Source organism: Gordionus sp. m RMFG-2023, chromosome 3, assembly GCF_954871325.1.
Source record: "Gordionus sp. m RMFG-2023 chromosome 3, tfGorSpeb1-WG-v2, whole genome shotgun sequence".
Lineage (NCBI taxonomy): Eukaryota > Metazoa > Nematomorpha > Gordioida > Chordodea > Parachordodidae > Gordionus > Gordionus sp. m RMFG-2023.
In genome coordinates, this window is record NC_088777.1 from 5,136,758 (window position 1) to 5,262,797 (window position 126,040).

Consider the following 126,040-nt stretch of genomic DNA (forward strand, 5'->3'; position numbering starts at 1 on the left):
TAGATTATAGGAAATGCTGTAGTTGACACTACACTCACTTCATTCGGTAAAATCTAAAAGACAATTTGGAGTATTGAACAAGGCTAAATAGCCAATATGTATCTTTTTATGTTAGCTAAAAAAAAAATTAAAAAATTTGCCCTGACATTACGCTAGATGACCATTTTAATACAATTAATAAAATCAATTCAGCGACATGATTTAGGCAATATTTTTATGAAAATCAATATTTTATAAAACTATTGCTGTACAATTTTTGTTTCATTCAGCAAGCTACTTATTAAATTTTTTATAAAATAGATAATATTCATAATAAATCCTTTTATTTTCTCTCGAATCTATGCATATGAAGAATTTTTATTAATCAAAAAAAAAAACATTATATGCTAATTTTTACATTTTTATTGCATTGCTAAGATCTCCCACATAGTTGAGAAGTGGTCCCGCAGATGATATTTTAAATATTGAGTTTATCATTGTTAGTTTTAATTTGATTAAATATCATCTAAAATAACGGTTAGTTGAATAAATAATAAGTACAATATTTTACTAAAAATATTTTCTAAGAATCAAAAAAATATATAAATAGGAAATTGATAATTGAATAAATGTAAAATATTGTCCTATGATCTACAATTTTTAAATATATTATATTTATTTTTAATTTTTTTAGATAATGGCTATTTAAAATATTCGGAATTCTTGTTATTAGATTCCCGTGTTGAAGTCAAAATGAAGTCGCAAATCATTTCTAGCTGTTATCCGCCCTTATTCATCTCTTCTCCAGTTAACTTTTTATTTCTTTATGTTCATAAAGCAATGATTAGAGTTTAAAATGTTTAATAGTGAGTTTATTCCAATCCTCTTGCAACAGAGAGAAACTGACTTTTATTTTCACACTTATAATAAATCATAAATTTTGTTGGGAATTTATCATTTTCTCCTAGTTGAAAATCATATTTTATACACATCTTTCTTCTAGTCTATGTTTACTGTTGTTATTATGATTATTTTGTTTATTGGTTTATACAAATTAAAAGCATAGCCTAAAATTGCATCATAATTATAAACCAATAAATTTTAAGATATTGAATTATGTTTCAAGACAATAGCAAACATAATAAATGAAATATACAATTTTTCTTAATAAATAACTAATTTGGAAACCTTTATGTACTAATAGAAATTAAATATGAATAAAAATCAAGCAGATTCGGGACTTGTTGATTTCACCGGAACTGAAGGGTCATAGACAGGGTATAGTTAGGTTAAAGATAGTTTAGTTTATTTTTAAACTTTCTATTAAATTAGTAAATCGCATGTTATTTATGTAAAAAAAATTTATAATTTTTATAACGTTAAAAAGATTAATATAATTTTTATAACGTTAAAAAGATTAATATAATTTTTATAACGTTAAAAAGATTAATATAATTTTTATAACGATTAAAAAGATTAATATAATTTTTATAACGTTAAAAAGATTAATATAATTTTTATAACGTTAAAAAGATTAATATAATTTTTATAACGCTAAAAAGATTAATATAATTTTTATAACGTTATTAATATAATTTTTATAACGTTAAAAAGATTAATATAATTTTTATAACGCTAAAAAGATTAATATAATTTTTATAACGTTATTAATATAATTTTTATAACGTTATTAATATAATTTTTATAACGTTAAAAATTTTATTTTTACTATTTATAAGAAATACTATTATTTTTACTACGTTAAAAAGTTACTATTATTTTTTTTTACTATGTTAAAAAATTTACTATTATTATTACTACGTTAAAAAAATATATAAATGAGGGAAGCAAATTATTGGTTATTTTTTTTAATAAATAAAGAGAAAATCATGCCATGGTATTGTCTAATTTTACCATTAAAAAATAAGCATTGGGGAAGCAAATAAAAAAATGCTTATTTTTTTAATAAATAAATTAAAGAGAAATTTTTGACCTTACTTTTTTAAAATAAAAAATTTTTCGTTTATAAAATCCTTAATTAATGTATAATAATTGTAATTATATTATTAAAAAAATTTATTAACATTTTCATTTAGCTCAAGAAATTTTGATGCAAAAAAATTGATTATTGAAAAAGGAAGACCAAAACCAATTTTACAAAACTTAAAAAAAGAAATCAAAACTTGCATCCGTAATTTTTCTATCAATAAATATGAATGGCTCACTGGATGTGAATTTTCTAATTCTCTATATTGTTGGACATGCCTATTATTCCCAAAGGAAAAATATGTTTGGAATGATAAAAAAATTTCGGATATGAATAATTTTTCAAAGGCAGTTAAACGGCAAAGAATCAACCCCTCATTTGCAGTCGATGATTCAATTAAAAACATTTGGCCAAAATCGTATTGAAAATATGATAGATTCGATGCGCAAAATATCAATCGAACAGCATAATTCTAGAGTCAAATCAAATAAAGAAATATTGAAAATATTGATCAACTATGTTTTCTTGGAATTCAGGAGCTCGTATTCCGTGGTAATGATGAATCTTCTAATTCAATAAATAGAGTAAATTATATTGTATTAGTTTATTTGCTCGCGGAAGAAAATTTACAATTGAATTGAAACATCATTTAGAAATAGTGCAGTTTTTATTGTACTATCAAGCAATATTCAAAATGATTTGATTAATTCTATTTCATATGTCTTACACCAAGAAATATTAAATTCGTCGAATTTTTAGATATTAGTAAATTCCAAATAATAAATTTCCTAAAATATTTATTAGATAATCTAAACGACACTTATTCTCAATTTTTTGACACACAAGCTGGAAACCGTATTAAAGGTAGTGTTTCGGGTTGTTAAATTTAGAAAGAAAGAGAATGTTAATGATACTAGAATTTTTAATATGCACCGATTTGATGAAAAGTTTTAAAGAGTTTTTTAAATTATGCAAATTCATCTTAACTTTGGCTTCAATAACAGCAAGTGCAGAACGGATTTTTTCATCTTTAAGAAGAATTAAATCTTATAGCAGAAACGATGAGCCAAAATCGATTATCGAATCTATCTTTGATTTCGATTGAAAAAAAAATTATTAAAAAATTTAAAATATAGCGATAACTTTTATAATGCAGTACTTGATCATTTTACTCAAAAACAAAGACGAATACCACTTATTTACAAATCTTAGTGTTTTTATGGTTTGAGTTTGACTAAAATAAAAATATTTTTTTGATTGCTTCCCTAGTAGTAAACTTGACGCTTCGTCACTGGCAAATGGAATAGTATTTAGGCCTAACCCGGTTTGAATTTTTTTAACCAGACTTCGCTGTCCAATTTGTAACCGGCCCGTCATAGTTACAATGTACTAATGTTTCGCTATCCGGTCTGGGTTTTTAAAATCTAGAAATATATCCTACGGAAAAATAATCAAGAATGATGAGTATCGTGATTTTTTTTACTAAAGCAATAAAACACAAAATGTAGGAAAAGGAGATCGTATTTATGAATGAGTGATAATTGTAGCGAGTTATTTAATCATTAAAATATAAGCAATATGAAATACATTATTTTAACAAAATTTGGCTTTTGAATATTATTTTATTCTCTATTAAGCATGATGGACATCTCTACATTTTCCCCGCTCCGCTTTGCCAATTAATATTTTGCCCTGCCCAAATTTTTAGAACCTTACTCGAACCGATTTAGTCCAGTCCGTGAACCGGCCGGAATGCAGATCTATAATACGAATAATTATAAATATTAAACCAAACTAATATTAAAAAAAATATTAAACAAACGAATATTATAAATATCAACTATTATAAATATTAAATATGTATAATTATTATAAATATTAAATATGATATGCGAATAAATTATATATAAATACTATATTAAACATATGAATATTAAAAAATTATTAAATTATTAAAATATTATGAATATTTTAAATATTGTAACAACATATATAATATTTAAAATTATAAATATTATATATTCGTTAGAAGTTAGAACGTGTATATAAATATTAAGTGAACAATTATAAATATTATGTGCATAATTATAAATGTAGTAGAAGTTGTACAATTATAATTATTAACATTATGAGATGTATAATTATAAATGTAGTAGAAGTTGTATAATTATAATTATTAACATAATGAGGTGTATAATTATAAATATAAATATTTGGTGAATAAATTATAATATAAATGTTAGGTAAATACGTGTAAACGACATTTTAATTTCGACAGTATTTAAAGCACAAATAAATTTATTAGCAAATTTATTGTACATCTAGTGTTGTTAAACGGCTCATTTTGAGCCGATTTTTAAAAACGGCTAACTCAATATTTTAGCCAGAAAAATATAGCCCAAGCCTTGGCCTTTGTTCCTTCTACAAACAAAATCTCCAGGCTTGCGTAATATTATTCTAGATGAAATATTGAGTTAGCCTTTTTTTTTTTAAATCAAAAGGACCGTTTAACAACATTATATCGCCATTTGTTAAAAATAATTTTCTTTAGGCTGTGTCCAAAGTATCAAAAAAAAATCTAGCGAAAAAAAAAATATAAGCCATTTTTAATGGAAAATTAAAATGTTGACCTAAATGATTTTTTCAAATTTCTATAAATACCAAAAAATGATTTAGGCCAAAATTTTAATTTTCCATTAAAAATGGCTTATATTTTTTTTCCGCTAGATTTGCGCAAATTGTGCGATTAAATTTTTTTGATACTTTGGACACAGCCTTAAAAAGTCCAAAAAAATTTTGTATCGATATACTTTATTTAATTCAATATATTGTTAGATTAATAGAATCATTATAAATATATGTAAGTATATATATATATATACCATGTTAACATGTATTAAATATTTATTATTCAAAGGGAAGCGGTTTATAGGACTGTTATCCCAAATACCTAAAAATTGAACCCATGTGGCATCTTGATAAAATATTAAAAATATACAAATTCTTTAACAATACAAAAAAATAATAAATAAAAGAAAGAAAGATGTCATATAATAAATTGCAAAAAGATCTGTAAAGGTAACCCAATCTTCAGCCTGGATTCGGGTTTTAAAAAAAGCCCGCTCCCGATTATTCTAGAATATTTTTAGGATATGGGCTCGCTGGATATTTATATGAACACCATTTAAGGGTCCGGTCTTGGTTCTTAAAAAACTTTTCTAAACAATTTTATGGTGTTTTGCAGAGTTGTTAAAGGATCTAGATACAAGTATCTAGATCCTGTATCTAGATATAAAAATGTGGTATCTGTATCTGTATCTAGATAGATTTTTGATTAAAATATATCTGTATCTAGATATTATTTTAGACGATGTATCTGTATCTAGATCCATTTAAAAAGTATCTTTTAACAACTCTGGTGTTTTGTATCAAAAAAACTTTAAAAGTAAGTTCTTAAATATGAGAAGTTAAAGATTTTGTGGAAATGATTTTACTGTAATAACTCGACTAACTTAATCGATAAAATTTAAAAAGGAAGTTGTAAAATAGAGTGAATGATTGTGAAAATGATAATGTAAATTTAAATTTAATATTATATTAGATTCTAGTTCCAGTTAATTAAAGGCCAGGGTCCCCTGCTTGTAGATATCCGATAAATTTATAATAAAAAAAAAATAGATTCCGAAGAGCCGGCTCAGCCTAACACATGATCATTAAAATATAGACACGGCCAGTGACCCGATAAATATCTATCTTACATTTCCTTCAATATAAAAAAAAATAGGAGATGGTAAATTTTTTTCATATCAAAATAGAAATAAAGTTAGATATCCTCATTAAATATTTATAATGAGCAAAATTTTTAAAAATAGAGAATAAAATAAATATTTTGAGTTTGCGATTTCTTCCCCACATGTTTTTAGTTTTTTTTAAAAAATTAATCAAGCTGATGGTTTTAGCGGGCTAGTCTTAAATCTAAAAAAAAAATTAATTTTGCGAGCTACCTAATGTCAAAATTATTCATAAATGAGCAAAATTTGAAGAAATTAAAGATATACAAAGTAAAAGCCTCTTTGTAATTAACTCGGATAGAAGTAAATGTTCGTTCAGTAAACCTATCTGAAGGAACGTTAAATTTATTCGGTATACTTCTACTAGCTATTAGCAACTAAATGTTGTTTTCTATATCTATCTCATTTCGCTATAGTTAACTGCAAAAAAAAATATTTAATGCTTTTTACGCTGTTATCTTGTATTGTTAAATGGCTTCTATTTGAGCCGATTTTTAAAAACAGATAACTCAATATTTAAGGCTAAAAAAAATAAGGCCTAAGACTAGAAATTTAATTAATAGATGCCTAAACTTGTGTTCCATCTATGAGAGCAAAATGTTAAGGCTTGTATAATATTGTTTCTAAAATATTGAGTTAACTGTTTAAAAGATCAGCTCAAGTCTAGCCCTTTAACAATACTACTGTTATCCTTTACTATAAATATAAAAAGCAGAGTTGTTAAAGGATCTAGATATAAAAATATGGTATCTGTATCTGTATCTAGATAGATTTTTGATTAAAATATCTGTATCTGTATCTAGATAGATTTTTGATTAAAATATCTGTATCTAGATATTATTTAAGACGATGTATCTGTATCTAGATCCAATCTTTTATCATGATAAAAGTATCGTTTTATCTTTTTTTTATCAATACTCACAAATGCATTCTTTGCGATGAATATTTGAATTTAACTGTTAATTTTACTTATATTATTTGTGATAAATTTAATTTTTGCAAAATAATTTTTTTTTAATTATAATTGAATAAAAAAAAATAATCCAAAAAAAATATTTTTTTTAGCTTGTATTGGGTCGATAGTTTATTAAAGTTAGCTTGTATTGGGTAGTCGAATTTAGTTAAATTTAGCTATAGTTTTAACTAAATTGTCCTTTCCTCCTGGAGGTTGTTAACTAATAACAAGGTTTTCTATCAAAAATTTATACCTGCAACCGGATCCAAAAAAGTGACAACGACAAATGAAACCTTCGCAGCATTTATAAATAGATTTTCTTTCATCGCAAGGTTGGCCGTATTGCTTGCATTTGTTGATACTTCTGCTCTTAAACCTTTTCCAATAGATAGCTCTTTTGCTTGAAAAAAAACGTTATTTCGATAAGAAGATTTTAAAATAAAAGCAAATTTATATTTATTTAAAATTATTCAATTTGTATTTTTATAAACGGCTAACTCAATATTTCATCTCGAAAAATATTACGCTAGCCTGAAGATTTTGCTCATAGAAGGAACAAAGGTCTAGGCATATATTGACGAAATCTCTAGGCTTAGTTAATATTTTTCTGGCTAAAATATTGAGTTAGCCGTTTAACAACACAATGTAAATAATTTTCTTCAAGAAAACGCATAAACAATCGTCTCAGTTTGATTTAACAATAATTCATTATTATATCAAGCGGTTTTTTTATAGGCAAGGGGTTGTCATTGCTATAATATAATAGGTCTACTACTGGAGGATAGTGCAATATTTTAGAAATTTTATAATTTAGTACTGAAAGAACGTGGAAAATAATAGCATTCTGTATTATACATAATGAACAAGGGTATTTTTTTTTGATTTTTAGGCCCCTTTCCAAATTTTAAGAGGCTAAGTTCCCCTCCCCCCTAACTAAAATTTCTTATCTTTTTTTTCAAAAATGTTAAATTTTTATCCCCTTTTCCGCTTATTATTATTATAAAAATTAGTTTTTATTTTAGTCGATATCTTTTTTTTTCATATTTTTTTATAAAAGCCACATAGATGTTAGTTAAACAAAAAAATTTTGTTTCTATATTTTTATAAAAAATTTTTAAAAGTGGCCACTTCTTCAGCTTTATTATAAGTTTAAAGTGGGCTTACCACCAGCAGTAGTGGTGATAAATAGCCCAATTTTTAACAGGGTTCGAACCAACTCTAGAATGGTTAAACCAAATTTTTGGAGCGAAAACTATCATCTTAACTGTGATCAAGGTTTAAACTTGAAGGATAGCTCAATCTTTGAATAAAAAAATATACTCTTACCTCAGGGAATAGAGGATTATTTCGACAGTTATGATTTAGCCAATCTAACAACACCGAACACAAGAAATAGTTCAATTTTAACAAAATTTTTTGAATGTTTAAATAAATTTGAAATTTTTTCAAATAGGCAGGTTGTTAATTGTTAGGATGATTTCAATCTACTTAATAAATTTTTTTTATTGGTGTCATTTTGCCAATAAAACATTAATTTTTTTTATTAAAAAAAATTCATTAGGATCATGTTTACAAATAATAAAATATTATGTATGTAGCAATGACATATAATATTACCTAGACTGACGAACGGTGCATTCATAATAATGCATTTGGAAGCGTCGATGAATACGAATCAGCTGAACCCGCCATTTTGGATAACCCATATAGTAATTATTCTCATGTTAAAAACTACAATTGATAACTTGTTTCCTTATTATCTCGATGATCAGGTGATTCTTTAATAAAGTTTACGTCAGACATAGGAATAAATTGGCCTCTCGGTTAAAAATTTTAATAATGATAAAGGGTAACAAAAATGGCATCCCCATTTTACTTTTAATGAATACATAGTCAGTCTAGGTATTATATATTTACAGATATCGCTTAGATTCAGAAAACTTCCAATTTTATTTTTTTTAAAAAAAATATACCATTAAAAAAAATGCATAACTAGGAAAGAATAAAAAATAGACCAATTTATTATAGAAACCATCGTGCAGACTAATCTAATGGATATAGCTTTTAAAACGGGGGTAAAATGACTTGAATCAATTTTAATAAAATTATTTTTTAATTAGATATATAATTAAATTCAAAAAAAAATAGGCCCTAAGAAACCTAGATCTAGATGACCTATTTGGCGAAATGCAAATAAAAAGATTCAAATTAAATGAATATGATTGGGGCTTTGACAATATATAGATGAAGATATTCCTAATAAAAAAAATTTAAATAATTCCTTAGCTATGGTGGATTCTTTATCCTACAGCCGAATGCGAAAAGGACTTATCATCTTATCATTATGATCGTGGCAGATAAACGAGCGAGTTTAAGAGTAAATAATTTGTCAAAATTTAATGTTCCCTAAATGTTAAAAGGACCTTTCGATATCGGAATGAATTTCAGATCCACGTATCAAAATATGGCAAAAGAATTATCTCTTTAAGAAAATTACGGCCTAGAAAGTGAAGAAATAAAAGATTTATGGAAAATTTTTTATATATTTGGATATATTTCAATTAGTAATATATGTATATCGCTGGTAGTTTTGCTAAGCGGCTCGTTTTGAATCGATTATTAAAAATGGTTAACTCACTACCTCATCCAGAAAAAATATTACTAAAGCCTGAAGATTTTGCTCATAGAAGGAACAAAGATCTGGGCATGCATTATCGAAATCTTGAGACTTAGGCATATTTTTCTGGGCTAAAATATTGAGTTCCGTTCAACATTACTAATCGCTGGTATTAAATTTGTCACATTGTTTTTTTTAAATATATTTTAAATATATATATATACATCATATTCTGATAATATATTATATATATAAATTGTAGTCACCCCACCCCCCCCCCCTCCCAATACCTTGGCCTATAAAGTTCGACTCAATTAGTTAAAGATTTAGTGTTCGTTTGCCCCAAGAATGTCAACAAATATAAACAAAAAAAAATTTTAGAATTGGAACCACATGTTTTTTTTTATCCTAGTATTATTTTTAATAACACGTGATTCCGAAATTTGCATAGCCAAAATTGGTTAATAATTTAATAATTTTGGTAAAAATTAAATGAAATTCTTTGACTAAACGTAACTAATTTAGACTGATTAGGACGAGGTATTAGGAACCGGTTTGGGTTCCAGGAAATTGGTTAAGTTGTTATCTCTATTCCTAAAAATTTTTAAAAATAGTTTTCAACGCAAGTTTTTGTTCCAAGATTCGACCTGATTCTGATGGTCAGTGTATCGTTTTCGGTAAGGTTTATATTATTCTTTTAAAAAATAAATTCAAGTTTTTTTTAGGTAAATACAGTATTTAGCCCAGCGATTGTACATTTTACCTAATTCAAGTAAATCCCTATTCAAAGCCTGCCTTATGAGTCCATTAAGATATAGCTAGCCATATGTTAGAATAGAACATCCATAACAAAAAAAATTTTAATTTGTTTGTAAATTAGCAATTACGTTCAAATTTAATTGAATAATGCCCTTACGTGCAAGATGATTACATAATCTGCATTTAAAATAACTCACGGAAAAAAATGATAGCTCAATTTACCCAATTATAAAATATTCTGATATGTATTATATTAATTTTTAAATTTAAATTAATTATATATTTTAAATTCCATTATAATGTATTTATGAAAAAAGTTTTATTGAATTTCATTTTTGCTTTATTATACGCTACGCAATCATAATAAAACCGATACTAATAATAAAATAATCATTAACATAACATTATAATATACTAATTAACACTATAATTTGATTTTACGAGTTTATTATATTCAAAATCTGCATTATATCAATTTCGTTTTTTTTTGGAAATTTTATTACTATAAATGTACATAAGTCCTAAAAAAATTTTTATTAGTCATTAGAATATTAAAATACCAAATATTATATCTTTAAATAACAACATTTTAAGATAAAAAGAAATTTTTTAAAAATTTAAATTGCTTAAATATTTAAATATTTAATAAAAAGATTTCTGTAAAAAAAAATCGAATATACAATTTAACTTTGCCTACTATAAGCCATCCAGGGTAGTTTATTTATTTTTTCATTCCGATCAATCTAAGTTGCATAACTATGGAGGGGTGGGGGAGTGGGTATAAAGGTAGATTTTGAGTTTGAATATGTCCCATGAGTAGTGCTGTTAAACTACCTATCTTTAGTCAACTATAAAACAGTGGTAGTTTCGAGTTGTGGCTCAACTTAGAAGCTTAATTCAATTTTTTTTAGTCTAAAAGCTTGAACAAGACACAATAGAGATTGGTCAAAGTTAGGTGAATTTAAACAACACTACCCATGAGAAAATGTGATTTATTTTTGAAAGTAACTTAATACATTAAAGATTATTTATATTTTTGATGTCTTTAGGAAACTTATAAACTTATCCCATTTTTTTTTTCTCCTAGAAATTTGTTCTGTTTTTAAAAAAAAATTAACTTTGGATTATTTCAACGCAAAATTTCAATTTATTTAACTTATTATCATAAAATTTGGGTTGTAATTTCTCATAAACAGAGCCATAGCTATTGCTTTCTTGTCAGATATGAAACTTGGAGGAGTACTCTTTTCAGAAAATTATATATTTTGATATTTTTTTTTCTGTTATTTCTTTTATTAAGCGCTAATAATAGGTTCGTAGTTTACTAGATTCATGTAGTGAAAAAATGGGGTTATGGAGAAAAAATAAATAAGGCTATAATTATATTAAAGAGGGATATATTTTAATTTGGGTAAAAAAAAGTAAGGTTTTTTATTTCCTATTTAATTAAAATAAATTTTTATCACCTTCTATTCCTCCCTATCTAATACAGGGGAGTGTTGGACATTGATCAATTTATAGAAGTATTTAACTAGAGAGAAGTGTTTTTACATTCGATTTTTGTCATGAATTTAAGCTTGATAGGACCAGGAAATAATAATTATTATACAACTAAGTTTTTTAAGATTATATAACATACTCAAAGTCATATAACAAAATCAAACCTATATTTTAAGATAGAATATAATATACACCTTTGCTTAAACCTATGTAACACACATATATAATATGCATACATATTTATTCAAGATTATTTAGAGATAAAAAAAAAAATTTTTTTTTAAAAAAATTAGAATTTTAACATTACCTAAATATATGAGCATCTATTGCTTTAAAAATATGAAAATTATCTAAGAATTAATACAATCAGTAGGCTGGTTTAATAAGACTTTATTGTATAAACTCTCGAAATATTCATACCTTTCGAAATGTAAAAAGCTCGATATTTGACTTATTATCTTTTAACATTTGCGTTAGAATCGGCCTTAGCCTAAGTAAATTATAAAGACTTAAATATCTTTAGAAAAATCTATATTTTCATATACATATATTATAAATTTGTAATTTTTTTATATATATCTATCTTAGCGCTTGAGGTAAATAATATCCCCCCCCCCCATTTTCTATCTTCTAATTATATTTTCTTATTATTTATATATACCTATTGGATTTATCTAAAGCATCGCCATTTTCATCCAAATTATTTGAGCTATCGGCGTTGTCTAAACCATCTTTAAAAAATAAATTAAATTAAATTATCATTTGATATAATATATCTGTGCAAAAAGATAATCATTTTATCTGCCCCTATTTCTGCCAGTATTTTATTATATAAATTTATTTAAATATTGATACGTGATACATGCCGCAATTGGCAATATCGCGAAACTATTTTTCCAAACATAGAACTCTCTAATCTTTCGATTAAAGTGCACCGGATATCTATTTTACCAGATCCGACCAATCCAATTCGAGGTATTTTTTTTAAGTCTCCAAATTATAAGCTAGAATCCGACGAAATCCTATTTCTTAAAAAAATTAGACTTGTAGAAGAAAAAAAATATGATATTTTAGCGAAAGTGAGAAAATTCTATGCGCTGAAAAAGAAAATGGCCAGGGCTGTGAACCCGCCTTCTAAAAAAAAGTTTAAGTTCGGGTTTAGGTTTTGATGTCCAGAAAATTTTTGATGTCCAGAAAATATGGACTTAGAAAATTTAGTCAAAATAACAGAAATATAATTTTGAAATTAATTTTATTTATATTTTATTTAGAATTCAAATTCACCATATAAAAATATTTATTATAATTACATTAATATAAATAAATTTAAAAAATAAAATATTATATTTATATCTTAAGTAATTTATTTAAGCTAATCAAAATATTTATAAAATATATATTTATTATACATTATCTATTAGATCATTAAAAAAAAAACTTATAAAAGTAAAAATCTTAATTTTAAATTTACATAAAATAAAATGGATACACCAAAAATAACGATTCCAAGAAAAATGATTTGACAAAAAAATATTTTTTATTTATTAAAAATAGCCCGTGCCATCGGCATTGGCAAGCGGAGTAGCCGCCCTAGGCCGCCGATCGATGGTTTTAAGGGCCGCTAAATTTTGCTTCTTGCGTGATTTTATTGGGAATAAAAATGGAAATTTATTCAATATATTTAAAGACTAGTCAACCGAAAAAAATGGTCATATTTAACAGAAACCCAGATTAAATATTTAGTCGAAATATAATTCATTTTGCACAAGGCTTATAAATAGTAAAAATTGCATTAGTTTTATTTCAATCGAAAAATTTTTTTTTAAAATAAATTGTTTAATAATATTATGATTTTTTTTAAAAAAAGAAATATACTGAGACCTGCAGGCCCGGCACTCCGTATATTTTAAAACCAAATATTTGAAAATCGTCATTATTATCTAATAAAAATTAAAAATAATTATAATATATTTTTTAAAAAAAATTAAATCGTGTCGGGCCGTAAAAAATTTTTCAAAAAAAATTCGGTCCGAACCGTGTAAATGGTACTTCTGCAGCAGTCTCTTTTCTTTTCGTTTCTTTTCTTTTCGTTTCGTTTCTTTTCTTTTCTTTTCTTTTCTTTTCGTTTCTTCTCTTCTCTTCTCTTCTCTTCTCTTCTCTTCTCTTCTCTTCTCTTCTCTTCTCTTCTCTTCTCTTCTCTTCGCGCTCTGAAAAAAAATATATATTGAATTTTGTTTACCCGTATATATGATTTGAAAAATTTTATAAATTTTATAACATATATTATTTAGTTTATCGTGTGAGAATACGTAAAAAATTCTTCAAAACGAGATTAGATGAGAATCATTTTTTTTTGCCCCGCGCCACCAAAATTCTCGGCACGGTGCTGATTAAAAAATTAAAAATAAGATTATGTTTTAATATATTTAATGTTTTTATTTTTATTATATAAATATTTTATATGTTATTTTATTTTTAAAAATATAATATATGTTAGGCTGCATTCAAAGTGGATACGGATCCATTTTTTACATCCATTCCGTCAAAAGTCAATCTCATTAAAAATGATATATATGTTCATAGTGCGTCCGTTCCGATACCTTCCGTCTTAAAAACGTATCCGGTGCAAAATTTCGAAGTCAAAACATTTTGACTTTTTGATCCTGCAAATTTTATAGAGTTATAACGGTTACTTTTATACTTTTTCTAAAAATGAAAAATCAATATTATATCATTTTTAATGAGATTGACTTTTGACGGAACGGATGTAAAAAAAATGGATCCGTCTCCACTTTGTCAATGTGTTTTTTTTTTCAACTTTAAATCATTTTTTGAGCGCTTTTTTTTAAAAAATTTAAAAATTTAATTTTTTCCGGAATGTATGGGCGTCATGTTTGAAATTCCTTGAACCTTAAAAATTAATATAATTTATATATCGTTATTTTCCATATATTTTTTTTTTATATATAAAATAAATTATAAATTATTCAAAGGTTTAACAGCGAAATTGTCTATAGTTTTTATAAGATATTTCAAACATTATTATAGAATATATTTTCATTTAAAAAAAAACACGCTCAAAAAATGATTTAGAGTTGTTAAAATAACATATCGCCGGAAAAAATAAACATTTGAAACTAGCATATATTTATTTAATATTGTTCAAATTTTTTTTATAATTTAAAAAAAAAATAAAATAAATTTTAATAAATAAAAAATAAAAATAAATAAAATAATAAATTTAAAAAAAAAAAAATTTGAACCCTAAATTTAAAAAGGTTCATGGTTAAGAGTTCTTGTTCAGTAAAATATCAGGGTTAGAAGGGTTTCTAATTCCCTTTTTCTGGCGCGCAGCCCGGAAATTGGCATCAATGTTGAAAAGAATATTCATTAAAAAAAAATTAAAACAGCTTAGGGAATTAATTTTAAAATCAATGTTTGAATACTAAAGAGCCGGAGACCAATCCAAGCACGATCGAAACAAATTAAGATAACTCGAATTGGCCCGTGCAGAGAATCTACCTTTAACAGAACCCTCTCCTTCCTAGGCTAACGTGTCCAAGAGGTTAGTTTTAAAAATTATATCTGTCCCAGGACATCCTGCATCCCAGCATAGGACTGCAACCTTTTAAGTACCTTATTATTCAAAAAATGATATTTTTTTTTTGTCTATATGTATCAAGATATATTTTAACCAAGAACGATTTATCCATGTCAATTGACCTCAATATTCAATTTCTCTTGAAAACGCTATCATAATCAATAAATACTATATAAAGTAGGAATATAGTAATGGCGGAAGTGGTCAACTGTGAAGAAATCTTCATATCCACCCTAGAATGTTATATACTATAAAGCTAATCGCGTCATAAATCAGTATTATTTTTAGATCATTTATAGTTTATATAGTCAATGAACATAAATCAAAAACGCCTTGGGCATAATAGGCTCTGATAAAAACATTCAGTACTGAAGGGTGTTCTATGTGGTTTTTGCCGTTTTATACGATAAGAACAGATTAGACTTCTATATAGACAGGCCATATGTCAGGCTGGAACCAGTTTAGGGATCAATTTGTTCGAGTTATCCAATTTTTATTTGAAGCTGTTGACATGATTTAAATTAGAGATCTGCAAAAGTAGGCCCTGGCGGACCTTGGAAATTAAAATATATCTAAATTTATCAATTTTATATTGAATTTTTTATGTAAAATGAAAATATTTGATTTTATTTAGAGAAATTAGACACCATATAACATGTCTTTTATTTTGAGTAATTATAAAAAAAATTAATTTCTATATTTAAATAAATTCGGGCCGGGCCGGTAAATTTTTTTAAAAAAAATTTTGGTGTTTGGGCCGCGGGCAAAACTTTTAAAAAAAATTTCGGGCATGTAGATCACTAATTCAAATTACTTGAAGTTAAACAAAGCGTATTTCCGGTAGGTTAAATTTCTTTTAATTATATATAGTTAATGTTAAATACTTTATTTTTAGAGATGTAAATATATAAATAACCGTATAGGCTGTCAAATTGGGACTAGTGTAACTGAAAGAGATAATTATCAGAGACCTGTCTGGCCTAACCAGCTACACCTAATTTTTAAAAATATATCCGGCCCGGGCCAAACCAAATATTTTAAATCACCACATTATTATCTATAAAAATTATAAATAAATAAAAATATTTTTAAAAAAAATACGATACATACTTTCATAAACTATAGTTTGAATTATTTATTGTCTTACATCCTAATAATTATTGGAAATAATGAAATTAGAAGTAGTAACTTGGCATGCGAGGTTTAAGATATATTTATTAAAAAGTTCTCAATAATTTATATGTCATGTTGTATGTGATACGTAAAAGTTATTTTGTTTTATTAAGTTAATCGAAATGTATAAATTATATTTAAATATATTGTGCGGCTATTAAAAACTAATTTAAATATTAAAACAATATCTTATCTATTATCTTATCCTATACAGTGTATTTAGAAATTGGTAATTCGTGATACGAATTTCACATTCTCTACGAGGAAGATTATTTTGTCAAATACCAATTGGATAAATATATTGATGGTAACAATGTTCAGGTGACTTAGGGAACGTTCAAAATTTTATCAAATACAATTTTGCGAGAGTACTGCAAAATATGAGCGCGAATTTTGCCGAAATAATTTTGTCATGGCTGATTTCCGCTCATGACTTATTTTTAAAAATATTTTTAAGTCTAATAAAGAATCTTAGGATTTATGAAAATGGCATAAAAAAAATGTAATTAAAAAAATATCTTGAATGAAATACCATGGATTCAGGATTCATTACACACCTAAAGTGGTGGATCGGGGATTAGATACACCGACCCCCCCCCCTCTGTTTTATTGCTCTTATTTTGACCAGTCTAATTCCTAAGGTTATTATCAATGCTCACCTCTCAAAAATGACTTTTCCTTAGAATACGCTAATCTCGTTATAGAAGACGCGTGGTCGTTGATATTCCATCGCCTGATTCCAACAGATAGAATATTTGGGATAAAACTATACCAGGGCCTTGCGTTGAATATCTGTTATACGCTTCTAACTGATTGATCCCTCTTCACTAAAAATTCATTCTTACTACCAATGCTTAGCTCTAACTCACCAATAAAAAACTTACCCATGTTATTAGAAGCCGCTTTAATTGTACGATAACTCTTCCTCGCTTCTGCTCTAGCTGCAAAACTTCCATAGACAGTGAAATGACAGTTAACATTGCTTATCGTGTAAAGATCGAATCCTCAAGTATAGCTTTTGCAATTTCCTGGTCCTACGAATCTTAAAATCGCTCCAAATACTTTCAATACGTGAACCTCCCGCACTTATAAATCCGATGGAAAGAGGCTATAGATACGCTCTGATCAAAGGAAAAAGGGGTCAATTTCTTTTTGAAACTTTATACCTGCATAGATCCATTAGGCCTCATCCAACTAGACACCTAACTTAACTTGAAACACTAAAAACAGCTCAATCAAAATATTCTGAAATTTCAGAAGATCATGTTTTCGTTCCAATTCTATCCACTATCTTAACTTTTTTTCGATAAATTTACTTTATCCATTTTTAAAGATTTAGGATCTCATATGTGAAAGCTCTCTGTCAATCCTCAGATGGCATCTTCCTAAGACCCGAGTCTGGCCATAGATATCCCCTGAACTACCCCATAGCTTCAACGGCAGCCTTATTTCCAAGGAGATTTCCTAGACATACCCATTCCTGCAATATTCCTTCTTTATTTTGCGCCTTTCTCCTTTACTCAAAATATTGCAGACGTTAGCCCACCATTTTTTTTCTTCCCTAAACTATTATATTCCCCTCTGATATTTATAATTTTTTATATCTTTTAATTGATATGATTTTATATTTATATTCAGTCAACGTCCAAAACCAATAACATATATATAATAATAATTCTTACCTAATACTAACGATTCATTCATTAAAATGAATATTTACTACGCGTTTTTAAACACGAATCAGACCTGTCAAAAAAAAAAAAATTAAATCTTATGTTAAATTTTTTTTAAATTTCTAGAATTGCATCTTGGACACGTTTTTATTTTTGTATTTAAAAAAAATGCTTATTTCTTTTTCGATAAAGTTTCAAAAGTTTGCGAATCGATTTTTTTGGATATTTTGGACACACACTAATTCCTATTAAAATAGAAACTCTCTTTAATTGATTTCCCAGTTTTTCAATTTTTTATTTTGACAGTTAGATTCTGAGAATGTAAAATTTAAACCTACAGTGAAATACTCTTTTAGCATTTAAAATCTAGAAATTTTTTAGGTAGAAAAAAAAATTTTCTATTTTAAAATTTATAGATTTCCAATTATAGTTGAGCATTATCTCTCCCTTTATTTATTTTTTAGATGGGTAGGGGAAATTATGATGTAATATAGCTTTAGTGATAACTTTTTCCATCTCATCCCTTATCTAACTACTATTTGTTCCGCAGCTTCCAGGGATTTTCAGGATTTACCTATCTATAGTATTTGTTGTAGGCAATTCTCGTTCTCCCTAGCCTCATAGGATTCCCCGTCCTATCCTCTAACATAGCACCCAAAACCGATTAATCATTTCGAAATAATGTTATCTTATGAGATGCAATTTTTCAAAGAATAAATAACTCCACATTTAGGAGGAATTCACGGCTAAGCTAAATATAAAAGAATATATATTCACTATTTTAGCATTACCCCGATGCGAATTTCGCGTTCCTTCCTTCCTTCCTTCCTTCCTTCCTTCCATCCTTCCTTCCTTCCTTCCTTCCTTCCTTCCTTCCTTCCTTCCTAATAATATATAAGTTTAGTTTTACAAATACTAAGAAAAAATATATAGTGGTTTTTAGAAGTATACTTACATCTGATAAGGTTCCAGTAATCTTTATCATAGAATGGATATAGGACCTCTTTGTCCAATTCATTGCTGGCTGATTTTACGATTAAATTGTGATTAAAATTTAGAAATAGTATCATCATTAAAGTGATTTTTCTTAAACCCATTTTTTGATTTCTTAAAAGTAATTTTTTTTCAAATATTTAACTAACACTCCTTCCAACAAAAAAAAAAGATTCTTTTAAAAACTAGAAAGAAAAAGAAATAATAAATTATTATTATATTTAAAAATATTTCATTATATTTATTTTAGTATACATCAGAGGGGGATGTATAACTTGGATAATATCGGCAAAACAATTTCATATTTTTTCGTTAAAAACTAATAAGTATTATCTAAACCCACATGATTAATGCCTGCCTTTTCTATACAACCATGATGGAGTTATTATTTTATAATTTATATATATATATTAATTTTGTTAAAAAATCGGTTAATATAATCTTCATAAATATTGTTATTAACAATTATATATATATTAATCATATAATATAATATAATTTAATTGGAAAGGGAATATTATTTTCGCAGATTCTAAAAAAAAAAAGCAAAATAAATCAATATCATGATTATAAAATTATAACTTCTTTATTTTTATTGCGGATAAATTACAGTATACAGAAAACGAAAAATTTTAACAATTTAGGGACTAATAGGTAGTGTTATTAAACGGCTTGATTTGAGTCGATTATTAAAACCGGCTAACTTATTATTTTAACCCGAATATTTTCAACCGTTTGTGCCACCTATGAGGAAAATCTCTAGATGTTTCATCAAACCTTTAAGAGAATAGGTCTGTACATAGGCATATATTTGAAAGGTTCGAACATGTCCAATAATTTTTTTTTTAAATATTAGCCTTACCCTGAATTCACAGTTTTTTCCGAATCCGCTGCTAAAGAATACAAAAATATCATATTTTGTTTTCTTCACTGCGAATTCGCGTTAAATTATGAATTTAGGGTGTTCGAGTTTAATCCAGTTATTCTAAAACTTACGTAATTTCAAACAGAAATTAAGAAATTTTTGACAAACATTTTATGCGAGGTAGTGATTTGTTTAGAGAAATTTTGTTGTGCGGTAAAGTTAACGCATAACGTTCGCGATCGATGATACAGAATTTCTAATTAAATTATAAATGCTATGAACTTAAAAAAATATATAAAGTTTTTTTGTTTTTCGAGTAATAATAATATAGTATTAGAGGTGCTAGTATAGTATTAATACCCTTTAGAGAGCATATCCAGTGCAGTGGATTAATATCCACTTTTTAGAAATTTGAAACCATGTGAGATCGAGATCTTATTACACAATTTCAAATTTGGTACAAGAATTTAGAATAATAAATAGAAAAAATTATGAAAGAACTTTCAAAAAAAAAGAAATAAAAAAGACACCACTTTGAAGTTCAATATAGAAAATATTTAAAATAAATTATTATAACAATCATTTAGTTCTTATTAAAATCCGTAATTATATATATTAATTGATGCTTATTTTTCGTCCAAGATTTGTCTATGATTATAAACTCTGGGATATTTATCATTATCTATTTATTAATATTCCCCTTTTCAGAATACATCGTAGTCAAATCGAATGTCATCTGTACCCAAGGAAGAACGCTTAAAAATTGTAGATTTCAAAATCCATTGCATGGTATTGGTATTATATTTGGAAATATTTTTTTTTTATCCCTTAGATGCGATTTTAGTATTTATTCTTAAAGAGCCCTATTTTTAAAAACGGCCCGAAGAGATAAATATTATGCAAACTTCAAGATTTGGCAAATAGATGTCCAGAAGCTTTCTGACCCAAAGGGCTTTTAAATAACAATTATTAAGATTTTAAGATTTAAAAAAAATTTTTTATTAACATTTTTTTTTCTTTCTTTCTTTCTTTCTTTCTTTCTTTCTTTCTTTTCTTTTCCTTCATTCTTTCTTTCTCATATTATACGAAGATTGTCACCCGGGCGTACCTACGACAGATTGCGCTGTAAATCCGTGCGAATCCAAATTCTGTTCGTTGTACCCCGAAGCTGTATGCGAACCGTATTTCTGCGGGGGTTGTTACGCCCATTTTTATTTGAATGGAAACTTTGTCGAATGTGAAAGCGATATCGAAAGTTTCATTTTGCTTTGAATTTTTTTTATAAAAAAAACATGTTTTTTTTTGATGGGTATATCGTGATTTTATTATTTTCCCTATGAAAATTGTGCCACTAGCATACCAAACGAAACCTCAGTCATTCTAGGACCAGCCCTAGCTAATAGCTAGCTCTTGCTGTAACCCGGCTTTCTTCATGAGAGAATTTTTTTTTTTTCAGAACCAGACAACCAAAATATTTTTCAAACTCTTTACTCTCTTAGGATCCCTATAAGATACCATAAAGAGATCAATCCTACCCCACCCCCTCCCTCATTTATTTGCTGTATTACCCAAATTTTTAATTTTAGAAATGGAAAAATTCAAAATTTTTTTTTTTGCACAATTATAAGAAGGGTATCCCAAGTCTTTAATTTTGAATCTTAATATTATAACATTAAGTTTGTTCGCATACAGTGAATTGTTCATACGATCCCTGCGACTATGCCGAATGTGCGTTACATCCTCAGGCTATTTGTAAATCGAATTCGTGTGGCGGATGCAACGCTGTATTTTATATAGGGGAAGAAAAAGTGGAATGCGACAAATCAAGTAATTTAGTTAAGTTTTTGGATGGCATGCCAAACTTTTCATCCTAATTATGTGAATTTTCAAGAAATTATATTGTACTAATAATAATGTTGTTAAACGGCTCGTTTTGAGCCATTTTTAGTAACGGCTAACTCACTATTTTACCCAGAAAAATATTACTTAAGCCTAAAGATTGTGCTCATAGAAGGAACAAAGATCTAGACATATATCATCGAAATCTCCAGGCTTAGGCAATATTTTTCTAGTTAAAATATTGAGTTAGCCCTTTTAAAAAATGGGCACAAAAAAGAGCCATTTAACAACACTAGTACCATAACAGGATATCTCATTATTAACAATTTTAAAAAAAAAAATTTAAAGGTTGTGGTAAGAACATTGAAGTTGTGTCCAGGTGCATCGAAAGCCCATGCAAGATCAATAAATGTCCAAAATATCCGACAGCTAAATGTCGTTCAAATTATTGCAACTGTAACGCCGAATATTTATTAAAAGGGAGGAGAGTTAATTGTATTATTAAAACGACTACATCGCAAGAACCCGAAATAAAATAGTTGAAAACATTAATAATATATATTATATAAATACACATATGATCTGAATTTAATGAATGATTTAATTTTATGATATTTGATATTAATTAATTTTTTAATTTTGAATAAAAACTTTATCGTTATTTTAGCTGGGTGCTGAATTCGTAGTGGGATCAGATCCGATTTAACAGCTGATCGATTTTTAAAAATCTGTTCATGAGAATTCAATTTTCCTAAATTAAAATTCATGTTATTTTTGAATTCTATTCCCGATAACCTAAGAATTGTTGATTCATTAAAATAAAGAAAAATTAAACTTATTAAAAGATTTTTTTTTAAATCGCTCAGCTGTTTAATCGTGGGGATCGGATCCAAATATAAATCCAGCCAGCACAAATTGTCTTATAGGCGAAGGCGGGACAGTGCGAGGGATGAAACTTGACCAAACCTTCTGGAAAATAATCATACTTATTAGCTAATAGTTATATTGGAATTTTAAAAATATTTGTGCTATGCTGAGCATTAAATGCTCATTATTTAATTTTTAGTCTGAGAGTAAATAAATTATTTGAATGATATGTTTGAGAACGTTTCTCTATAGATTTTAAATTTAAACCTAAATTTTAACTTTACAATCCATGTTTTCTTTCAATTTAAGATGATGATTTGCAAAATCAAATGATATAAATAGATTATCATTTTTGATTTAAATCTTTTTTTATATAAATATAAATCAATGAATAGAGTTGAAAAAAATTCTTCAAAATATATTTTGAAGAATTTTGATCAAATTTTATTTAATAAATTCTTTTTACAAAATCTTTTGTTAATGTCATGCATAAAAGATATTTCAAAATAAAATCAAAAAATTTTGTTTCATAAACATGCAAACTATGCATCCCAATTAGTATTGTTAATCGGCTGGATTTGAGCAGATCTTTAAAAAAAAATTACCAACTCAATATTTTTGCCAGAAAAATCTTTCCAAATCTCTAAGATTTCGCCAATAGACGTCCAAACCTTTGTGCCAGCGTGAGCAAAAATCATCAAGACCAGCCCAATATTTTTCTGGATGTATTGAGTTAGCCGTTTTTTAAAAACCTTTAACAATGATAATCCCAATAATCGAGAAAATTTCCGAATACTCTTTCTTGAGAGAGAATAATAACTCCATTACACTTTTTTAAATATTTTCAAAAAATGGACCCCCCCCCTCTTTCACTTTTCCAGCTATAATTTAACGGGTGCCTCTGAATTTTATGGTCATTTTGTAATCGTAACATATTTAAAATAAGATGATCTATAAATGTTTGCTTTAATATTCGTCTATATACTATTTATAAAAAAAGAGTCGGGGCTAAATGGTCCTCAGGTCAGGATATTTTTATTATATAGTGTAATTAAAAATATTTTATTTTTTGTGTTTTGAAATGTAATTTTTAATTGTAATATGGGAGCATTTTAAATATAACTCATATTAAATTTTATTATAAATACCGAATATATCGTATTAGGATATAATCGGACTCATTTTTAAAAACTATTTTGACAAAAAAACGCGAAATTGACGATTATAATTGTCACCTTGCTGAATTTACGGTCGAAACTAAATTAAAAATTTTGATGCTAAAGAGATGACTTCCAAAAATTTTCTTGGGTTCATTAAATACAAGAAACCTACCACCCCCCCCCCCTAGTTACAGGATTTCGTTTTAGCCAGCCAATCGTTCCCATATTCATCAATATAAAACGCAGTTTGCATTAATAAATATTATTTCTTTGAGCGTTTCACAAATACTATTCTCTTTACTTCTATTTATCTGTCTTAGAGTCCTACGAATTTGATTTATTCCACTAGAGCCACCACCTCCCCTCCATGAGTTTAGCCTTAATCTTTATTTTTAGGCTTGAGATATAAAAATAAATAACACTATAAGACCGTGTGTTGACTCGTTTTGTTTCTAAACAAAAATCTGTTTTACAGTATATATCGTCGCCTGAGTATTAGATTATTCTATATCCAACTTTTTGTCAAACTAACCTTTTTTTTATATAAATCAATTATTCTTATTTACACAATAAAAATAAGTGTTTTTTCCGATAATGTGTCATTTTTTAACTTTAAATCATTTTTTGAGCCCGTTTTATTTAAATTTAAAAATCTGATTTTACCGGAAATGTACTCCATCATGTTTTGGAATACCTACCCCATAAATTTCAGACAATTTTTTCGTGAACTTTTAAATTTAATATAATTTATACTAGATTTTCCATATATTTTTTTTTATAATAATTATAAATGGCTGAAAAGTTTAACAGCAAAATTATCTACAATTCATAAGATAGGTGGTATTCCAAACATGTTAGAATATATTTCCAAAGTCGTAAAAACATATTCGGAAAAAAACACATTTACGCTAACATATATATATATAAAATAAGTTAAATTATAGTCAATATAAGATTAAATATCCTATTGAAAACAATATAAACTTAATTTTTTTTAAATTGTTCTTCTAGATGGAATAATCTAATTCTCAGGTGACGATACATAACTTCCTCTAAGCAGAAATAAGACGAGCTAGGGACACGGCCTAAGTTCTTTATCCTAATAAAATGCTATTAATGATTTCTACTTCCAAATAAAAGGAGAGAAAATATTATATCTAATTTATTTTTATAGACAGGTCCATTTTAATATAAAGAAAAAAAAAATTTTTCAAGCCGACTTGCAAGGTTCTCTAAAATAAAATTCTTTTATTTTGTATAGGAAAATTAGTAGAACAAACAGCCTTCAATTATAAATAGCGTCAATCAAAATAAATCGAAGAAAAATTCTCCTCCCAAAAACTCTAAATGTTGATTTCAGATCTATCAATTATATATAAGTCGAATTTTGCTTTAAATTATAAGTCGCGTCAATCAAAATAAATCGAAGAAAAATTCTCCTCCCAAAAACTCTAAATATTGATTTTAAATCTATCAAATATATTATATATGTCGAATTTTGGGAGATAGAGAAGGAAAGAAATTTCGAGATTATGTCAACTTAAAATCGATTGCAATTGAACTATTAAAATGCAAATGTAACGATATTAAATCTTATGATTGATTGATAGTGAATCTATATATTAAAAAAAATATATCATTTCGACTTTTCAAAATTTACATTTAAATTAACTATAAATATTTTTAAAAAAGGATGATAAAAGAAAGCAAAGTAATAAAAAGGAAAAAATTAGACCATTTCTTATTCGAAATCATAATAATGACTGAAAAAAATTGCAGTAATTTATTCATATTTAAAAAATATTTAATACTATAACTAGATTTGGTATGAGTATATTATGTGCTTTTATATACTATGATACATAATTCTGGGGTTTAATTAATATGCAAATTGTAATATATATATATATATATATATATATATATATATATATATATATATTATAATAAAATAAAATAAAAATGAAGGATTTATTTATTTTATAGTTTATATAAAGTTAAATGAAATGTGCATTGGGAATAAAGCTTATCTAATCTTAAAGATTATATTCTATATATTATAAATGGGCTAAAAATTAAGGAAAACACAAAATTAAATATAGGCAGGGATGTTTTTTATTAGCATAATTGAAAACCTGAATTTGACTATATATATTTAAAAATATATACATACATAATTATTATAAAAATTATTGATGAATTTATCTACAGATGATTTTATAAATAAGAATTTGACTAAATTACGTTAAAATGATAAAAAAAAATCTAATTATTTAAAAATAAGCGAGGTATCAAGAAGATGTAGGAATGCTATGATTGGTTAAAGAAGTTTCGTGTATCAAGGCAGATAAGCTGTTTATCGTGTCGTTACTACTTTGACTCTCCAAAGAATCTTTTGAATCGTTGAGTATAGAGGGGATAATCGATAAGGCATCCGGAGTGGTGGTCGGTTGAAGGACTTGATTGGAATGATTATCATGCGGTGGATCCACGCCATCATCGTTATTCGTACAGGGCAATTGTTGGAAAGCTAAAGGAGGTAATGTGGGCATGACTTTGTTTGATACCTGATCATCTGTTATATCGAGAAGAGGATGAATGGGAGACCTATCCTTGTCGAAGTCGGGACGGAATAAGACGGGGTGCGGCGATTCTGCGTCGATCTTAGCAACACGTTCGCAGACATTATTGTTAAAATCGACGTGGCACTCGTTGTTTTGGGTAGTGTTATAAGCGTTAAAATCTTCGGGGCCAGGTGTTTTTGGTATTACAAGATTAGATGAAAGATGATTATTCATATTATCGACGATGTTATACTCGTTTGTCGCTTTAGCGTCGCGTTGTCTCCTCCTGAAAGATACTCTGTCGCGATCCCGTTCACGAGCGTATTTGTTGTTTCGAGTGAAAAACTGACCAATCCTTTGACCTATTCTTTTACGAATCACGCCTCCCGACGAGTCCATTTTAATATTGTCGTGGGGAGTTGGTTCAAAATGAACGGAAAGGTCACGGGTCAGGGCTCTTGGAAATCCTTCGTCTCCATCGCACGCAGATGCGCGGGAGAGAGAAAATCTATTCCTCGATCTAGATCTGACGTCTTTTTTAGATTCTTCCTGGGCCATGGAAGTAATTTCGTTATAAGAGACAGCCGGAAATTCGTTCGCGTTACTGAAAGGGCTAGAAGAAAAGTCGTCCTGAATAATGTAGAGTTCTGGATTCTCCTTTTCTTCCCACCAATGATCGGACGTATCTTGCGATGTATTGTTCTGAACGTCTGTCGACTCCTGGCCCGCCATTTGAATTTTAGAGGGAGAAGAATACCTCCTATTCCTAGGAGTCACTGTGTTATTTTCTTGTCTGTTATTATTATTGTTGTCGTGGGACAAATTCAAAGAAGACGGAGAAATTACGCGAGAAATATTGGTGAATTGACGAGACAGATGATGATGAGAGGAAGAATACGAGGGTGACGAATAAGGGATTTCGTGGCGGGACGGTAAAAGACCCGATTCGAGATCCATCACGTTATTCCTATTTTTATTATTGATTCCAAAAACGGAGGCGGGAGAAAAAATCTTTGAAAGTCGTTGTTGCCTCTGAAAAGCTCCACCTTTAAAGTAATTTGGAGGGTGGAAGGAATAAAAAGTTTAACAAGTATCATTTTTAAAAAAAAAAAACCTAAGGAGATAGGATTGGTAGTCATAATTTAATAAAAATGAAAGAGCAGTAAACTCGAGAACCAGACTGTGTATATAAGTTAGACCTCATAAAGCTTTTTTTTTTAAAATAAACCCAGGCTGGGCTTAATTTTTTTTGGAAAAACCCGAGCCTAAACTCGGGCCGGACCAGGCCAAAAATTATAAAACACGGGCCGGGCAGAATATATAAAAACTAACCAACCTTATCATATTTCTCATTATATTATACTACCGTACTAAAATAAGTAAAAAGGTTACCATTCAAACAATTAATACAATAATCAAATCTAACTAATTAATATTACAAGGTATAATTTTTTATTGAAATTTTATAAATAATTAGAAAATAGCTTACAATATAACCAACCACATTATTTTAATATTTCCTTGAATACTTTTCACTGTAATAGGTATAAATAAAATTTACTAATTTGGAGACTGATTATTATCATTTTTTTAAATCCAATCATATACAAAATAAAACACATTTCGCCGAAAATGATGATAATTGTAGGTTTTTTTTTCATTGGTATTTATAATGGAAAAGAATCTTCATTTTGAGAATAAAGATAAATTAATAAAAAAAATAATTTATTTCAAATTTAGCTGAAGAACAAACAGTAAAATGTCGAATTTATTAATAAAGTTATGTAATAATTAATAAAAATTTGACAATTTCCCACATTAGCTACTTTCGAAGATAGGGCACAATTGCAAAAGCTACTTTTCAAAAAAAAAAAAATTAGCGAGCTAATAACTTAGTTAGTTTCAAAAAATAGGGTCACTTACTATAAGGTACGTTATTAAAAAAAATTATCCAAAATGTTTACAAATTAGATTTGGGCATATATATATAAACAGGCAAGGTATGGCCTGATTTTTTTTTTTATAAATTCAAATTAAAAAATTTATCTCAAAATAGTTATTTTATTCTTTCTTCTTTTTTCTTAATGTAACATAAAACTCAGAATATTCAGCAATATTACTTAATGATTGATGATATTTTTCTATTTAGTGCCAAAATATGATATTGAGAAAAAAAAACTATAGCATCAATATTTTTCTGTAGCGGACAAATGTTGTTAAAAAGCTCGATTTCTAGAAAACGGCCGTATTAAGATTATAGCCAAAATAACAATTATGTAAGCCTAAAGATTTTGCTCATCAGCTGGCAGAAATGCTTGGACATCTATATTTGCCAAATCTCGATGCTTACATAATATTATTCTAGCTAAAATCTTAATCGGCCCTTTTTGAAAAATCGACTCAAATCGGGCTATACTCTGATGATTTTACAGCCGGCGGTAAGACTTTAATTAATACTAAGAATCTTCGATAAAATAAAAAGGGAAACCTTTGGAGCCTTTTCTTTCAAGTATAACATCTTTCGAATCGACAGCTCGTAGTTGGAAAGATGGGCACGAACGCTTGCGGGTGAACAAGGGCATGACCTCAACCCCCGCCAAAGAAGTTAGGGTATCTTGATTGCTCGGGTAAGGATCTTCTTCCTCCACCTTTAGGTTATTTTCTTGCTCAATATCTCCGAATTCTTCCGATCCTTCCACATCGTCGAGCTGCGCATTATTTATCTGCGGATATAGCTTTTGTGACAACTCAATATTCTCTACCACAGGATGATCGGTTTCGGTAACCGTTTTGTCGACGACTTCGAAACATGGTAATAGAGATTCTCTATCCCCTTTAGCCGATAATATGTGATAGGATGGGGGGCAAGAGCCTACCATCATGAGAGGGTAAAGCGATAAGGAAGGTTCGTGAGAATAACTTTGATTTGCATCATTTTCCGATGACATATCAATACCCGAGGGTGGTTTTGAATAATAAGAATTCGGTGTAAAAGAATCATGGGCGGGGTTAGGCGAGCTAACTGCTTCTTGGCTAATAAGCAAATGATTTCGACGATTTAAAAGTGCGTTGTTTTTGCGTGGATCGAAAGAATTACGCACGTAACGGCGGCCTAGACCTTTAGGTTGACGACTTGAAACGATGTTTTTATAATTTAATTTTTTAATATAAAAATAAAACAGGCCTAATATGACTCTAATATCGAATTACGATAAATTTTTTTATAAAGGACGGCTACAAGTCCTGTCTAGAGTATCAAATGGATAAATTCTGTGTTAACCATGAGGAAAAAAAAGAGGTTGAATTTTACAACTATCTTATGTCAAGAGTTTGATTTATATAAAACGACTGGCAAAAAGGATCATTTCCGACTTAGGTTAGGACCTAATTCGAGTTAATCAGCAATTGAGTGTTTCCAAAGATTAAATATAAATGAAAAATCAAATTGAACCGCTCAAACACTAAAATTTAAGTTGTAGCCTTAAAAGATATAATTACACGTCTAAACCTACGAAGACTCAATTTTTAAACTGATTTACTAATAAAATGATATAGGTTCAAAATTAATCTCCTGAGCTGCTTTCTAAACCATAATCACAAACTTACAACGAATGAAAAAACAAAGAAATTTCAAACAAAAAAATAATTTTTTCCTCCTAACACTACTCCTCAATATGGTTAGAGTAAGGTAGGGAGGGGGGGTGGAGCAACTCGATTACCTGCCTTCTTGTTTATCATCATCATCGGCGGCGAGTAGGTCGTCATCCCGTTCTTCCTCTTCCCCTTCCTCATCGTCATTCTCAGGCTCATCCTCCATATCCTCTTCTTCGAAGTCATCAACTGGCATTCCGTCTTCGTCATCGTCGTCATCATCTGCTAGGCTGAAAGTGTCATTTTCTTCATCTATAACATACATTAAACTTTCTTTTTTAAAGTATTGTCCGTTATTTTTTTTTGAAAAGTACCGTTATTAGTAGTAAAAATTCAAACGATTTTCTGAAAGAATGAAACTAACGAGGGGTTGGAAAGAGAGGGGAGGGGTGCAAATATTCTTCGGGGAGTATAAAGTTGGATCGGAAGGTTGGCTACTGCACAAAAATGCGTAAGAGCTGAATGAGATTTAAATTTAGTAAGAGCAGTTTTATTTAATTATAATATTTTATTTTTTAAAAAAATACAAATAATAAGATCAAAATTTATGAATTAAAACAAAAAAACGATCAGCTGTTACGTAGTTCTACTCTTACTACAAATGTGACCTCGAAAATTTTAGAAAAATTGTAGGAAAGAATGAGACTTACTGTTACGCTGAGCGGATATTTCTCTAGGGACGAATTCATCCTTCCCATTTAGACCTAAATCACGGTCACCGGATTCCGCCTTATTTTTGGCGTTAGCGCCATCGTCATTGCCGGCGCGATCTAACCCGGGTTTCGTAGTGCCGCTCGACAATTTAGCCGGCTTGCCCCCGCTACTGTTTATGATGAGGCCCCTGAACGGTAGCTTAAAATTTCTTTCCGCTTTCGTTGCGAGGTTCATGTTGCTAACGATTTCTTCCTTTTCCTGCTGTTTTTGCTTGTCGTTGATTAGAGTATTTTCTCTCGAATTTTGGTGGCTTTGTAGGGTATTATCCCCGGGTGTGGCAGGTCTTTCCGGGATAACGTTAAGAGGTTCGGAAAGTCTTTTAATCGATTTGGATTGGATCGTCGAGGAGTCTTTGGAAGATTTGGGGTATTTTTTGGCTGCCGCGTTAATAATTTTGGCCTTGTTTATGATGGCTTTTTAAAATATATAAAATAAGCTTTAACAAAACTCACGGACAAATTCTTAAATATAATTGAAAAAAAATGTAAATTAATAAAATATTCAGAAACGTCGTGAATTGCACGAGGGAAAAGGCATCACGTGATGTTAAATGGCTCGATTTGAGCTGTACTACCTATGAGCAAAATCTTTAGGTTTGCGTAATATTTTTTGGGGATAAAATATTGAGTCAGCTGCTTTTAAAAATCAGCTCAAACATGGCCGTTAAACTACACTACCTATATATAGCAAAGAGGAAAAACGAATTGAAACCTACGTGATTACCGAACATGAGCACGGTAGTCATATGATAGCGATAGGAAATCATCGATCATTATTCATTTTGAGTACGTTATGGAAGATTTATTTATAACTGATAAATATTGATTGTGTATTGAAATAGATGAATTAATAAAATGTGAGGAAATGGAAACGATTTATGGCTCCTTGTATGTTATATACATATCAATTGCATACTTAAGATTTGCATGATTTCATAAGTAGAAGATGCGTAGTTTCCCGCATATATTTAAATTACCGCCTGTAGGTGTTTAAAAAAAATAGCAGTAGCTTCGTCATGTAAAAAGTAACGTATGCACATACAAGAAAAACTGATAAAGAATTTTGGACTTACCAGGAACTGTCGAACATTTATTAAAGTTTAACCCAACAATCCAGTTCTGCGAAGGAATATCAAATTTGAATTAAGAATATATAAATAGTGTACAGCCTAGATCGCGCCTACAAATTAGACGCCCTATAACGTGATTCTTATTTCGCGCGCCATTTTCTCATTTTTATTCGATCGCGCTTTATGGGATATATTTCGCATTAGCTTTATTACATTATACTGCACCATTTTATTATTTTTAATTCGAGTCATAAGCCATACCACCGCTAAAAGAGTCCCTTTTTAGCGGTAGCCTGTCCTGATAACGCCAATTAGTGTTGTTAAATCGCCTATCTTTAGCCAATTCCAAAACAGCTTAGCCAAATTTTTTCTCTGAAAATATTTTTCTCGATATTTAAGTTGAGGCTAAAAGGCTTATATGAATTGTTTTAGAAAATCGAATTGGAGTTACCCAAAGTTACGTGATTTAGACAACACTAGCGCCAAAAGCCCTATCAATCACGTGATGTCTATTCCCATGTGCGATTCGCGCCACACTGAATAAATTCGTGGTAGCCATATTTGATATTTCATTGATTTTTTTTTGGTTCCACAAGTTTTATTCATTCATTCATTCTTTATTATTATACAATTTTAGGATCATGGGAGAGGGAAGGCTATATCTCATCGATGATGACTATAGTCTAGGCCTCCGACGGGCCCGCACTGTAGAATTTTTATATATAGGCTATCACATATCTTCCCTATTTCATAAGAAATTGAGTATGTGTGAATAAATGGCCAAGCCCCTATATTTTCAAATTTACTATGGAGGCGGGTTTCAGCTAAAATTAATTATTTGTTTTAGACCCAGAGCCGGCCTACATTTCAATATTTTAGTGGCCTGGGAGATATGAAACTTTTTTTGATTATATACTATTTTTGGGTATGTTTATGGGGGCGGAGCTGAGCAATTTGCCGTCCATGCCTATCTTCCCACTTTGGTGACTGAGATCCAGGGCTTCCGTTTTTGCTTTCTCGACAGCGGCCTCCATTTCTTTCATAGCTTCGTTGAGTCTTCTCTGCTGTTGCCTTTCCCGCCTTTTGGAGTAATCTTCAGTTTCGTTTAGATTCTCTTTGCTATCGTTAATTTGGGCGCCATCTAGGGAGAGTGCCATTCCAATATTATAATTTGCAATAAATATCTATAAAATATAAAATTGAATTTATCAAGGAAGCACTTAAATTTTTAATAAATCAACTTTATTCTCAACGGTATAGGATCCATATCAAGTCAGTTTTTTGGGTACGACTGGGCATTATATATTTATTATTTTCCAAAAGGAAAGCAGGAAAATTATCCAAATAGCCCTCCCCATATCAAAAAAAAAATTAATATAATAAAAGGAAATTCAAATCAAAACTACCCACCATTCCCATCCAATTTTATTTATGAATAGCGTCCTCATAACTTCCAATTTCAATAAAGATTTTGATTCATACTCATTGGTAGAAGTTCATATAAACGTTCAAGAAAAAATAATGACTGTGATTAAAATTTTTGGGATAAGGCCTGGCTGGCATCAAGAGAATCTTGATCCGATCCCAATGGATTCAAATTCGGACGGATCCGAACATGCAACCTACATAAATTTAAATGCTAATCTTAGGGTAAATTGTTTTAAAAATTTATCTATTCCCATACTATCCTTTAAAAAAATAAAATAATACCAGCTGAAAATGAATTGTTCCTGGTCTGCACGGCCGAGGTTGTTATATTTCGATGCTTGCTAGAATGGACAAATTTGTGACGTCGAGGATTATCATCATGGTAATTAGAAGCGGAGGTTGGGAGGGGTGGGTTGGAGCCGTGGTGATGAAACACCTTGCTTATGGTATGCATTATATCTTCAGAGGCCGTTTAGTTTTAGGGAAACATATTTAACATGTTAAGAGAATGAAAAAAATGTTAGCATCACGTTTAGGATCAAATTATAAGCATCGACCGATATTAGTATCGGTCGATACGATATTTGTAACGGAAAAAACGAAACATTCAATTAATATATTAACCCCTTGATCCTCGGGAACCGTTTAAAACAGATTCCTTTCGCCCCCCGATGGTAACAACGCTTCCGGTCCTCAACGATTTTACGCTCCCGCCCCAAAAACTACTATTCGAGCTTTTCTTTTTGGCGCTACTAGTCCGCGATTGCGTCCGATCCTTGCGGTCGAGTTTGTGATCTCCCATATCTTCGTCTACCTTGTTAACGTGAGCGATATTATTCGCGTTACTATCGTGTTTCCTGTTCTGATGGTAGGAGTGGAGAAGGCTAGTGACCGAAGCCAGCCTGGAGTCTGGAATAGAGTTGCGATTTTCGGAACCATGTTTTTTGTTCATCATGAGGTCGGCAACCATCTTGATCTTCTCCAAGTCCTTAAAAACGTCCACCTTTTTGAGTACGTCCAAGTTTCTCATGACTTGCTTGTCCCGTTGATTGAGAAGAAATTTTTTTTTGCCCTTGTGTTTGTGTTCCTTGTTCAAGAGGAGTCCATTTTCTTCGGGGTTTTCAGAGCGAGCCGAATCGGATGAGACGGAAGATCGATCATCGTACTCGTCTTCATTCGTGTCGGCCTCTAGTATGGTGTCCATTGGTACGAATCCCATATCTTCGGGCGGTATACTGGTAGAGAATAAAAATGGATATAATTAATCGTCAAGGTAAAAAAAAACTGCTTCGTTCAAATTTTGGTGTTTAAAATTATGTATTTTATCTAGAGGTAGGCACGGCCAGGTCGGGCAAAAAGATATTCGAGACGGGACCGGAAATCAAGTGCAAAATACTTTTGTGGACTGAACCAGCTGAATAACTTTTCAAATATTTTTACGCTCCAATTCGGGTAAACCGACCTCTAATTTAATTCTTTTCTAATGAATATTTTTTTCATAAATTGTCGGCCATTTTTCTTTTAGTGGCTTTTTTTGTTGTTGAATAGACAAAAATAAAACTAAAGAAACCCTCACCAAATAAATAAAAAAAGGGAATGGCAAAGGGAATAAAGAGCAAATTTTTAATAAAGCGAAAAATTACATAACTTTTCGCGCCGATTTTTTATGAGAAAAATATGACGTAAGGTCATAGTTCTAAATAAGAACAAATCAAAAAACTTTGTTAAAAAAAATGTGATTTAAATACATATGCGGGTCTCAGAAGAAAATGATAACTTTTTAATACTCTAAATTCATGGTCGATCCTATGAATGGCTCCCCTTTCATTTGCGTGATGCCCTTGGTGTAAGGAACACTGAATTCTATGTCTCCCCAATATATATCCTTTTGCAGTTTGGGCAATTTATTGAACATGGCATCGCAAGCCATATAACTAGCCTGTTGATTTTTTTGTTTTGGAAAGGGACAAAAAAATGTTATAATATACATATTATTATACACTTGTATAATTATTAGCTAAGCTTTTTCCTCAATCACCAGAAGGTCCTACAAAAATTAATTTTTCGTAATTTTTTTTTTAAGCGGGAGGTGGCGATCTCTTGGAAGAAGGTGGGGGAAGGGGTAATAAAAACATATAATATAACTTGCATGTTACGATCGATTATCCAATTCATCTCAAAATCATCGTCGTCTTCTCCGAAAGGATTTATCAGTTGCTCTGCTACCTTTAAAAATATATTAAATAATAAAAAAATATATATATTATGAAATAGACCAGTAAAAGACCTATTTATTTGCTTTCATAATAATGATAGAAAAAATATCATAATAACGTTACATATATTTTATATAGGAAACTTTTGTAATAATCTAATTACAAAATTTATACAAGAAAAAAAAAAAAATCCCAAAGGTGAAATAAGAGTGATATGAGAAGAATAAGGAAGGAAGAGTGAGTCTAGAGAAGATCTGTGGAGTAAAGGCAGTCATTGAAACTTTGATAATTCGCCTTGAGAATAGCTATAATCAGTCTCTGTCTGAGGCCTTCCGAGGATCACCAGTATGATTACGGATGTGAGATTCTAAATCCTTGAAGAAGAATAAGGCAAGTTTACTAAAGGAAGTTAAGCTTTTGGATATGATTAGAATGAAGTTGTGATCTACTGATATTTCCGAATATTTCAAAATTTTAGGTTGTTTTTTTTGCTCGAGTAAGTTTGGCTAATGGATCTATACAAGAATAGTCCCAAACCAGATCTTCGCTAGACTTACTCTTCCTTCCTTATTCTTCTCATTTTACGCTCTATTTCATCTTTAGATTATTTAATTTGGGTTTTTTTTTTGGTATATTAATTTTGTGTTGCATTCAAAAGTTATTGTATAAAATGTACGTAATTTTGATTTTACTCCCGCGAAAGAAAATGATTGGTTGTAAAAGTAATAGTATCGTATGATAATTGGAATGTCCTAAAATAATTAGCGTGTTCGTTAAATCACTTATCTTTAGAGAACCTCAAAACGGCTTAACCAAGATTTTATCATAAAAAAAAATCTTTTCAATCTTTAATCTAGGCTTAACTTAAGAGATATTGTGTCAATTTTCTTTTAGGCTAAAAGCTTGGTTCCAAAAGTAGATAATGCAACAACACTGCTAATTAGCTTACTTTCGTTTTTTTAATTAAAAAAAAATAAAATGATTTAAAATATAAAATATTAACACATTTATTTTAAAAATCTAAGTTCAATTTTGGTCAATTTTTTAAAAAAAAATACATGCTTAGAAGCACTCCAATTATCACGCGATGATAGGCATTAGTAGAGATGTAAAGGTAGGGAAATTTCCCGGGAATAAGGGAAAATTTTCCTTAATATAAATATAATATTTTATTGCAAAATATGATTTATAATTTAATTTTATTATATCATGCCACTCTTCAAATCTATAATTTTAAAATTATAAAAGTAAAGGTAAAATGTTAAACATTATATTTCCATACATAATATTAATATGAAATATTATGGAATATTTAGATTTGATATATAAGGATCTTTAAATTTTAATCATACTGCATAACTGGTAGAATAATTTATTGATGTTAAATTTAAATTAATATGATTGCAATATTTTATATATGCCTCAGAAGCTGGTAACATTTTATTAAAGATACAGCTAATAATAAGAAAGGGTAGTTATCAATAAGCAAATTTCTCAATTGTCATATAATTTCCCATATGTCTCAGCATATCGAAAAATGTCAGAGGTATATTAACAATTTATAATTTAATGAAGTTGATAATAATTCTACTGAAAAGGATATTGTAATAATGTATACCAGATTCCAGTAATCCTAATATAATATCCCCCAAAAAACATAAATAAACCCATTCTAAATTCTTTTAAAGAATATAACAATAATTTTAATAATATATCAGGCACATCTAAAATTAAATTCTGACACTGTAACTAAACAAAATCAAGCACAACTTGACAGCGCTTTGGCATTAGCTATTTTTATGTCAAATTGCCCTTTTCATTTAGTTGAAAATAGATATTTTAACCCAGCATATAAAATTTCGTCTCGATATACAATTAGTAATACATTATAAGATTTTGAATATAATAAAGTGACAAATATTACCAACAACAAATTCGATACTTTAAAAGATTTTACTCTCATTAGCGATGGCTGGACAAACATTCGTGGAGAGTCCATCCAGAACCCATTTTCTTTAAATCATTTGACAGAGTATCTAGTGCTCACACTGGTGATTATATCGGATCTGAGCTGATCAAGGTAAATGAAGAAATTGGTAGTAAAAAAATTCATCTCACTAGTAACTGATAATGGAAAGAATATGAAAAAGGCCTGGAGTCTTGTTAAGGCAAAATATAATTATATTGAATGCTGTGAATGTGCCCCACATAGCTTAAATCTGCTTAAAGATTTATGCCAAATACGTTTTATTGAAAAGATCATCATAAAAACCAAACAAATAATTAAACATATAAAATTTAATGGTATTTCATTGGTAACTTTTAAAAATCAAATATTGAAAAAAAATTGCAAGTCCGACAAGATGGGGAGGTTTTATTATACTGTTTGCAAAGTGCAGTGAAAAATAAGGAAGTTTTGCAAGAAATTGCAAAATCAAGTTTATTTACAGGCAAACAGAGAAGGCCTATTATATTGGACAAAGGATATTGGGATAAATTAGAGTGTGTAATTGAACAAAATTATAATCGTAGAATCGGATACAGCGGTATTATCTGACGTCAGAAATATTTTGGGATATAAAAGATAAACTCAATTTATCAACTATTATTTTTTAATGAAAATGATTTGAAAAGTGTTAAGATGCATATTAATAAATGAGAGAAATTTTGTCGCCGAGAATATCATTTTATGCAACAAATCTTTTGGATCCTAGGTATTATGATGCGAAATTTAACAGACTGCGAATTAACAGTAGCTTTAAATTTAATAAATGATATTTCAAGGCCAAATTAATTACGATATTGGAAAAATTATGGATAAATCTCGTTCAAAACAAGGTTTCTATAAAGGAGTTGGCAAATGGGATAGCTCGATCCATACTAAACCACTGTGGTGGAAAGGGTTGTGTACAAATCAACCCCCTTTGTCAAGTGGCAGTAATATTTCTACCGATACCCCTCAAGTGCCTCGTCAGAAGGAGTAAGGCGCCAGCTTTTGATAAAATTCATTGAAAAACGAGAAATAGAATGTGGAAAAATAAATATCAATCTGGCATACATACATTAAAAGGATCACACAAATACATCACGTTAGTGATATCATCAAAAGACTTCATAATACGATTTCTCAATATCAACTGATAAATGATGATATTTCAATTACATCTCATGAATTTTAAATGTAATTTATAATACATGCTTCTTGTAATTAATAAAGTTATTCAATAAAAAAAATGAAATGTTTAGTGTATTTTTGTCTTTATTGCTTATCGGTTACTAGTGATATAAATTTTTTACTACCAATTTCTTCAATTACGTGATCAACTCAGATGCGATATAATCACCAGTGTGAGCACTAGATCCTGAGTCAAATGGATTTAAATGGGTTCTGGAGTCATAAATGAAATTAATGATGGACTCTCCGCGAATGTTTGTCCAGCCATCGCTAATGAGAGTAAAATCTTAATATCGAATTTGCTGTTGATAATATTTGTCACTTTATTATATTCAAAGTCTATTTACTAATTGTATATCTAGATGGAATTTTATAGGATGGGCGCATTAATTTTAAAAAATTGATAAAATATTTATTTTCAACTAAATGAAAAGGGCAATTTGACATAAAAATAGCTAATGCCAAAAGCACAGTCATAGTTGTGTTTGATTTTGTTGTTACAAGCGGCAAAAATTTTTTTTAATTTTAGATGTGCCTGATACATTATAAAAATTATTGGTATTTTCTTTAAAAGTATTTAAGAATAGTTTTATATATGTTTGGGGGGGGGGGATATTATTTTATTAGGATTACTGGAATCTGGTATACATTACTACAATATCCTCTTCAGTACAATTATTATCAACTTCATTAAATTGTAAATTGTTAATATAACCTTTGATTAAAGAAATTATATGTCAATTGAAAATATTTGCTTATTGATATATATACCCATTCTTGTTATTAGCTGTAACTTTAATAAAATGTTTCTGGAAGTTTTCCAAGGCAACTATAAAATATTGCAATCATATTAAATAAAATTAAACATCGATAAATTATTATACCAGTTATATAGTATATAATAAAAAAATATAATGACCCCTTATATATCATATTAATTATGTATGAGAATATATGCTTTTTGTACTTTTAAAATTTAGATTTGAAGAGTTGCACTAATGAAAAAAATAAATAAGTTTAAAGACTCGCGAGGAAAATGAAAATTATTTTAAAATTTATGATAATATAAAATTAAAATAAATCATAATTTTTGGAATAAAATATTATATTTTATAAAATATAAATCATATTTTTGCAATAAAATATTATATTTTTATTAAGGTATTTTTACATCTCTTTTCGAGAGTTAATAAAAATCTATATTGAACTATGTCCACCCTCCTAAGATACATGAGAAAAACAAGAATTCTCAAATGTTTAATTGAAATTACGATAGGTGTTAACTCATTCCTTGTCTGACCTTGGGTAATTGCTCCAATTTAACCCCACAAAAACCTAGTTTCTGTCTAACTATTAATCCTTATTAACCCGGGTTTTTTTTTGCATTCTTTAAGAAAATATAGCTCAATTTTAATTTTTTTTTTTCAAGAATAAGCATAAATCAACTAGCGTCTCAATGCTTAGCGTATTTTCGGGATGAGCATATAGATTCTTATTTTTAGATCCCCAATACCTAAAAAAATCTAAATCAAAATGAGTAAAAAAAAAAAGAAGAAAATCCAAATTAAATACAGCTGGTATTTCCAAGAAATTCGTCATGACATAAAATCTACACAAATTCATAACCCCCCTCCCCCTCATAGTAGAATTCCTTTGCCTGCGCATGCTTTATTGACGGAATTTTTTCAACACGATTAACTGCGTGTAGTAAAAAAAAAAAAAATTATTGCAAAAACTTTGAGCCATCCCATGTAAAAAAAGAATTGGAGGATGGTAAATAGTGGGATGTATAGATCGACGTCACGACCGGGGTAATTTTGATGAGGGTCCAGGTACTGTCTCCCCATGAGAGTTGCCAAAAAAAATGTGTAGAGTGCCAGTGTCACGACCTGTAAATTCGATAGAAATTAATTATAAACTTAGGTTTGTTTTTTTTTGGATTATATTTCATATAAAAAAAATAATGGGCAATTATTGTCTTAGATCTAAATGTAGGGTGAAAAAATTAAACAGTTATAGAACATGTTATATTCTGTTTAGTAATGAGAAATACGTAATAGATTTGATTTACCTCAAAGGCAATTGATAATATGATTTAATCGTATTCAAATATATTTTATTAATTGTGTATGATGATTAATTGATGTATTTACATTGATTTGTGTAAAAAAAGATATATATAAACTGAAGTATAAAAAATAATAAATAGTTAAAATATAATAAATTAGATGACTAATGATAAAATATCGCAAAAATTCTCCCAGAAAGAAATTTATATTTTTGAAGGAGATGGGAAAATATTAGATAAATCTTCTATAAGATTATACAAGCACGTATATTAGTTTAAAATCATTTTATATCATATTCACCAAAAAAATTTGAACCCAAGACCTAGGATTACTAAGTCGGCATCAATATGTAAATTTACCGCTGCTATTACTATTTGAATCTTTTTCTTCTTTAATAAAAGTATTTATTTACCTATCCATAGGACAGATAGAACTAATATTTGTTCTAAAAATTTAAAAGGAAAAGTATTAAAAATTGAAATAAAATATGGGTAGGAACGTGTGCTGGAAGAATTTCAACACCATTTATTGCCTCTAGTCTATAAAAACTATAAAATTTAATGATTTTGAAGTTCCCAACAAAGATATATCAATCATAGGTAATTTAAGCTATTTTTATAGTAACCATATACACTCATGTACATAAAATATATTAACTTTTTATTTCAACTGCTAAAAATATTTAGAAGCTTCAAGGTATGTCACAAACTATGGGAAAACATCGCTATGCAATTGCAAAATGGGTTGCATTAATAAAATATGCGAGTGTTTCAAGAACAACCTTAAAAATTCAACGAAATGACTGCCATATTGCATTGAATAATCGTTGCAATAAATAATTTTTTTTTTTAATTCGGATTTTTTATAAATATATATCCATGTAAAAATATTTATGATTTTATATAAATTTATAAAATAAAAAGTGTCTTCTTAACCTTATCCCTTTTCATTCATTAGGGGAGACCTGGGTCTTGTCGAGCCCTAAAAAGCAAACCTTAATAAAATTAAAAGTAAATTAAACTCATTCTGTTCAGCTCTATTAGTTTTATAGTAGGTTTTAAATTTCAAAAATATATATGTAATACTTTTTTCAAAATGTTATTTTTTCTGGAATATTTTTTTGGGAAAGAGTGAAACCTACCCGGGGACAAGTGGCCCCTACAACGGTGGGGGTCCGAAGCAACTGCTTCTAACTTATTTTTAAATTTTTTAAAATTCTTTTATTGTTTTACCACACCCATCCATAACCAAGTGATTTCTGGTTTATGATATCGGACTCGACCTCGTGATTCCGTTAATACATATTAAATTAAATAATAAATGGGGGGGGGGGGTCTTATTATAAATTTGGTCGATGTTAAGCAAATTAGGTTGTTATCCGAGAATTTTTGTCATAAAATTAGTTTTGTAATTTCAAAATATGCCTAAAAATATTAACCAAAAAAATACAAATGCTTATTTAATAATTTCACGTGGCATAATTTAAGAGATGAAAAATTCTTACTACCTCATATACTGCCAAGACTTCTTAGTACCATGAAAGATTTATTTCTTAATAATTTAACCATTTTATCATTGAAAAAAATAAACTTTATCTAAACAATTAAATAATGACGATAATATAAATTCTTTCGCTTTCTCTTCCTCTAATTTGTCTAAATGATTAATTTAAAAATAATATTTATTTTTTTTACATTTAATTTAAATTAATAAAAGATTGATGCAATAAGAATTATTTTTGAAATTTGTAGACGTGTCGAAAAATAATTAACCATTTATTCGAGAAATAGAGGGGAGAAATTTTAGGGGGGGGGGGGGGGGGTATTCTATTCCATCGCTCAGAAAGTGTAGGGGCCCCTGCCGGGGACGAACAAACCTTTGGTCAAACTCTGCTTAGTTTTCCGCATAAAAGTTTTATATTTTTTTATTAGTACATATTTAATGATTTAAAGCATAGAAGTAATACATATTAAATATCTCTAAAAAAATAATAATTTTCTGGTGACCGCCAAGGCGGCTAAAAAAAGGAAGAAGAAAAAATATATATTTAATTGCTTTAAAAAAAAAGATTCCGAATCCCCTTAAATATTTTTTAAAATTATTTTTTATTTTTATAATAACCACATATACTCCTCAAACTAATTCGTGTACATAAAATATATTAATTTTTCATTTAAAGTGCTAAAAATATTTAGGAGCTTCCTGGAATGTAACATGGGAAAACATCGTTATGCAATCGCAAAATGGGTTGCATGAATAAAAGATGCGAGTGTTTCAAGAACAACCTAAAATGTTCGACGAAATGCCATATTGCATTGAATAATTGTTGGAATGAATAATTTTTTAATTCTGATTTTTTATAAATATATAATCATGTGAAAATATTTAATATTTTTTTTTTAGAAATTTACAAAAACAAAAATGTCTTAACCTTATCCCTTATCATTCATTATAGGCCTTAATTTTATACTATTTACTTTTTTTAAATTCTCTTTTTAAATCCCTTATTTTGGCCTTTTAATTATATGGTGCCGCAAAAAAGTGAAGAAAATGTAATTATATTATTTTATTATATTTTTTTCATGGGGATTCGGAATATTTTTTTTGTAAAAAATTTCTTAAAAAAAGATTCCGAATAAAACGTGGGGATTCAAGATCTCGAATCCCCATATTGAGATTCCGAATCCCACATGATTCCATATCCCAATACGACATACATATATACTATCTCATGATAACTCCTTACATATTTATATTATATGACAAATCAAAATTTGCAGAATATCTTGAATAAGGACTCCTTGCAAGTAAGGATCTAAATTGAAATTATATAAATCTTTACAAGATCTTACCAAATTCTGATATCAAACCCAACAATATAGTAACTCTAGATTTTGCCATTATATAAATTATTTTATGATTCTTTATCTCCTTCCCCTTAATTTTCCCCCTAAAAAAACATATCAGTCTAGAGAGCTATTTAACGACCTAGTTGTCTGTGAATATAACACGAGTATTTGCCATGTTAATGAACGAGATACATATATAATTATAAAGCAAATGTCACCTGAGTATAAACTAAAGGCACGCTGATCCAATCGTACGCGAATAAGAGACCACATTTGCCCCTGAAATCGTCGAGATCCTTCAAAAAAAAGTGGATTAGTTAGTCTTAATTTTTTTAAAAAAAGGTCGTCAACCAATCGTCTGCGCAAACGATAATTACTTGCCTCGAATAAAGTCTAAAACGGTATAATATCAGGGTATATAAAATGTCACTCCTATTATAAATTCGTCTGCTTGATTAATACGGGTTCCAACTTAAGTTTCTTTCTCTTTTTTTTCTAACTGAGAGCCGTGCCTTCTGATTGAGATTATGAAATATTTTATATGACTGCGTTTCGGATTCGATACACTTAGTTACTTGTGGAAGCACATTTTTGTTAAATGTATAGACAGAGTAATGAAAATGTTTCATTATATCTATGATTATTTTTTAACACTTATATCAATAAATTTAAGTATGTAAATAGGAATTCCACTTTAGGTCAGATTTTGAAAATTAGATCACACAATATGTCCTGGTTCAAAATAAGCGGAAATAGAGAGGTCATAACGCAAGAAAAACATTTTTTGAATGATTAAAGGAAGGAATTTAATTTCTTATTAAAAAAGGACAGAAAGACATTACCTAATTAGTCATCAAATTTAGTTGCCTCTTCCTCGTGTGCAGAAAAAAATATTGATGCGACACATATTTATGACCTGTTGACATTAATATAAACTATTTTTTAAAAAATTTATAAAAAAAGATATAATAATAATAAAACTCTAATAATCCTATCCAAAAAGTAATCGTCCCTAATCCTATTTTCTTTACGCGCCCTCACAGCTAGAGTGCAAAACCATATGGAAGGAAACCACCATTTACCGTGAGCGTTAGGTATACTGTCCATCATCCTTAGATCTTCTTTCGTCATTAACCCTAAAAAAAAATTATATTTAAGTTTGTTAATTTTTTTTTAGTGGGTACGACTAAATAAAGAAATATTTTAGAATTGCTCATACAAATGTACTAATTATAAGCAAATAACTCCTGATCTATAATAGGGAAAGAATAAATTTAATGGTTGAAAACGCATCTATATGCTAAGGCATCATTTACAGTTAGCGCGAAATACGGCAAAGTCGCTCAAGTGATGGGTAATTCATCGCTAAACGATGGCATATATAATTTAACATGATGTGTTTGGTGTAATTTATGCAGCGGGGCGCGATGTCACGCTTATTGTAAAGAAAGCCCAAGGCTGATTTCACATTGGAGCGCGAAATAATTATACATCGCGAAATGCATATATTCAAAAATCGAAGCATTAACATTGAGCTTTCGCATAGGAACCGATTTTCACCTTCGATTACTAATTTTTTTTAGAGTTGTGTAAATAATAAACAAATTATTTTGTTATTTTCTTCATTCCGCCCTATACAAGATTCTGAATTGTGCAATATTTTTATCCATGGCTTGGTTAAGATTTCTCTTAGCTAAATAAAGTGGATTAAATTCTGTGGGGTATCAAATTACAATGCAAGATTCTTATTTGTTATATAATAAAAGCTAGTAATAGAAATAATGTTTAAAAAAATTTTTGCATTAAATATTTTCATATGACAAGAGATCAGCTTTTATTTCGTTCCGAATTCGCTGCGAATATTTCCCAATTATGGTAATGTGAATACAGCCTAACTTGGGTAACTGGCACTGTCTATCAGTCTTCAAAAACGAATAAGATTAGTAGAGGTCAAGCACAGGCTGGCCATAATATAAAAATCAGAGTCTAGAAACTTGTGCAAAAAAAATATGCAGGCAATTTTTTTGGAATTGTTTTGGGAAGTGCTGGGACAATAATTAATGAGGGTTGGGTCGTGTTGATCTATTAGGAAGTCCAATTATTTAAACAAACATCAATATTCCTATTAAAAAATCAATGGTATAAAAAGTGACACCTATATAAAATAATTCATAGAAATATATTTCCTAGCGCCGCCCTGTAATGGTTCACTTTGATCGAAATGTCCAAATCTGTCAAAAAAAAAATTTGGACAGATATGGAAATTTAAGGGTTGTTTAGTAATACAATATGAGCGTTGTGTAACTTGCTACATTATAGAAAGAGCCAAAAATGTTTTTCGTATAAAAATAATCAAAACCAGCTTCCACTAAATGGTCCAAGGTCGGGAATCGTTTTTTAACGGAAATGCTGGTTCCTTGCAACGTCAGGACTAGCATCAAGTTCGCGTAACGCATCATGGTCCTTCGCATCATTTGGCCTCTCTCGTCGTCGCCTACCACGTAGGAGGTCACCTTCAGCATTAAGCTTTGATAAAATAACGTTATCATGTTAAGCATTATATAATAGGCCATAATAAAACATTAAGTGATCGGAAAGAAACATAAGAAAAAAAATTGGTTTTGGCTCTTAAACAAAGATTAATAGAATTGGATTGGCTAACAACGTAAATTTGAGGGAGGGGGGGGGGGGGGGGGTGATAAAAAAATATATCGTTAGCCAAAGGCGTGCAAAAAGCTATATGGAAATCCTGGCTACGCGTATAATTTTTTTTAAAATGTCTCATATTCTGAAATATGATTTATTCACGCCCGCGTGACAGTTCCGTTGTTTTTTGTCATGCCAATAAATGTGGATGGATTGGTTTTTAGATGAATAAAATTTGTACCGTGATTTAGGGTTATAATGGTCATCGACTTTAATTAAATTATTAACGGAAATTGGTGGACACGTTTCGGAAACAAGAACTTGGGGGAAAATGGTATACGTGAAAGTTTAAATTTTATTACATAAATTATAAATATAATATTTGTAATTGGCTTCGTTTAATAAGTATAATATTTTAGATGGCTCATTCTTAAATACACGCTCTTCTCTTTAATACCAGGTTTGCTTCATATAAGACTTAACAAATATTATTATCCAGTAAATTTAAAAGCATAACATTTTTAATCTGAAATTTTATAATACTAGAAGATAACCCGTCAAAAATGACGGGGAATGAGAATTTTCTTCTTACTTTTATGATAGTTGTTACCTCTTATTTGAAAATAATATCCAATAAATATTCTTTTAATCCCTCCTCCACCCCCCCCCCTTCATGCCAGGTTTAATCCGTTAAAACTAAGTGTAAATACTATGGTTTAGTTAAATCTTAAAACAATACCATTTTAAATTTTAATTAACCAATATAAATTTTTTTTAAAGTATCTGTATCTTTTTGAATACAAAATTGGTTAAGATACAAATACTTTTAAATAATATGTATCTTAGATACTTATCTTACAAGATACTTTCCAAAAGATACAAATATCCGCGATACTGCCCAAACCTGATTTATATAATAAATGCTTTAAAACTCGGTAGATAATTTGGATTTGTTATTGTTGAAAGGTGTTTTTTTTTTTTTGGGGGGGGGGGGGGGAGATAATCAAATCTATAACACCCCTCGCATACACATAGAGAATATATTTTATGGATGCTCAAGATGTAATAATTGTGCTATATTATAAAGAGTAATGAATAAAAATTTGTAATATTTGTAAAATAGAAACGAAATCGGATATCATTTTTTTTCCAGGAGCGCATACCAGAACGTTCCGAAACATGGAATTGAAACAAACCAAAAAAAATGTCATAGTTCAAAAGCATTTAGACTTAGTCTAAACATCAATATTTTTAATTTTTTTTACAAGGGGATATAATTATCAAAAAATAAGTTGAACCAGGTGACGATCCAAAAATTTTTTTATTAAAAATAACCGTAATATTTTTATTATTAGCGAACAAACCGAAATCCGATTTCGAAAAAAACGCTTATTGTTTTCGGGTGCAGATCGGATGGAATAGCGGAACGATTTATAAAAAGACCCCCTGCTCGGATTACTAATACTAGATTCGCCTCCTTATTTAAATTATATTATATATTGATTTTTTTCCCCTCCTTTTATCAAAAAAAAATAAAATTGAGAAAATTTAAAAATATATTATTTTTTTATAACAATCGAATTATAAACTTATAAATAATATATAAAAAAAAAATTTAAAAAATATTATTTATATAATCCCAATAAGCCCCGTCCCGTTTTACCCTCCCCCATGCTTTATAATTGAGTGAGGTCGTTAACCTCGTTTACTTAAAAACGAAGTTTTTTTTCAAAAATGTTTATCTTAAAAAAAAATCCAAAATCATTTTTTATTATACATTTTATGGAATACCATCTTTTCTTAAAAAAAAATTCCATGACGTCAGTCAACGTAAAGCGAATTTTACCAAACAACGCCTACATTTTTAGTAAAAACAACACCCATTTTTTAGTACATATTATTCCAACCCTAACCCGCGTCACTGTTGCCTTAAAATACACAAAAAAAACCAATAATGTCAGACGGCTAAATATCAGTTATGAAGCAAGAAAAGGACTAGAAGCGTGAGACACGTGACTAATTCGTGAGATCTGGCGTCTAGATCTAAAGGGTGAAAGTTCGCGGGGGCGAATCGCACATTTATGTTGTTTTTGTTTAACAAAATATAGTAAAATTCAAGGGTTTCATACCCGATCAGGGTTTAGGAATCATTTAGCTCCTTTTTTTGTCAAAATAAACCTACAATTCCAAATTGAATCCCAACCCCGCGCAATCCGTAAATAGTCAGGGGTTAAGTGGTTATCCAAAAAAAATCTATCCCTGTTCGATCCATGTTCGCAAAGCGTCTCCTATTAAAACAATTACAAATTTATGGACCTCGAATCGGGTTTGAATCCTTGTCGCTCACTCTCGGTGAGTGATGAAGTGACACCCCTTCCATTTTATAATCTGACAGAACATATATGAATCCATTAGGAAAATTGCTCTTAAAATTTCCATATTTAATAATTATCCACAATTAAATTATTAACTATGGATGCATAATGTATTATTCTTTATTAATTGAATTGATATGACAAACAAAAACAAACAAACCAATTCTTTATTACGATGCAAAAAATATATATTTCAAAAAATTATTTTACAAAATATCAAAAAAAAGATAACAGGTGTGCCATCGAGGTCAACCAATAGTGATACTTCTTTTTTTCTCAAGTAATTTTTATATTTTATAATTTTCGAGGAGTATTATGTAAATATACCGCATAATTAACTCGCAATTTGAATAATAATGTAAAAAAACCGGAAACATTCATATTCTCTTGGAAGGAAATTTTAAAAATTTCTTCTAATTCTCCTCCCCCCCCCTCGATCCGAGAATATTTAATTAAATTCTAATAATTGAATATTAATTAGAAAAAAAAGTTTCAACAATATTTTGATTTTCCTCAAAGGCATTTTTCTCGGAAAATATTTGTAAAGATTTTTTTTTATCGATTCTTCCAAAAAAAATGCCGCTTCGAAGAGAATTTGATCTTATTTAAGAATAACCCATTCCAAAAAATAGTAAAAAAAAATTAGAAATAAATGCGTGGAAAGGTTAATTTTCCATAAATTGCAATTATAGATAATTTCAAGATGTGAATCTGTTCAGGGTAGTCTTCGTCGGGGTTATCGAGTTATTTCGACTCCTGAAATCTTTGAAATCAGCCAGAGGAGTGATATCATTTATAGAATGAAGAGCGTGAGTTGAACTCCTTCATTCTCCGATTAATTAATTTCATATGATATTATTTCGATCAATTATAATTTCAAAATAAATTAATGCATTCGAATTTATATTATTGGAACTTAGGACTTCTTTATTTCTTTGGGGTTTTTACTCTATTTAATATGTCCATAACACCGGGAGTCAACCATTACTCATTTTAGGCTAAAATTTGGGACATTTTTTTTAGAAAGTTTCTCTAAATTCCCAAAATTTCCAGGGCGGGAATTTTACCGTAGTAAAAGTAACATGAGAAATTGACATAATACAAACCTGACCATGGAACGGATTACTATAAAAAATAATCTCACGTCCTATGCAATAAAATTTATATTTTTTAAAAAAAAAATCATATAATCAAATGTTTAGAAGAAAAAAAAATTACTTCGCAATAACTTGCGAAAATCTGATTAAAGAAAAAATTCTAAGTCGTTATGATTTGGTCAGCATAAGAGAGCTGATTCGATATTATTGAACATTTTGTTGATAAGCACCATGGAAGGAACGACATCTAAGGGGGTCAAGTCAAGATAAGTGAGGGAGGGGGTAGGGGGGGGGGGGGGGGTGATCACTTTTTTGAGGCTTCACTATCAATATTTTATTCATCTTATATTTCAACAGAGTGGGAGGGATTTATTGTAACATTTCATTTCACGTCCAAGCTGATTGATGGTGGACTCTTAAAACCACGAAATCTGATTTCAGGCGAAATATATCCTAGCCTCAGCATCGATGTATTTGGTGGGGCATAACGAATGGCTCAACCGATAAAAGACAGGGCGGGGAGGGGGAATTGGCATCGCGCCACAAGACTTTTTTCAGCGGAGAGCTTTTTTCGGCACACGCCTTGGGATCGGGGTTTGAAAACTTGGGCTAACATGGTTCCTTTCTAAAAAAAAGGGTTCCGATTTCTTAAGCATTTGAAATGTATTATGATTCCGTCTCTTGTTCAGTTGGGAGAAAAAAATTTTTAAACATATACCCTCAAAAATTAATCATACACCATCTTGAACAAAATACATAAACTACATCGCACTTTATTAACATTTTTTCCTCTTGTCCAATCCCCGGTGGGAGCCATTTTAATTCTGAAACTAACCTAATAAAAAAAATAATGGCTCAATATCTACCCATTTATCGTTCGACATTTTTGTTTTTTGAGAAAGGGGGGGGGGGGGCGGGTGTACTTGTTAACAAAGGCAATTATATAAATAAATTAGTGCTATTACGATTTACTTTCTCTCCCCCTCCCAATATTTCCGGGATCAGTAAAAAAAAATTTTATAAATAATTTATAAAATGTTTCTACTTTCCTGGAGGGTCTTTAAGAAAAAAAATTAAATCATTTTAAATTTCTGATATCTCGTCGGAAATGAGAAATGTTATATAAAGTGCAAAAAAAATTAATATAGCTGTCATAAAATTGATTAATATATATACGTGTCTGGCCAGGGAATAGCGTTGTACTGTTGCCACCATCGTCCCACTATTAAGGCGACGTAAAATCCGAAGACGAACGAAAGCGGTATGAGATCGGTATAGGTATGGCAATACAGTGCTATTTTCTCGAATATTCTTTAAATTATTTATACAAATAATAAAATAATGTAAGGTGATTTATTATTAAAAAACCATTAAATTGATGGTCGAAAAGGAAATGTTCACAAAAATATCCTATTTTTTGGGGAGTTTATATCGAAAATAATAATGAAAGAAATATAAAAATAAACTAATACTTAGCGCTAGCACTAAATGAGTTAGTTAATTTGGTATCCGAATTTTTGATATTACATTTCTCAATAAATGTCACTCAACTTAAAAAAAACCGATAATCCAGTAATATTGCGCCGGACCTAATACCCTACATTTTTAGGAATAGGAGCCATAGTGTCCAACAGGCCGGTTCAGCCCGTGGGCCGGAAATATGAACATCATAGGCTTGGGTAGCGGCCCGAAAAAATATTATAGTTAAATTTCCTTCCTATTCTTCCTTTTTTTTCCTTGCCCGATTGAATATCACTGTAAAAACATGAATATTCATTTTTTTAGTCAGGAGTTGCATAACATTAAAATAGGATTGAGTTTGAGATTCCTTCCCTGTAGGTTGAAAAAAAAAAAATTAAAGTAGCGTGCCACAATGGGCTGGGTCTATTATATAAAAAAAAATGGCGACCTGACTGAGCGGGCCAAAAATTTTCGATTTTGCAATTTATAAGGAACACATTTTGATTTTCAAGGATTTAATGCTAATCCTATAAGAACCCCCTTTTTAAAATATAAAGAACCCTGTTCTAAAAATGTGTAGATAGGTAACTATTCTATATTGTTCAAAAATTTGTGTTTCGGGTTCAGTATGAAAAGGTTCGGGTATTTTTTTTACCTTGGTTCATTTAATGTTTAAATTCTGAACTAGGATCTCTTTTTTCTAAATTTTCAGGAAACCGGAAATGCCTTTAGTAAAAAAAAAGCATTAAAATCCGGAACCATTTTTAGTCCAAGTCAGGATTCCAAACTCTTATTAGTTTTAACCAGAAAGCCGCGCGGTTGGCACCGCAAACTTAAGAAAAAAAATGGGGCCCGCCAATTTCCGCTAAATAGTTTTTCGGTCGGACCGCGCAGTCCGGGTAAAACATTAGGCGCCGGGCAATTCGAACCATGGTTTTTAAAATAGAAATTATTAATTTTTTAGAAAAAAAAAATATATTTATAAAATGCCTAGTTCCAACATGAAAATTATTTCTCTAATAAATAATTATATACATTAAATTTTTAAGTGAACGGAAGTTGTTTTAAAAAAGTAATCGCAAATTACTATTATTTTTTCTAAATTTACCCTTTAAAATTAAAACGTTTTAAAATTAAATTAAATATAAATAAGTAAGGGTTATTTTTAAATTTTATTTTTGTATAAATCAGAAGTTGTTCAATAAATAAATGAATTTCCTAAATCGATAAATCTAATTAGATAGCTAAATTATAATAAAGAGGTTTTATCGTAACGATCTTTTGGCACTATGCTCAAAAATCCTGGGATGGCTTATATAACAAAGAAGAAAAAAATTTATGCGCCCAATGAGAATTTAGATAAATCACGTGATTCGTAATAACTTTCAAAAATTATTTTTTTTAAAAAAAATTATTTGGTTAATCAGGAATCGGAAACCAGAGCCGAAACCCCGATTCTAAGCTCTTTATAGAATCCTGGAAGCCGTCATGGGTGAGCTAGCCCTTGGGTCAGGCTCGCTCGCGATTTTTTTATAAGCTTAGCTTATTGGGCTAAGATTATTCCTCATAATCCACTCCAGACAGAAATTGCAGGGATAAAAAGACCCGGGCATAAGTACCTGGACAAAAAAAACGCACAAACAAATTAACTATTCAAAGCGTTAAAAATTTTGTTTAAAAAATTGGGGCAATATTGTCCTGTGTCTTTTGGTCCGAGGTACTTTTACCAGATTCTTTTTGTTCGTGACATTTATGTCAGTAATTCGTATATTCACATTGAATTAGTGCGACCGGTTTGGCAAAAAAAAATATGACCTTTTTGGACAAAGATGCCTACGCGTATGCTGGATAAAACTTTTATAAAGTTCTATTTTAAAAAAGGCAGTATCGAAGTGGGAACTTAATGCACTTCAAATGGTTAAAAATTAATAAAAACGCAAACTGGTTTGCTTTATTTTTTCAAAAACGCTCAATTAGGCTGCACTATAAAACTCCTGTATATTTTGCTTTGTCTTTTCACAAATAATTTTAATTAAATTATTTTGGTTTAAAATAAATATCTAGTAACTTTCGTTAATGGCCCAGGGCACATATTATAAGCTTAATCTAGCTTTAAAATTTCTTTATCAAGCCAAAAATTTATTTTTTTTTTGAAATTTTAAATATTTATAATATGAATAAATATATACGAAATTGCAAAAAAAACTAATTTCACTTTTTCTATATAATGGAAGATGAAAAAAACAATTATAAGTTTTTTTTAATTATTATATACACAATCTTTATAGAAAATATAATCTATTGCAATTTTATTCAAAGTTTTTGATAAAACATATTTTATTGAAAATTTTTCATTAGTCACAATCATTTTTATAAACCCTGCTCATTTTGTTAAATTTATGTTTATTAGGCTGTGTCCTAAATATCAAAATATAAATTTATTATTTTAATGAAAATTGAAAAGATAAGATTATAACTTATATGTCAAATCAAAAATTAGACAAACCATGATTAATAAAGATAAGAATATTTTTATAGGAAATTAATTATTATTATTCAGCTAGGTGCATGCATATAATAAGGGATCCAAACCATAATAAAAATCTATTCAGTTCAGATAAAAATGATAGTTTAATTCAGAGACTCAAAATTCCAGCCCTATTTTTGGCTCAGGTATATGGTCCAGGCATATAATTATTTTAAATATACCTGAGCCAGGCCTAAAATAATTTTAAATACCCCGACCAGCCTCAACATTTTTTTAAAATACTTTGGCAGGGCTGAATATTTCACCATTATTAATTATAAAAAAATTATAAATAAAGATAATATATTTTTTTTAAAAATAAAGGCCAGTTCATGCATATGTTGCTTCTGTAGGTACTGGTTTAATTTAAGGTTTAGGTTTGGTTCAAAAGTAATATTGGATTAGTTTGAACTAGGGGTCTGAAATAGGCAGTTATGCCGATGTGACCTGTCAATATACTTTAGGTGGGCAGGTTAAAATATTTTGAACATTAGGCAGATAGGTTTAAATGATTTTCATAAAATTGTATAAATTTAAAAAATAATAAAATATAACAAATCTTTTGTTGAGCCATATTTCTGATATAAAAAATTTAAGCAAATCATTGTTTATTGATGAGTATGAAATCTTGCTTAAAAAGATATTAAATATATTTGTGATCATATTCAACCCTGGTTACAAATTAAACCAATTTTTCTAATATATTCCAGAATATAATTAGATCCTAAATGTTTACTCATTTTCAAAAATAATATATTGTTTTTATAAATAGAATAAGATAAGATAAATAACAGTAATTAAAAGCTCAATTTAAAAAATTTACTTTACCTTTTCTGCACAGGTGTCAAGCACCATCTATATATCATGCTAAGTATAGTATACAATCCAATGAAAATAAGCATTTCTCTATACATCAGTTTATAAATACTCCCTTTCCATCGAAGAAGCAATTTTCCGAAACCTCCCATAGTTGCATTTGCAACAGAATAAGAATAGGTTATAGTCATTTGATATGAGATTTAATATGATTTGTGAAATAAATTCATAACATAAATTCTTTTAACTAGATGGGCCCCGTCTCAAAACAGAAATCAACATTTGGAAAGTTAAATGTCAATTAATATTCTACTTGTCCAACTTTTATTATTGAAATCACAATAATATTTAACTAAAAATAAATATTATTATATAATTCAGTATTGTTAATTTTGTTTCCCTAAGTGTTAATATAAAATTAATATTTATATTCAAATTACAGATTATGCATTCAAGAAAATTTTATGGAGACAAAGCTATAATGTTGTTAAAAGGCCAGATTTGTGACTAAAACGTCTCGATTAAGATTTAATATTAAATAATATTAAGCATGGAGATACAAAAAATTTGGACCTCTATACAAAAAACTCGAGGCTTGTATAATATTTTTTGACTAAAATGGTAATCACGCCTAAAAATGGTCTCAAATCGGGCCATTTAACAACACTCAATGATATAAAACTACAACACTAGAAGCCTCTAATCAATCCTATCCCTACCCCACTCAAAAATATTATATTCTCCGGATTCAGTTTTCGCAACTATACCCAAAGTTGCATAAAATAATGATATTAATAAAAAAGATATGTGCTTAAGTTCACAACCAACCTCCCCAATTTAAATTGAACTATTTTCAACCTCTTGCATATGACTTGAAATAACAACTGGTAATAATCAACTTCTTGTTATTCTGTATTCTAAAATTATCAGAGTAAATTTAAACTGTATAAGTTAGGCCAATGATAATACACACCAAGCGTAATATATTTTTATATTTTTCATATAATATTTAAACATGTCTCGAATTGTTAATTACATATGAAAAATATATGAATTCTATCGTTTGAGGCTTAATCGTTATACATTGACAATGAAACAAACCTTGGTTAGAATCATCTTTCTTTGAAGCCAACTTGGTGGTAGTAAAAAGGATTTGATCAAGTGATTCCGTTAGCGTATATTAAAAAATAAGGAAATCTTATTATAATTAGGCAGAATTTTATCGTTTTTAAGCAAATGTTTGAGGCAGCGTCATCTACAATTTCTGAGCGATCGAGGCAGAATGCCCCCTAAAATATAGCACCCCTCTCCCTTCAAAAAAGTAGTTTATATATCATTGAGATTTCTTCTTTCGATATTCATATCATAATAGTAATTTTAACCTCACCAACACCTTTACATCCATTACCATTACTTATTAGATGAGATTTGAGAGAGTCTTAGACAAAAGGCCAATGTGCTTACCCTCATGTATATTGAATTTATTAAGTCATAAAATTTAAATTTTTACAGCAAAAAAAAGAGTTGTTTATTTCATGCCAACCTGACTAACTCCGTGATGATATAAACAGGTCATTCAAATCCATATTTCGAATTTTAATAGATTCTATAACATATGGATACGAAGTCCCTCGATTACGAAGTTATTAAAACAGAAATTAACATTTCTCTTCCGAACCCGATAATAAACGATATTGGTGAAAATTTTCAAATTTCCAATAAGCAACAAACATCTCTCATTTGTCATGCCAAAAACCCTCAATTACCCAATAAATCTTTAATTCAAAAACGCATTGCCTTTGCTAAAAAGAGTAAAATCAATAAAAAAAATAAAATTATTAATGTTAAGGACAGACACAGAACTAATAATATAAATCAAATATTGTGTTTAAGGGATAATGATATAAATGATCCTTCTCAATGTGAATCGTTGTTAAATACTATTGTGACACCTAGTTCTGACCATTCAGATGCTGATCTACTTATCTCTCTTAAAGATATACCCTCCTTTTTTAAATTATTTAATGAACCTAATATCGATTTTAACAATATTAGTAAAATTATTTCTCATGATGGTAATCAAGACAAATTTCTTGTTTTAAATGATACACTTAGAAAAAATGATCATACCTATGATAAAAACCAGATAACTCTACAAATTACAGATACATCCTTAGATTACAAGTCATATGGTAAAGATCAAATTGAGAATACATCCTCTCCGATTTTTAGTAATGTAGTTGCTTTTGATTCTAATAATGATCCTAGTCTCAATTATGCAACTTCCAATCCATCTAATAGTTTAAGCTTATCAAAGTCCGAACTATTTAAAAATACAAAAATTAATGAAGAATTTGAAAAAATTTATGGTCAGCAATTTCCTGTAAATTGCAAGAATATAAATGGACAGTTTTATAGATCTCGTTTTGGCTCAGGTATATATATATATATAATTATTAATATTTAAACAAATTTTATTTATTATCATGTATTAAAATTCATTTTTTGCCTAATGAGAGAATAAAAAAACTGGGTGGTTTGTATTTAAGAAAGACCATACCATTTTCATGCTCAATCTTCTAAGACCCTTTTTGACTTTATCAATGAAATTTTAAAATTCATAAATTCAAATGGCACCCCAAAACTGCTAGAGATAGTTGTAAAAATGATAACACATATTTATAAACTTACATTCTAAGTCAAATACCCTTATATTTTGACTAATGTATCAAATTTATTTTGATTTTATAGGCCCATGACTTATTTGAATGCATTGCCAAAAAGATTTAAATAAAAAAATAATATTATTTTCTGGCCACAAACCAAGATTTATATCATGAATCTATGTGAGAAAATTTAGAAAGTTTTGGAACCCAATTTAATTTTTGCTCTTTTACATATTAAAATTGGGTCTAGATGCATTGCATATGGGCTACTTCATTAAGGTGAAACATTTTTACAACAACAAAAATATAATTTTTGGCCATTGGTTGATGAAATTTCTTCAAAAAGGGAAAAATTTTCCAAATCAGGGATGGATCTAAACTAACAAATATCAGTTAGGTTCAGATAAAAATAATGGCTTGGACTTGGTTTATAAATTTTATTGGCAACTCATTTGAACTTTTACACTTATCATAATTAAATATTTTAAAATTAAAAATCAGATCAATCAATTTAACAATATAAGCTGATTAACCAATAAAATATAAGCTGTCCAATTTATGTTCTTGATAATTCAAACAACTAATTTTTCCAAAATTTTGAGTCCCAATCAAATTCTTAATTACTATGTGTGTGTGATGTTTAAAAATAAATCAGGCCAAAATCTTGAACCGTGCCCAAATTAGATAGGTTTATTGTACTTTTAAAATAAATACAAATTATCATTTTCAAAATTGATACTTTCCTAAGATACAATCTTTCAATACCAAATATTTAGGTAACAAAGGTAAATGCATATTTTATGATGGAAACTGGTTAACCCCAAACGAGTTCGAAACTTTAGGTGGTAGGGGTAGTTGCAAGGATTGGAAAAAAAGCATACGGATTTCTGGTAATAGGCTGCAATCCTTGATCGGGAAAGGCATTCTGAATCCACATTCTGCCACATGTATTTGTTCGGTGTGCAGTGAAAATGAAGAATCGGTATAAATAAATATATTTGCATAAAAAATATTCATCTTCTTTTTTTTTTACTTTTGAAGCCGAGTTCATCAAAAATGTTGAACTCTCCACGTTTTAGCTCCAACCCCTTTTTTGGTTTATGGCGAAAAATCGAGAGAAATATCCTATTTTTTTAATATAATAAGATGGCATATTTTTAATAATTAACCTGAGCTCGATAATTATTAAATTATATTTATTTTTTTCAAAACTAAGTTCTCTCGGACAGATATTTTCTTCTGACTCTATCGGGTACGGATCTCGGTTTTATAATTTATATCGGCTCCTTCGGGCCGGGCTTGACTGGACTCGGGCATCAACAAAATTCCGAATTTTACTTTCCCCTAAATATTTTTTTTAGCTAATATTATTTTCGAAATATAATTAACACAAAATCGTAAATTATACTTCGGCGCTAATTTTTTTCCGATTTCATAAAAAAAATTAAATAAATACCCTATTTATTATATTTTAATAGAACAATATAAAAAAAAATAGTTAAATTTCGCTTATTTCGAAAAATGTAACAAGTAAACCGAAACCAGTTACATTTTTTAGTGTCGTAATTTGTAACTTTATCAACCCAATACTTATATTTTTTTTTGCCATGACACTTTTAATTTTATAAACTTATCAGGAGAACCTGCATACCCATGCCATATCCTATAGCCCGACTTTAAATTTAATTTTTTGTAACCCGGGAGAGGCTTTTTACAAGCCCGGGACTCAGTGGAAATTTCTGTTAACCGACTAAATGATGTATGGATTGTATCAATTGATAAAACAATTTTTAAAAAATATCTCACGGTACGAATCATATCAAGCATTTAACTTCCCCAAGAACTCCTTTTAACTCCCCCTCCCCCCCCCCAAAAAAAAAAATAATTTTATCTCTATAATTTAGGAATCTCCTGTCCGCTTTTTTATGCCCTATAAGAGGAGGAAGAAAACCATTTCCTTTGACCAGCCATCCCTTTATCTCGGCAACAACGAATATAATGGCGAACTAGTAAAAACGCGAACGAAAGGAGATCTTTCTTCGACGGGCGCTAAAAGTTTGGACTCTAATTACTATTCTGGCCTAGCGTCTCAACCCAATATTATCAAGAAAAAATCTATCATACTTACTACCCAGAACGTCGAAATTGATCCCACCAATGATGGGCAAGTTGAAGAAACGAATGTAAATTTGATCGCGACTACTAATAACGCAGAATTCAAAGGCGCCATTAACTCGACTATGGATGGTGTAAATAGTCATAATATGAATCGGCAATTCCTATCTTTACCAGGTTAAATAATGATACCTAATATTTATCATTCCCCCCTAAAAATTTATAGTTATCGGAGAAATGGAACCAAAATTGTCCTCTTACATTCCGCCCAACCATGATATAAGCAAAACGCTCAATAGTTTGATATGGAGCCATATCGAAAATGTTAGATTTCATAATTATTAATATTACCCATAAAAAAAATGTTTTACTTCCCCCTTTTTTTTTAGGCTTTGGACAAGATCATTAACGAGACCAAAATTTTAAAAGCCCTTTTGTCCACCATCCAGAGTAACGATTATTCGACGATGGATCGCGACACGGATCAGAAGATGAAAGCGCTCGAGTTATATCAAGTATAAGTAATAAATTTGATATTGTAATTAAAGCCACTTAGGCTGTGTGTGTCCATGTTCGCAGCCCTAAAAAGTAAAGGGGATTGTTTAGCCCTAGGCTAAACAGCGATAAGTTACAAAAGTAGGTTGAACCGAGATACACAGCCTTAGGGGCTATAATGTTCGCTGTAATTTAAAAAATAGATATCATAGGTCTGCAAGTCCGGACCACAATCCCGGGCTGAATTTTTTTTTACGAAACCCGCTCCGGACTGATTTCTAAAAAAGCAAAATAATATTATACTTGTTTAAACATATTTTTAAAAAATGTTTATGCAGATATAGATGCATGGACTAAAAAAATGATATTATTATATCGAGATTTAAAATAAGATACTTTTTTTATAGCCATTGTAAGGTGGTAATAATGTTAAAAACTGAAAGTCTTTTATTTAAAATATTAAATAATTGTAAAATTATTATTATTTTACATTATATAGTTTCCATTTCCATCACTAAAGTATCCCGTTTAACCATAGACACAACTTTTAGCCACGTTGAAAAATATTTCAATTGGTGAGCAGGAACGTAATTTAATGTTAACATGTTAATCGCGCGAAATTTTTTTATTGGCCAAAATAAATAAAAGCAATCTTCTTATTGGTCAAATTTATTACCTTTTTTCTTCACGGTGATTTTGCGCAATTTTATTGCTTGCGTAAGAGTGATATATAAAAAAAATATATATAATAAAAATCACTACATTTAGTCTTAAAAATAATAAATCTGAAGTTTGATGGGTTTTAAAAAATCGATACCTTCTTTATCCAATTTGGAAATTTTGAAAGTTTACCGATTAATCGTTACGTCAATCCTTTTCTCGTTAAATTTTTTCGGCATTCCAATTAAGCTCGAAAAATTTGTTAATGACGTATTTATTGTTTTTTTTTCTCTCTTCTCTTTCATCTTTGTGAATAGCGCTAGTATATTAATTATCTAAAAAAATTATTATTAGCTACCATTTACCATATTCCTCCATAATCCACTATTGTAAAATAAAACTTGTCTTCAATTGAAAAATAAATAAACTCTGACAGATATTATATACAATTTTTTTTTTTACAAAAAAAAATTCGGTTTAAAATAATTATATCGAAATGTATCTTTAAATAGATTCGGATGCAGCTTAATATATATATATATATATCTAAATACCAAATCGATACTTTAGAAATCATGCAAAATACAACAGTTCCAAAAATTATTCAAAATAACGGATTTTTAGAAATTGCGGGCAGAACCATAAATATTTGATCTCCGCAAGTCTCTGATAAATATTTTAAGACAAAAATGAATTTTAATTCATATGAAATATTTTTTTATTTAAAAAATTAATCAGTTTTTTAATATAATCTGATAAACAGTGAGATTTTTTTTTGAACCAGAGACAAAGCTCATTTGTGAATGGGGAACAAAAAAATCAAAAGCAAAGCAAAAAATAGATTATAAAAATTAAAAAACAATAATATTATTTTACGATGCCAATTTTCATAAATAATTTATTCTTTAAATTTTGTAAAACTAAAAATAACACAAATGGAACTAAAAAATATTGTAATATAAGGTTTTTAAATTAAACAGGATATCTGATCAAATTTTACCTAAAATTCCTAAGTTAGTGATTTTTATGCAAAAAAATTTTCATGAGAAAATTACAGTATATTTGTAAAATATTTTTTTGATCTTATGCAATAAAAGAGTTAAATAATTGTTGAAAATATTTTTTTGCTCAAAATTTTGGGTGAAAAAAAATCTTCAAATTTTTATTATTTAAACCCTGTAATAAAAGTGAATATATATATAAATTTTTAAGAATAATTTTTTTTTTTGAAAAAAAATAAATTTAAACAAAACAAGAAATTGAACGATATATCAAGTGGTATGTTTGATAGATCTCAAAATTCCACTTCCGCCAGCCTCAATACGAGCCAAATAAATTCGTCCGGTTTTAACCCCGAAACGCGAAATATCATTCCAAATAATTCCCTCTTAAATCCGTTTTCTGCGGCGACTGTACCTCTACTATTTATAACGCCGGATAATCTTGCTGCTCCCAGGAATTATAAATAAAACCTCCTTATTTCTCTTTCTTTTTTCTTTCTTTCTTTCTTTCTTTCTTACTTAATTTATTTATTTATTTATAAAATTGGAATTAAATTATGAATCATAAATTGTATATATTTTATAATTGATAATTACACATAACTTTTATATCGTTTTATTTTGTAACAAGTTGCATAGATAATAAAATATTTATAATATTTTTATTTTAATGAAAAAGCCTCTATTTTTTCTACTTCTTAGATCAGCCATTTAAAATTTGTTCAATATTTATTTTTTTTACGAAAAATAAGTTTAAGTTAATTGAATCATATTTAAAGCTTTATTCTAATAGTACTGGTTGTATTGTTTTTAAGCAATATTTTCTCTATATTATATTCAGTTTAATTATTACCCACACAATTTATAAAAAAAATAAATTATTATTTGATATAAAGAAACTTCTGATTGTGTTTAAAATAAACATGATTATTTTTTTTAAACAAGTATGTGTTGGATAAGTTTTGATTCACTAGATTTTTGACAACAATTACTATAATTCTAATTAAATAATTGATATGAATGTATTTCCAACAAAAATATTGGTATAACAGTTGCTAAACTTATATAATAAATGTAGTTTGAAGATCAAGAGATGGCTTAATCTTTTTAAATTAAAATTTATTACGCAAATATATTTGCAGTAAAATTCAAAGCAAAAAATATCACGTGGTAAATTAGACATATAAATATTAAGAGTTTGTTTTTTAGGGTATTCATTTGATTGAATTAATCTCTACTTTAATTCATCTCTTATGAGCTAGAATTTATATTTTATCAACTAAATTTCACTTTATTGAAATTCTCTTTAAAATAAAATATTCATAATTTTTTTCACAAAAGATACACGAATTTATTTATTACCGTGGCGTCGCTAAGGGGGGGGGGGAGCGCAGGGGCTCGAGCCCCCTGAAAAATTTGAATAGCCCCTGAAGCAAAAAAAATTTTTTTCTAATGGCTCCTTAATATCTTCTTGAGCTAAAAATAAATTTTTTTAATTGCCCTCTGATTAATTACTTTTATAATTCTATTGAGTAATATATAGATTTAATTTTATTAAAAAATTATTAAGACTATGTTAATTTTTATTAAATGAATACTATTTTAATTATTAGATTAGATTATTACATATAAATTATACTATGTCAGCTTGCAATCAAATTCTGTGTTAAAAATATAACAATATCACTCACTAAATATTAATTTAGCTTTAACAGTTGAAGCTTAATTGATATTATTTAAATCATTATATAAATAACCCTAATAAATATAATCATTTATTAATTGAAAATTAATAATTTAATATTTTAGCCGAGTTCAAAATCACTAATCAACTATATTATTGATTTTTAAATTTATTTATCATGTCTCTTCCTAAAATTATTTTCAAGGTCTAAATCCAAATAAGTATAAGAGATTTATTTATAAAAAGTAAGTAGACATATATAGTTTATAATCCTCTATTATATATAATTTTTTATAAAATATTAGGTAAAATGCCACTTTTACTGAAGTATCTGACAGTTATATAATATACCCACAATAGATGTAATAAATTAGATATCTTTTCTTCTCTTTTTTACGTGTTTTTAGGAAAGCTATATTTTTCTTCTTCGAAAAATAGATTTGAGTTAAATCTTTAATACAAATATATTTTTGATTTTATTACAAACTACTATAATTTTAAGATATAATACCAACTAGAGATGGTGTGACAATAATATATAAAATCTTAATTGCTTTCTTGGTATCACTCTGGTTCTTGTTTTGTAGTTACAAAATGTTTTATTTCTAATATGGCATCCTTGCCGTGTAAATAACTCAAGGCTTCAATATATTTGCATAATTTCTTCTAAAGGTTTTAATGTTTTTGTTTTATCATAACAGAATAAATTGTGATGGGTTACCATCGTGAGTGTCATGGATAGGACTGCAAATTAACCAGCATCTATTATTTGTGTGGCTACGTAATTTAAGATTATTACTACAGCTGCAGCATATAATCGCATATTTTAGATAAGCAATAGGTCAACTGTGTAGTCGTTTATATAACATTGAAAATGGAAGATAATCTTTTAGAAATTTAATATCATACAATAATTTTCCGATTACTTATCTGGCTTCCATCATGTCATCTAAGAGGAAGCTCTAACCACGATATAGTTTTATGATTTGGATTAGTCGTTTATATTCTCTTCTTCAAGAATTGTAGATTTGGTAAGGTCTATAAATTTTTTCTTATTAGTCCATTCTATAAAACATTGTCTAAAATGGTAATAGGGAGTTATATTAGTTACAACCTTTATTTTCATTTATTATTCTTTAGACGCAAAATCATTTTATATCAACAAAAGAAAATATTTTATACTGTAATAAATATATTTTCTATTAAAAAATATTAATTTTAGAAATGTCTTGTATTATTTTTATACGCTAGTTTATTTATGCAAAATATAATATATGACATTCAGAAAAATTATTTAGAGTTAGTAAATTTTAAAAAATTATAATATATTAATATAAAACACGGCCGAAGGCCGGGCAAAAGATGGCCGAAGGCCCGCAAATTAAGAATTATGGGGGGCGAAGCCCCCATAAAATTTTTTTAGTTGAGCCCCCTGAGATTGTAAAGGCTAGCGACGCCCCTGATTCCTCTTTATAAACAATCATATATGATAATTGTATTTTTCCATTCAAACCACGAAAAATATATACTATATTTCAACACTTTATAGCACACCCACCTCCTCCGAATATCGAAGACTATTTTTTTTATAAAATCCAAAAAAATAAATAACATATGAAATTAAGCATATTAGTACCGCATTACTCCTGGCCCAACAGGAGATGGACGGGATAGCGGAAAAATATATTAAAATAATAAATATTGTAAACCAAATCTAAGTTAATTAATCATATAAATTTATTAAGGTTAAAAGAAAATTAAATCATTCTAGTTCCCCCTTTTTAAAAAATATTCAATTAATATGATCGTAAAAATAAATGTTTCAAATTAAAATGATATTGACCTCGTGATATCTGTTTCACAAAACAGTTTTCGCCATATTATCTTCGCGATTTGTGTTTTGCGACGATGACTTTGCTATTAAACATTCGCGATAAATGTTTCGCTCTAATAAATTCTCTTTAAAGGTTTCGTGATAGGACTTAGCTATATAAAATTCGCGATATTTTTCTCGATATTGTCTTCGAGGAATAGTACTTGCTAATGTAGATTTTTATTCAAAATTTCGCTGAAAAATCTCTTCGTGATAGACGACTTTGGTGAGTAAATCTAAATGTATGCTATAAAAGTTTTGCTGAATTGACATGGAACTCTTAATTAGTACATAATATTTCTTGAATATATTTGGTAGACAGTTTAAGGTGGAAAAATGTTATTAAGAAAATAATAAAAAATGGCTATATGCCAGATCGAAGAATATAGATGCTCTAAATGTATATTTACATTAATATTTAGTGCTTTACTAATTCATTCATTATTTTTCCACTCACTTAACACAATCCAGTTACAAGCTTAATAAAAACTATAATGGTAAACCTTAGTTGAATCTTGATGTCGGAGTTCTAAATGCAATAAGGTGACTTTTCTCTTTCAAAATATGAGGTATATAATTATTTATTCTTTTATAGTAATGTAGAAGTAAAATAAATAAAATTGATTTAATTCAAGTTACATTTCCAAATCATATTGATTAAGATGCAGCATAAACATGAAGTATGGCAAACTTTAGAAATCAATAATTATAATTTAAGCCAATATTTTTAGCTTAATTATATATTTTTACATACTTCAATCCTTTTGGCACAATAAATAAAAAGGTTATTAGCAAGATAGAAAAATTTCCAATATTATATTTAAGATAGAACAATAAAAAGTAGAATCATTAAAGCCAATTAAAATTGATAAAATTTATTAATTCTTGATGTGAGATACTAAAATGCCTACGCATTATTATACAACTATAAATTATATAATATATGAAGTTTTCTAAAAATATTTGAATGTTACGAGTTCAATTTTATTTAATTTAGAATAAATTAAAGTTACGAGTTTAATTTTATTTAATTTATTTTAAAATTATACATCTCCTTTAAAACTAAAAATATCATGCTTATATAAAATGTTACAAACAAAAAATCAATTTACATATTAATATAATAATTTATATAAAAAATCAATTTTCACAAATTATAAAAAAAAATCAATATATATAAACATAAAAAAAACAATTTAAAGGTTAGTATTAATCGGTCATATCAACATATATAAAAATTTTACTATCATCAATGCTGGCTATGGCGTCAGAGTTGTCAGATATTCTTCACTTGAAAACGTGAGTTTTTCTTTTATAATAATTAATGGGGGACTTCGCCCCCATACTCCTCAATTTGCTGGCCGAAGGCCTGCAAATTGCCCGGCCTTATGCCGGGGTAATTGATGTAGCATACTCATCTAAGTTAATATATTATATTTAATATAACAAAATTTTAAAGACAAATTCTTTATTGATTTACTAATAACAATTATGATATTTAATTTTCTCATGTTTATAAATATAGCATAATATTAATTATTATTTTATGGCTGATTTTAAAAGAGGAAATAAAGATTTTCCATCGGCACTGTGGAGATAGGCTGAAAACTCTTTGCATGAATAGTTATATTTTGTTTAATAATAAGTTCAGCTTCCAAAGATGACGTTCTTTTCGTCAAGCAGTAGTCATTAGATTGAATATTCTCTCTGATGAAGCATTTGAATGCGGAATAGAAAATAGAAAATTGCATATTTTCTCTATCAATGGTGAGTTTTTATCAGAAAGAAAATCCATCCATTTTTCTTGGGTATTCATGTGATAGTTTTTTGATAATTTTTCTTCATAATAGGAATAAAATTGTGAATATTACTCAAAGAGAATTTCTGTATCTATGTTTGGTATTTTGTAATTACTAATAATTTTTTGTAATTGTACAAATTCTGGACATTATTTTAATGTCATAGGGCTAAGATATTTCCATATATTATCTATAATATCATATTATGTTGTAAAATATTTTTAGAAATGCTCCCATAAAAATTTTGTTGAATTTTTAAATTTAATGAATTCTTAGTTTTAGGATAAGATCATGTATATATATTGCTAATACATCTTCAGATTGCAATTGTAAATTTATGTTATTGACTAAAGTGCCAACGTTAAGGACAACACCTAAATATGCTTCTGCAAAATCATTTCCAAAAATTTTTCAAAATTGGTGGGGTTGCTGATAATGATAAAAAATATTCTTTAAGGAATAAAATACTTAAGCATCCGCTTAATCGCTGGGATTAATGTAAGCCAGCGTGTTGGAACATGGCGAAGTGATTCTGACCATTCTAAATTGCAACATTCTACCAATTCATTTAAAATTTTAACTCTTTTTGTCGAGTTACTAAATTCATTATAGCATTTAATTACTATACTCTCAATATCATATTTAAGAAAAATTATGGCCTTTTTAAACGAATTGTGAAGAATGTGGCATATACAACCAATTGGTATAATATTATTACTATGGCTTTTCAATTCTGTCCAAATACTTTAATTTTTCCTAAAGTTTACAGATGCGTTATCTGCACAATAGGCCGTTACATTAGCAATATCAAGTTCAGCGAATTTTAAATTTTCTAGCAAGCATCTGTGGCATCTTTAAAAAATGTTATACCAAAATGATTGCCTCATTACGCTGAAATTAAAAACAATATAAGTAATTTTCCACCCATAAGAGCTAAAATTGAACAATTAGAATTGACTATTGTAGAATTTTAATTTTTCCATGCACTTTTTAAATAGAAGAAGAAATTTCTTAGATAATTTCAAAAAATTAAAAAGTAAGAAGGGATTTTTATTAATTTAAAAGAAATAAAAGGAAAGTATTATTAAGATATCATTACAAAAAGTATGAAAATACAATATCTAATATAATCATATATGGTAATGTGGGGGGGGGGAGTGCAGAGGCAGAATGGCCATGCTGTGGTCTCCTAGTCAAAAGTTTTCCAGTGGCCTCATTTTCACAGCTTTTACCTGGCCCTCGGCATGTACCCATTTAATGGCGTGTTCATATTAGAGGGAACACTTGAACAAATTTTTGAAAATTCATTTATAACTCTTGTGTTTTCTAATATTATAGTCAATAACTTAAAAACTCAAACACTATTATTCTTTTTACATAATATTTATTTCTAAAGATAATATTGGCTAAATTATGATTAAAAAAAATTGCAAAGGGCTTGTGAAAAACATGAGAATAACAGCTTTATTCTAATGTCAATGAATTATAATCCTAGAAAGGCTTCAAATTTTGATATCTGTAATTAATTATTGTTTCAAAATTTATAATATATATATATATATATATATACACTATTAAATTTTAATTTGTACACTTCTCCCAATCATGTTACCCTGATATTTTTATTTATTGGATTTTCATAACTGTTTACTCAATCTCATTCTTTCATAATTTGATTATCAAAATTGGCTTTTGAAATTTATTCAAAGATTAAATTTTTAAATGATTATATATGTATTTTTTAAAAAAATATACACTCTGTAAATATATATTTGTTTATCCTACCTTAATATATTTATAATAATCTATATATATTTTAATAAAAATGTTAAAGAAATTTTTAGTTAGCTTTTTATATATATTTTTCAAAAATGGACACTATAATATAGAATATTACTTTATGTAAATAAATAAATATATTTACAAAAATAAACACACTAAGATAAAATTTCATTAAATAAATATAATAATGTTTGATTTGAAGTTGTTTCTGATGAATTTGTTGATGTTAATTCAATGTATTTTGATCCTTTAATTGCTTCATCAAAGAATGATACAAACTTGATACTTCACATTTGAAAAAGTATTTGTTTGAATGGCTTATACTTTCCAAGCCTTCTGATTTTGATTGTAGATAGAATCTGAAATAATATTAAATTTATAGATCAAAATATATATTTTACTGGCTCTCAGATGACACCCTTTTAAAAGTGCCAAGTCTTTTATCCATGAATGAGAGCATTTATTTTTGAACCAGTAGCCTTTGGTGTATCTTCTTTAGGACTAAAACTGTAAATAGTTTTTCTGTCCTTTATCATTGGCTCAAATTTGATATATTCATACCATCTGTATGAAAGTTTAAAGCAAGAAGATCTAGATGTTTTGCCAAATTTTATTTTGTTCAGTTTGTATCTCCAATAAGCTACAAATTTTTTTTGTAACCTTTTCATCCCTATTCTAAAATGATAATAATATCAATTAATATATTCTAATTCTAAAATTACATGAAATATATTTAATATATTCAAAATTATATAAATATCAATTAATATATTCTAAATGATATAAAATCAATTAATATATGAGATAAATTATTCTTCAATTTCGTATCCATTTTTAAATTTTAGATCTAAATTAAAAAAACATATGTTTTTAACACTTGCAGTAAAAAAAATCTAATTTGCTCAATACCATAATGCATTATTAGCTTTTAAAAGGGAGCTTTGCAACGCTCAATTTGTATGCACTATTATAAATATTTTTAAGAATATAATCATATTTTTGAAATTTTATTTTTTGCAAATGTGGAAATTTTACCAACACGCCCCAAAAGCGGGGTTAGGCAAAACTTCAAGGGTTTCATAAACATTTTGTATTTTTACATTTTTATTTATTAATAATGTAATGCTGCTTAGTGTTAATAATCCTGATCAATTGTCTAACTTTTTGTATATCTATTTACAATAAATATGTATCTTAGTTATACAACCCTCTATTTTAAATTCCTTAAATGAATCTTATAATACTCATAATGAATTTATTATATAAATAACATAAATTTAAGTGAAAAAAGTAATAATGAAAACAAAATAAAACTTAAATAATAAATTAATTAAAGTATCATATTATTTCAATTTTAAAAGAGGATAAAATACACTAAATAATTAAAATTAAAAAACAAATAAGCATATATTAAAAATGAATTTAAAAAAAATATAAGTATAAAAAAGAACTAAAGAAAAAACAATAAAAAGTCACAAATCACCCTAGAGAACTGAATACTTAAAAAATTGGACCTGCAGATTTTCAGGGAAATCTACTGACGAAGGTAAAATCCTTCATTGGGGTCCCTTGAGATCTATCTCATTTTTTTCCTATGATTTAATGAAATTGAGGGCATCACCTCCAAATATGCTTAGGGTATTGGCAACGATTGGTTTGAACATGGTATTGGAGAGTGCAGTATATTTGTTTATTTTTAGGATTTCAGCCTTTTCAATGGCGAAAATGAGATGTTGGACTTTGCCACAAAATCGACACAGGTATAGTCCCAAGCAAGCAGCCATTGGTTCATGGAATGAGGGACATTCCATAGGGACGTATGACATTTTATATAAAATTATTGTATAATATTGTTAAAAAAACCCTAACAAATAACACGTCTTGACGTTATGATAGTTTTATGGAAAAAGATAGAAAAATAAACAACGTTCAAAGCTATACATTATTTCCCGCCTTTTAAATGTAATGATTTTTAAAAATATCCTGTAAATCCAAAATATATGACCAAGGACATTATATCAGGTAAATAAAATATATAATATCATAATAATTCTAATAATAGATTTTGATGAGATAATAAATTATCTGTTACACAGGAAATATCCTGCTCATATGTCTGGCGATAATGGCCGAAAGCGCAACCTCCGTGTTAAAGCTAGTAGATATAAAATGATAAATGGTAAATTATTTCACCATCTTCATAATGGCGAAGTAATACTTGATATTAATAGAAGAAAGTATCTTCTAAAAGGAGTTCATGGTGGATTTGGTTCCAGTATTCAAGCAATATCTCTTGCTGGTCATTTTGGAATTAACAAGACTTACAGCAAATTGGCAGATAGGTAAAATATTCTGACAATATAAAACCTCTTATATCACTAACATTATTTTTAGCTTCTGGTGGCCAAATATGAGAGAGGATGTAGTAAAATACGTTAATTCTTGTGATATATGTCATGGAATCATTAGAAAATTTGATAAGCCTAGCAATAATTTGTCAATTGGTCGTTCATCAAAGGTAAAGTTTAAATATTAATTTATTAAACTAATATATTAATTTACAAACTATATAATACATTTCTTTAGTATTCTAATCAATTATCATGATTATTAAAATATTATGTGATAAAGTGCATCACACTCTAAACGTTAAATGTACAACAGAGCTATGCTAGGTATTTCTCATTTCTATCTATGTTAAAGCTCTTAACATGTTTGTAGGCATGCTAAATATTTTTATATGTATAATTATCCAAGGACTATTATTTAAATGCTTAGTTGAAAGGGAATTGGCCACAATTATCAGCCCACACCCATAAACTATAGCTATATTTAATTACTTTAAGTACAGGGGTACAACTAATTTTAATTTATCATTGCATATCAGTATTTAATGAGTTAATGTGTGATTAAATTGGTTAACTTGTTATCTTGTTGAAGGAATTTGTAGGGATGTCATATTTATAGTGATATTTGCAATGAAAAGGAATAAAGTGGTTAGTTTTATGTTAAATAGCTTTTATTGTTATTTTACATAATTTTTCTTTAAGTTTTTTTTAAAAAATTATTAAAATAATATTTATTCGATGTATTTAATTGTTAGGAAAGTCTTATTAGTATATTTCTTTCTGTAATCACTGCTATGACTATATATTGTAGTAGATTGAAACAGGCTGGCATGGGCAAGGTTAATTTTTTTACTAGATTGTCTACTTGTGCAAAAAATTTTTCTTGATGAGCCACTTATGCAATTTTTTTTAACAGACTAACATATAGTTGTCAAATTTTAAAACTTCGAATTAGGTAAAATTATGTCACTTTTTTTCATAAAAAATTAATACATAGGCAACTTATACAAAATTATTTTATGGGCTGGATGGACAAAAGGATTTTGGGTCTGAGTCAATAAATTTAAATCTAAAATTTCACAGGATTTTTTGTTCTTTATTCCACTATCACCTCTATTTTGTAGTGCCTTTATAAGTTACATCAATTTCACATGCTTAAAACACTTATTTGATGATTAAGTTTGTTAATTTTAAGCCAGATTTCTTTTATCTAATTTAATTATATATGAATGTTTATGTTTCTTCTAGCATATAATCTAAAATCCATACTACTATTTTAAATGTAAAATATTTGGAAAAATAAATTTGCCCAGAAGACTATTTCTGAGAGTGAGCTATCAAACAGGGCAATTGCAAACAAGAATCATGACCAGTCTTTATATCTTCATAAAAAGAATGAATCTAGGCCCAGGAGAGTTCGTGTTGCATCAACCATGACCGAAGAAGATGTTTCTGAAACTGTGATTCCTACCAATCACAACTTATCTGGCTTGCTATGTTTGGACACCCTTAAAATCCTTATCACGCCAATTGATGATTTATCTCATGGAATCTATAATGGCGAGCCCATAGATGAAACGAGAATTAATACATGCACCACCTTTGATATCTTAAACAATATTGTGAATGGTAATAATGCTGCTGAAGCTGATATCATCGAAGAAAATAGTGAAAAACCCAGTCAAGAAATTAAACCGATTAATATAGTTGATCCAATAGTACCCAGTACCCGAAGAAAATCCAAAGCTTCTTCAAGTTTTTTTTATTATAAAAAAACATCCTTTGTAACACATAGTATTTTGTATTAAACAGCTTTATTTAGTTAATTTTAAATTAAGATTTTAGGCAAAATAATATTGCAGCCTCAAGATTTTGATAATAGATTTCCAAAATTTTCTGTCATCCATGAACCAAATCTCTAGACTTGCATAATATTTTTGGCTAAAATATTGGGTTAACCCTTTTTAAAAATCATCAACATTATCCATAAGCCTTATTTTTTTTTCAATTTTGTTATGTTAATCTCCATGAATATATGTAGCTAGTTTTTGTTACTTAAATACTATTTTATTGAAAATATAGTTAGGGAAGGCAGGAGTTGAGCCGATTTTCGAAAAATCGACTATAATTTTGTTTTTTTTAGATATTATAAAGAAAAATATATGAATTGATACCTAAAATTTTATAAATATTTTAAAATAATATTTATTTTTGAAATTTTATTTTTTGTAAAAGTTGATATTTTGCCCAACAAGCCCCAATACTGGGATTAGGCAAACCATTTGAGATACATTTTTATGTATTAATAATGATACATTTAGAATTAATTTTATTGTTCAAAGTACCCTTTTAAATAGAAGCTAATTATATATAAAAATTGTGTATCAGGTCAATTCAGCTAAACTTTTAACGCAAAGGAATTTTATAGTGAAATCACGAAACATTTACAGTTAAGAGAATATCGTGAACTCCTTATCGTTAATTTATTTTTGTTAAACCTTAACCACATCCTCCTTACTTTGATTCTTATCGTTAGATGGCTCAAAAAAATTTAATATAATGCTTGATAATCTTATCTTTATTCTCCAATAGTAGCTATATAAATCAGTATATATTCTGAGAAATTTTAAAATATATTTTATTTTATACTAGTTTGAGTTTTCGGTTTTCCAATGTAGGACCATGAATGATTAAATTTTAACATAAATGATTATAAAACAGAAAATTCTATAGTGTAATGTTTAACTAAAACAATATTTAAAAAAAAATTAAAAAACGTAAATTAGTTTTCACAATTTAAAAAAAATAAAATACCAGTTCAATTTAATCAACAGCGTTTTTAGGAAAATTTTACTCATTTTTTTCTAATAAAATAGAATATAAATCTGGATTTTTTGAAAATGAAACTAATTAATAAATGTTCCAAATATAAAGAGGTTCCATATCGGGAAACCAAGGCAAAATGGGTTAACGGGGCAAAATTGGTTAATTATTTAATTTCTCTTACATATTTTGCGTATTTTTTTTATTGGATAGGGAGACAGGCCTATAAATATATTTTTAGCATAAGAGTTTTATATAGGCATCAATATCAAATGAAAGATAAAAAATTGAGCTCTAAATCCACGCTCTAGTCTTCAGATCTAGATCACGACGAGAGGGTGGGGGGGAGGTTGCGTTAAAAACATTTCCTAAATTTTGAAGAAGAGTATTTAAGATAATAAGAAATAATTATAAGAAAAGTGACTATGATTTTAATTCTGAGATTAAATAGGCGCCTTATGTAATTTTCTCATTTTGTAAATCGCAAAAATTTTAAGGCTGGCCCAGATGTAGCCTTTTAAATGAATCCTGTTTTAAATAAATTCTAATTTAGTGATATTTACATTTATGACTGACTTGAGAGTTCTTTTAAATCAGATTTTTCAATTATAATGAAGTGTTAAGATCATTTTTTTTATTTCTCTAATTTAAATAATTTTAAAAAAAATTTTTTACAAAGTAGATTCCATTTATTATATATATTTTTGTTATACATTTCAATAGTTGATTTTGATACAACAATTTTCCTTCTTTTCCCACAAATGACAGACGATAAATCACGTTTATAAATTTTGTTTAGTTTAATAGAACAATGAGGTACAGGAATATATTTTTTATCAGAAATATCTATTATCGATGTCACCCAAAAAAGGCTTAAAATGCAATCTGCGAAAACAGACCTCAAGATATAAAATTCGTAATGGTAAAATGCTTCACCATTCTCATAATGGTGAAGTCATTTTGGACCTTGCCGAAGAATTCAACTTCTAAAATAGTTCACAGCGGATGGGATACTAATATGTCAACAATATATCTTGCTGCCCATTTTGGTATCACTAAGATTCACAGCAAATAGGCTGATAATGTAATCAACTTTACTACCTCTGCTGGAATATGAATTGAATGCAACTCATTGCTGGTTTTATCAAATCTTGTGTTTCTATGCTAACAAATGTCACATCATTTTACAAAATTAACAACATCCATTTTCATGTTTGGCCACCAGAAGCTGAAAATATAATACATCTTATAATAAATAGATTTATTATGCAAAAATATTTTACCACAAGCCAATATGCTGTAAGTCCTTGTGTTACCAAATGGTCAGTTAAAGATTTTGTCATATTAGTATCACATCCACTCCACTATAACTTTTTTAAGGAGTTAAGCTCTTCTATTACAATCTAAAATTGTTTTCTATTATAAGAATGGTGTATAAAAATATTATATTTTTAGCTTCTGGTGGCCAAACATGAAAATGGATATAGTTAATTTTGTAAAATGTTGTGACATTTGCTAGCTTAGAAACACAAGATTTGATAAAACCAGCAATGAGTTACATTCAATTCTAATTGCAGCAAAGATAGTATAATTGATTACATTATCAGCCAATTTGCTGTGAGTCTTGGTGATTCTAAAATTGGCAGCAAAAGATATTGCCGACACATTAGTATCACATCCACTGTGAACTATTTTAAAAGTTTGAATTCTTCGGTCAAAGTCCAAAATGATTTCACCATTATGAGAATGGTGAAGCATTTTACCATTGCGAATTTTATGGCCTGTATTTGCATATTGTGTCTTAAGCCTTTTTTTTGGAAGACATCGGTTATGGATATTTCTGATAAAGCATATAATCCTGTACCTCATTGAATTCTGTTATTTATAAACTTGATTTATCGTCTTTAGTCATTTGATTTTAGAAAAGAAATATAATTTTTTTTATCAAAATTAACTATTGAAATGTACAACAAAAATATATATAATAAATGGAATCTACTTTTATAAAAAAAAATATATTTTAAAAATATTTATATTAATTTAGAAAAATAAAAAAAAATAATTTAAATGAAATCTCAAGTCAGTCATAAATTTCAATATCACTAAATTAGAATTTATTTAAAACAGGGTTCATTTAAAACGTTATACTTCGGCCATAGACCTGACTTTTTCTAAAAGTGAGATGGGATTTTTAACGATTAAAATGATGAAAAACGGGATTAAGCGCGACAACCACAATCGCATATTATAAATTAATATTGGTGGATTTTTATGTAAAATTACGAACTTATAAATTTTTTATGTGAATATTAATGCGTATTTATAAAGTGAAAATATATTTTAAAAAAAATTAGATGCAAATTATCATAATTATTAATTATAAAAGTTTTATTATATATGAAAATAAATTTCATTGTACCCTTCGCAATTCTAGTCAAAATTCTGCTGTACCGTTAATTAATTCGGCCTCTAATAAATCAAATGAGATCCGAAGATATTTTTTTCGCCTAGTCTAATTCATTTGATTACATATTTTTTTCATGCTTATAATTTATATTCAATTCTTTCAAAATATTCGAACTTGATTGTATCGTTCAATATCATAGCTCTAAGATATTTATAATATCCTTTTTTTCATGGTTTGATAATTCTGAAGTTATTTCTTTATATGCTTCAACTTTTTTTATCAGAACCAGTGGCGTTAGGCACTAATTTGCCATCAAAATATTGCATGTCTTATAAAGAATAAACAATAAGACAAAACCTTTTTCTTTAAAAATTGGCTTAGAGCATTGTAAATTATGCCATATAATTTTTTTTATTAATTTGATCTCTTACTTCTTTTCCATTCGATTAGTCAAATAGTTTTTTTTTGATTTTTATATAATATTAGGGATTATTTTAATATTTTTGTCCGATTATCCTTATAATATAATTAAATGATTTATTAGTATTTTTATATATTGGTCTAAATATATTTTATTGTTGAAATTAAAGTTTTTCTATATTGATAGTGTAAAATTGGGACATACAAATGAGAAAAAAAATCTATCAATATTTTTTTGAACAAAATTAGTTTATCATATTTTATATTGGATTTGGGATATAGGACTATTCCAAAACGAATCAGATGGTGACAGGGCGTCATACATTTTTTGGTGTGTTTGCTATATAAATAACTTAAATTAAAATTTTATAAGAACTTTTTAAAAATAATTCGGAGTTTCATTTATGTATGAATTTTTTTTTTATAAAGGAGACCAAAATGGCGTGTCATAATCAGCTGATTTGTATTCGGAGACGTTTCAAACTGCATTTTAGTAATTTGATCTAGGCACATCAAGGTCATTTTTTTTAATATTTATTTGAAAAATGAATTCAACTAGACGCGAAATCTACCTCTCCTCCATTGTGTAAATCAAACCGATATTTTGCAGTAGTTTCCAGTTATCAATTTTATTTGACTGGTGGAATTCCGCGTTTAATGTCAAATTATTTTTCGAAACAAAATATTGAAGAATTTTATTTTCTTCTCTAATGTAGAGCTCGACCTTTTAATTTTCTGCGCCTCAGTAGTACAGCTCTGTACCCACTGAATCATACCTGATATCATTTAAATTTCAGTTTATATCTGTGTTAACTTTCCGACAATGTGTTATTTTTTTGAGCGCATTTTTAAAAATTTGAAAATCTGATTTTACCTATCTAACCCTACGAATTTCAGACAATATTTCCGTAAAATTTTAAAGTTAATATAATTTGTATTCGATTTCCCACATATATTATTTTATATCAATTATTAAGTGACTCTAAGGTTAACAGCTAAATTGTCTACAATTCATAAGGTATTCAAAACATGATATAATATATTACGGGCAAAATCCTATTTTTAAATTTATTAAAATGAGCTCAAAAAAATGATTTAAAGTTTGAATAAATAACACATTGGGGGGGAAAAACACATTGACGGCTACATATATAATAAACATAGATATTTGAATATTTTATTTTAAAAAAAATACTTACAAATTAACTATCCCGATAGATATGATATTACCATAATCAAACATAAATAATCGCAGATTTAAACATTTTTTCATACAAATTATATAATTTCAATTATAATAATTTTTTCTTTTTCAGAAGCGATTACAGGAGAAAATTTATCGAATTCAGTGTGCACCAGTTTACAGAAAGATGAAGACGAAATCCTGGAAAGTTTGATATGGAATCATGTCGATGATGTTAGTTTAAAATATTCAATTTTGTTAATTTTACCATCTTAAATTTTCGCATGCTATTTAGAAAAAAACTCCTTTTGTTATTATTTAATTTTTTAAAATCGTTTTAAACTGGGTTGTGAACTCTTCTTCTAAAAAAGGGTTATTTTTTTGGGTTCAGCGTGGTCCAGAAAATTTTATAACTTAAAAAATTTAGTAGAATATTCCACTATATTTAACTCTTACCATAAAATTATTTATCATTATAAATTGAATATAAGCTAATTATCGTGATATCTTCCAAAATCGAGATGTTAAAATTAAAATATCTATTTTTTATGCCTAACTTTGACAGTACATTGAAGCATTTAATAAAGCTATTTTACCTTTGTTTATATATGTTTTTTTTGGTCTTACTTTTAATCTAATAATACAATACTTAAAATATATATTTCTCTATTATAAAAAAAAAAGTTTACAAAATATGTTGGTAAATCTTTAAAAAATTTTTAACATAAAATGGAGTGCTTTGAGTGCTTTTAAAAAATATAATTTAAAAAAAAGGTTTCCACGCAAAATAATTTTCACCAAAAAAAAGGTATTCCAAACATGATTGGAATTCATTTTTCGGTAAAATCAGATTTTTATAAATTTTTAAAAACGCGCTTAAAAAAATGATTTGTGCCGAAAGAAGAGCACATTGACACGCTAACATATAAAATTAAAAATTTAATATTTTTTTAAGAAAAAATAAATTATTATTTATACCCTCTGAACCCTAAATGTTTTATGAAGGGTTCGAGTTTGGGTTTAGTAAAATATTGAGGGCTCGGGCTCACGTTTCTGGGTTTAACCGCTGCATTAAAGAAGAGGACCAAGCCTCAATGGATTAGTAAAAAAAATAAATAAGAATTATTTTAATTTCTTCTTTTGATCAACTTTTACCTTTTGGGCTCAAAAAATAACCTATTTTACAAATGGGAGCTTGGGTCCTAGCCTAGAATATACTGCACACCCCGGATCGAAAGAAATAAAGAAATGAAATCCCTACAAATTTTTTTTAAAAAAAAGACCAAATTTTACCAACTTATCTCCCTGAACTTAGAAAATGATTTTTTTTTCTCTTCTTAACCTAATTTTAATGTTTTCATTTTTTAAAAAAAATTTTTATTTTAAAAGGCTTTGGATAAAATTATCAACCAGACAAAAATTCTTAAAAATCTTCTCTCAACAATACGAAAAAATAAATCTTGTACGAGAAATAGCAATAAAAAGCTCAAAACGTTAGACCTGTGCAAAGTAATCATAGTTTATTTTTTTTAAATTAAAGATAATTTAAAATGTTATATTTTATTTATAGAAATTAAACGAAATTTCCGAAAGTCTTAAATAACAACGAAAAGATTAATCGAGCGCCTTACCCTTAACTTTCGATATTATGATTATATTCCTAATCAATATTATCTCAAAGATATACCGCTTGTTTTTAGAGATCGCATTTCCTATTTATAAATTATAGATTCAAAATGTCATTTATAATACCCATTTCTGTTTTGTAACTGTTTACTAGAAGATCTTTATTTATTATGAATATTTCTTCCTTTTTTTTTAATGAATGTTATTATTTTTCATTTTTGGTTCTTTTATTACATTTATGAAGCATTTATAAAATTGAATTGAATTATACAGTTTAAGATAATATTATTTTTTTTGAAAAAAAACATTAATAAAAGTTGATATAAGCTTGTAAATTTGTGCCTAATAAAAAATAAAATAATAAAAAACAAGCATCGTCCAATATATCATCTGGTATATGAACTTTAACTTTTTTTCCACTAATAATGCTATAATAAAAAGGTGGTTTTAAATTTTATAACTTTTATAAGATCATATTTAAATTAACGACAAATACAGGGTTGCCGGGTCTCTCCCCATTAGGTGGGAAATTCCCGCAATTATTTAATCAACACACAGAGATCTCCATTACGCAAAACTCCCACAATTATAAAATTTCTCCCTCACCAAAACATGCTCTCCGCTATTCTCATCTTCTTAATCAAGTCAATGCCATGTTTTTGAAAAGTATTACATAAAATAGTTGTATAATTAAATAATACATTCTAATGAGAAAAAAAAATTGAAATAAGTATTGAATCCAATAATTTTCTTGTTCAGAGGAAATATTTCTTTCAGGCCATTGTGATATTTAATTTAATAATTGGTTCTTCTAACTCCATAAAAGCTGTTACTGCTTGATGGCGGAGACTCCATCTCGTTGGGCAAGCTTGCACTTTCATCTCCCTGTTGGACAAGGACTTTCAGAAAAATTATTATTTGACTAATATGAAAATGGCAGATAAATATTATGCCACTAAAAATTTGAAAATAATAGGTAAATATTACACCATAATATAAACATTATTTTTGAAAAATATATCCGGCATCTGCATATTTTGGCTTTGGGGGGAGGGGGAGGATTTATCTCCCAGCCCCTCCCCCCGCTGCATATGCCAATGCTTGATCTGCGATTAACAATTGTTTTCACGAATTCTTGTTCAAAGATCATCAATTTTGTATCCTATACTAAAGTTTTGATTATATATTGGCGATAATTTGTCAACGATTGTTTCCTGGTCTTGACCACTCTACCTAGTCGCTTGTCAAGATATCGACTTTGTCTTAAGATCTCTTATACGATACTGATTACTTGTATCTTTTGATCCAAAATAAAAATCCGATCTCTAAACAAGCTAGAGTGCGGCATGAATTTTTTATTGACGAAAGCCGTTTTTCTTCTTGAAGAATTTGGTTAATCAACAACCTAATATTTTGCTAAATATTATGAACTTAATTCACCCATAAACGTATATCTTTAATAAAAATGACGAATTCCTTTTAACTAAACAACGAATTCTATTCTTTTTCGAATTACGACCATTGATATTGATACCATTGTTTCATTGCTCTCATTCTTTGTCTTAGTGTTGATAGTTTTTTCATACATCCCCTTCCTTCCTTAATTTATTCTTTCCAGAGTTAATTAGACTGAATATGCCCATAGAACTTAATGTTTAGGCACCATTATTTGTGTGCGAAAATCAATTGTTGTATACGATAACATATTTTAAGTTTTATTCACAACCTTAAATACTACTAATTATCAAATAAAAGTAAAAATTATAAGAGAAAAATTAAAATAATAAGAAAAATTAAAGGTAAAGAGTAAAAATTATGTTCGAAAAATCATAATATCGTAACAAGTAAAAATATCCTCAATTATATATCCTTTTTTTCTAATATTCATTTACATCGTCTGAACTTAAATAATATAATAATTTGTTTCGTTTTTCTGTTTAGAAGTAGTTTTGAATATTACTTTGTTTTTCTTGATTTTGTTTAAAGATTTGAATAATAAATACAACAAATAAATTTATCAACAGCTGATTGTGCTATTTTTATCTTTGATGTAGTGCATTCTGCATCCCAATAAATGTGAATTGATTGACTTCATTTTTATTTTATTACTTCAAATCAGTGGCGTAGCTAGGAATTTTCCTTAATGATTTTAAAATAATCCAGAATAATTTTAATAGTCATATAATATCCTCCCATAAACATCAAAACCAGAAAAATATAAAATGATATTTATTTGATATAAAGTCACTTTTAAATCTTTTGAACGTATAATCTAAAAAAAATTTTGCTCTAGGAGGGGTCCAAACCCGAAAACCACCCCCATACTGCTTCAAATGTTCAATAATCTCTTTTTGAGGAATGTACAGTCTATAATTTTTTAATTAATTTTTTATTAAAAATAACGTAGCTTTTTCAATAATTGAAGATAAATCTTTTAAAAATTTAATAACCGTTTGTGTGGAGAAAAATAATTTCTAAGCGGCATAACATAATATACTATTAAATTTTAAATTTTTGATGTTTTAAATATTTATAAGACCATTAAATTTTTGTATAAGGAGTAATAGTGCGCACACAAATTTAGATTTTCAAACGTTGCGATGCAAACGTAAATAATGCATTTCAAATGCATTCGTTTAAATTGTACACATTTACGTTTTACAATCGCGTCTAAAAAAACGTTACTTGGTGTTCTAATTTTGAAACTTTATATTAATAGAGATTTTGATACGATTGAAAAATGGATATACTTCAAAAAATGTATTGAATCTTTTAAATATGATATATTTTAAAATAGTTTATAGGTCATGGAATGAGGTTATTACGAAAAATTTTTAAATTATTTAGAAGATCATATGAATATTTTGCTTATGTATGCATTCTACAACTCATCATATATATAAAATTGAACCATTATCAATTATCCTTGTAAAATACTTATTGATATAAATAATTTATAATAATTAAATTATTTAGATATATTTAGACATGTGCGCCGCCGGTCAACGCCGCCGCCGATGATTTTGACTAAGCCGACGCCTAGCGGCTAAAAATTGTCGGCGCTCAACACGCCGCCGCCGATGTAAAAATTCGGTGGCGTGACGGCGTGATATATATTTTTTACTATTAATTTATTTTATATATTATTTATGAATTGTAATTATAAGAAAAATATAATATTTTTTGAATTATTTAAAAATGCGATTTTATTTTTTAAAATTAATACACTTTGGGCAGGTTTGTGACCAACGTGCTAGATAAAATAGGACATTAAATTTGAAAAGGTAATTCTATATTTTATTCTTTTATTTTGATGCTTCAAATAATTTACAATTCGTTATAAAAAATTTATTTTTTATCATAATAGGAAATTTTAATTAATGATTTTTATTTTGTTACCATTATAACATATATAAAAATACCAGGACTAAAACAATTATAATGGATGCAGCATTGCAATACCCTGTAACAAAATATAGTATTCCTTGCAAGCAAAGCCTTCTTTTGCATGGAAACATTTTAAAACTGACACAAATAATAAGTGAACCAGTGTTGCTACAGATAAAGTCTTTTGTAATATATGCTTGCAAATAGCACTTGATAAGGATTGTGAGGATAAAAATAATTCTTCATTTTCAGAGTAAATTTTTTGATTATTTTAAAAATATTTGTAAATTTTTTAATTTTTTTTTTCTTTCATATCTTTATTAAGTCTATTATCCTATTTAATTTACATAAAACCTAATTAAAAATATTATAATTATATAATTAAAAATAAAATTCTATAATTGAGTCCCCAAAAAGGAATCATAATTGTGTCTAAAAATTTCTATTTGAATTTTTTGTCGAATAAAAAGAAATTCTCTTGGTTCATTTGTGAAAAGTCATATTTTATTAGCAAGATTTTTTAAAAACAAAAATGTTGAAGGCGAATGCCCGTTAATAGAAGTCACTACTGGAGTGAATAAAAAGTTTTTAAAATTTTTGTATTTGTTTATCTTTTTAATTTCAGCCTGTGTTATTAAATTGAAATTTATGTTTGAAGGGAATGATGAGACACACGTGTAGTCGCATATGAGTGATTTGCCGAGGGCCCAATGTATGGTTGTCGTACCATCTACTTGAGATAAATTTGATGTTCGAGATTGTTTGGAATGTGTGCAGCTGTTAAGCTTCTATTTATTATATTGTTTACAGCTGATTGGCGTTGATGTCGCCCTTGACTAAAAATGCAATTTAAGCCATGTCTACCCTTTGAATCAACGGGTGATTTGCATTTGATGCAGGCATGAGGCTGTACTATATCGCACCTAGAGGTAAACCAATGGTTACTCTCAGTTGTTCATCTGATAAGAGATTACCAAGACTAGGGAGTGATTATAACCATTCATGACCACCAAGTCTGTCAGATAATTGGAGGAGTTGAATGCAATCTAAAGGTGGGTTGACTGATATCTCTGTCTGGTATTTAGAGATTAAAGGTGTGAAAATTTTTTTGTGTGTGATGATTGATGGTAATACGGTGTTAATGGGTGTGTTTGCCTTCCATTTGTCAATAGCGTCGTTTAATAAACGATCGGTAGGGCATATGAAGCCAGAAATCATAGAATTGTTAGATAATCTAGATGATACGAATTATGATAAGGAAAAAAGATTGAGCGGAAAAAAATCTAAACCACCTAGTTTATAAGGTAGTTGAGCAAGTGATCAATTGAATGAGTTTAAATTTATGTTTAAAATTTTTTCCAGAAATATTTTAAATTTATCCTGAATTTTAGATATGAATTCATTGTTTTTGAAAAAAGATGATGATCGGAAAATGTGCATAAATTTAGTTATGTACAGGCATTTGCGAATTAAAAATAAAGATTGATGAGCTGGTAGGAGACTTAGAATGTGCTCCATACTGTAAAAGCTTTTAAAAATCTTATGCAGGAAATCTTCTGACTTGGTCGCCTTAGCTAATGGGGACCCAAGTAAGGTTAAGCTGTCAGGAGCAATGATTTTGAAGCCTTCCAACTTTTGTGGCTTATTGTTTAAGAAACATAATTCTGTTTTATTTATGTTGAGTACCAGGCCGATAGCTTGGGAATTGATTTCCAGGTGTTTTATGGCGCTTAGTACATTAGCTGAAGGGCCACATATAGTCCCATTGTCTAAATACCATAGATTAAGATCTAGGTTGAAATTTTGTTTAATTTGGTAGATGAGATAATGGATTCCAAAACAAAAAAGAAGAGGTCCTAATGGATCCCCTTGTTGGATTCTCTCTTGGGATAAAATCTGATAAAATCCATAAGTCAAAGGCGTCTGAAAACAATATGATTCAATAAATTTAGAATAACAGGGAAAAGTTTCTTAGAAGAATTTTAAAAATGAGGTACGATGTAGGCTATTGAAGGCATTTTTGAAATCTAGTTTACATATTACAGAATCAGGTGGTGGGTTTTCTAAGTAAATTCCTAAGGTATGAGCCGCTATTTCACAGCCACCCTGGATCCCAAAATCTAAGAATTTAATATGTTGACAGCATCATGTTTGATGTGTTCGATTATGATTTTGGCTATTAATCTTCTGAAAAAGGAGCCTACTGCAATGGGACGGGTACCACCATCTGGCTTAGATAAATCAATTAGACGTGCACCAAAAAGGATTTGGTGAGTTTGTATTGGAATATCATTATTTATTATGTTATTACAAAAAGTTGTTAAAACTTTGATGACAGAACTATGGGAAGGATTTTTTGAATTAATTAAGTATTGAAAATAGGAGAGTCTGAAACCATTAAGACCACCTGCTGAGTTTTTATTGAAAGAATTGATAGCTTGGACTATTTCATCACTGATAAAAATTACAGTCTGGTGGATTGGAGAGATGGGTAATCTGTAGAAGCATCAGGATGTAGTTGTTTCAATAGTAATGTTTCTTCATTGATAGGAGAAAGATGGTTATCTGAGGATATGAGTTTAATTGCACCACCTTTGTCACCTTGATCTATTTTATTTGATATTATTTTGCATTTGTGCGTTATATCATCTACTTGTTTTTAACATTATGATTGTAGTTAATCATTTGAATAGTGTCAAAATTATCATTGTTTGATTTTATTTGTTCATGTAATGGGGTCTCTTCGGGACGTGTAAGACATTTGTGAGAGAAGGTTAATAAGTCTTCCCATGATTTTAAACAATTTAAGTTATCATTAACTTTTGTGATAAGCTTAATAACAAAATTTGAAATTAGGTTTCTAGATTTATTTGGTAGATGTGTTAAAGTGGGTCCTTTTTCCATTCAAAAAATCCTACGAGAAAATCTGTGTTAATAGGGGGAGGATGAGGCTCAATAATATTTAATAAGGGTTTGGGTATTGTTATAATTTCATTGGTTGAAGATTTTTGAGAGGAATGACATGTTGACCCTTTGTAACTATGTTTGTATAAAATATTGTCCTTTGTCACTTTAATTAGTTTACCACAGATGTTACAAATTGTTGACTGTTTTATATTATTTTTTTAACATAGGAATATTTGTGTTATAAAAATTAAAATTTCTTAGCAAAACTATGTATATAGGATAATGAATATTTAAATAGATGTTACAAAATTGCCTGTTACAAGTTTGAGGGTATGTGTAATGTGCAAGAAAACTATGAGAGGTAATGTTTGTAATTTTGATCCTGCATATGTAGGCAATCATGGGCCAGAGATACAGTAATAATTTTCACGTTTGTCGGCAAGTAATTGGATTAATTTTATGAATAATAAAAATAATTAAAATTAAATTAAAAAATTAATATTTTCGTTTCATGGATAGATTAGTTATCCAATCAAATTTTTTTCAAAAAATATCAGCACATCAAATATAATAAAACATTTACTTGACAAACATGATTTATCATATAAAGATAAAATATCTAAAAATATAAAGTTAGAAAATGCTGTCGGCGCACATGTCTAGATATATTCAATAATAAAGGAATATATATTAATAGTTGTATTTCCTATCTAATAAATAGTTTAAATTCGTTAATATAATTATATTAAAAATAATCATAATTACATTTAAAATTTCAATAATATTAAATCCGCATGTTGGCGTTTATTATTTTTAAAAAAACTATTATATAAATATATAATAATTTAGAAAAATTATTTATTATTTACTCGCTAAAACATTAAAAGTTCATTTTAATAAACTGAATTTACCATAATACTCATGGTGGGAAGGGCTATGTGGTAAGGCTCGTTTTGAACTGATTTTTAAAAACGGCTAACTTAATATTTCATCCAGTAAAATATTACGCCAGCCTGAAAATTTTGCTCATAGAAGGAACAAAGGTCTATACAAATATTATCGAAATCTCGAGGCTTAGGCACTATTTTTTTGCTAAAATAGAGTTACTAATTCCCCTGTAAAGTATAATGTTAATATTACGAGAAATAATATTATTTCAAGTGACTAGAATAAAAAAAATTTAAATATTGCACTGTTGATGGTCCTTTTATCTTTTGGTGGGTGATAACTTAATTGGTTATTTTTATTGTGATCCTGTGGTTGTCAGCCTCCTTCTATATCGTTGGTACATTAGAGCATTATTGGTTATTCATTCCCTCAATATTGATTAAATCATAGAGAGTATCATTATTATATCTTAAATCAGCATAATGAAACTTAAATTTCAGAAATAAAATAATAAGTTACTGATCTCAATATTAATTTCACTTTTTATTCCTATGACTGGTGCCTTTCTCCCCTTCCTTGGGTCTAAAAATAATATCAAATAGCTGATTTCGTTCATTTATATAACTACCCAAATCTTAAAAATAAACTATATTTTATTAATAGCTTCCTTTCTTCCATTATTCGGGGCCGTTACTATTGACAAACTTCAGGGGGTTCATTTCAAAAATTGCCTTTTATTTTAGATAATATTATCCAAAATTATTCAACTTTTCTTTAAAATCATGAAACAAATTTTCATTTTCATATTTTCTAAAACTCAAATCTTTCATAAATTTCACCCATTTTTATAATAATGAAACTTTTATATTTTCCAAAATGATCTCTATATTATTTTAAACATTTTTAATTTATATTTTCACTACTTTTTTGTAAAAAAAAATAAATATATATATATTGATTTCATTACTCACCTTTTTATTCTTTTTATTTTTACTATTTAAATTACTCTTTCTTTTCCATTCTTCCCTTACCTTTTTTCCTACTATCTATTCTATTCTCTTTCTACTCTACTATTTTTCCTTTTATAACATTCTTTCAACTTTTCATCTTGGCTGCATGATTGTATATTGGTATAATCATTGCTATTGTCTTGCATTTATCTTCTTACCCCTACAAGTGCATCACTAACAATTGATGGTGAAAAAATATATTCAACATTCTTTATTTTCTATAATATATTTTTTTTTTCCATTCGATAATAGCAAAATTATTATATAACTGTAAGCGAATTCTATAACAAAAAACAAGTAATTTCCTACAAAAATAAAAACTAATTATTTCCGAAAATATTTATATCGTTTGTGAATTATAAATTGACAGATTCAACACTTATTACACCTTCATTTGTAAAAAGCTTGATTCTTCCCTATTACTCTTAGACTGATATTTATTACTACAATCCAAAAATATTTTAATTACTATTACCGATACTTATTTGTTTACCCCCCCCCCCTCCCACATTCTCGATAAGACCAGAGTTTACCAATTAATAATGTGTATATACTATTATTGCAATCAAAGGATCCAAGTGATAAATTGCTGAGTTTGAGATGGTTAGGAATGTCTGCAAATTAAATAGGTAGTAATATTATAAGCTATCAAATAAAAACAGGCCAGAATATTGGTACTTTGATAAGAATATATATTACTAAATTTATTATCTATTAAGTTATAAAAAAAATGATATATAAAACATTATTGGCATTTTGATTATTTAAAGTTGTTAAGAATATAAGCAAAGAAACATTAAAATTGGATAGTAAATAAAAATGTTTGTTATAGTTACTAAAAGAAACCTAGCTTGTTTAAATGAATATAACTTATAGAATTCGAATTTTAATCGTTATTACAATTATTAATCTAATAAACTTAATAAAAAATCAGGATTACCCTTGTATTGGTTATTAGTTATTTTACTTATTAATAAATAAATTTGTGAGATATATTTTATTTAGTATATTCTTTTTTAAAGTAACTATGTCCAATCTAAAAAATCATAATATCGATCCTTAAAAATTTAAGTTACTTTTATAACTTATATACTTTGAGACATTACTGCTGAATTCGATCAATTAGTATTTTGTCAAAATTTTAATATTTTTATTATCGATTTTAATAATTGTTTTAAATTTGTTCATTTTATTATAACAAATGATATAATGTAAATGATGAAGAATAAAACACATTATCACCCAAAGTTATAGAACCAGTAAAAAAAATAAATAAACCACTTATCCCTTATAAAAAAAATATATATATAACAGATTTTTTAAAATAATAAAAGATTACATTCCTTTCCTCTATCCCCAAATCAAGTTTCCACACCATGATGGAAAATTGATTCAGATGGAGGAAGTTAAAGTTATTTGTTTTTTTTTGAGAAATCTGGCAACTATAAGTTTAACCCAAAAATATTTTATATTTCTTATTGTTTTATATAAAAAAAATTATTCAAAAATAAAAATTAAAAATGTACATAATTTTAATATCATCAGGGTGTGTTCGTGAGCATTACGACTTTGTTAATCTTTTTAAACTATATAAAATAATTTATTGTAAAGAAAATATAAATATATAGGAATAAAAAATAGAAATAGATTAGTTAACTATATTCACTACCTTTTAGATAATGATGTGCCTTAGTAACTGAGCGATAAATAGAAATTTATGCTTGGGATAGGTTAAGGGGGGGGGGGTTAAGAGCCATATTTTGAGAAAAATTAAGCATGATTCATGTAATATACTTATTACAATTCACTTTTAATTGTTTGGATATAATGCATAAAAAAACAATCCTACAAAACTTCGTTATATGGAAAACCAGGCCGGCCACAAATATACTTTCCTCTAATGTGGTTTTACTGTTTAACAATAAATTACAAAAAAAATAATTAAAATTGCATTTCTTAATAAATATATACCATTTTGATTTGTTTAATTATATTTTAAATATCGAAAAGAGAGACTAAATCTAAATATTTTTAAAAAAAGAGAAGGAAATGCAAGCCAATGGAATGAACAAAGGTTATGGGGTCTATCCTATTATTTGATCCAATTTATTTGATTTCGGTAATAAATAGTACTTAACTTTATGATTAAAAACAATAACTGTGTATACATACCGTTATCAAGGCTTTAGATTTACTATTTGTTTTTATTTTATAAGTTTCATAATTGTGCCATCTTGTGTAATATTTAATTTCAACTATCGGTGTAGTGTCCAAATCGTATAGCCCACTAAGACTACCACTACTAGAGACATCTCTTTTCAGAAGTGTTTGATGTATTTTATTGTGTAATTTAACCGAATCCAAGAAAGTTCCATTTAGACTCTGTAGCTCTACATCTAAAATTTTTGAAATCAGAATATGTACAAAGCCTTTTATTTTATATTGAAATTTTTTAATATTATTTTATTAAATTTAAATAAAGATTATATTTTTATTTGTAAATGTATATTAACTGCAATATGCGCCTGATGGGATTTTTAAATATGCAGCTTTGCAGTCGGGCTGGATCCTATATTTTACAGTATATGTTCCTAGACCTAGAAATATATATTAATTTATTAAATAAAATAAATCTAGTAAATATTATTGCAATTCAATTTTTTTTTTTCATTTATTTTAAGGAGATTCAGGAGAGAATAAAAATTTGTTGACATCTTTCAATGACGTATGCACGTGGAGAGATTCAAAACCCCTCTTCCATAACCCCCGTTTTGAAAAAAAAATAAAATTACATCTAATATTTTAGTAAAATATTACAAAAAAATTGATTATGTATAAGAGAGGTCATTTAATAGAGCAGAGAATGTTGTTAAGATTATAAAAAGTATCAATGATACGGCTAATGAAAAAAAAATGAAATATATGAGAGAGTAAAGGAGAATGCGAATTTGCTTTGGGATTTAAGATTTTTTAATCCAAATCCCGACAATAGAATGACTCAAATTTTGATCGATTTATTGACGATTATTACAAAATAAAATATTTTAATTTCAATTAAGGGAAAGATTTATTAGCCATAATTCTATTTTTATTGCCAGGCGAGTCTGAATTGTTTATAACACTGGAAATGTGTGTGGTCAATATATTTTGTTTGATTTTTTTTAATAAATCTAATCTGTCCATATCAATAATAAATTATTACCAATATAATATTATAGATTTTGTTATTTTGATTTTTTAATATAACGTTTAATAAAACCAACCTAACGAATTATAAATATCTCTTATTTTGTTAATTTTTAGTAATTAAAATGTTTCATTATCCATTTAAGACTTATGTCTTTAAAATAAAATACCACTCCTTATTTTTTGTTTGGATTACGGAATATTCTTATTTTATTGAAGAAAATAATAAGTTGTCTGAGAATTCTATTTTAGGGTAATGATATCTTAGAGATCATTCTAAGTATTATCTACAGATTAAAAGATATTTCTACGTCTTTCTTTCTAGAACATAATATTGACCAGACAATTTACTAAAAATTATACGCCGAATCCGAAAACCCTAAAACATTATAATTTATTCTTGTTATAAAATTTGCTAAAATCTGACAAATTTGTTTTTAAATTAAACTGAAAAAATTATTCTTTGGAAAGACCGGTAATTTAGAATAAAGGTATACTGGAGAAATAAATAACAGCCGATAAAAATTAAGAAAGAAAAATCAATAAAAATAAATATAAAATATTAGATAAAGTTAAAGGTGTGTAACATAAAAATCGAACTTATTTCCCAAATATTTAGATATTTCGAAAAATTTGATATTAAAATATTTATCGTGTGTCTACTAAATTATATAAATTCCCTAATAATTTCCATATTTTATAGTAATAATTTATGTCTTCAAATAGCTACCAAAGGTTTAATTTTTTTTTTGAACTCCTCAAATGCGAACTTGTATATATCTTAACTTAAAATGGGAAAAATAATAAGTAGAAAAAACAATAAAAAAAAAAATCTAAAAATTTCCATAAAACAAAAATTAGTTAGCAGTTTAACAAAGTTAGCATATTAATTCAAACATAATATATAATTTAGCTTACTATCGGCTACACTTGCTAATTCTACTGTTATTGGATTATGATTAAATGTAGTTATTTCTACCCTACAAACACAATGAGAATCTAGAAATTGATGAAATAATAAAAAAATATATTAAAAATTTTTTTTTTTGTATTAACATTTATTTGTTAATTTCGAGTAAAATACTAGGTATGATATTATATATAAACATCTTTCTTGTAGGATTTCTCGGGTTAAATCCATGTATTACACTTATAAATTTCTCAGTTTTTAAAACTTTTAGAAATGGATCTAATGATTAATGGGATATTAAATATATAAAAAATGTGGATTTATTTTATTTTTCTTATAGTATATGTTTTGTTTTGTTTTCTTCTTTTCTTTTCTTTTCTTTTCTTTTCTTTTCTTTTCTTTTCTTTTCTTTTCTTTTCTTTTCTTTTCTTTTCTTTTCTTTTCTTTTCTTTTCTTTTCTTTTCTTTCTTTCTTTCTTTTCTTTCTTTCTTTCTTTCTTTCTTTCTTTCTTTCTTTCTTTCTTTCTTTCTTTCTTTCTTTCTTTCTTTCTTTCTTTCTTTCTTTCTTTCTTTCTTTCTTTCTTTCTTTCTTTCTTTCTTTCTTTCTTTCTTTCTTTCTTTCTTTCTTTCTTTCTTTCTTTCTTTCTTTCTTTCTTTCTTTCTTTCTTTCTTTCTTTCTAAACAATGAAATAATTAATAAAATATAACTTTACACTTACGTTTTATTACAGATCCTATGAATAGTAAAACGGATAATAATTTTATCATGATTGAAAAAGGAGTTGTGTAATTTAAATTTAAAAAATTTATAAATTAAATATGATTTATTGAAGCTTTTTTTTATACAATTTACTTTGTTATTATGAAAAAATATATTTTTTTATCATAATTTTATTTGAATTTTTTACCTATGTAAGATGTTTATTTCTTAAAATTATCTCAAAATTTTTTTTTTGATATTTTAGGAAACACTTATTTACCTTTGTTTCTTTTTTTTCTTCTCTATATGTAAAGGCGAGAAATTTTTTTTTTATTATATTTTAAAATAAAATGGCATCCCAAATTCATTAAAATTTCCACTAAAGATTTATCAATAAGATAAAATTTAGCCAAAAATTTTTTCTTTAATATGAATTCGGACTAAAGGATTTCTAAATTTAAAAAAAATTGGAAAAATTTTAGGCCAGATTGGAACCCCACGCCAAGCCCCTTTTCTTTGCCATGAGTATAATGACGCAAAAATAATTATCAACGTCTAATGCCGGGTCTTGTTAATTAAATATTGCTATAAATTTTAAATTTTATAATCCATATTTTTTTTTTCACTTTTAAAAATATTCATCGAATGACGAATCGGTTAATAATTTTAATTTTGTGTGCATGCGAAATAGGTTAGAAAGCTCGGATTTCTTATATAAAATGCTCTTGTTTTTTATTTTAAATATAGAAAAGAAAACCGATATTGGCAAAAGTATAATTATATCTAATTTTATATTTATATTATTATTTGAATAATCTCTAATTTTTTTAAAATATACCCGGGCTAGGTCGTATATATTTTAAATCGCCATTATTATCAAAATATTTTTATAAAATTTAGGCCGGTGCGAAAAAAAATTAAAATATAAAATCCGGGAACCGCCGGAAAATATTATTTTCTTTGAAATAATCTAAGAATATTATTCACGTTTATGATATATATTTTATACGTATTTTCAGAATTTTTGTTTTTAAAAACAAGTTTATTTACTTCTTACGAGATGTTATATTTTTTTTTCTGTAAATTAAAAAAAGGAAGAAGAAAAACTATAATATAGAAAATAGCTGATTCGTGAAAATTAATAAAAAAATATTAAATTACTCATTCAAATTTTATGACTAATTTATTTATTGTTTTAAAATTATTATTAATATAAATCATATTAGACATGAGATTGAATACAATCAGAACAATTATGTTTATATGATTTTAAGGCATATGGATTAGATGCCGATTAGATTTTAAAAAAATTTATTAGTCCTTTTTCATATAAAATATTAGAAAACTTGAAAATTAGAGAGCAACAATATTTGCAAAATAGTGTTGTATACGCTTCTATATATTTAGACCCTCGATATCAAGTTTTATTGAGTATTGAGCAAAAACAAATGGCTAAAGACCATCTTAAGGATATATGGCATAAGTAAAACTCTATAATTTACAATATATTGGAGAATACGACAATACCTATTGGTTGTAGTGATAATAATAATAATGATAGCAACATTGAGGATCTTGAAATTTTACTTTTAGATAGAGAAAAAAAAATCAAATTATCATCAGATAGAAAGGAGGATCTAAAAATGCCTATAGCATCTTTAACAGTAAAGATCTCGGATGTTAAGAGAATAAATAAGGATATAAATATTTTAAAATTCTGGGAAAAAAATTCTTCAATTTATTCAGAATTATATATCTTATCTACTTCATGGCTGTACCGGCGACTCAAGTACAATAATTATATAAAGATAACTACCTATTTTAGGTAAGGGTAGAACGTGAATTTTCATCTTTGAAATATATATTGTCTACTTTACGTGTAAATCTCAAGGATGATATTTTAGAAGATATTATGATTGTGCGAGAATAAATCATTTAAAATACAAATCATTTCATTTTAAAATTTTTCATTTGTGAATTATGAATATGTATATATTGAAGTATAATAATAAATGAATTTTAAAAAAAATATTATTTTGACTCTTATTTTTATGTTCCCTTAACCCGGACCCAAACCCTGGACCAGGGTCCTTTTAAATTTTACTCCTGTGACCGAACCCGGACCTGGAGCCTATTTTTTTGTCGAAGGGTTCATTTCCGTGAAATAAAGTTTAATTAACCCAACATAATTTTTTTTTCGTGAGTAATTCGAAGAAAAAATTTTCGAGTAATTTTTTTAAATTGGAGGCTTTTCTCACCATTTAAAAAATTTTTAGTTATTTTATCAATTTTTTTCCACGTTTATAAGATATATATAATATTTTATGAAAAATTTAGGGATATCCCTATTTTTTAAAAAAAAGTTTATTTGTTAACCTTTTATTTTTAAAAAAAAATAAAAATAATTTTGATGTAAATTCAAAACATTTTATAATGATAAATGATAATTTAAATAAAAAGGAACTGCCGAATTTATTAAAAAAAATCATTAAAACATTAAATTACTCATTTAAATTTAAATGACTAATATTTTTTATTTTTGAAATTATAGCTCAAAGGGGTAGCACACATTGTATATTATTTAGGCAATTCAAAAATAAGAGAGCTGCAGGCCCGGCCCGGGTTACAAGGACCTACCGGACATTTTAAATAGCCATTATTAGAGTTATAAAAATTTAAAAATAAATATCATAATATTTTTAAAAAATCCGGGCCGGGCTGAAAATTTTTTGCAAACCTAAATCCAGACAGGGGCGGATGTAAAAATACAAAACCCGGGCCGGGCCCGAAACAGGATTCGGGACGAGCAGTGTAAATGGTACCTCTGCAGGTCTTTGTCAAAAAGAATGCTGTAATCGTTATTACAAAAAAGAAACGCGTTACATTTACTCGCTACGTCTGAAAAAAGGAACGCGTTACCTCTACTCGTTATCTTTTTAAAAAAGGAACGCGCGTTACTGACTATTCAAAAAAAGTAACGGGTTATTCGTTACTTAAATAGTTAAATATTATATACAAAAAATATATTTATTTTTTTCCCACAATATATAATACAAATAAAACTATACAAAAAGAATATATAATAAGATAATTTTATAAAAAAAAATTCATAAATATAATTATAATATAAAATTATACAAAAATAATATATTATATATAAGATTTGTAACAATTTTTTATTTATTTTTAGCAACAATTGATTTTCAAAATTTTGATCAGACAACTCAGAGCTCTTAAAATACAGCTTTCGCCATGCATACACGTTCAATTGGCTCAGAGAATGAGAGAGTTGTATTATATTTAATAAATAAAAATTTTAATTCGGGGAATTTATTAAAAATATTTAAAGAATTATATAAATTTCGAAAAAAGCTTAATAGATCATCTTCACAAGGATCTTCATTCATTTTCTCATTCAAAATATTTATCTTTATCTGAAAATATATTTTCATCTTTATAGATGTGTTTGAATCTATTGAAAATAAAATGTAATCAAAATATAAATTGTAATACCTTTTATCTAAGCATTCCAAAATTGAATTAATTAGCGGCTTACAAAACTTGAAATTATTTAAAGCCAATTTTTTAAGTTTTAATATAATAATAGTTATTGTGGGAGTGAGATATCCCAAATACATTTTTTCTTCTCTCTCTTAAATTGCAAGAGCCGTAGCAATCGGTTCTATAACCTATAAAATCATACATATATATACATATCATATTTCTTAATCAACACTAGCCATACAATATTCATCCATGAAAGACTTTTCATTGTCTGAAAATCTCTGTAATTCAGATATCACAAAATATTTGGAAATTCTCTTTAATGATACTCACGGTATTAAAAAGAGTTCAATTATTCCACAATTTCTTACACTTAGGAAATGTAATTTTTGAAATAGTTTTAAAATGGACATCGTTACTTGCTTTTTCAATGTCAATACTTGCAATAGTGATTAACAGGATTGTTGCTTAGCTAAGTATACAATACTAACATTAGTATTTTGATTTTCAAATAGATCAAATAATGTAATTCATCAACAGCTAATGACTATTTTTATCTATGATGTAGATGAATCCTGCATCTCAATGAGTGTGAGTTGATTTTTTTGTTACTATTCAAATGTTCATTAATCTCTTTCATTTTAAGGAATGTTTTAATTAAAATATTATTAATTTCTGAATTTTTTATTAAAAATAACTTAGCTTTTTCAATAATTGAAGATATATATTTCAAAAATTTAAATGCATTATTTAATCATCACTCACTAAGCTTATTGTCAAGAAAAACATTAAAAATTGAAAATAATGATTGCCAAAAATAATATTTCAATTTCTTATCTTTTCAGAATTTAGAATTATCATTTAAAAAGGAATAAGGAAAAATATCTAGGTTCAGTTCACTAAAACAATATTGCTTCATGGTTTTATTTCATATATATATTTATTTAAAAATTACATATCTAAACAAAGTTTTTTAAAATTACTATTTTATTCTTTAAATTTATAAACAATTTGAAGTTAAACCAAAAGCAATACTAAAACAAGAAATAGAATAATTTGTTTAAACTCAATATAATATTTTAAACAAATACCAATATTTTGTTAATCCTATAATAATATAGATCTAAAAAAATATGTCTATAATAATAACGATCTACAATTTGTTAAATACAATGTTTATAATAATATATTCTATAGCCAATAAAAATAAATATAATTACATTTTAAATTTCAATAATATTAAGTCCGCAAGCTGGCCTGTTATTATTTTATGAAAAAAAAATTGTTTTAATAAATTTAAAAATCATATTTTATTATTACTTAAAAAGTAAGCTAAATTTCATTTATTATCTATCGAAAATTGATTCGAATCAATTTCGAGTACATTGTAAAAACAAATATGGGTTTTTATAAATTACAAATGATCACATTTTAATGGTTAAGATAAAATAATATTTTATAATTTTTGCCCACTTTGCTATTTTTTTAAAATAGCCCTTTGCACTTAATACCTTTACATCATTTAAGATTAATTAAAATATTACCATACAATAATATCATTCTAATAAATAAGATATCACAGTAAAATTTTATCGAAAATATAATGATTGTAAAAGATTATTTTATACCTAACATAAAAATTTATAAAGATTTTCCATTTAGGTGAAAAATGCTATGTTCACTGATTTATTTTATATAAAATGTCATTGGTTTTCTTTAATTTTGACATATTGGATATTTAGTAGGATTACAACCCTTGTTACCAAATTTATATTTTTTTGAGAATATTTTTTTAGATAAGGGATCGTTAATATTATAAATGGCATTATATTTTATTATTGTTTTGCGACGATTTAAACGGTGAATTTAACATCAATAATTTATAAAAGTAAAGATTGGAGGAGTGATGGAGGGAGGGGGGGGGGTGTGTATTTTTTCGAATTTTTATTTGATTTCGAAAATAGAAACACTTTGATTTGCTATGCAGAGATATAATAACCTGGGTTTTTAACGTGGATTAATATCTAATGAAATAATATTTTTTCGCTTCTTTGTGAATCTACTAAGTAGAGACCATTGATTTAAATATTTTATCTAAAATCTTATTTGCTGCTCCTGCAACCCTAGTTAATTTATCATATTTTTATATAAATGTATTTTATATAGGTTAGCGTTGAAAGATTTTCACATGTGAAATTCATTCTTTCACAGTAAAGATCGAGGATGAGGTGGTATTCTAGGAAGGATATTACGCTAATCTGCCTAAAAAAGTTGTTAAAATTGATCCATGATGGTATTTTTAATTATTTGCTTTTAAATATAATAAATAATTTTATTTTAATACCAATTTTATGTCTAGTTTTTTTTAATGATTCAAATATATATAAATTTTTTTATCCACAATTCAAATATTCTTAGATCCGAGCTAACCCAAAATTCTAACCTCAGATTCAAAAATATTTCCATAATCCGAATCCAGTAAATTATTTTTACCTTAACCCGAACCTGAACCGACCCAATTAATATTTTTACCGTGTTCACAATTCTGTAAGATTGCCCATGTTTATTACACTGAAATAGTTTTAAAAAGGAGATCTTTACCTGCCTTTTCAATGTCAACACTTGCAATGAGATTTAAAGTGTGTGGTGAACATGAATGATGTTTAGATAAGTATACAATATAGTATTTTGATTTTCAAATATATCAAATAATGGCAGAGGAACTATTTCATCATCCGATTTCTCTCCGTGTTTATATATTTTAATATATTATAATTTTTTTTACTTGAAAGCTTTTATATCTAGCATTGTATGTAAGGCATTTGATCACTTTATTTCTTACATGTGGTTAAAATTTCGAAAATTATTTTTGCTAGATGATCAAATCTGTGTCTTATTATTACTTACAAGCTAAGTAGGCTAAAACCTTCCCAAGAGTGTCTTGGTGTAGCCAGTGTACGGTTATCCTAAGAACATTGACAATATTACCATGAATATTTATTAACAAAATCTCGAGGCTTAGACAATTTATTTCTGGCTAAAATATTGAGTTAGCCGTATTTAAAAATTGGCTCAAATCGACCCGTTTAACAACACTATATAAATAATTTTATATACCAATGATAAGCTGATCAAGAATTCATGATTGTACAGACAATTTTTTTAGATACACAATAATTCCCTATAATTTCTTTCCCTGGTGTCATATGCTTTGTTAATTTTTAATACGATGGTAGGCCTAGACACCACATTTTTAGTTGGCTACAATTTTTTGATAATATTAATAAATGCAGTGCTTTCTACATTTGAAAATTAAAAATTAATTCATCAACAGCTGATTGTGCTATTTTTATCTATGATGTAGATGCATTCTGCATCTCAATGAATGTGAGTTGATTGCAGAGTTGTTAATCGTTAATTTTAAAAGTAGCGCGCTATGGTGGCTATTTGTCAAAAATATTAACGCGCTACCGCTATTTGTCAAAAATGTAGCTCACTATTATCTACAATTTTTTAAAAGTAACTTTTTATAAAAAAAAATTAGAAACAAATTTGTTTTATTTTTTGCTTATAATGTTATAGTAAATATATAAAAATAAACATTAAAAAATATTAAAATATAGTTAGTTTTGATTACAAAAAAATTTATTTAATAAATTATTAATGGTAATTTGTTGAATATTATAAGTTTTTACCTAATGTTATGTGTCCAACTATTTGCTGTGGTACATATATATGATATCTTTGATCACTCTACTATTAATGCATCTTTCATTATTTATAAGTTATGTACTATTTTATTTATTAGTGTCTGGTGAAATAAAATTGTTGTACCAGGGGACAGAGTTTTAATCATCATGGTAAATGATTGATTATCAACCAAGGACATTGGCTGAACTGTATCAATTATAAAATTAACTATCAGCCAATTTCTGAGAAACATTGGCATTTGTGTTATTTATTAATTTTGTTTTTGAATTAGTCTTTTTGGATGTCGCCTATACCTAAATTATTTAGATGTTTCTCCATCTCCTTAAAACTAGAGGAAGTATTTTTTTTACATTAAACAAATAAATTTGAAGCCAGTTTTGATTTTTATATTTATTTTAAAAAAAATTTTAAATCCAGGGAATGGGAAATTTGTATTATTTATAGCTATTAAGAACATTTTCTTCTCTGGTATCTTCCATTCATTAATATCATTGTCTGAATCACTTTCAACGATTTGGATATCCATAGACGATGACATTTTAAATTATTAACACGTGATTTAGGTTTAATATAAATGAAAATATAAATTACAAATTGAAATTATATTTCAATTTCAAAATTTAAATAATAAAAATGATAATTAATTATAATATTATATTGCAATTTTCATGTTTAAACTTACCTTCATTATATTTTTTAAAAGTAGCGCGCTTAAAAATTAAACAATACAAAAAAAATAGCCGCTATTAGCTACCAAAATAGCTACTTAACAACTCTGTCAATTTTTTTTATTACTATTCAAATGTTCATTAATCTCTTTCATTTTTGAGCAATGTACACTTTATAATTTTTAAATTATTTTTTATTAAAAATTATCTTTTTCAATAATTGAAGATAAATCTTTTAAAAATTTAATAACTGAAGAAAAGTAATTTCTAAACGGCATAATATAATATACTAATTGAAATGAGATACATTTTCTTATGATATAAATAACATATAAAAATTTAACTATTAGATATATTCATTAATAAAGGAATTCATTAATAATTCTATATTCTTTTATCCCATAATTAATAGATTAAATATCCTTTAATAAAATTATATTAAAAATAATTATATTCACATTTTAAATTTCAATAATATTTAGTCCGCAAGCTGGCGTATTATTATTTTATGAAAAAAAAATTTTAAATTATTTTTTTGTTTTAATATATTTTGAAATCATAATATATTATTACTTAAAAAGTAAGCAGCTAAATTCCATTTATTATCTATCGAAAATGGATTCGAACCAAACGAGTAAACTATAAGAACAAATATTGGTTTTTGTTAATTACAAATGATCACATTTTAATCGTTAAAATAAGATAAATTAATTTTTTTTTTTTAAATATTTGCCCCCTTGCTATTGATATTTTTTCTAAATAGCACTTTGTTTTTATTGCCTTTACATTATTTATATAAATTAATTACAATATTACCATATAATAATATCATTCTAATAAATAAGATATCACAAAAAAATTTTGTCGAAAATATAATGATTGTAAAAGATTATTTTACACCTAACATATAAATATAAAAAGATTTTCCATTTTCAAGGAAAAAATGTAATGTTCATTGATTTATTTTATATAAAATGTCAATTGTTTTATTTAATTTTAACATATTGGATATTTAGGTAGGATTACAACCCTTGTAACTAATATATTGATATTTTTTGTGAATATTCTTCTAGATAAGGGATCGAGTTAATATTACAAATAGCATTATATTTTATTGTTGTTTTGCGACGATTTAAACGGTGAATTTAATATCAATAATTAATAAAAGTAAAGATTGGAAGAGTGAGGGGGGGGGGGGGGTGGTATATGTATTTTTTCGAATTTTTATTCGATTCCGAAAATAGAAACACTTTGATTTGCTATGCAAATATATAATAACTTTGGGTTTTAACGTGGATTAATATCTAATGAAAAAATATTTTTTTGTATTTTTGTGAATCTTATTTTTAGTTATATTTTGCTTCTAAATAAAATAAAAATTTTTATTTTAATACCAATTTATGTCTAGTTTTTTAATGATTCAAATATAAAAAAATTTTTTTTATCCACAATTCAAATATTCTTAGATTCGAGCTAACCCATAACTCTAACCTCGGATTCAAAAATATTTCCATAAACCGAATTCAGTAAAAAAAATTTTACCTTGAACCGAACCTAAACCGACCCAGTAAATATTTTTACCGGGTTCACAATTCTGTAAGATTTCCCATGTTTATTACAAAAGTTCTTACACTTAGAAAATGTAATTTTTGTAATGGTTTTAAAATGGAATCGTTCCCTGCCTTTTCAATGTCAGTGTGCTGAACAGGAATGATGCTTAAGTAAATATAAAATACTATCATTAGTATTTTGATTTTCAAATAGATCAAATAATGGCAGAGGAATTATCTCATTATCCGATTCCTCTCCTTCATATACTTTAATAAATTTTTAATAAATATATTATAAATTTTTTTTACTTAAAAGTTTTTATATAATTTCTAGAATTGTCGATAATGCATTTGGTCATTTTATTTTATATCCTATATATCGGAAAAAATTTCAAAAAATATTTTTGATTGATAATAAAATGGGTGTTTTTTGATTTAGCCTTTTACAAACTAAGCTTGCTGAAACCCTCTTAAAAGTGTCTAGTTGTAACCAGTATGCCATCATCCTCAAATAAGAACCTTTTTAAAAGATAGTATTATCAATCTATAAAATATATATTTTATATACCGATGATTAGCTGACCAATCCATAGTTGTACAGACAAGTTTTGCAATAAATCCACTAATTTCTTTGCCCTGGTGCCATATGCTTTGTTATGTTTTAATACGAGGGTAGGTCTGTCACCACATTTTTATTTGGCTACAATTTTTGATAATATCAATAAATACAGTGCTTTCTACAATTGAAAATTAAAAATTCAAGTTAATTCATCAACAGCTGATTGTGCTATTTGTATCTTTGATGTAGATGCATTCTGCATCTCAATGAATGTGAGTTGATTGGCTTCAATTTTTATTTATTATTATTCAAATATTCATTAATCTCTTTCATTTTTGAGGAATGTTCAGTCTATAATTTTTTAATTAAAAAATCATTAATTCCTTAATATTTTATTAAAAATAACTTAGTGTTGTATTATGTAAATTACTTGGAATTAAATTAGAGAAAAAAGAAGTAATATTCAAAAGAAGTAATATTCAAATCGATTGTTTAACAGAAAAACGAAACGATTTATTAGATTTTTTGAGTAAAGACGTTGCAAATGAATAGGTGATCATGATTTTACGAACTTAATTTTTAATCTTTTAATTTTTTTTATATTATTTTAATTTCTTATTTTAGTTATAATATGTAATTAGTATTTATATTAATTAATAAAGTATTAGTAGTTAATTTATTTATACTATTTATTTTATTCTCTAAATTCTCTCAACCACTATATTTGTTGGCCGAAACATTATGTATGGACATATTCAGTCTACTTAAAATACTAAAATGTTACACTTAGCTTTTTCAATAATTGAAGATAAATCTTTTGTAAATTTAGTAACTGTTTATGTGATGAAAAATAATTTCTAATCGTAACATAAATATACTAATTGAAGTGAGATTCATTTTCTTATGATATAAATAACATATAAAAATTAAACTATTAGATATATTCAATAAGAAGGGAATGCGTTAATAATTCAATTTTTTTTAACTCATAATTAATAGATTAATTTAATAAAATTATGTTAAAAATAATTATATTTACCATTTAAATTTCAATAATATTAAGTCCGCAAGCTGGCGTATTAATTTTTTATGAAAAAATTAGGGACCCAAACTGAATTTGAACAAACTATTAAATCGCTAAAACCGGTATTATTTATCTACTTAAACCGAACGAAACCGCTAAAAAAATTTATCCGAACCTATGAATTTTAAAGGAGAAATACAAGAGTTTTTTGAAATTTCGTAAAAGTTTATTATATTGGTATAAATTAAAGAAGTATAGGTTGAATTTTAAAAGGAGAAATACAAAAGAGAATATATATTGAGATGAATTTTAAAAGGAGATACAGAAATAAGTGTTTGAAGTTGTTACATTATAGTCTAATTCTTAACCTTACTATTACTTTTGTTTTTTTGCATACAAACTTTTTATAATCTAATTTTGTAACTTTACTTTTTATTTTTCGTAACCTTATTTTTTATTTTTTGTAATCTTACTTTTTGTTTTTTTGTTTGTATTCCAATTTGATATAGTATATATACGAAGTGTAAAATAAATGAGAAAGATATATATTATAAAAGTTAATAATAATAAAATATATTTTTACATACTTGCACGTTTATCATGATTCTCTTCATGGTGCCCCTCCAGTTTAGGCATAAAAAACTCGCCTTATGAAAATTAAATTTTTTTTAAAAAAATAAATTTTTTTTTGGTAAATATGATTAATAAAAAAAAATTTTATTATTTCCATATAAAGGAAGAATATAGATGATAAATTTAAGTATGGGTTGAATTTTAAAAGGAGAAATATTTAGATGTTAATATTGAACTATTTGCTAATATTTTCTTAATGAAATCTACAACTCATCATATATATAAAATTAGCCCCCTATCAATTATCCTTGTAAAATACATTTATAAAAATTTTAGGTATATTCAATAATAAAGGAATATATATTAATAGTTGTATTTCTTTTTTATTCTAATAAATAGTTTTAAAATTATAATCACTTTTTAAATTTCAATAACATAAAATCCGCAAGTTGGCGTTATACTTTTATATAATATAAAGTTATATATCAGTTACTTACTAAAACATTAATAGTTCATTCTAATAAACTGAATTACCATAATATGCATGGTGGTGTATAATATTTAAAAAAAATTATTCCCCCATTATGTTTATTATTAATATTACAATGATCAACGTTAAATAAACAAAAAAAATTACCTCGACATTAGGTGGAATAACATTAATTCAACCTAAAGGATCTAAAAAAAACCATGTCAATCTAAAAGGTCTAGATCAGATAGAAGTAGAATTCAGTTATTATAGTTCCTTTATAAAAAAATTAACCAATAAGCACTCATTTATTTCAGATTTAATTTATCCTAAGGCCCTTTTTGGGCCATAGCACACAAAGGTTCTTTTTAGGGTCATAACATTCCAAAAGCCCTTTTTAGGACCATTCAACCAAAAGTTCGCCCCAAAACCCAAAGGCCTTTTTCATGGTCATTTAAATAAACAAATTATATTTCTTTAACGATAAACTTATCAATTATTTCAATATCATCGATACACCTGCGTGGATATCTATACCTACAAAATCTACACATACTTATAATTCGCTCACTTGTCTTTATATCATATCTTAAATATATTTCACTAAATTTGTAGAAAAAGAAATACATGAACGCTTAAATAAACCCACCAACAATTCTCATTAGATATTAATCCGCGTTAAAACCCAAAGTTATTTTATTACAGCATAGTAAATCAAAGTGATTCTCTCCTTTCGAATAAAATGAAAATTCGAACAAATACACATACCCACTCCCCTCCTCTCCAGTCTTTACTTTTATAAAATATTGATGTTAAATTCACCGAATCTCATTTTTATATATTATTTAAAATCGTAGCAAAACCAACATATCATCTAACAAATAAAATATAACGTCATCTAATATTACCGCAATCCCTTATCTAAAAGAATATTCTCAAAAAATATCAATATATTGGTCACAAGGGTTTTCTTATCCTTTTGTGCTAAACATTTTAAATTAATCCTACTAAATTTCCAATACGTCAAAATTAAATAAAAACAATTGATATTTTATATAAAATAAATCAGTGAACATTACATTTTTTCCTCTAAAAATGAAAAAAATTTATATATTTTTATGTTAGGTGTAAAATAATCTTTTACAAACATTATATTTTCGATAAAACTCTTCTGTGATATCTCATTATGATATTATTGTATGGTAATATTGTAATTAATCTATATAAATAACATAAAGGCAATAAAAACAAAGTGCTATTTAGAAAAAATATCAATAACAAGTAGGCAAAAATTATTTAAAAAAACTAATTTACCTAAAACCATTAAAATGTGATTATTTGTAATATATAGTGTTGTTAAACGGCCGTTTTGAGCCGATTTTTAAAAACGGCTAACTCAATAATACATCCAGAAAAATATTACACAAGCCTGAAGATTTTGCTCATTGAAGGAACAAAGAAGACATAATCGGGAGGCTTAGGCAATATTTTTCTGGCTAAAATATTGAGTTAGCCGTTATAAAAAATTGGCTCAAAAAGGGCCTCTTAACAACACTAGTTATATATAAAACCCATATTTGTTCTTGCAATATATTCGTAATTGGGTTCGAATCAATTTTTGGCAGATAATAAATGGTATATATCTTACTTTTTAAGTAAAAATATAATATGATTTTAAAATTTATTATAACAAAAAAATATAATTATAAAAATTTTTTCAAAAAATAATAATACGCCAACTTGCGGATTAAATGTTAATGAAATTAATAATTAATTATAATTATTATTTTTTAATATAATTATTTTAACAAATCTCTAACTTACTCCTAAATAGAATTAATTTTAACTATTTATTTTTTTTATTATATATTCCCCATGGATATTTCTTACTGTTACGATCTGAGTTATCGTAATATATTTATACGATCCGAGTTATCGTAATATATTTATTGTATGGTTAAAAAGTATTTTTACTACCAACACTATATTATCTCCTGTTATTATGTCCTGTAGTAATCATTTCGTTACAATTTTTTTACTTAAAATAAAAATGGTTGATTTTAAAATTAAATAATATAAATAACTATAAACCAATATAATAAGAGCTTAATAAGCCAAAAAAAATAAAATTGAATAACAATAATATATATTATATTTAAATTAAATTACAAATTTAAATATAGAATAAGTTGTGGGATCGAATCCCATAATGTACAAAAAATTTTCTTAAAATTTAACATTAGAGAGATATAGTCTCCATCGATTTATTTAACATTAAAAAGATAGGAAAGTTGATAGGAAAAATAAAAATTAACATTAAGATGATAGGAAAGTTGATAAAATAAATAAAAATTAATAAGAATATACAAAAACGTTCATTTCTTGATTACGCTCATTATATATATAGATAATGATTTATCAATAAAATAATCAGATCTTATTGCAAATTTTGTTAAATTTAGTCTACTTAATATTATTGATGTGCATCGGGCCTAATTTTTCAAGCCCGGTCAGAAATATTTTTTAAAAAGTTTTGCAGGCCCGGCCCGAACCCGAAATTTTTTTTTAAAAAATTTACCGACCCAGTCCGGCCCGAATTTATTTAAATATAGAAATTAATCTTTATAATTACTCAAAATAAAAAACATATGTTATATGTCGTTTAGTTTCAATAAGTAAAATCAAATATTTTTATTTTACATAAAAAATTCAATATAAAATTGATAAATTTAGATATATTTAAAAAAAATTCCAAGGTCCGACCCGACTCGGCCTGATTTTTTTTTTTAAATATTAGGCCCAGCTCGGCCTAAACCCGATTATTTTAAATAGAATTAGGCCCGAAAGTGAAAATTGAAAAGAAAATAATTAAGAAAAGATAAGAAAAATAAAGATTAACAGTGACCTAAAGCAAAAATGGGAAGAAAATAATAAATTGAGAAAAAAAATTTAAAAAAATTGACAAGTATAATTTTTAAAAATAAAAATTTCCTTTTCCGGGGGTTTTTTTCCCATGAGATTTTTTCCCGACTATATGATGAAGAAAAATAATTTCTAAGCGGCATAATATAATATACTAATTGAAATGATATTCATTTTCTTATGATATAAATAACATATAAAAATTAAACTATTAGATATATTCAATAATAAAGCAATTCATTAATAATTCTATTATCTTATCCCATAATTAATAGATTAATCCGAAAGAAGGTTTCTACCTCCGCCAAAGGATTTCAATCGAAATCTGTCTTTCAAACTGTATATCCATTCATGGGTCATTAAGCCCCGTGAACCACACCTAATTAGATATCCCTCTTTTTTTTTCTTTTTTTTTTAAAATAATTTTTTAATTTTTTTTTCTTAATTTCCCTTCTTTTAATTATATGTTTTTATATTGATTTTTTTGTTTTTAATATATATTTTTAATTCAATAGTGTATATAAATGTTCATGTTCATGTTTTAATTTTTTTACCAAATAAAGTTTACTAGTAGTTTAATAAAATTATATTAAAAATAATTATATTTCATTTTAAATTTCAATAATATTAAGTCCGCAAGCTGGCATATTATTATTTTATAAATAAAAAATTTTAAATTATTTTTTTGTATTATTACTTAAAAAGTAAGCAGCTAAATTCCATTTATTATCTAAATGCGAACCAATTACGAGTAAACTATAAGAACAAATATGGGTTTTTATTAATTACAAATGATCACATTTTAATAGTTAAAATAAGATAAATTAATTTTTTTTTAAAAAATATTTGCCCAATTGCTATTGATATTTTTTCTAAATAGCACTTTGTTTTTATTGCCTTTCCATTATTTATATAAATTAATTACAATATTACCATATAATAATATCATTCTAATAAATAAGATATCACAGAAAAATTTTATCGAAAATATAATGATTGTAAAATAAATTTTACACCTAACAAATAAACATAAGATTTTCCATTTTTAAGGGAAAAATGTAAAGTTCACTGATTTATTTTATATTAAATTTCAATTGTTTTATTTAATTTTAACATATTGGATATATAGGTAGGATTATAACCCTTATAACTAATATATTGATATTTTTTGCGAATATTCTTCTAGATAAGGGATAGAGTTAAAATTATAAATGGCACTATATTTTATTGTTGTTTTGAGACAATTTAAACGATGAATTTAATATCAATAATTTATAAAAGTAAAGATTGGAGGAGTGAGGGGGGGGGGGTGGTATATGTATTTTTTCGACTTTTTATTTGATTCCGAAAATAGAAACACTATGATTTGTTAAGCAAAGATATAATAACTTTTTTTGACGTGGGTTAATATATAATGAAAAAATATTTTTTTGTTTTTTTGTGAATCTTATTTTTAGTTATATTTTGCTTTTAAATAAAATAAAAATTTTTATTTTAATACCAATTTATGTCTACTTTTTTAATGAAATATATATAATTTTTTTTATCCATATCAAATATTCTTAGATTATAGCTAACCCGGAACTTTAACCTCGGATTCAAAAATATTTCCATAAACCGAATGCAGTAAATTTTTTTTACCTTGAACCGACCCAATAAATATTTTTACCGGGTTCACAATTCTGTAATATTGCCCATGTTTATTACATAAGTGCTTACACTTAGAAAATGTAATTTTTGAAATGGTTTTAAAGTGGAATCGTTCCCTGCCTTTTCAATGTCAGTGTGCTGAACAGGAATGATGCTTAAGTAAATATACAATACTATCATTAGTATTTTGATTTTCAAATAGATCAAATAATGGCAGAGGAACTATCTCATTATCCGATTCCTCTCCTTCTTATACTTTAAAAAAATTTTTAATAAATATATTATTATTTTTTTTTTACTTGAAAGCTTTTATATAATTTCTAGAATTGTCGATAATGCATTTGGTCACTTTATTTTATATCCTATATATCGAAAAAAACTTCAAAGAATATTTCTGCTTGATATTAAAATCGGTGTTTTTTGATATAGCCTTTTACAAGCTAAGCTTGCAGAAACCCTCTCAAGAGTATCTGGTTGTAGCCAATATACCATCATTCTCAAATAAGAACCTTTTTAAAAGATAGTATTATCAATCTATAAAATATATATTTTATATACCGATGATTAGCTGACCAATCCATAGTTGTACAGACAATTTTTGCAATAAATCCACTAATTTCTTTACCCTGGTGTCATATGCTTTGTTAAGTTTTAATACGAGGGTAGGTCTAGTCACCACATTTTTAGTTGGCTACAATTTTTAGATAATATCAATAAATGCAGTGCTTTCTACAACTGAAAATTGAAAATTCAAATTAATTTATCAACAGCTGATTGTGCTATCTTTATCTTTGATGTAGATGCATTCTGCATCTCCATGAATGTGATGGGCTTCAATTTTTATTTATTACTATTCAAATATTCATTAATCTCTTTCATTTTTGAGGAATGTTCAGTCTATAATTTTTTAATTAAAAAATCATTAATTCCTTAATATTTTATTAAAAATAACTTAGCCTTTTCAATAATTGAAGATAAATCTTTTGAAAATTTAGTAACTGTGTCACAATTGAGTGTTTTTGTCATTGGAAATCAGAACCTAAAAAATAAAAAGAAATATATACTAAAATTATAGTTGAATCCTTTATTAAATAATAATAAATATAATTAAATCATAATTAAATAAAAGAAAAATTAAAAATTAATGTAAAAATAAAAATTAAAAAATAACGTAAATTTAAGTTAAAAATAATAATCCAATCATCATTTTTCGCATCATAATTTCTCCATTATATATCCTTTTTCTTTAATCAACATTTGCATAGTCTCAATTTGTACCGAGATTTAATTCTTTTTCTTGAGTAGATTTGAATATCTTTCGGCTTCGTAATTTTGTTTAAAAATAATTTGCCTGTCTGGCGTTTTTCTTAATCTAGTAAATTTGAATATTTCCACAATTATTTATGTGATGAAAAATAATTTCTAATCGTAACATGATATACTAATTGAAGTGAGATTCATTTTCTTATGATATAAATAACAAATAAAAATTAAACTATTAGATATGTTCAATAAAAAGGGAATGCGTTAATAATTCAATTTTCTTTTAACTCATAATTAATAGATTAATTTAATAAAATTATGTTAAAAATAATTATATTTACCATTTAAATTTCAATAATATTAAGTCCGCAAGCTGGCGTATTATTTTTTATGAAAAAATCAGGGACCCAAACCGAATTTGAACGAACTATTAAATCGCTAAAAACCGGTATTTTTTATCTACCTAAACCGAACCTAAACCGCTAAAAAAAATTAGCCAAACCTATGAATTTTAAAGGAGAAATAGAAGAGGTTTTTGAAATCGTAAAAGTTTATTATATTGGTATAAATTAAAGAAGTATAGGTTGAATTTTAAAAGGAAAAATACAAAAGAGAATATATATATTTCTTGAGATGAATTTTAAAAGGAGAGAGAAATAAGTGTTTGAAGTTTGTGTAAAAGTTTATATAATATGATAAATTCAAGTATGCGTTGAATTTTAAAAGGAGAAATATTTAGATGTTAATATTGAACTATTTATTAATATTTTCTTAATGCAATCTACAACTCATCATATAGAATTAATCCCCTATCAATTATCCTTGTAAAATACTTATTGATATAAATAAATTATAAATATTAAATTATTAGATATATTCAATAATAGGAATATATATTAATAGTTGTATTTCCTTTTTAACTAAAAAATATAAATTCTTTAATATAATTTTTTTTTTAAATTATAATCACTTTTTAAATTTCACTAACATTAAATCCGCAAGTTGGCGTTCATTATTTAAATACTATTAAATAATATAAAGTTATATATCAGTTACTTACTTAAACATTAAAAGTTCATTTTAATAAACTGAATTACCATAATATACATGGTGATGTATAATATTTAAAACAAAATTATTCCCCAGTAAAGTATATTATTAATATTACAATGATCAACGTAAAAAATATTATTAAATGTGCTTACACATAGTATAAATAAACAAAAAAAAATTACCTCACATTAGGTTGAATAACATTAATTCAACCTAAAGGATCTAAAAAAACCATGTCAATCTAAAAGGTCTAGATCAGATAGAACAAGAACCCAGTTATTATAGTTCCTTTATAAAAAAATTAACCAATAAGCACAAATTTATTTCAGATTTAATTTATCCTAAGGCCCTTTTAAGGGCCATAGCACACAAAGATTCTTTTTAGGGCCATAACATCTAAAAGCCCTTTTTAGGACCATTCAACCAAAAATTCGCCACAAAACCCAAAGGTTTTTTTCATGGTCATTTAAATAAACAAATAATATTTCTTTAACGATAAACTTAACATAACAATTATTTCAATGTACTTATCAATTATTTCAACATCATCGATCCCTGGGTGGATGTCTATACCTACAAATCAACACCTAATTATAATCCCCTCCCTTGTCTTTATATCATATCTTTTTGTATCTTTAAAAATATATTTCACTAAATTTGTAGAAAGAAATACATGAACGCTTAAACCCACCAACAATTCTCATTAGATGTTAATCCGCATTAATACCCCAAGTTATTTTATTTCAGCATAGCAAATCAAAGTGATTCTCTCCTTTCAAATAATGAAAATTCGAACAAATACACATACCCCCCCCCTATCCAGTCTTTACTTTTATAAATTATTGATATTAAATTCATCGAATCTCATTTTTATATATTATTTTAAATCGTAGCAAAACCAACATATCATTTTACAAATAAAATATAACGTCATTTAATATTACCGCAATCCCTTATCTAAAAGAATATTCTCAAAAAATATCAATATATTGGTCACAAGGGTTGTCTTATCCTTTTGTGCTAAACGTTTTAAATTAATCCTACTAAATATCCAATACGTCAAAATTAAATAAAAACAATTGACATTTTATATAAAATAAATCAGTGAACATTACATTTTCCCCTAAAATGGAAAATCTTTATATATTTTTATGCTAGGTGTAAAATAATCTTTTACAAACATTATATTTTCGATAAAATTATTCTGTGATATCTCATTATGATATTATTGTATGGTAATATTGTAATTAATCTATATAATAAATAACATAAAGGTAATAAAAACAAAGTGCTATTTAGAAAAAAATATCAATAGCAAGTAGGCAAAAAATTTAAAAAAATTAATTTACCTAAACCATTAAAATTTGATAATTTGTATATATAGTGTTGTTAAACGGCTGTTTTGAGCCGATTTTTAAAAACGGCTCACTCAATATTTCATTTAGAAAAATATTACACAAACCTGAAGATTTTCCTCGTTGAAGGAACAAAGGAGACATATATTACTGAAATCTCGAGGCTTAGGCAATATTTTTTTGGCTAAAATATTGAGTTAATCGCTATAAAAATCGGCTCAAAATGAGGAGTTTAACAACACTAGCAGATTTGTTAAAGTATCTTGATCCTGTATCTAGATATAAAAATGTGGTATCTGTATCTAGATATATTTTTGATTAAAATATCTGTATCTGTATCTATATATTATTTTAGACGCATCTGTATCTGTTTTAAGATACATTTTGATATACTTTTATTTATCGTTTTTTATATTATAAACAAAAATACTTGAATGCAAAATTTATTTTATTTCATATGAGCATATAATTTAAATATATATATTAAAAAATATTTCGATTACTCTAATAAAAAATTATATATATAAAATATTAAAATATATAAAAAAATAGATATATACTCTAAATATTATGTCAGACTTTATCAATAAACCAGACAAATTTTTATATTACACTGCAACTCAAGAAATCTGCCATTTTAATTTTCAATGGAATTAGTTAATTTTATTTTACTAATTTTAAAAATTTATTTTAGATTAATATTAATAGTGATGAAGAGGAAGAAGTAATGATCAATGAAGCATCAACAAGTTCAGACATTGTTTTCATGGTCAATTTATAGAGAATATTTTAAAATAATATCTCAAAATAAAAAAAAAAATCTCTGATAGTAAAATGTTTGCCATATCTATAAAAAAAATACGAAAATTTCAGTTAGCATTACCTCAACTTGCAACATTGTAAAACATTTAAGGGTATAGATACTAAATAAAATGTTTAAAATTGTAATTTTCAATTTTAAGAGAAAAAATCAAACACTGTTAATGAAAAAAACAATTAATACAAAGATTAGTTGATGAATTATCAAGATCTTCAACTGATAACAAATAATCTGCGAAAAAAAACAATTAATTTAATATTTTTCAGTATCCCGTAGCAGCAGATATGATTGTTAATAATGATTTAAATTTTGATACTCAACAAATTTTAAATAATTTTTTCGAAACTGAATGCCCAGATTTTATATTTTTAAAGAATAAACACCACAATCCCTTCAAGTGCCCCAGTAGAAAGGCTTTATAGTATAGCTAAAAATGTCTTTACGGATTAACGAGGCTGCCTTAAGGATCCAAATTCTGAAAAAATTTTATTACTGAAATCTAATAATTATTTATAATCATTTAATCATATATTTTTATATATTATATTAAAAATTATTTTAATTTTGATAAATGTGATATCTAATCAATAAAGTTTGTATCTCATTTCATACATTTTCACTATAGAATCCTAATTTCGGTTTATGCAATTATATAAGAGTATTAAAAAATTGTATCTAAGATAACTTTTTAGACGATTTATCTGTATCTGGATCTAAATAACTTTTTTGACTATGTATCTGTATCTAGATCCATTTAAAAAGTATCTTTTAACAACTCTGAACACTAGTAATATATAAAAACCCATATTTGTTCTTGCAATTTATTCGTAATTGGTTTCGAAATCAATTTTCGGCAGATAATAAATGGAATATATCTTACTTTTTAAGTAATATAATATGATTTTAAAATTTATTATGATAAAAAAAAATATATAATTTTTTTCAAAATATAATAAAACGCCAACTTGCGGATTAAATGTTATTGAAATTTATAATCAATTATAATTATTTTTTAATACAATTATTTTAACAAATCTCTAACTTACTCTTAAATAGAATTATCGATTGTGGTCAGCCCATTGAATCGAAGGCTTACCATCCCTTGCACTGCAAGTTCTCCCGACGACAACCTCGTCATAAATCTATCAATATCATTTTACTAGCCGCCCTCAAAAAAGTTAATATCCCATCTACCCTCGAATCAGTGGGTCTTTCAAACGAATACGCCATACGCCCGGATGGTATTTCTCTCATACCCTGGTCTAATGGTCTTCCGCTAACATGGGATTACACTTGCGTTGATTTTGCTGCCAAGTCTAACCTCTCATTTTCTGCTATCGAAAAGGTAGGAATCCTTAAAAAAAATAAATACGCTGGCCTCGCCAACACTATGTTCATTCCTATCGTTACCAATACCCTAGGCATGTTTGGAAACGAGGCCCTCAATTTTATTAAAATTATAGGAAAAAAAATGAGACAGATCTCAGGGGACCCCAATGAAGGATTTTACCTTCGCCTGCAGATTTCCCTGGAAATTTGCCGGTCTAATTTTTTAAGTATTCACTCTTCTCTTGGATGATATATACCCCCCCCCCTTTTTTTAAAATATATATATTTCTTTTATAGTCCTTTTTAATGTCTTCATAGATTATATATATATTATATATTTATTTTTTTTATATTTAATTTTTAATATATCCATTTTAATATATATTTTTTATTCCTCTGTAATTTTAATGAAAATCGAAAAATAAAATAGTTATTATTTAACTATTAATTTTTTTTTATTATAAATTTCATGGATTTTTCTTACTGTTACGATCTGAGTTATCGTAAGTTATTATTAATTAAGATATTTGATGTTTTATACATTTTTTTTACTTTAGAAATTTTAACTTGAGTCTTGAATAAATAAATATTATATACTTGAGTCAACTAGAGGACGAATATTTCATATTTATTATTATTAATTTTTTTACTTTAGACTTTTAACTTGAGTCAGAATTATATAATTGAGTCGATTAGAGGAATATTTCTATGAACTTGAGTCGTTTACTTGAGTCGATTAGAGGACGAATATTTCAAATTAGTTAATATTAATTAGATATTTGTTCTATTTTTTTTATTTTTTAACTTAGAATTCTACCTTTAGTCGTGAATACCAATTATATACTTGATTATCTTATTCCTCAATCCTCATTTTATTAAAATAAATTCCTATTTACATTTTTTGATTGAATACTATATTCTCAAATCATAAAATATTTTGCAGGTATCTGATATTTTAAAATTATATCTCAATCATTATTTGAATTTTATATAGGAAAGGCAGACATGTGATAATAATGAAAACTATGAGATGGCGGGTTAATTTTCTTTAGCACTCCTTCATCTATATATATTTTTTATAGTTATTTTTTAGGTAATTATTTTATTTAGTCATTAATGATTAATAACTCATAAAATATTTAAAAAATATCAAATATACTTGTCCAAAATACATTTCTAAAATTAGAAAAAAAATATAATACGTGTTTAAAAAATAGCGATGAAATTAAACAAATGGCCAGAAAGTTCGTACCAAATTCTTATCTAGGATGGGGCATAGCGATACTAATTTATTAAATCTGGGCCTGCTGCTACATATTTAAAGAAAGTTTCCTGACTGGTCTGTTGTTTTGGAGGGATGTACCGACATCGACTAATATTATAAAATTTCCCTATCCGATCCGATCATGCGCGTACGCAGGAATTTGGTGTGGGGGAGGGATAATTAAAATTTTTTAAAATAAAATTATAATTATTTAAAATATCATAAATTTATTAGGACTAATAACTATTTCTAATATACAAATTTATATGAATTATAAAAAAATTAAATATATGAACCGGTATATAAAAAATATCAAACGGATATAACCGGCGGCATATAAATACTTTAAATAAATCTGAATTATAAAATATTAAGTGGATATAACCAGGATATGAATGACTATAAAAAAATAACCCATAATAGAAATTTAAATTTTTTTGAGTTTTTAAAATTTATATATAAAATATAAAAAATTTAAATGTTGGAAATATGAATAATTATATTATTTATGTAAAAGAAAAATATATAAGACATTAAAAAATGATTGCACAAAAAATATTATAGAAACATTATATTTTTTTAATGTAAAATCCAATCTTCGTTGGGATTGAGCTAATTTTTCAATTATCTCATCCATGCTTGGCGTCAAATGCCTATGGATATTCAAAAGGGCCAGACCATTCAATTTACTTTCAGAAGTTGTACTTCTTAGGTACGTTTTTAACCTTCTTAAAGAAGAGAATGTTCTCTCATTAGTTGCAGTACTAATGGGAAGAGTTGCTAATATATATAATAATTTCAATATATTGGGAAAATAATCTAAAAGATGTTTGAAATGATGCAAAGCACCCATAGCATTTTTTGGGTTGATTTCAATGGTAGAGAACATGAATCCGATATTGCTAAGTTGAGTGAATGGGCAGCACAGTGGACATATATAGCTGTTGGGCGTTTTTTTTAATAAATGTCTGAAGCCCATTGAATTGTCCACTCATTGTACGTGCTCCATCATACCCTTGCCCACGTATCATATTTATATTTAGCTATATTTTTGAAAATAATTTTTTTAATAAGATTAATTATTACTTCTAATTTTTTAAGATTCTCAAATATTACATCAGCTAAAGCAGACCCAGTGATTTCAGCAATCAATTTTTCTAAAATGATATTGTTGCAAATATCAATTATCTCATTTTGTATCCCAGGGCTAAGATAAGTAGCATTTTTACTGCCACTAATGAGGCTCTCCATTTATACAGGATCTCCCTAATGCTTTAAATTTTAAAAGTCCACGAAAATTACTTCAAAACTTTTCTGTGATATCTCATTATGATATTATTGTATTGTAATATTGTAATTAATCTATATAAATAATATAAAGGCAATAAAAACAAAGTGCTATTTAGAAAATAATATCAATATCAAGTAGGCAAAAATTATTTTAAAAAATTAATTTACCTAAACCATTAAAATTTGATAATTTTTAATATATAGTGTTATTAAACGCCCGTTTTGAGCCGATTTTTAAAAACGGCTAACTCATTAATTCATCCTGAAAAATATTACACAAGCCTGAAGATTTTGCTCATTGAAAGAACAAAGAAGACATAATCGGGAGGCTTAGATAATATTTTTTTGGCTAAAATATTGAGTTAGCCGTTATAAAAAATTGGCTCAAAGGCCTTTTAACAACATTAGTAATATATAAAAACCCATATTTGTTCTTGCAATTTACGTAATTCGAAATCAATTTTTGGCAAATAATAAATGGATTATATCTTCCTTTTAGAGTAATAATATAATACGCTTTTAAAATTTATTATAACAATGAAATATAATTATAAAATTTTTTCAAAAAATAATACGCCAACTTGCGGATTAAATATTATTTAATAACAACTAATATAATAAATATATAAACAAATACCAATAACTATCACATTACAAAATAGGTCCAAGTATACATGCAAAAAATATATTAAATATAAAGATTTTATAATTTTAAAAAATATTCAGTACCATAATTTCTACCAATATATCATATAAATCCATGCCAAATTTGTATATATCTCAAATTCATACATTAAATCAAAAATTATTAAATATATCATATGTGTATTTCACATTACACTATATTTCATAAAAATGGTTAATAACTTCAAAATAAACAACATTAATGTTGTAGTTATTCAATTTTTCCTTTTTTTTATTAATTTTTTTTATATGGTTATGTACTTATTTTTTTTGAATATTTTAATTAGTAATTTTTTTTTCTCTTTAGCTCTTCATTTTGTTTATTGGACAGGTATCCTTAGCACCCGGCTGTCCAGGCCTGTCGGTGACCGGGGTGTCATCTCTAAGCTCGAAATTCATCATACCATATGTCTTTACACATCAGTCATCGAAGAAAACTTGAAAGTTTTATGGTTCTTACCAGGATTGAACCCGCGTCCTTGTTCATGCTCGTGTTTCCAAGCCTACATCTTACCCATTGTGGGTTTATTCATTTTTTTAAATAATGAATTTTTTTATATTTTGAATATTAGAATTAGTTATTATTAATAATTTTAGTTGGGCATTATTAGAATATTTTAAATTATTAATTTCGCGCCATGCAAATTTGTAATTCGAATATTAAAAAGAAAGGATATATAAATACGAAGAAAAACAATTATAAAGAACATACACACAATATTTCTATAATACACACAATTATTTTTCACCCAACAATTATTTTAATTCATCCAATAATTATTTCAATTATTATTTCAAGACAAAAATATAGGTTTGATTAATTTAATATTTAATCTTTCTTTTTTTATAATAATAAAACGTCAAAATCCAACACTGGTCCGAAGAATATACATACTCAGGGACCGCAGATATTCAGTCTAATAAATAGACTACACAATTAAATTTAGAAGAAATAAATTGTGATTAGAAGTCAATTTTTTTTATATATCAGTGTATTTAAGGTTAAAAAAAAAAAATATATATATATTTTCCTTTCTTTTATTTTTAATGCCGTTTTATGCTTTTATTTTAATCATAATATTAATTACATTGTTGTATAATTTTGGCCGCAGCATTAAGTTATTTGTGATTAAAATTATTTTGAATTCTTTGTAATGTATCTAAGTCAAATTATTTTAAGGAATTTATTGTTGGAAAATATAATGGGAATAATATTTTCGGTAATAGTTTTAGCATTTTTATTAGGTTTAATTTTAGGTAGAAATACATCGTACATAAAAATAGAAAATAAGGAATTAGATAAGATAAGATAAAAAATATATTAAATGAGGAAAATAAGGAGAGAAACATAAACATTTCTAGAAGTACAGAGATTTTCAGACGAATTAGTACGAAAAATGGAATTAGAGAATTTTTTAATGAAGAATAGATGCCCGAGGGTAAAGATAAACATGAATGAAGCAGAAATTTGTTTTTTAGTTCCAGGGAAAAGACATGTAGATTTTTTAGAATATAAAAAAAGAAAATATTTTATCATGGTAGATTCTGGGTCGAAATGGATAGATTGTCAACAGGTGTCAGGTTTAACGACAAGAGTAGCCTTGACGAGAATAAAGGATTTTGTAGGTAAGTTTGGATTAATGGAAACTTTAGTTTCGGATGGAGGACCAGCCTTTAAAGGTAGAGTGTTTGACCAATTTTGTGAAAGGTGGAATATTAAACATTTATTATCGCCACCACATTACCCGAGAAGTAATGGACAGGCCGAGAGAATGGTTTCCATTATAAAAAGCTGGCTTAAGAAAAATATGGAGAGGGAAAATGGTGGTTATTGTTATTAGCTTACAATAACACTAAGACAGCCAAAGGGAAGTCACCCGCGGAGATATTTTTAGGTAGAAAAACAAGAATGGAATTAGATTTTTTGAAAGAAAAAATAAAACAAAAGGATAATACATATGAGGAGAAATTTAAGGTTGGAAGCTTAGTTTGGATTCTTATGTTTGATGGTCCAATTAAATGGGGAAGGGAATAGTAAAGAGAAATTTAGGAAGAAAAGGAGTTGCGGTAGAAATTGAAGGACAAAGGGGGACTTGGTCTAGACATATCAAACAAGTAAGATCTAGATATTTAGAGCAATAGGATATAGATAGAAGGTTTTAGAATTTAGGAAAATATATATATATATATTATGAGATGGAAATTGATGATAGACATTATGAGAATCATAATTTCTGATGATATGGAATTGATGATAGACATAATTATGAGAATCATAATTTCAGAAAATATAGAATTGATGATAAACATAGTTATGAGAATCATAATTTCGGACGGTATGGAATTGATGATAGACATAATAATGAGAATCATAATTCTAAGGATTATAAATTGATGAAGGACATAATTATGAGAATCCTAATTTTTGACGATATGGAATTGATGATAGACATAGTTATGAGAATCATAATTTATAGAGGAATAAAATAATTACGAGAATATGAGAGATTATAGGAGATCATTAAATTTTTGTTCAAATTAAATTATATAGTAATTTGTTTTAGATGGCTTCCTTCGTCAGAGTAGGAAATAAAATTATTAAAATCGAAATACGAGAGGTGGACGGATCCGTGGAATCGAAGAAATGGATAGAAGCTGCCCGGTTGGAGGCACAACAAAGATATGGAGATTTATTGTAAGAAGTAACGAAAAGACCAAGATATGAGACCAGAACAGATCAAGATTGGGTCAGGAGAAATCGAATGGAGGGTTGATCTTGCGGAGGCACCCACAAATTACGGAACTGTCCAATTGTGGCATTAACCTCCGACAACAATGCCCTGTTATCGGTAAGGGAGGATATCGACCAGCCTAAATCCTCCACACCAGGGGGTTTTTAAGGGGGATGGTGTTGTAGTTATTCAATTTTTCCTTTTTTTTTTTAATTTTTTTTATATGGTTATGTACTTATTTTTTTTGAATATTATAATTAGTAATTATTGTGGAGTTTATTCATTTTTTTTAAATAATGAATTTTTTTATATATTTTGAATATTAATTAGTTATTATTATATTATAATTTTAGTTGGGCATTATTAGAATATGTTTAAATTATTAATTTCGTTCGCCATGCAAATTTGTAATTTGAATATTAAAAAGAAAAAAGATATATAAATGCGAAGAAAAAAAATTATAAAGAACATACACACAATATTTTTATAATACACAAAATAAATTTTATTTTTCACACAACAATTATTTTAATTCATCCAATAATTATTTCAATTATTCGCCAATTATTATTTCAAGACAAAAATAAAGGTTTGATTATATATGTTTTAATATTAAATCTTTCTTTTTTTATAATAATAAAACGTCAAAATCCAACAATTAACTCACCCTCAATAGATCCATATATATCAACCTTAATTGAAACTGGATTATATATACAATATAGTAACATTAATTAATAATAAACCATCCCACACAACTGTAAAGAAATATTCCTTTTACTCTCAACCCTTTCCTTTAATAATATATCTTATAAATCCAACAGTCCTTTTATTCACAATGATAAAATAACAACTAATATAAAAATATATAAACAAATACCAACTATCACATTATAAAATCGGTCCAAGTCATCCAATATATGTTCTTTTTCTTTCCCAGCTGGCATCTCGTGATCTCTCCATTCTCTCCTCTTTCCCCAAGGAAAATTAATTCCTCATGTCAGAAAAAAGACTGACATTTAGTATATTATATTAAATTTATTTCTTCTTTTTCTAACTGCTACAACAGATATTTCTTACTGTTAGGATCTGAGTTATCGTAATATATTTGTTGTATGGTTTAAGAGAAAATTTACAGATATTCCAAGAAAAATTGCAGAGATTATTAGCAGTGTTATTATCTTGAAGAATTTAAATTTAAAAATAAAAATGAAAAATTAAATAATTTTTTATAAATTGTAAAATTGTCAACTTACTATTACTTCAATTACTATTAAATAATTCAATTCTTTATTAAAAATAAATTTCTAAAAATAAAACCATAATAATGAAAGCAAAATAGTAGAGGGATATAAATTCAGGATATGGAGCAGTGGTATGGTAATGACTTAGAATTAAGAAAATTAAATAATACGATAAATAAAAACCAATTTCGAATGCGAAAAAACAAATATCGATGATTGAAACCGAGGGGACAACGTAATCACAAATAAGGATCCAATGAATTGATGTGCTCAGTTATAAGAGGCTTTTAAAAAATTAGATTTAATAAATTTTAATTATTTTTTTAAAATTAAAAAATTATTATAGAATATTAATTATATTTTTTGTATATTTTTATATCTATCCTTTTTCAAATAAAATCATTGTAAATATCAATTTCGTGTTCAAATATTCGTTTAATGATGTTAAAGAGAATTTCTTAACAACTCCTCCAAAATTTTTTCCCTGTCCCTCCCCTACATCGTTCCCAGTGAATATACAATCGGGCCTGATATACATACTCACATTATATGGTATTGCCACAGTAATATAAGGTTACTTGGTAGTGATTATTATTTGTAAGCTTTAGAATATTTAATGTGGATCCATTTGTGATTGAATTGAATAATTATATTAAGTATTAGATATGAGAGTTAGAAAAAAAGTCTATAAAGTTTAATATAATTTTGTTGAAATGGATATAGCTTACTTGCTGTATTGTAAGTAAAAAATAGGTAAATGAATGAATACCATTGTGTTTTTACGAAATATTTATATAAATATAAAATAATTATTTACTATAATACTGTTGTTAGATAAATCAAGATAAAGAGAAGAGAAGAGAAGAGAAGAGAAGAGAAGAGAAGAGAAGAGAAGAGAAGAGAAGAGAAGAGAAGAGAAGAGAAAGAGAAGAGAAGAGAAGAGAGAGATATTTATATTCTTTTTTATTCAAATGGTCACTTAAAATAATATTGTACATCGTAATATTAACAATATACTTTACCGGGGATTGATTTTGTTTTAAATATTATACAAAGCCCTCTATCATGCGTATTATGGTAATTCAGTTTAATAAAATGAACTTTTAATGTTTTAGCGAATAAATTCTGATATATAACTTTATATTAAATAATAATAGCATTTTAAAATAATAAAACTTGCGGATTTAATGTTATTGAAATTGTGATTATAATTTTTTAAAAAGTTAAAATTTATATTAAAGAATTTAAACTATTTATCAGATAAAAAGGAAATACAACTATGAATATATATTCCTTTATTATTTGCATCGGCCTAATTCAAGCACGGCCCGGCCCGAAATTTTTTTTGAAAAAGTTTTGCCGGCCCGAATCCGAAATTTTAAGTAAATTTACCGGCCCGGCCAGAATTTATTTAAATATAGAAATTAATTTTTATAATTACAATAAAAGATATATGTTATATAGAGTTTAGTTTCAATAAATTAAATCAAAAATTTTTATTTTACATAAAAAATTCAATATAAAATTGTTAAATTTAGATATATTTAATAAAATTTCCAAGGTCCGACCCGACCAGGCCCAAATTTTTTTTAAAAATATTAGGCTCGACTCGGCCCGAACCCGATTATTTTAAATAGAATTAGGCCCGGGCCGGGTACGGGTACGGGGCGGGCCTAACTTTGCAGATCTCTAATTAAATATATCCAATAATTTAATTTTTATAAATTATTTATATCAATAAGTACTTTACAAGGATAATTGTTAGTGAGTTAATTTTATATATATGATGAGTGTGGTTGTGCTAATGCCAACATCTTCCTATTTAGCACAATCAGAGGAACTAATAAAATATTAGAGTAAAGATATTACATATATTTAGTTATTATAGTAATATTTTATTTTTATCGACATAATTTTTTGTTTGTATTATTATTAGAATAGAGATATTTCATATATTTAGTCATTATAGTAATTATTATTTTAGCTAATTTTTTGTTGTGATATATATTTTTTTTTGTGCACAATATTATTATTATAATATTTATTATGTTTTTTTTTATAGAAGATAGATATACAGTGTTGTGATGATTTAATGAAACATATTGACGATTAAATTCAAACCCATTCATATAAAATGATAATATTTGCAAAAATAATTAAAATATAGACAAAGTTTTATTGAAATTTCTTTTTTGTTATTTTAATTACATTTGTAAAGATTATTATATACGCATGTGATCGTCAATATGTTTCATTAAATCATCACAACACAGATATATAAAGAAAAAAAAAATTTAAAAAAAGAAGGGAATTATGATTATTATTTTTTAAAAAAAAAATTTTATTTGTTTTTTTTAAAGTTTGTAATATATAGTTTTTTGAAAAGAAAAAAAAATTTTTTTTAAATTTAGTTTTTTTGAAATTTAGCAGAGTTGTTAAAGTATCTAGATACTTCTAGATATAAAAATGTGGTATCTGTATCAATTTTTTATTAAAGTATCTGTATCTATAGATATTATTTTAGAGGTATCTGTATCTGTTTTTAGATACTTTTTGATATACTTCTATTTAACGTTTATATTATAAATAAAAATAATTGAATGTAAAATTTATTTTATTTCATATAAGCATAAAACTTAATATTAATATATATATTAAAAAATTATATATATATATATGTAAAATATTAAAACTTATATATAAAAAAGAATATATAAATATTAATTAAATATTATGTCCAAGTTATCAATAACAAGCAAATTCTGATATTACAATCCATCTTATGGAATTTGGTATTTTATTTTATTCTATTTAGTTTTTAAGATTAATATTGATGACGAAAATAACGACATTCTTCCATGGCCAATTTATAGTACATATTTTAAAAAATATCTAAAAATAAAGAAAACAATCTCTGTTAGTAAAATGTTTGCCATGTCTACCAAAAAATATGCAAATTTCAGTTAGCATCATTACCTCAACTTGCAACATTGTAAAACATTTAAGGGTATAGATACTAAATAAATGTTTACAATTTTAAATTTTAAGAGACATCAAACACTCTTAATTTAAATAATAAAGGGGAAGGAGAAAAAATCTATTAAGGAAAATATTGGACTAGACTCATCGTCCATTGATTTTTTTTCCAAGAAACCTCAGACTTTAACACCAACCACTTTATATGATTTAATAACTGATTTTATTATAGATAGCTGTTGCGTTATTCTAATTTCTTAATCTTATTATATATTTTTATAATCTAATTTTTTGATATTTGTTATAATCTAATTTTATTTTATAAACGGCGTAACCTTACTTTTTTAATATTATTTTACTTTTTTGTATTTCGTTTTATATTCTAATTTATATATTAGAAAATATATATATACCTTAAGAAAAGAAAAAGAAAGATTAATAAAATATATTTTTACTGACTCGAACCTCGCGCCATATCGTCTACAAACCTTATTCTTTGCATGGTGCCCTTTGGGTGGTGGACTAGGAAAAAGATGACTACCTAATCTGCTGAGATGACCATCTAATCTATGACGATTGTTTAATCCATTGAGATGACTCTATTTATATGACTACCTATTGTGACGATTGTTTAATCCATTGAGATGACTCTATTTATATGACTACCTATTGACTACCTATTGTGTTGAATGCTTAACCTATGGAGATGACTACCTATTATGACTCTACCTTGTGCTTAACCTATGGAGATGACTACCTATTATGACTACCTTATCTATTGTGACTACCTAATCTACTGAGATGACTATCTAACCTATGGAGACTGCTTAACCTATGGAGATGACTACCTATTATGACTACCTTATCTATTGTGACTACCTAATCTACTGAGATGACCAAGAATCAAACCTTAGTACGTTCTTTCATGCAAAAAGCTTCTTTCTTTATGGTGTCCCGGCTCTGGATGTTGGACTGGAATATGATAGCCAGCACCTAACCTAAGGTGGCAACCTAGAAAGAACCAATATGAAAGTTGGACGTTAGGTTATGAATTCTATTTTGTGAGACCAATGATGATGATTACTTATTATTCTAATCCACGTAAGAAGAAAAGT

The 126,040-nt window shown here is 26.9% G+C and overlaps 6 protein-coding genes across 7 annotated transcripts; 2 read left to right on the forward strand and 4 right to left on the reverse strand.

Annotated features, from left to right (window-relative positions):
- Window positions 1–4,654: 4,654 nt before the first annotated feature.
- LOC135926240 (uncharacterized) lies at window positions 4,655–19,196 on the reverse strand. Its single transcript, XM_065462041.1, has 4 exons — window positions 18,991–19,196; window positions 12,250–12,319; window positions 6,966–7,112; window positions 4,655–4,940 (listed from the first exon to the last, which is right to left on the reverse strand). The coding sequence occupies exons 1-4, from the start codon at window positions 19,130–19,132 to the stop codon at window positions 4,904–4,906; spliced, it is 396 nt and encodes a 131-aa protein (XP_065318113.1). The 5' UTR covers window positions 19,133–19,196; the 3' UTR covers window positions 4,655–4,903.
- A 6,672-nt stretch (window positions 19,197–25,868) lies between these two features.
- LOC135926122 (uncharacterized) lies at window positions 25,869–33,664 on the reverse strand. The gene is made up of 6 exons (XM_065461818.1): window positions 33,468–33,664; window positions 32,674–32,898; window positions 30,625–31,101; window positions 30,043–30,226; window positions 28,812–29,455; window positions 25,869–27,369 (listed from the first exon to the last, which is right to left on the reverse strand). Exons 1-6 carry the CDS (start codon window positions 33,637–33,639, stop codon window positions 26,051–26,053), a joined length of 3,021 nt encoding a protein of 1,006 aa, XP_065317890.1. The 5' UTR covers window positions 33,640–33,664; the 3' UTR covers window positions 25,869–26,050.
- Window positions 33,665–33,804: 140 nt separating this feature from the next.
- Window positions 33,805–54,689, reverse strand: LOC135926651 (bestrophin-2-like). The gene is made up of 9 exons (XM_065462580.1): window positions 54,429–54,689; window positions 50,789–50,923; window positions 45,854–46,020; window positions 44,476–44,630; window positions 43,713–43,790; window positions 40,313–40,465; window positions 35,331–35,411; window positions 34,973–35,124; window positions 33,805–34,420 (listed from the first exon to the last, which is right to left on the reverse strand). Exons 1-9 carry the CDS (start codon window positions 54,605–54,607, stop codon window positions 33,805–33,807), a joined length of 1,716 nt encoding a protein of 571 aa, XP_065318652.1. The 5' UTR covers window positions 54,608–54,689.
- Window positions 54,690–56,031: 1,342 nt separating this feature from the next.
- Window positions 56,032–61,972, forward strand: LOC135926652 (uncharacterized). The gene is made up of 6 exons (XM_065462581.1): window positions 56,032–56,851; window positions 57,859–58,064; window positions 58,987–59,374; window positions 59,424–59,521; window positions 59,587–59,712; window positions 61,609–61,972. The coding sequence occupies exons 1-6, from the start codon at window positions 56,032–56,034 to the stop codon at window positions 61,819–61,821; spliced, it is 1,851 nt and encodes a 616-aa protein (XP_065318653.1). The 3' UTR covers window positions 61,822–61,972.
- Window positions 61,973–70,457: 8,485 nt separating this feature from the next.
- LOC135926537 (uncharacterized) lies at window positions 70,458–79,414 on the forward strand. Of its 2 annotated transcripts, none has more exons than XM_065462449.1 (7): window positions 70,458–70,513; window positions 70,554–70,833; window positions 70,886–71,009; window positions 72,153–72,594; window positions 77,806–77,906; window positions 79,062–79,181; window positions 79,243–79,414. In XM_065462449.1, the coding sequence occupies exons 1-7, from the start codon at window positions 70,492–70,494 to the stop codon at window positions 79,273–79,275; spliced, it is 1,122 nt and encodes a 373-aa protein (XP_065318521.1). In that variant the 5' UTR covers window positions 70,458–70,491; the 3' UTR covers window positions 79,276–79,414. The 2 variants fall into 2 exon arrangements, with proteins under 2 accessions (XP_065318521.1, XP_065318522.1); XM_065462450.1 differs by having other exon boundaries at window positions 72,156–72,594.
- Window positions 79,415–89,015: 9,601 nt separating this feature from the next.
- LOC135927316 (uncharacterized) lies at window positions 89,016–92,433 on the reverse strand. Its single transcript, XM_065463283.1, has 5 exons — window positions 92,305–92,433; window positions 91,595–91,675; window positions 90,004–90,087; window positions 89,663–89,886; window positions 89,016–89,076 (listed from the first exon to the last, which is right to left on the reverse strand). Exons 1-5 carry the CDS (start codon window positions 92,351–92,353, stop codon window positions 89,032–89,034), a joined length of 483 nt encoding a protein of 160 aa, XP_065319355.1. The 5' UTR covers window positions 92,354–92,433; the 3' UTR covers window positions 89,016–89,031.
- Between the last annotated feature and the right edge of the window lie 33,607 nt (window positions 92,434–126,040).

Excerpts from the sequence above, each read along its gene's own strand:
- LOC135926240 (XM_065462041.1), bottom strand. The coding sequence starts at position 19,132 with ATGGGTTTAAGAAAAATCACTTTAATGATGATACTATTTCTAAATTTT. Across the intron at positions 12,320-18,990 it reads TTACTGGAACCTTATCAGAT|ATGGTTTAGACAACGCCGAT; the intron begins GTAAGTATACTT and ends TATTTTTTAAAG. Across the intron at positions 7,113-12,249 it reads GCTTTAGATAAATCCAATAG|CAAAAGAGCTATCTATTGGA; the intron begins GTATATATAAAT and ends TTTTTTTTCAAG.
- LOC135926122 (XM_065461818.1), bottom strand. The coding sequence starts at position 33,639 with ATGCATACCATAAGCAAGGTGTTTCATCACCACGGCTCCAACCCACCC. Across the intron at positions 31,102-32,673 it reads CATAAACATACCCAAAAATA|CCATCATAAACAAGGCCAAA; the intron begins GTATATAATCAA and ends TATTTTAAAAAG. Across the intron at positions 29,456-30,042 it reads GATGATAAACAAGAAGGCAG|TCGTCAACCTAAAGGTCTAG; the intron begins GTAATCGAGTTG and ends CATCGTTTCAAG.
- LOC135926651 (XM_065462580.1), bottom strand. The coding sequence starts at position 54,607 with ATGACTATAACCTATTCTTATTCTGTTGCAAATGCAACTATGGGAGGT. Across the intron at positions 50,924-54,428 it reads TTGACACCTGTGCAGAAAAG|AATATTCGAGAAAATAGCAC; the intron begins GTAAAGTAAATT and ends AATAATTTAAAG. Across the intron at positions 34,421-34,972 it reads GGATCGACCATGAATTTAGA|TATACCGCCCGAAGATATGG; the intron begins GTATTAAAAAGT and ends ATTCTCTACCAG.
- LOC135926652 (XM_065462581.1), top strand. The coding sequence starts at position 56,032 with ATGGATACGAAGTCCCTCGATTACGAAGTTATTAAAACAGAAATTAAC. Across the intron at positions 56,852-57,858 it reads TAGATCTCGTTTTGGCTCAG|GTAACAAAGGTAAATGCATA; the intron begins GTATATATATAT and ends CCAAATATTTAG. Across the intron at positions 59,375-59,423 it reads GCAATTCCTATCTTTACCAG|TTATCGGAGAAATGGAACCA; the intron begins GTTAAATAATGA and ends AAAAATTTATAG.
- LOC135926537 (XM_065462449.1), top strand. The coding sequence starts at position 70,492 with ATGACCAAGGACATTATATCAG. Across the intron at positions 70,834-70,885 it reads TACAGCAAATTGGCAGATAG|CTTCTGGTGGCCAAATATGA; the intron begins GTAAAATATTCT and ends CATTATTTTTAG. Across the intron at positions 79,182-79,242 it reads AAACGTTAGACCTGTGCAAA|AAATTAAACGAAATTTCCGA; the intron begins GTAATCATAGTT and ends TTTTATTTATAG.
- LOC135927316 (XM_065463283.1), bottom strand. The coding sequence starts at position 92,353 with ATGATAAAATTATTATCCGTTTTACTATTCATAGGATCTGTAATAAAA. Across the intron at positions 91,676-92,304 it reads CATAGGATCTGTAATAAAAC|ATTCTCATTGTGTTTGTAGG; the intron begins GTAAGTGTAAAG and ends ATCAATTTCTAG. Across the intron at positions 90,088-91,594 it reads ATTAGCAAGTGTAGCCGATA|GTCTAGGAACATATACTGTA; the intron begins GTAAGCTAAATT and ends ATATATTTCTAG.